Source organism: Lynx rufus, unplaced genomic scaffold, assembly GCF_022079265.1.
Source record: "Lynx rufus isolate CCGP_SWC_20201006 ecotype Redwood Valley unplaced genomic scaffold, mLynRuf1.p SCAF_7, whole genome shotgun sequence".
Classification (NCBI taxonomy): Eukaryota; Metazoa; Chordata; class Mammalia; order Carnivora; family Felidae; genus Lynx; species Lynx rufus.
The window spans coordinates 4,895,297-5,039,475 of record NW_025814889.1 but is presented as its reverse complement, the minus strand read 5'-3'; the positions used below and the strand labels follow the sequence as shown (position 1 = coordinate 5,039,475).

At 43.9% G+C, this 144,179-nt stretch overlaps 2 protein-coding genes across 3 annotated transcripts; one reads left to right on the top strand and one right to left on the bottom strand.

Moving 5' to 3' along the window:
- Positions 1–24,925: 24,925 nt before the first annotated feature.
- On the top strand, positions 24,926–59,873 carry GDI2 (GDP dissociation inhibitor 2). Its single transcript, XM_047066633.1, has 11 exons — positions 24,926–25,200; positions 34,076–34,183; positions 37,120–37,219; positions 40,857–40,991; positions 49,276–49,474; positions 49,710–49,841; positions 55,727–55,826; positions 56,991–57,162; positions 58,426–58,570; positions 58,771–58,825; positions 58,919–59,873. The coding sequence occupies exons 1-11, from the start codon at positions 25,156–25,158 to the stop codon at positions 59,063–59,065; spliced, it is 1,338 nt and encodes a 445-aa protein (XP_046922589.1). The 5' UTR covers positions 24,926–25,155; the 3' UTR covers positions 59,066–59,873.
- An 816-nt stretch (positions 59,874–60,689) lies between these two features.
- On the bottom strand, positions 60,690–141,282 carry TASOR2 (transcription activation suppressor family member 2). Of its 2 annotated transcripts, XM_047066631.1 has the most exons (23): positions 141,127–141,282; positions 113,709–113,854; positions 113,334–113,429; positions 112,212–112,284; positions 107,969–108,060; positions 105,944–106,081; positions 105,673–105,797; positions 105,574–105,593; positions 105,380–105,479; positions 103,565–103,665; positions 102,780–102,883; positions 95,644–95,716; positions 95,481–95,543; positions 89,202–89,918; positions 85,829–86,071; positions 81,029–81,905; positions 78,954–79,383; positions 72,579–76,430; positions 66,427–66,552; positions 65,496–65,649; positions 64,539–64,644; positions 62,366–62,547; positions 60,690–61,882 (listed from the first exon to the last, which is right to left on the bottom strand). In XM_047066631.1, the coding sequence occupies exons 1-23, from the start codon at positions 141,194–141,196 to the stop codon at positions 61,764–61,766; spliced, it is 8,007 nt and encodes a 2,668-aa protein (XP_046922587.1). In that variant the 5' UTR covers positions 141,197–141,282; the 3' UTR covers positions 60,690–61,763. The 2 variants fall into 2 exon arrangements, with proteins under 2 accessions (XP_046922587.1, XP_046922588.1); XM_047066632.1 differs by lacking the exon at positions 85,829–86,071.
- Positions 141,283–144,179: the final 2,897 nt, after the last annotated feature.

Genomic DNA, 144,179 nt, shown 5'->3' with positions numbered 1-144,179 from the left:
CCCCTCTCCCACTGTCCCTGTTGGTCACTTTTCTTCCCGACGACCTGATACAGCCAGACAATACACAGCTTCCCTCCCAATAAACAGGGAAGACAGAAGGCAGCCATTGGAAACAGCTGGGTGATTTCACATTTTCACCCAGGGAGGAAGGAGGAGCCGTTTGACAGAACAGCTGCTCTTTCCATCAAGAGAAAAAGCTAAAAAGATGACTGGTTTGTAATCTGGCGTGTGCAAGCCTTGACTTGAACCCAAGTTCCAAAAATTAGATTTTTTTTTAAATGAAATTATTTTTTTAAAAAAAAACCCCAAAGGATAGCTAAAAGGATGATTTACACTTTTTTAAATTGCTAACCCCAAAATTAATATATGATCAAGTAGAGGAAAACATAAAAAGGAAGGAATGCCTAAAACTAGGTCTCAAATGTTTATTAAGACAGAAATATATACATGTAAATAACATAAGCAAATACATGCAAATGATACATGCAAATAATATGAAAACATGAACACAGAAAGTGAAAGTTCCCTATTAGCCTTCTTCCCAGAAACAACCTAAGTTAATGGCTTAATGAACAGCTTTCTAGGTTTTTTTTTAGGTATGCAATTAAATACATATGGGCGGAGAATACCACAAAAAAATGTGATTGTACGTTAACACTTTATTTTTGGAATTCATCTTGTTTTCTCTCATTACAGTATCTTGGACATCCTTCCACGTTAGTACTTTACAGAGATGCTTTATCCTTTTTAACTGCTACGTAGGATTCCACCGAGCAGGTAGAATTGCAGGAGACTATCTGAACCCACGTTTTATTGAACAACATTACAATCATCCTGAAAGGCAGTTCTGGAGGATTCGATACGATCCTGCTCTCGTTACCACTGCTTTCACTTTTTCAAGGATTTCCCTGCCCGTGCCCGTCTGCACACACGTTTTGATCATTGTTCATTTAACCAAGAACTTTTCTCAGAATCCCTCCTACTAAGGTCAGGTCCTGTCATGTCCTAGGAAATGGAGGTGGCTGGTTTTGTAAGGGAATGACAAGAAAGCATCATGGTAAAATGGCATTTTTGAGACTCTCCACTTGCTTGATAAGCTACAGTTAAATGTAAACTTTGTACAAATCGTACCTATCTTCCCCCCCAAACCAAAAGCCTCTCATTTTCGTCAGATGCTTTTCTCAAGGGTAGAAGCCTTTACCCCCCTCCCGGGTCTGATTCGGTTCATGTTGGTTTGGGATAACGTTGAGCTAACTGGTAACTCTACCTCACTGTGCTCTCAATGTCTTCGGGGCCAGGCAGGAAGCAGACTGTTTTTCCCTGCAGATGCTCCGGGCCACTGTCAACCCCCCCCCCCCCCCCGCCAGATAACATCAGATTTAGATGCTACAGACACATCCCTCCTCTTTTGACACTAAAAATAATGATAGAACAGAGGACCTGGGTTATTATGAGAACAAGGTTGAAATGTTAAGTTCCTTGTAGATCATAAATACTTTATTCTTTTGTGAGAAAGTGTGTGCCTTATGTTAAGAAATTAAATGGTTTATGTATTTAGAAACCTCAAAAGTGGATATTAAATACTATTTTAGTATTTATTAAAACCTTATGAGGCATTTACGAAATACTTCTTTCAGGGGCACCTGGGTGGCTCAGTCGGTTGAGCGTCTGACTTCAGCTCAGGTCATGATCTCATGGTTCATGAGTTCGAGCCCCGTGTCAGACTCTGTGCTGACAGCTCAGAGCCTGGAGCCTGTTTCAGGGTCTGTGTCCCCCTCTCTCTCTGCCCCACCCCTGTTTGTTCTCTGTCTCTCTCTGTCTTTCAAAAATGAATAAACGTTAAAGAAATTTTTTTAAGAAATACTTCTTTTTTTAAAAATGTTTATTTTTGAGAGAGAGAAAGAGAGAGCAGGGGAGGGGCAGAGAAAGAGGGAGAGAGAGATCCCAAGCAGACTCTACACTGACAGCAGAGAACCAGATGCAAGGCTCAGACTCACAACTGTGAGATCATAACCTGAGCTGAGATCAAGAGTCAGATGCTTAAGGGGCGCCTGGGTGGCGCAGTCGGTTGGGCGTCCGACTTCAGCCAGGTCACGATCTCGCGGTCCGGGAGTTCGAGCCCCGCGTCAGGCTCTGGGCTGATGGCTCAGAGCCTGGAGCCTGTTTCCGATTCTGTGTCTCCCTCTCTCTCTGCCCCTCCCCCATTCATGCTCTGTCTCTCTCTGTCCCAAAAATAAATAAACGTTGAAAAAAAAAAAAAAAAAAAGAGTCAGATGCTTAACGGACTGAGCCACCCAGGCACCCTGAGGCATTTAAGAATCTATATAGGATTGTTAAAAATTGAAGCAATTAATATGAATAAAGAGGAATTGTGGACAGGGGCACAGTGCCTTCTGGAAACTTCAGGGAGAAAAGACAACTTCTGTATAATTCACATGCCATACTGTTTGACCTGTTAAAGTGCACAGTTCAGTGGCTTTTATAATATACATGGATGGGTTCATTTGGGGGGCTCAGTTGGTTAAGCATCCGGCTTCAGCTCAGGTCATGATCTCGCTGTCTGTGGGTTCAAGCCCCGAGTCAGGCTCTATGCTGACAGCTCGGAGCCTGGAGCCTGCTTCCGATTCTGTGTCTCCCTCTCTCTCTGTTCCTCCCCTGGTTGTGCTCTGTCTCTCTCTCTTAAAAATGAATAAATGTTAAAAAAAAAAAATTTAGAATATAACCGGAAATGCTCAGCCACCAGCACAGTTGGTTTGGGAACCTCTTCATCACTGAAAAGGAAATCCCACACCTTGTGGCCGCCACGCCCCCTCGTCCCCTCTCCCACAACAGCCCCTGTGGAATCCTATACCAGGAATCCCCGTAACCTGTGGCCTTCGGGCTTCTTTCATTTGTCGCGATTTTTTCAAGGCTCACCCATCGCAGCACGTGTCAGAATTTCGTTCCTTTTTGTGGCCAAATCACACTCCATCGTACGCAGAGACCACAGTTCGTTTTTTCAAGCGTCAGCCGATGGACATCTGGGTTTTCACCTTGGGAGTGGAGTTTCTGGGACTTAGGACAGCCCTGTGTACAAGTAAGTCAAATGTCTAAGTTTGTTTGAGGAGCTGTCAGAGTGTCTCCTAAAATGGGGGTTCCATTTTACACGCGGTGCGTGTGGTTCCGATCTCCCCACATCTTTGCCAACCCTTGGTACGGTCCGTCTGCAATTCCAGCCACCCCAGCAGGTGTGAAGGGACCTCTCATGGCTTTGGTTTGCATTTTTCCCTGACGACTACCGATGTTGAGCGTCTTCTCACGTGCTTGTTGGCCATTTGTACGTCCTGCTTGGAGAAATGTCTATTCAAGTCCCCAGCCCATCTTCCAATTGGCTTGTCCTTTTGTACTGAATTGTAAACCTGGAAACTTCTATTACTTCCTTCCTTCCTCCCTGCTTCCCTCTCTTTCTTTTCGTCCCCCTCTCCACCACAAAAAGAGCACTGACATGTAGCCCCTGAACTCAATATGTCAGGGTCTAGTGGAGGAAACAACACAAAAGGGGCAGCTCAGGGGTGTGGGGTGGAGTCTGGGGGATTCACAGGAGACAGAACGTTCCAGCTCGCCCATGACCTCGGCTGAGTCCTGCTCTTGATTCGGTTCTCTGGTGTAGAAGTTAAGGAGATGGTGAAGGAGGTAATTTCTGTGCCCCTGTGCTCACTCAGAATCACCGGTATGTCGATGCCAAGCATGAATGCCACGGCTGAATTGGTATTAAGTGACGCTTTTCAGTAGCAGCTCTGGTAAATGTAGTCTAGGCAGTCAGGTGTAGCAGTTTGGGGGTTATAGAAAGACACTCCCCCCCCAAAAAAAATATATATCCAAATACCACCTATCTACAAACATACGAGAACTACCATGAAAACCACTTATTTTTAGTCTGCTGAGACATTCTGCCACTCAGGAGGGATAATGTCTCCAATAACCGGTCTATTGGCAGGGATTAGTTTATAGAACCTGAAATTGAGAGTTTGAATCTATCCCACCGCTGACTAGCTGTTTACCTTGGCCAAGTCCCAGTCTTCTTGGGGCCCATCTCCTTATCTGTACAACGGACTGAGTAATAGCTGCTTAATGTGGTGACTACAAGAATTAAATGAACCAGCACGTGACAAACACCCAGGGAGTGGCCCGCCAACACAGAACCTCAAAATAGTAGCTTGAGTTTGCGTGGGAGGACTTTGTGTTTGTTTTTTTTTTAACGTTTATTTATTTTTGAGACAGAGAGAGACAGAGCATGAACGGGGGAGGGTCAGAGAGAGAGGGAGACACAGAATCGGAAACAGGCTCCAGGCTCTGAGCGGTCAGCACAGAGCCCGACGCGGGGCTCGAACTCACGGACCACGAGATCATGACCTGAGCCGAAGTCAGACGCTTAACCGACTGAGCCCCCCAGGCGCCCCTGCGTGGGAGGACTTTGAACGAATGGAGCACCAAGCAGGTGGGATGGTGTTAGAGAAGCCGGGAGTGGTCTGGGTGGGGCATCACAAGAGGGGGTCCCCAAACCCAGGGAGGAAATCCCAGAAATAAAGGGGGGGCGAGGGGCTCTGAGGACAGTGGCTGAATCAGGGCTGCGTTATGTCCCACGAAGGCGACCACAGTGGAGCAAAACCTTCCAGGGAATGCGTGCCAGTAATTCCGGGATCGGCACATTCCATTAGGTTCTGTCGGATTCTCTGTCAGTCACCAGGGATTTCCAGGGAAGCTTGGGACAAGGCCCATGTAGGGGCCTGGACACTCGGTAAACCTAAACGTGAGGCCCGGAGTGAACAGTGGCCCCGTGCCCGTGTCCCCACTCTGCGGGCGCAGACCTGAGGGGCCACTGTTGCCCACGGCCTCTCGGGCCCACAAGGAGGTGTCCTGTGAAATGGAAAGAGAGCTCCCTGCCTTGCAGGCCAGCAATTCACCCCCAAAGGAAAATGTGCCTTGTGACCGCTCCGTCCACACCACAAGGACAGCATTGTTGCTGGCCTCCAGGGACGCTGTGCGGGCCGCCCTGATCAGGCAGGGAACATACAGTCCTTTGATAATCGCCCTTTGTCCCGGCCTCCGAATGAGAGTAACAAACACTAAGAGCAGCTGTAGCAAACACAGCCGAGACTCCAGGTCTGACCCTGAAATGAAGACCCAACTTTACAGTGAGACGCGCCGGCCTCCTTGTAAAGTAAGAGGAGACGGGAACTTTGGGCCCCTGTGTGCAGCTGTGCTTATGGAGGAAACCGATCCCTGGAGAAAGTCTGTCCCCGGCAAGGCTGTCCTGACTCCTCCATTTCCTTGGTCACCCCTCCTCCTCCGGACAGCCTCGGCACACGTTTTACGGAGCTTACGTACAACTTCACAGGGCTTTTTGTTTTGTTTTTATCCAGGAGACGTTCACATCACAAAATTAACCATTTTAATCCCTGAGCAATTCCAGGGCGCCCGGGTGGCTCAGTCAGTTAAGCATCTGAGTTCAGCTCAGGTCATGATCTCATGGTTCGTGAGTTCGATCTCCGAGTCGGGCTCAGATTCTGCTGACAGCTCAGATTCTGGAGCCTGCTTCAGAAGCTGTGTCTCCCTCTCTCTCTGCCCCTCCCCCGCTCATGCTCTGTCTCTCTTTCTCTCTCTCAAAAATAAATAAACATAAAAAATATTTAAAAATTATGGGAATGCAAGCTGGTGCAGCCCCTCTGGAAAAAAGTGTGGAGGTTCCTCAAAAAATTAAAAATAGAACTACCCTATGACCCAGCAATTGCACTACTAGGCATTTATCCAAGGGATACGGGTGTGCTGTTTTGAGGGGACACATGCACCCCCATGTTTATGGCAGCACTATCGACAACAGCCAAAGTATGGAAAGAGCCCAAATGTCTATCGATGGATAAATGGATAAAGAAGATGTGGTATATATATTCAACGGAGTATTACTGGGCAACCAAAAAAGTATGAAATCTTGCCATTTGCAACTACACGGATGGAAATGGAGGGTATTATGCTAAGTCAGTCAGAGAAAGACAAAAATCATATGACTTCACTCCTATGAGGACTTTAAGAGACAAAACAGATGAACATAAGGGAAGGGAAACAAAAATAATATAAAAACTGAGAGGGGGACAAAACAGAAGAGACTTGTAAATATGGAGAACAAACTGAGGGTTACTGGAGGGGTTGTGCGAGGGGGGCTGGGCTGAATGGGTAGGGGGCACTAAGGAATCTACTCCTGAAATCACTGTTGCACTATATGCTAACTAATTTGGATGCAAATTTTAAAAAATAAAACAAGTTAAAAAAAAAGAGACTCATAAATATGGAGAATAAACAGAGGGTTACTGGAGGGGGTGTGGGAGGGGGGATGGGCTAAATGGGTAAGGGGCATTAAAGAATCTACTCCTGAAATCATTGTTGCAGTATATGCTAACTAATTTGGATGTAAATTAATAATAAGAAGAAGATAAAATAAAATAATATTTAAAAATTAAAAATAATAATAAAGTGAACAATTCCATGGCATTTAGTGCATTCACGTTATTGTACAGCCACCACATCTCTCTAGTTGCCAAACCGGTTCGTCGTCCCAGAATAAAACCCCCGTGAGCACTTGCTCCCTCTCTCCTCTCCCAGCAGCCCCTGGCGGCCACTCATCTGCTTTCTGTCCCCGAGGATTTACCTGTTCTTGATGTTTCGTTTAAGTGAAACCACCACACAATTTGTGACCTTTGACGTACGACGTCTTTTGCTTAGTGTAAAGTTCCAGAGCACGTATCGGAACTTCCTTCCTTCCGTGGGTGCATATTTCATGGTGTGTACGCACCACACTTTGTCTATCCATTCATCTGTTGATGGACATTTGGGTTGTTTCCAGTTGGCTATGGGGGGTAATGCTGCTCTAAACATCGCTGTACAAATATCTGTTTGAGTCCCTGCCTGCAATGCTGGGTTATATATCCAGGAGCGGAGTTGCATCTCTGGAGGAGTGTCTGTTCATGTTGTTTGCCCATTTTTTGACTGAGTTTAACTCTTTTTGCTATCGAGCTGTAAGCATTCTTCACACATCCTGGATGAGTTCATCTGTTTTGTTTTGTTTTTAAGATTTTATTTTTAAGCCATCCCTATACCCAACGTGGGGCTCGAACTCACGATCTCAAGAGTTGCACGCTCTGCTGACTAAGCCGGCTAAGTGCCCCGAGTTTCATCTGTTTTTATTATTGCTCTTAACACACTCCTGTCCCTTACGTGTTTGCCCCCTGTACTGAACGGAGGGCTCCTTAAGAGGAGGGCCTGTGCCTCCAAATACAAAAACATAACACCTCTAGTCCCTGGGCCTAGAACAGTGCTTGGCCCAGAGCGACTTTATTAGCGTGCGCTACATGATTTGCGGAATGAACTAGTCATTAGGTGGTCCTATGACACAAACATGACTCATCCTGAGTGTTCAGTTTATCCTCTTCTGTGTGCCCCGGAGACGTGGCACTTGGGCTTTTCCACCATGGTGGAAAGGCAGCTCGATGTAGAGTACAGTGGCTCAAGGCCGTGCTGGGCGCAGGTGTTTGCCTGATCAGCATCCCTTCCCTTTTTTCAGGCAACAGAAACTCTCCTTCCAGTAGGAACTGACTCCATGCGGTCAAGGTAGGGCCACTGCCCACCCAAGGACAGTCACAGGCCAGGCCTGGGTAATCAGAGGACCCCACCCCTTTTTGCCTGATGTGTTTACTGATAGGCAGGCTAGGAATCCAAAGCCCTGTCCAGGTTACCACAGAAGCTCTTTCCTCTGGGGTGACTGGCCTGGTCATGAACTGTGGGGGCCATGAAGCCTGTCCAGTGTCTGGAGAACAGGACAGATTTCTCCCTCCCTTCCCCCGACCCCAGCCAGTGACATTATTTCAGCCTCTGGATCAGCCATGCTGAAAGCCGACACTTTTACATTGTGTGACGCAAAACATTCTCTTCTTTGTTTTTTTTTTTTTAATTTTTAAAAATCCTTTATTTATTTTTGAGAGAGATACAGAGTGTGGGCAGGAGAGGGACAGAGAGAGAGGAAGACACAGAATCTGAAGCAGGCTCCTGGCTCTGAGCTGTCAGCACAGAGCCCGACACGGGGCTCAAACCCATGAACCATGAGATCATGACCTGAGCCGAAATCGGACATCTAACCACTGAGCCACCCAGGCGCCCCTCTCTTCCTTGTTTAAGATAGTTTGAGTTAGGTTTCTATCATTTGCCACAGAAAAGCCAAAAGAGCCCAGATTTGAGTGTCAAATAGAACTTTGTTTGAATCCCAGCTTTGCTGTTTACTGATGAGGTAGGTACTCGGTGGTAAGGCTTTAACCTCTCAAGCCTCCAGTCTCTTTGTTTCTAACGTGGGGGTGATGGTAAAGCCCACCTCGTGGGACTGTCATGGAGAGACCGGGTCCCTGCAGGGTGGGCCTTGCGGAAAGCAGTCTGGCCGCTGTCAGCACGGATGCGCCCAGCAACTCCTGCCATGCTCCCCGGACGCCCTGCCCTCCTCCTGTGTGATGTGCATCTCATTTTCCATTGCTTGCTCAGCGCCCGTCTTTCATGCTAGACTGGACCCCAGGAGGCAGGGGCCTCAGCTGCCGTGTGCACCGCTCTACCGAGTTCCCACTGCAGCCGCTCAGTATTTCCAGAACAATCGGCTTTCCCACTAATTGACGAAATGACCTTAGCAAATTGCTCGCTTGCACTGACGGCAAATCTCTAGCGGCCCTGTCTGTCCAGAAGGCGGTCACACTAGATAACAGAGGATCTAAAATCCAGTTAGTCTGTGTGATGTGCATCAACTCGACTGGGCTTAGGGGCCCCCAGATTACTGATCCAACATTATTCCCGGGGGTATGTGCAGGTGGATCTGGAAGAGAAGAACATCTAAATCAATGGCCCTCCCCAGTACATCGTCCCGTCCACTGAGGGCCTGAGTAGAAGAAAAAGGCAGAGGGATAAATTTGCTCTCTGCTTGAGCTGGGTATCTATCTCCTCTGCTCTCGGACATCTGTGCCCCTGCTTCCTGGGCCTCAGACCCAGACCAAATGACACCCCTGCCTTTGCTGGCCTCCAACCTGCAGAAGACAGGTCATGGGGCTTCTCATGGGGCCGCCATAACTGTGTGAGCCACTTCCTGTAATAAATCTTCTCTTCTATGTATCTCTAGATATCCTGTTCATTCTGTTCTGTGGAGAATCCTGACAAATAGAATCTGTTTCCTTCCCATATCTCACATTCTTCTTCTTTTTTTAATGTTTATTTATTTTTGAAAGAGAGGCAGAGCGAGAGAGAGCTGCTCCTAGAATGAAGGCAGGTCCCCTCTGGCTTCCAGATGCTGTGGAAAGTGCACACCCAGCTGAAGCCTGTGTAATCTGTTTGTGAGAAGGCCTGATGGCTATCAGAATGTGACTGCTCTGGGAGAGGTTTCGCCTCGCCTGCTGCCACCAGTCACATCCACGCTAAATAAAAGGACAAGAAGGACAGCAGACTAGTGGGTGGGGACCGGGTCCATTTGGACTCTTCCTTTTATCTGATGTCTTCCGCACAAAAGCCCAGGAAATGACTTTAGGTCCCTCCTCTCTCTGAAACCTCAACCCGCACGGCCCCCGCCCCCCGCCCCACGCCTCTGCACTTTCATGGTGAAACGTAGCCATTTCTTCCTGGCTCCATACTGCTTCCCCGCTGAGCACCTAAGGGACGAGGCACCTTTGGGTGGAGACTCCAAACTGGCCAGAGGGGGAATCTGACTGCCTTCCTGGGTCAGGTCCGGGCCCATCCAGGTGCAGTCAGTCCTCAGAGGGTACAGGGGCAGTGGGAGGGCAGGGGAGCTGTGCACCGGGGAGGGCAGGGGGCATGCTGAGTCCTGAAGGTGTCTACTCTTTCAGCTGAACTTGTGGGGTTCTGCCCTGGCCTCTGTGGGACACGGGAGTGGCATCAGACAGAGCTGGGCACCTCTATCTACTTTGTTAGGGGTTAGGGTTTTTTTAAGTTGCTTTGATTCTCTTAATGTTGTATTTTTCTTATTTAAAAAAACTTTTTTTTAATGTTTATTTATTTTTGAGAGAGAGGGAGAGACAGAGTCCAAGCAGGGGAGGAGTGGAGAGAGAGACCGAAGCAGGGTCCAGGCTCTGAGCTATCAGCACAGAGCCCGACGTGGGGCTCGAACTCACTACTCGTGAGATCATGACCCGAGCCGAAGTTGGACACTTCACCGAGTGAGCCACCAAGCGCCCCTACATTTTTCTTATTAACCTCAAAACTTGCTCTACTGGAGGATTAGCGCTGTCCTGGAGGTCTAGAAAGAGTTGATAAGTATATCTAAGTGGGGATTAGCAAAATACTTGCTGGGCAATTCCACCCCCTTCCTTTCCAATTCAAGCAGGACGAGGGGGCCGATGTACAGAGGCGGGCCCTGCGAGGAATACAGCTTACACCTCAGGGCACTTTAAACCACGTCAAGAAACAAATGGTCAACACTATCAGGCAGCGAGGGGGTTCCTTGGGCCACCAAAGTCACAGCCGGCCATAGCTACGCCAGGCTGCTGGTCCGGCCCCTGGACACAGAGGGGAGGGGTCAGCTGGTAGAAAGTGACAAGAGGCAGGGAGAGGGTACCCCACGGCCAGCGTTCAGTGGGCCACCTGCTCAGCCCTCTCTTGCTTCATATGTTAGCTGTTATCTGGCTGCACGCTTTGCCCACTCTAAAAAAATTTTTTTGACGTTTATTTATTTTTTGAGAGACAGACAGAGCATGAGCTGGGGAGGGGACAGAGAGAGAGGGGGAGTCACAGATTCCAAAACAGGCTCCAGGCTCCAAGCTGTCAGCACAGAGCCCGACGCGGGGCTCGAACTCACAAACCACGAGATCATGACCTGAGCTGAGGTTGGACGCTTAACCAACTGAGCCACCCAGGCACCCCATGCTTTGCCCACTCTAAACAAATGGTTTAAGTGGGGACTTCCAGCTTTTTCCTTTTTTTAAATGTTAATTATTTATTTGAGAGAAAGAGAGAGAGGGAGAGGCAGAGAGAGAGTGAGAGAACGAATCCCAGGCAGGCTCCACGCTGTCAGCACGCAGCCGGGCGCAGGGCTGGATCCCACAGACTGTGAGATCGTGACCTGAGCCGTGATCCAGAGTTGGACGCCTGCCCGACTGAGCCACCCAGGGGCCCCACTGCCAGCGGTTTCTAATGTTGGCTCCTCCGTGGTCTGGAGCTGGGGGCCTGGCACACACTAGGCCGATCAGAGCCTTTTCCTGCACCTGCCCTCGGAGGGCAGAGACGTGACGAAGTCTGGCTTCTCTGTGGTGTGAGGGTTCCTCTGCCTGGGGCCCCTACGAGGCCAGCGGGGAGCCAGAGCCTCTGGTGGAACCCCAGATCCAGTAGGTTCCTGGGTCTCTGGGCTGCTTCTCCATTACTGGCTTGGTTACATGAGCCAGTGAGTCCTCTGCCCCAGACTGGGGCGCAGAGGCGGCTCCGTGGGCTGGTGGCTCCTCCAGGAGTATCTTGGTGCTGGCACCTGTGGAAGGCGGGGTGGGGAAGCAGCACTGGGTGCAAGAGAAGCCGCAGTCCCCTGGAGGTCTGGAAAGCTGGAGTGGTCCTTCTGAGTCACGGTCGGGGCGGGAGAGAGGGCAGGTCGTGGTGCCCCTGGAGGACCGGGAAGGGCATGGCCTTGGGCAAGGTGGCCCTGCAGCTGACACAGCCCTCAAGCTGCAGCCGGTGGGACCCCCAGCATTTTGGGTGGTGGGTCATTCATTCTTGAACGAGAACTAGGCGATGACTCATAACATTCACCTATTTCCCCTTTTCCCTAAGCTACTTTGAATTGCATTTTCTTACAAGAGTCCCGAACTTTCGGAGGGAAGATTGTTCCTTGTGGCTAGAAGAGTCATGTTGTTTCACACCAGCATGCATGGAAAAGCATTAGGGGACCACAAGGACAAGAAACACTCCGAAGAGAGAGGAGAAGAAAGCCACGTTGTGGGAGCTGATGTGATCCCAGCCTGGCCTTGAACAAGGGGGCCCTTATGCAGGGAACCTAATGAGGCCAGAAACTGTTTGGACCACGAAGAAACTTTAGATTCTGTGGCCCAACCTTCTCATTTTTAGGGATGAAGAAAACCAAGACCCAGAGTGAGTAGGATTCCTGATACCTAGGTTGGCGCTGTGTGTTAGTTTCCTAGGGCTGGCTCAACGAACGGCCACAAACTACAAATTTATTCCCTCACAGCTCTTTTTTTTTTTTTAATGTTTATTTATTTATTTTGAGAGAGAAAGCGCACAGGGGAGGGGCAGAGAGAGAAAGAGAGAGAGAGAGAATCCCAAGCAGACTCCGTGCTGTCAGCGCAGAGCTCGATGTGGGGCTCAAACCCACGAACTGTGAGATCATGACCTGAGCTGAAACCACGAGTCAGACACTTAACTGACTGAGCGGCCCAGGTGCCGCAAATTTATTCTGGAGGGCAGAGGTCTGAAATCCAGGTGTCCATGGTGCCACACCCCCTGCAAAGGCTCTAGGGGAGGGTCCTCCCCTGCCACTTGCAGCTTCTGGGGGCTCCAGCATTCGTTGGCTTGGGGCCCCGGTGGCTGCCTCCATGGTCACGTGGCTCCTCCCCGTGTGTCTGTCTCAGTTGTCCCTCAGTGGTTCTTTTACAAGGATACTGGTCATTGGATATATATCCAAGATGATCCCCTCTCAAAATCCTTAACTTGCTTATACCTGCAAAGACCTCCTTGCAAATGAGGTCACATTGACAGGTTCCAGGGGTAAGTAAGGACATGGGGCTTTGGGGGGGCACCATTCAACTGACTACATGTTCATTGGGGGTATCCCCTTGTCCTGCTATGAATGCAGTGCTTGGCCAAGGGGGCACCTGGGTGGCTCAGTCGGTTAAGCATCCAACTCTTGATTTCGGCTCAGGTCATGATCTCACGGTTCATGAGATCGAGCCCTACGTTGGGTTCTGCACTGACAGCGTAGAGCCCTTTTGGGATTCTCTCCCCCCCCCGCCCGCCCCCGTCTCTGCCCCTCCCCCATTTGTGTGATGCACATGCACTCTCTCTCTCAAAATAAACATTTAAAAAAAGAAAGAGTGAATATACATGCAGAAAAGAAATAATCTGTAAAATACATTGTTAAGTGAAAAAAGGACAGGAATAAGCGTGTTGCCATTTGCATTACGTGTGTGTTTTGTGTGTGTGTGTGTGTAATATTTCTGGAAGGATGCACGAGAAAGTGAGATCAGAGGCCTGCATGGAAGGAACACGTGCTGTTTTCCACAGTAAACTCCTAAGTATCATTTGACTTTTTCTTCTTTTACCGGGCGTGTTATGTTGAAATCAAACATCGAGTAAAACAGATACGTGATATTGGCTTTTCTTATATATTGTCTGTTTAAGGGTGAGATCTGCAGGGTCCGTCTCCTAACGCTCTAGAATTGTGGGCTCTAGGGTCACAAGTCTCCGTCACGGGATTCCTCTCCTGCCCACCAGACCCAGCCACAGACTCCGGGCAGGCCAGCCTCATGCATCACGTGATGGGAGGGAAGGTCCTTGCACACTCAGGTACCCCCCACGGGAGAGGAAATGCTGAGTGACCCCGGTGTGCAAATAAAGCTGTTGGACCAAGGTGCTAATTCTTGGGCTGTTTCCTGGAAAGGCTCAGGAAACACCTGGAAAGTTGGTGACAGGCGTGCCCCTCAAACCCACATCTCAGGGCACTGCCACTCTACACCTTGAGGATTTTTTTGGGCATCGGAGTCAGCAAAATCCCTGGCGAGGCAACAGAGCCCTGAGCGGCCCGCCAGCGGATAGCGCTGGGACACCAGGGCGGCCCAGGCAGACAAGTTCACGTGCATGGGGAAGAATAGTAGAAAAGCTCTCTTTATAGAGAGGGGACATTCGAAAGTGAATGCCCCTAATCTTATTTATTTATTTTTAATAGAGAGAGAGCACAAGCAGGGGAGGAACAGAGAGAGTGGGAGAGAGAGCATCCCAAGCAGGCTCCGTGCCATCAGCACAGAGCCCGACAAGGGGCTCGATCTCGCGAACCCCAGGATCGTGACCTGAGCCCAAGAGTCGGATGCTTAACCGACTGAGCCACCCAGGCGCCCCGAGACTGACAACCTTATGACAAAGCTCATGTGAGTGAGGAGATGGTGAGAATAAAGTGGCTACAGCCTAGGTTTGCAGACGGATGCAGACAGGTTGTTTCTGTTTCCACCGAAGACGAGAGGTGCAGTTGTTGCCAGACGTTCACCCAAGCAGCCAGGGACATGCCTGTGGTCTTAGAGAACCAGAGCTGTCAGGTCCAGACCTGTCCCTGCCTGATGCCCACGTCAGTCACCGGGAGCAGGGAGCTGGTACGGACGAGGGGAGACTCCCTGCACCTCAGTGTTCTTATCTGCTAGGTGCCCTTTGGATTCCTTTGAGTTTTTCAAAGTGAAAATGCTCTATTTTCTTTTCTCTTTTCTTTTTAAAAATTTTTAATGTTTATTTTTGAGAGAGAGAGACAGAGCATAAGCAGGGGAGGGGCAGAGGGAGACACACACACACACACACACACACACACACACACACAGAATCCGAAGCAGGCTCCAGGCTCTGAGCTGTCAGCACAGAGCCTGATGTGGGGCTCAGACTCACAAACCATGAGATCACGACCTGAACCAAAGTCAAACGTTTAACCGACTGAGCCACCCAGACACCCCGACACTCCTATTTTATTTTCTTAAAATGAGATTCTATCGCAGAGCATTTCTTTAAAACAAAAAAAATTTTTAAAGTAATTTCTATAGCCAACACGGGTCTTGAACTCCAAACCTTGAGATCAAAAGTCACACGTTCTGCTCACTGGTCCAGCCAGTTGCCCCCTTTTGGTTGTTTTTTTTTTTTAAATATACTTTATTTTGGGGGCACCTGGGTGACTCAGTCGGTTGAGCGTCTGACTCTTGATTTGGACTCAGGTCATAATCTCGGTTCGTGAGTTCAAACCCCGCATCGGGCTTTGTGCTGACAGCACGGAGCCTGCTTGGGATCCTCCCTCTCCCTCTCTCTCTCTGTCAGTGCAGTTTGTGGCTTGAACCCATGAACTGCAAGATCACGACCTGAGCTCCAATCCAGAGTCGGACCCTTAACCGACTGAGCCACCCAGGCACCCCAGTAATATACTTTATTTTTTAGAGCAATTGTAGGTCCACAGCACAATTGAGATGAAGGCCCGGAGAGTTCCCATCAGTCCCTGCTTCCCCACCATCAGCACCCCACACCAGAATCCCATTTGTTTGCAGGTGGCATGCGTCTCTTCCTGGCGAGCCAGAATCAGGGCTTTTCTGTCTCAACCTGTCCACGGTCAACCACCTGCCTCTTGGTGGGGGAAGGGGGGTTGGCAGTAGAAGGGGATCCAGGAAACCGCTGCTCCTTGTATGCACTCTCAACCAGTTCTGTGCCTCCCGGCCTGGACTTGGAGGCACCTGTCCTCCTAACTCCTGGACTTTTCTGGAGTCCCCTGGCTTGAATGAGTTGCTTCTTAATGCCTCGCCTCTCTATATAGGCCCTCACGTCTCAGCTTTCTTTGGTCTGTCAGGTCATAGATTTGACGATCTGCTTTCTGTCTTTTCTGCCCTCTTTGAGCTCAAAGGTTTATACCCTTTTTATTCTGTTAATGCCATTTTAGCAGACCTTGGGGAGGGAACGAAGGTAAAGGCCTGCGCTCAATCTGCACTCAGTTATCTCAAGTTTCATCTCTTATTATTGTGCCCCCACCCCACCCCACCCCTATCCTCTAACGAATGCCATGGCAACCCAGCTTCCACTCGTGTCGTACGTCTATCTGCACGGTGTCTGACATTGTAAAAGTGTATGACAGTGGTATAGATTAGAAATCTCATTCCCCCGTCTCCACTATTTTCAGCCTCCTCCACTTTGCTGCATTGCGATGTAATCCTTCTGATTGCTGCTGGGGGTTACCTCCAACTCACCGCTACCGTGTACTAGAATTTCATGAATACTTCAGCTGCTTCTTACATCCCAGGAAATTTCTTTTTGATGCATACCCAGGAATAGAGAGCTGGGACATAGGATTTGCACATGTTAGAGACAGTAAATACTGCCAGGTTTCTCTCCACGAGGGCTATGGCAGTGAAACCCTCCCAGAGACCTTACCACCTGAATCGTGACACTCCCAAAGGAGGGCATAATGGTCAGCATTTCTCAAACTTATATGACCCTGGGATTCTTCCCTTGAAAAACACCTCGAGTCTTCAGTGTGTTGCAGAATGTGCTGGGAGATGCTGATACGGATTAAGCAGCACTGGAAAAGCAGCACCCTGTTTTGGGAGACGGGCAGAGATGAAAAGCTATAAATCTACCTTATTTCCGTATTTTTAACCTAACAGAGTCATTCTATATAACCTTCACTGCTTAGTGAATTCTTCTTTGCCAGCTAATGCGAGAACTTGTTTTTCTGCTGTCTGAGAAAAGACAAGATGTTCTTCCTAATACTTTGTTATTTATTTGGGGGGCCATGGACAACTGAGTTTCAGTGGTCAAAACTGTGGCTGTTCTAGTAAACCACGGGCATGTGTTCACAAATTGCTGGTAAGAATTCCAAGACTAACCCTCGATTCTGACAGGCAGATAGCCCCACACTGGCATAAAGAAGAGAATTGAGGGATGCCTGGGTGGCTCAGTTGGTTAAGCATCCAACTTCGGCTCAGGTCACGATCTTGCAGTTCGTGAGTTCGAGCCCCACATCGTGCTCTCTGCTGTCAATGCGGAGCCCGCTTTGGATCCTCTGTCCCCTTCTCTTTGCCCTTTCCCTGCTTGTACTTTCTCTCTCTCTCTCTCTCTGTCTCAAAAATAAACTTAAAAAAACTCAAATATTAAAAAAATTAAAAATAATGAAGAGAATTGATTTAAAAACTTCAAAATTAGAAACAGTAATTAGATATCAAGGGTAAAATGGCCGTGCCAAAGTAGAATTATACTATCGCAACTCATAAATCAATCTGGAGTTAAAATGTGCAAACAGGACCCGATCTACTTAGCTCACCAAGGCCTAGCCCAGTGCTTGGCACAGAGGAGACACAATAAATAATTGTTGAAGAGAACCAAAAAAAAAATCAGATATTTTTATTTCAAAAGCCTTATAATGGAAGATTTGGGGTTAAAATTTTAAAGGGATGGAGATATTGCAAATATATCTCAGAGAACTTTCTCCTAAATCACCAATGACTATAGTCTATAAAGTCAGGGTAGAGCACCTCACTTCTAGGGTTAAGGAAACATACGGCACACCTACTAGAGCATGTGTTCATCCCTCTTTTCTGGGAACTGGCCACCGTCCCCATGGTTGTGGACTCCTGGTAGCCATATCTCTGCCATGTGACTCTATGTCTTTAGTTGATTGGATCAAGTTGGACACAACACCCAAGGGTGGGCCAGTTGGATTCTGTCTCTGGAAATTTGCTATCGTGTTAAGAAAACCTGGATAGTCTAGTCCAACGGTTTCACCCTAGGTGATTTTTGCGCCCCCGTCCCAGGGACCTTGGGATTGTCTGCAGACGTTTTGATTGTCACAGCGGGGGCCAGGGAGAGGTTGCGTATTATTGGCCTCTAGTGTGGAGAGGCCAGGGATGCTGCCGAATGTTCTGTAGTGCACAGAACTGGCCCCACCACAAAGAATGATCTGGACGACAATGTGAGCACGAGGCCGAGGAGCCCTGCTCTGTCGTGAGCGTCTGAATAGACGTGGAGTAACTCAGTTGAATGGGGCTGACAGCCGTCATCCACCATCCACGTCCAAGGAAGGCAGATGGTGTCCACCTGCAAGGAGAGAAAATAATGAAGTCGTACAGAGAGGAGCTGAGTGTAGAGACAGGTTTCTGGTTCCTGACTTCCAGTTCCTTCCACACTGACTATGCTTTTGCCCTTCAACCTTCTGATAAATCCCCCCTCTATACTTGAGATACCCTGACGTGGTTTTTGTTACTTGAAACCGAAGTTTATTTAAGCTAATACAAAAAACATTCCAGTGAATGATTCTAAAGTGACTTAAGAAACGTTAAGGCTTGGGCAGCTTAGAGAGCATTCTCGTCTAGGAGGGAACAAATAAATCATGATTTCAGTCAGTCGTCATTGTTCTTCCTTGACAGCCAGGCTGTTTTCCCACAACTTCTCTGCAGTTAGAGGCCAGAGTAAGTTGAAGCTTTTTGAAGGGCAAAGGGGATCTAGAACATGCTTGCACTACTCTTAGGAAGTTTTTTGGAAATTGGGACACCTGACTCACCTGCTTGGCCACTACACCTGAAACCCCACCCTGTTCCACCAACCCAACTCCTCTGCATTCCAGAGAGCTGCCACTAATTACACTTGCTAATGATTTCTATTTTGCATATTATGTTGTGTTGTTAGGCTCATCACCAGTCTTGGTACTGATTTCATTTCTCTATACACAGAAATTCAGTAAAAGTTGTGATGTAAGGTAAGCCACTGAAAGGGTCTCTGATACTTAGTTTCTTCCTGGAAGTCATATTGTTCTTTATCCAAGTCTTGGGAACATTGTGAATTCATTCCTTTTCCATACACAGAGCTTCCTTTTTTTTTTAAAGTTTATTATTATTATAATTTTTTTTTTTTTTGAGAGAGAGAGAGAGACAGAGAGAAAGACAGAGAGAGAGAGAGAGAGAGCACAAGCAGGGGAGAGGCAGAGGGAGAGAGAGATTCCAAGCAGGCTCTGCAGAGCCCCACACGGGCTCGATCCCCCCAACCATGAAATCATGACCTGAGCTAAAATCAAAAGCCAGACACTCAACCTACTGAGCCACCCAGGCGCCCCTGCAGTGAGAATTCTTTTTTTTTTTTTTAAAGGGAGATTTTTTTTTTTTCAACGTTTTTATTTTATTTTTGGGACAGAGAGAGACAGAGCATGAACGGGGGAGGGGCAGAGAGAGAGGGAGACACAGAATCGGAAACAGGCTCCAGGCTCTGAGCCATCAGCCCAGAGCCTGACGCGGGGCTCGAACCCACGGACCGCGAGATCGTGACCTGGCTGAAGTCGGATGCTTAACTGACTGCGCCACCCAGGCGCCCCAGAGAATTCTTACGAGCAGAAGAGAGCAGGCAGGCTCAAGTAGAAGAGTAGGGGAAGAATGTCTCAGACAAAGGGAAAAGCATGTCTCGATGGAAAGGAACATGATGAGTTCATGAAACAGAAAATGTTTGGAGCAGCTCAGCCAGTCATCTGTCTATTGGCCCTCAGCTCCATTCCTGCTTTTCTCTGTATTGCAGGAGCTGAGTCAGCAAATGACACTTCCCAGAGCCCTCTGCCAACCGGCTTCCGGTGAGTTCTGCCAGTGGAAAATGCTGGTGGAAGTCTGGGGGCAGGAGCAGCCGTGTTCCCTTGCTGTTGGTAGCACCTCCGGCCGTGGCCCCAGTAGCGGCCCGTGGGTGGGGACTCCTGGGCTCCAGCGGCGGTAGAGGCTCTGGCAGAGGCGGTGATGGCGGTCTGTCAGCCTGAGAGCACAGTGGACTTGAAGGCTGGGTAACGCCATTTTCCCTCTTGCTCCAGACTTTCAGGCTGTTTCTAACTTCTGGGTAACTTTCTCCTTTTTGCCTCTCCAGCCATTTCCAGTTTTGAAACCAGTTCCCTATGTTGTATTGCCTCTATTTAAAATACCTAGAGTGTGGGTGCCTGGGTGGCTCAGTCGGTCAGGCATCTGACTCTTGGTTTGGGCTCGGGTCACGATCTCAGGGTTTGTGAGTTGGAGCCCCACCTTGGGCTCCGCACCGATGGTGTGGAGCCTGCTTAGGATTCTTTCTCTCTGCCCCTCTCACGCACTTTCGCCCTCAAAATAAATAAACAAACAAACAAGCAAATAAAATACCTAGAGTGGTTGCTGTTTTTCTGACGGAACGCCGACTAATACAGCAGTGAATTGGAAGCAACGGTTAGGGGCAGAGGAGCGTTGTGGAGAGAGGTTTGGTTGGTTAGGTAATTGAGGGCCAGATCATTTAAGCTCATCTTTGGAAATGACCAGTGTTTGGACTTTTTATTCCAAGAGCAGTGGAGGCCTTGGAAAGATTTTAAAGACATGATCAGCTTGGTCACTTTGGATTTTTTAGGAACATTTTTCATGTTTATTTTTGAAAGAGAGACAGAGGGTGAGTGGGGGAGGGGCTAAGGAGGGGCAGAGAGAAAGAGAGAGACACAGAATCCGAAGCAGGCTCCGGGTTCTGGAGCTGTCAGCACAGAGCCCGACACGGGGCTTGAACTCCTGAAGCACGAGATCATGACCTGAGCCGAAGTCAGATGCTCAACCGATGGAGCCACCCAGGCGCCACCCCCAGTCACTTTAGATTTTGATGAAGTTCACTTGGATTAGACTATAGAGAACAAGCTTGAGACACCTGTACTGAAGGCCAGGTGTCCAATTAAGAAAGCTTTTGCACTTACCTAAGGAGATAACTTGACGGTGGGTTGTACCAGTGTAGCGGCAATGAGGTTGGAGAGAAGGGACTGGGATTTTTATGAGGCGGAATGGCCAGAACGTAATGGGGGGTATTGTGGCAGATTGAAGATGGGTACACACACATTGGCAAGTTTTCTCACTGACAGGTGGGTTTTATAGCTCCTTTTTTTGTTTTGTTTCAGTTTTTATTTATTTATTTTTGCGAGAGAGAGAGAGAGAGAGTGTATGTGTGTGTGTGTGTGTGTGTGTGTGTGTGTGTGTGTGGGAGTGTGGGAGGGAGGGGCAGAGAGTGGGAGACAGAGAATCCCAAGTAGGCTCGACATGGGGCTGGATCTCACAGCCATGAGATCACGACCTGAGCCAAAATCAAGAGTCCGACACTTAACTGACTGAGCCACCCAGGCATCCGTATAGCTCCTTCCGTTGAATTTGGGTGTGCTCTGTAACTGCTTTGATGAGTAGAATATGGCAGAAGGGATGCTGCGCCAGTTCCTGGGTCCAGGCCTTAAGAGACCGGCAGCTTCCATTTCTTGTTTCTTGGGACGTATACCCTTGGAAGACAACTACCATACTTTGAGACGTGCAAACCGAGCGGAGGGGACACACATACATAGCTGCTGTTGTTGACAGCCCCAGCTCAGCACCCGGCTGACAGCCATCATCAGCTGTGAGCCACGGGAGTGCGCCATGTTGGATGTCCAGTCTAGTCGAGTTTTCAGATGATGTAAACCCCCTGGTTTACAACTGCATCATAGACCCAAGCAATTCCCACACATCTGAACCCGTTCAACCCCCGGAACCGTTAAGAGATAATAATACCTTGTTAAGTCACTAGTTTTTTGTTTGTTTGTTTTTTAAAGCCACTAAGCTTTGGGGTGGTTCGTTACACAGCAAAACAAAATCGGAATAGATGCGGAAGGAGAGAAAGAAGACAGAAGCAAGGATGAGATCTAGAATTCTGGTTTGGACCCAGTCACTACTAAACTGGAGATTGGGAGCAGACTGCAGTTTGTGGGTGTGGGCAAATGAATGCAGCATAAACTAGGAAATACTTATTTGGGGGATCTAATTAAAAATTTCCCCCAGATATCCTATTATGTTTTATCTTCAGCATTAGCTATCCAGATTTTAAACAGATTTATATTGTATAGATCTCTAGCTTTAAGAGCCTGTAAAGTATTAATTTTAGTATCTTCTGCAATAAGAAAAGCTGCCCTTGTCAAAAGTTATCAAAAGGAACTGGTACTATTTCATCACATTTAGTCCTTGTTGATCTAGGGATTAACTTCCAGGTGTCTTATTCATTCATCAAATATTTACTCATCATCTGTCAGGCACGATGGCATCATTATGGACTTTACATTCCGATTAGCAGGCAGACAAGAAACAAGTAAAGGATGTCATTAGCAATTTGATAGAAATCAACGAAAGAAATAAGCAGGGTGCTTTTAGAGAATGAAATTTGAGGAGAAAGCTACTTTAGACAAGGTGGTCAGGGAAGATTTTCATGTAAAAACTTAAGGAAGCAGAAGGAACCAGCTGTGAAGAAGTGTATGTAGGAGGGGAAGTGCGGCTTGGTAGTTATGGGACCCACAAGAGCGCAGAGGCCCTTGGGTGGTTAAAAGCTTGACCAGATTCTAGGAACTGAAAGACTAGTGTGTTTGGAGTGTAGTGAACAAGAAGCACACAAGATGAAGTTGGAGAGATATACGGAGGTGAGATTACACAATACCTTTTAGGCCATAGCAAGGGGTTTGCATTTTATTCTAGACGCAAAAGGTAGGCAGAAGCATGAACAGGATCCGATTCACATTTCAGGAAGATAATGGTTACCACAGACAGAAGGGAAACTGGTTGAGAAACTGGTACAGGGGTTCAGGACAGAAAGATGTCCGGGACTGGGGTTCGTTCTGCTATCTTCCTTGGACTCAGTCTCTCCCTCTGTAAAGCGCGGGGGGGGGGGGGGGGGGGCTTAGTGCAAACAGATCAGCGAGGATTCCCAAGCACCCGGCTCTAAATTACAATCACACTGAACTCTTGCTTTGTACAAAGACTTAAATACCTTTACGAGGGATGGTATTTTCCACTGCTCTCCACAAGTCACCCACTTCCCCCAAACCTAAGTTTCACTCTTTTAGGAATACACTGAACCATTTAGTGGCTTTCAAGCCACTTCACCGTAAACAGTATTTGTTGTCTACCAAGTTCCTTGGCAACTGGAATAGATGAGGTTGAAGATCCTAGAGCAGGCACAGAATTCGGGATTAATCCAGTTGTTTTTGGTTTTTTTGTCTGTTTTGTTGTTTTTTTATTTTTTGTTTTTGTTTTTGGGTTTTTTTTGTGTGTGTGTCCTTCCACAAACTAAACTTCAGTGTAAGGGATCGGATTGAAGAGCCTCATTAGCCTTAAATTCAGATCCCTTATCCAACGCTTTGGAGTTTCTCATTAACTTCATCTGAATATTGATAAATTACCCTTTACTTAAAACCTGGTAACATAATTCAGCAGATACCCTCAAAAGCCTCTTCAACATTCAGAGGTTGATGGCAATACAGCAATACATGAAAAAGGCTCTTTATTGTTATTTTTATTTTTTACTTTTTATAATTTTTTAAGTAGGCTCCATGCCCAGTGTGGGGCCCAAACTCACACCCCTGAGATCAAGAGTTACATGCTCCAGTGACTGAGCTAGTCAGGTGCCCTAAAGATTTTTTTTTTTTTTTAAGTATTCTCTAAGCCCAACATGGGGCTCAAACTCATTACTCCTAGATCAAGAGTCACATGCTTTACTGATTGAACCAGCCTGGACTCGTTACTGCTAGTTTTTAAAAATGGGTCAATATTTCATGTCAGTTAAAAAATGTAGGTAATGTTGTAAAAGTAGCCAGAGAGATCCCTTCCCCCTCCCATCTTCTCCCACCCTGTGAGGACAAAGCTAAAAGACAACTAGAACCAGGAAGCAGGCCCTCAGACACACCTTGATCTTTTACTTGGTAGCCTACACAACTCTGAGAAGTAAATTTCTGTTGTTTATAAGCATGTGCATATACACGTGCACATACTTGGAGAGGAACAGCAGGACCTTCTTAAAACATGCTTAGCTACCAGAAAAGTCAGTTACACCCACTGGCACATAATGGGGTCAGTAGTCAACTCTGCACTTGGTTTTTGTCTACTTACAGAAATTCATTCAGTCGCTAATGGATACAAATCCAATTAAGGTACGTAAATTTAAACTGTCCAGCACCCCCCACAGGTGCACTGTCTGGTAGAACACTTAAAACTTTTTCTGGGGCAAAGAAACATTGTACAATACTGTTACATTATTTCCGGAATCTGAATGATTTAAGTATGAAGGAAGTTCTGTCCACCAAGATTCTCTTTGAATAGCTCTTATCCAGCCGTGCTTGGGAGTGAATCTAGAAGGAAACGCCAACTCTTTCGTCTGAGTATGCAGACTTATCCCAGGCTGAAAACACAGGCTGTCCAAGGCTTTAGGGAAATCGCTTATCTACACTGCCCCTATAGGGTGTACGCTCTTTGGTTGAGAACACAAGCCTCTCCTCACACCTGTCTCCATACCCAAAGCTGGAGATTCCAGTGGGAATCCTAAAACAGTCGGGGGTGGGGGAAGGAGTGCATACACTGGTCAGTTACAATTTCTATAGCCGGCTTGAGCTACAGCTCTCAGGCCTGCTTCCCAAACCTGGACTTCCCCTATATTTACGCTAAGCGTTTTCTTTCTTAAAAAACTGTTGTTTTTTTTTTCCCCTTCCCTTAAATTTCCTCAGGCCGCACAGGCAAGACACAGGGCGGGAAGTAAGGTGACACGAGTGATTTCTGAGCTGCTTAAAATACTTCGGGTCCTCTTTCATTGAGAAAAAGGAGGCAGGACAAAAAGGAAAACAAAGCAAGTTGCCACTGGCCGAGGTAGGCGCAGCCGCACGAGCACTCGGGGCCGAGGCCTGCACGACGCTCGGCCCGCGGTGCGTAGCCAGCCGGGGGCAGGGCGGGAGAGCGGGGCCCCCGGCCGGCCCCGGCGCACGTGGCCGACTCAGGCTCAAAGTCCAAGGGCGGCGGGAGGTCTCGGGGCCCTGGGCGCGCCTCGGCTCCCACACCACTGCGGGAGCAACGAACCGGACCGCCGCTCTCCGACCGCCGGCACGCTCCCAGCCGTACGACCTCAAGGGCCCAGGCGCGGGGACCCCCTCCGCCCCCTCCGCCCCCAACCACGGTGGCAGCGGGCCGGGCGGAAGACCGGAACCGCTAAAGGCACAGCCCGCCCTCTTCTCGCGAGACGTGAGAGAGGAAGAAAGTTGGTCGGGCGACGGAATGCAGCCAATGAGAGGGCGGGAAGGCTGTGATCGACGGCCCTCCGAGCGCCTTCCCTAAGCCCCGCCCCGGCTGCGGAGGCCCCAGTCGCCGCCCGCCTTCCCTTCCCTTCCCCGTCTTCCCTCCCCTCCCTGCCCCGCTCTTCTCTTCCCGTCTGAGGTGGCGCCCGGCGTCCCTCCTCTCCAGCTCCGTTTCGCCTCTAGCCCTGGCTGCCCGTTTTTGTCGGGCCCCGAGACCGGTCTGAGCGCTCCCCCTGTCGCTTCAGGGTGGTCGAGTAGCCCCGGGCCCCTCGAGTCCTTGCGCTTTCTCCCTTCCTGGGCTTCGGTGCTCGTCCTCCCCCGCCATGAATGAGGAGTACGACGTGATCGTGCTGGGCACCGGCCTGACGGTGAGTTCCGGGCGGCGGGCCCCGCGCCCCCTCTCCCCACCCCTCCCTGCCGCCCGCGCGGCCGCACGAGGCCCGGGCCCACCCCGCCCGGCCGCGCCGCCTTCTGCCCGGGCCGGCCTCCCAGCGGGGCCTGCGTCTCGCACGCTGTCCTTGTGCACACGGTCTTTGGTCGTCGTTGGGGGCCTTGCTCTGCAGGGCGTTGGGGCGGGTGGCGACGGGTGCGTCCCCACGAGTCCGGGCCTGCGGCAGTGCCCAGCTGCTCGGGCTCGCGGCCCTAAACGTGAATCGAGAGACCGGAGATGGAAAACCCAGTCCAGCTGGAAAAGGACAGTTTTTCCGCTTTGCTCGGCGGGGGGGAAGCCCGATTGGGGATCGGTACTCGTCCACCTCCTTTATGGGTTGCTGGCCTCTCCCGATTGGAAACGGAAAAGCACCAGGCAGAGTGGGGGAGGGCGGAGGCCACTCTTGCGTTTCCTACTTAGACTTCAGCCGCTACTACTCATCCGTCTTTGCCTGCCAGAGCTAGGCAGAAGATTTTGTGACAGGTCCTTGGACAGTCGCTGTTTTGTGCTGGATACAGTTCGGTTAACTTAGGTTTGGGGAGAAAAATTAGCCTTTTATCTCCGCGCCCATTTCAGATGAGAGGCATTATGCCTTCCTTCTCACCACCCTCGCAGCTCACTTTTTGAGCATCTGTAGAGTTGGAAATGAGTTTGCTCAAAACTTGTCTATCGAATGCTTTCTCAGCTGACCTTTGCCACCTTTTCCTTTTGTTCGGTCTGTTCCCTGCCTCCATTGTCGCTTCTCGGGGCTTTCCCCTAAGAAATGGATTGGTGATGGATTGATGGCTATAGAGGCCACGTTCTCTACTACTGGCCGGTCGAGACCCACGTGTGACTGGCTGAGAAGCAGCACCAAATAGCTGAGGCCACTGACCTAGGAAACTACCGGGTTGTTTTGAACGTGCGGGATTCGGTTGAATTTCTTTCCAGGTGGTGAGTTGGCCAACTGTAGGATGCCTAAATGAACAGGCCCACCTGCTGTTAATGTTTCTTCAATTAATATTTTTTTTTCCTTTTTTTTTTCCTTCAATTAATATTTTTAAAGTGTCTGATTTTAAAGTGTCCAAGCTGTGCGGCTGTTTTTCTTCTGTGAATGTTTTTAAAGTGTCTGATTGGGATTCCAAGCTGAGTTCTGTGGTGTGTGGAGGATTTTGCCCATGGGGATGGGGACCGTTGCTGCCGGCATGTTGTAAGAGCCCGTTCTGTTTTCCTGCGGTTATTGCTGCTCTTTCAGATTTGCTCTTGATTAGGTCCGTTGGACGTGGACGAACGAGTGCAAATCCATCTTGCAGGTTTCTACATGCCTGGTTTGGAAGCAGCAGTTTGTGTCAGAGATAGCACAGTCGTACTGGATAACGACCCAGTGGAGATGATGCATTTTAAGTATTTATTTGGGTTGGGGCGCCTGGGTGGCTCAGTCGGTTGAGCGGCCGACTTGGGCTCAGGTCACGATCTCGCGGTTTGTGAGTACGAGCCCCGCATCGGGCTCTGTGCTGACATTTCGGAGCCTGGAGCCTGCTTCGGATTTTGTGTCTCCCTGTCTCTCTCTCTCAAAAATAAATAAACATTAAAAAAATTTAAACATTCATTTGGGTCGATTGTGGTCTTTTTGATGAGTGGTAGATTCATGCCTAACTAGAAATCAGACCAATTTCTGCCCTCACTTTACAGCTGTGATAGCTTTAATCCCTGTGAGCCTTCTTACATTGTTTTCTCAGATGTTCTTTGAGAATTCTCTCCATTCAGAGCATCCACGCTCGTTGATGGGAGCGGCGGTGGCAGGATGATTTGACCATGGTAAATCTTGTATCCTTTTTTCTAGTGACACCAGGACTGCTCAAAGTGAGATGAGACCACCAAAGTTAAAAACCCTGAAATCACGCTTGGCCGAGTATTTGGAGTGAACATACCACTTAATTTTCTTAATTTTTGGCTTCTAAATATTTAGTACCTGAGGCTTAAGAACCTGCAAACAGGCATACGGAATCAACTATGGGTACCACATATCGCAGGAGGGCAGTGTGTCAAGTACTTTTAGTGCTGTGAACTTGTTACTTTTAAAGAAAGTGCCGGAGTTTGTTGCCTAGTGTTGGCACTGTTTTGTGTCAGTTGTTCCTTCTAAAGTGAAGGTCATAGTGATCCACAGATGTTGCTGGTAACTTTAATAAATAAGACACAAAATGTATACCTTAGAACAAAATCATTCTGTGTCTAGGAGAAAGGGAATATTCCATATAATTGAATTTTCTGAGGAATTGAGGATTGATTCTCCCTTTAAAGAAAGAACCACAACTTTCTGATAAAAGCTGCTCCAAATGACATCACAACTTGTTTACCAAACTAAGGAACATAATTTACTTGATAACTAAGATGTCACACCCTGAGGATTAAGCACTGTGTCATGCCGTGACATGATGAAGCTGCTGAGACACCTGGTAAGCTTTGGCCCTCCTTACTAAATAGTCGCAGACCGCTTGCCTTTGTGAGTGAGTGAGTGCTTCAGTCTGCTTTTCGTTTGCTTCCTCCTCCCTTACTTTGCTGTTAAGGTGACCTTTACTTTTCTTTGATGGCAGCGTGTGTAGACCTCATCTGACCACCTAAGATGCTGCTTCTAATTGACTTTGGGTTTGGCAGTGAATTCTTGAATTTTCTTAAAAATAGTATATAAAAGGGTAACTAGTTCCACAGCTGTTGGTGCCTCGAGGAGGTATTTATGTTGTTTTGTTCTACATAATAATTCTGGTAGAGGGTCATGAATAGAAACGTACTCTAGTGATACTTAACCAGTATTCTCAGTATTCTATATTTAGAAATTATTTTACATCCCAGATGTAATTTCTCCTTTTTTCTTTATTAAAATTTTGTGACTTAAAAGAGGAGTTTTTATATCTGATTTAAACATCTTAAATTGCTTCTCAGATTTGCTCTTTGAAAATCTTTGCCATTGCTCTGTTAGAGTTTTGTTCACAAAGGACTTTCTATTCACTGCAGTAGCAATCATTGGGCCAATATGTACAAATGTCTTATTTTTGGAAGGTATAAATGTTTTGCAGTCTGTATTTTAAATCCATTTCAAGCATACTGGCCCAATAGAACAGAAATAAAATCAGATGCATTTCAGCATCTAGAGGTAGTAGTGAGATACTTGGTTTGAAAAACCACTAGGTAAATATTGGCTCACATAGATGATAATCGACATTTACCTCTATCTTCCTTCTCCTTGTACCTGATTAAAGACCCTTTTTTTTTTTTAAGATTTTTTTTTAATGTTTATTTATTTTTGGAAGAGAGAGAGACAGAGCATAAGCGGGGGAGGGGCAGAGAGAGAGAGAGGGAGACCCAGAATCCAATGCAGGCTCCAGGCTCCGAGCTGTCAGCACAGAGCCCAATGCAGGGCTCAAACCCACGAACTGTGAGGTCATGACCTGAGCTGAAGTCGGAGGCTTACCTGACTGAGCCACCCAGGCGCCCTGAAGACTCTTAATGGAGTAATGTCTTCCCCGATTTCAGTTATTTAAACTGTGACTGTTGTGATCAGTTACAGGCAATAAAGAGGTAAACGCACTTTCTATAAACAAATAGCTTCTCATAGAGGACGGTAACTGTAGGAGTTGCTATGAGAAAGTACTAAGAGCTGTAATAGAGCTACACGTGGGAATTCAGACAGGGGAATCAGGAAAACCTTCATAAAGAAGGAAGTATGTAAGCTGACTTTTTAAAATATTGGTAGGCTTTGAGCAGGAGGAATGATTTTCTAGGCAGAGTGAGCAGGATAGGTTGGTAGTAAGAACAGGATGTATGGAAGGAATAGGAAGTTTATTTTGCCTCAAACAGAAGGTATGAAGAGGCAGATTGGGAAATAAGGTTGGAAAGAAGGCCTGTTGGTAAAAAGGTTGAATGTACTAGGCTAAGAAATTTGAACTTTATCTTTTTAAGCAGTGGGAGAGGATTTTGAGCAGGAAACATATAATTAGAGCCAATTTCAAGAAAAATTATCTTCTGACAGCATTTAATGAGATGCATTTAAGGGACAGACATTTAAAGGAACATTCTGCTGAAAACAGTGTTTTTTTTGTTATTGCTGTAAAGCATATATCATTGAGATTAGTGGATTCAGAAATGTTCAAGTTAACATTTTCTTCATATTTCTAGGTAAGTGGGCTTCAAAAGGGACTTTTCTTTAGTATCGGTTTTTAGGTACCTGTTTTCCTAATCATTTTTGTGTGCGTTTACTTTCTGTTTGGTGTTTTTTGTTGTAGTTTTGTTTTTCCTGTAGCAACTGTAACACGCGATGCCTTTAAAGGTAGTTATTATCAGCTCTTTGGACTTTAGTGAATCTTCAAATTATTGAGCCTTTATTTTAGGCCTCCACCTTTAGTGCTTGCTTTAGAGCCATGGTCCAGTGAGTGGATCATGCTTATTTGCAGGGGAGCATGAGAAGTTATATATAGAAGACATGCAACATGCAGATTTGCTTGCTGTGTTTTTGCTCCCAAAAGTTGAACTCTGAAGTCTGCCTTTGTTGGCTGGAAATAGGACTGTTTAGTCTTCCTCTATCTGTGCCCTAACCTGTTTTTGAGATAGTAAGTTTTATTTTACTTTCATGTATTATGTTGAGCCGTCTATGTTAGTGCTGCTTTGGATTTTGTGTTTTGAACAAGTGAGTTGCTTTTGGTAATATTAGGGATGGAAAATGTCTTCAGTTCTGTTTATCAAGACGTCGTTAAGAAACTGAAAAGGTTGGGGCGCCTGGGTGGCGCAGTCGGTTAAGCGTCCGACTTCAGCCAGGTCACGATCTCGCGGTCCTTGAGTTCGAGCCCCGCGTCGGGCTCTGGGCTGATGGCTCAGAGCCTGGAGCCTGTTTCCGATTCTGTGTCTCCCTCTCTCTCTGCCCCTCCCCTGTTCATGCTCTGTCTCTCTCTGTCCCAAAAATAAATAAACGTTGAAAAAAAAAATAAAAAAAAAAAAAAAAAAAGAAACTGAAAAGGCAAGCCACAGAATGGAAGAAGATGTTTGCAATGTATATAACTAATAAAGCACTTTTATCCAGAATATGAAAGGAGCTTTTATATAGCAGTAAGAAGAAGCCCGTTTTTAAAAAGGGCAAATCATTTGAGTAGGTACTTATCAAAAGAAGATACTAATTATCAGTTAAACTATAAAAAAGTGCCCAACCTCATTAGTTGTCAGGAAATGCAAATTAAACCACATCCTAAGTAGAAGGGCTAAAATTAAAAAGACACAAGTGTGTTGGGCAAGGATTTGAAACAACAGCAACTTTCACACACTGCTGACAAAAGTGTACGTTAGTACAATCACTTTGGAAAGCTGTTTGGGAGTATCTCCTGAAGTTGAACACAATTGTGCTTTCCTTGATATGTATCCAACAAATACATAATAAAAGCACGTTGAGAATATTTGTAATGGTCAAAAACTGGAACCGTCCAGATGCCCGTCAACTAAAGTCTCTACAGCTCTGTTACCCAAACCGTGGTCCTTGGACCAACTGCTTCTGCAACACCTGAGGGCTTGCTAGAAGTGCAGAAGGCTAGGCCTCACGCTGGATATGCCGAAGCAACACCTGCAGGCCAGCACGATCCTCGGTTTTGTTTTGTCGAAGTAGGCTCTAAGCCCGGCGTGGGGCTCGAACTCAGTGACCCCGTGACCTAGAGTTCATGCTCTACCAGCCAGGCACCCCTGCCTAGCGTGATCCCCAGTTGATTCTCACCTTTGTTAGAGTTTGGAGCGGCGGTGCTTTCATAACCGTTCTTGAAACTGGTCCTGGACCAGCCTCATTAGTGGTCTCTCAGCCTGGTGAGAAAGCCCCAACCCAGTTCTGGGGATGGAAGCCCCACAGTCTGTTTTAACAAGCCCTCCAAGTGATGTGGATGCAAAGTGAAGTCTGAGAACCTGCTTAGAATTGACGTTTCTCAGCCCTTCGCGGGTGATGCTACATGGGAAGCACACACTGAGATCCATCCACTGCTTGCAGGGTTAGACCTTCTGTAAAGGTCCAGATAGTGAATCTTTTAGGTTATGCCGGCTATGCAGTCTCTGTCACAACCACGGTTCTACTGTGGGACCATGAAACCTGCCGTGGACACTATGTAAATGAATCGGAATGTGTGTTTCCCAGTAAATCTTTATGAAAACCGCGTGCAGGCTGGACTTGGCTCTTGTACCTTGGGGACTCTGCTCTGTGGCAGTGAGAATAAGTGAATTTCAAGAACACACAAAACATGGGTGAATCTTGTAAACATAATGTTGGATAAAAGGTATATATACAAAAAAAAGGTATACTGCATGATTCCATTTATTCTGAGTTTAAAAACCAGCAGAACAAATCTTTGCTCTTAGAAATCATGAGGAGGGGTGGGGGGTGTGGTTGTGAACAGAACAGGGCATGAAGTGGCCTTCTGGAGGGAGCACTCATAGTGTTTTGGTTCTTGATCTAAATAAGAAATGATACACCCTCGTAAAGTGAAATTTGAACCTGATAAGAACTTAAAACCTTTCAAAAATACTAAAATGAATAGATATATTATGGAATAAAATTTGAAATACTTAAGAATTTTTAAAATAAGGTATCAGAGTCAGACTTCTAGGGGAGTGAGATTGTTCTCTGCTATGTAGGGTGTTTGGGGTAATTTTGAAAAGCCCCAGGATTTGTGATGATACATGGAATTTCCTTTTTCTTTTTAAAAGATAAAGCCCTGGGGCGCCTGGGTGGCGCAGTCGGTTAAGCTTCCGACTTCAGCCAGGTCACGATCTCGCGGTCCATGAGTTCGAGCCCCACGTCAGGCTCTGGGCTGATGGCTGGAGCCAGTTTCCGATTCTGTGTCTCCCTCTCTCTCTGCCCCTCCCCCGTTCATGCTCTGTCTCTCTCTGTCCCAAAAATAAACGTTGAAAAAAAAAATTAAAAAAAAAAAAAAAAAAAAGGTAAAGCCCTGATCACCAAAACCATGCTACAGGTTTTGAGTGAATGTGTATCCCATCTCTGGGTTTCTTCTCATTAATTCATTAATCATATTCTTCTTTAATTTTTTCCTTTTCCCCCTCCGTCTTGATATGGTGTATCTTAGTATATTCATGTTTCATTTACCTTTTTCTTGAGAGTAGTCGTTTATAATTCTCTATTTGTTGCCACTTACTAGTGCTTGTTCTGGATGCTTCCTTTAGGGCTCTGGTTCTCAAACTCTTTGACTTTGGGATCTTTTTACACTGAAAAATTAAGGACCCTGAAGAGTTTTGTTTATATTGGTTATGTTTATCAATATTTATCATTAGAAATCAACACTGAGAAATTTAAAAAATTTGTATTAATTCACTTAAAGATAGTAATGATAAACGCATTACGTGTTAACATGAATAAGTTTTATGAAGTATAACTGTATCTTCCAAAACAAAAACATTGTGAGAAGAGTATTACTGTTTTACATTTTCTGCACATCTTTTTAATGTGCAGAATGTCTAGTTTTAATGTCTGGCTTGAAAGCTGAATTTTCACCTGCTTTGGTGTTCAGACTTTTGTCAGATACCAGCTGAAGTATCTGAAGAAAATCAAGCCTCATAACAGATGTGCAGTGGGAACAGGGACAAGTGTTCTTTTTTTTTTTTTTTTTTAATTTTTTTTTTCAACGTTTTTATTTATTTTTGGGACAGAGAGAGACAGAGCATGAACGGGGGAGGGGCAGAGAGAGAGGGAGACACAGAATCGGAAGCAGGCTCCAGGCTCTGAGCCATCAGCCCAGAGCCCGACGCGGGGCTCGAACTCACGGACCGCGAGATCGTGACCTGGCTGAAGTCGGACGCTTAACCGACTGCGCCACCCAGGCGCCCCAAGGGACAAGTATTCTAATAGCCTTCCACATGGTTGTGGATATTCTTTGATTTATACCAAAATATTAGTGGCAGGTTTTTGGTTTTTTTAAAATATTTGTTGTAGTATGAAATCTGAAACCACATCTGACATATATCTAGGTCTGAGTAATAGTTTATTGGTCAGTTGTTCTTTCAAATAAGAATGATGATCCATGAGGGGTGCCCGTGTGGCTCAGTCTGTTCAGCATCCAGCTCTTCATCTCCGCCCAGGTCATGACCTCATGGTTCGTGAGATTGAGCCCCGTGTTGGGCTCTGCACTGATGGTCTGGAGCCTGCTTGGGATTCTCTCTTGTCTCTCTCTGCCTCTCCCCAACTTGTACGGGCACTGTGTCAAAATAAATTAAAAAAAAAGATGACCCATGAACAAAGAAGTGGTTAGTTCAGCATACACATCAGTTGCACAAATGGTTTTCCTTGAGCCAGAGTTACCTTATGTGGACTTCCCATTTTGTCACACAGTATTAAAATAAAATGGTGGGCATTCAAGGGTGTATACTTAACAGGTAATTTTTTTTTCCCAACAAAGGTAATTTTAATGCTTCATCAAGGACATGTTTGAGTAAGCCAGCCTTTTTTTAAAACTGAATACCTGGTGGTGGCGAATATAACGAGTAGTGCAGAGTGGGGCTACTGTCCTAATTCGTTCTGTCTGCCGTTGGTTTGGACCATTGGTGCTAATGCTAGCGCAGTGGACAAATAGTGAATAATGTCTTAGTGTTATGAAAATAGTTCTAACCTTGAGGCCCACGGGGGTCCACAGACCACTCTTGGAACCCTGGTCGCTTTGGGCTTTGTCCTTAAGTCATATATCGTACATACTAAGTATTAATTACTAAAAGAATGTTTAATGAGGGGCTTTAAAAAAAAAGTAATGTTCAAAACGTGCTGTAATGCTTTACTTCTTTTGAAGATACTTATGCTTTTCCTGTAGGAATGCATCCTGTCAGGTATAATGTCAGTGAACGGAAAGAAAGTTCTTCACATGGATAGAAACCCATATTATGGAGGAGAGAGTGCATCTATAACACCTCTGGAAGATGTAAGTATTAAGTTACTTGTGCCTTTCATTCTTCGAATCTTTGACTTGTGAATCTCAATTTCACTCCTTATAGATAGGTTTAATTTTGTTTTATTAAATAGATTATCTGTAACCTATTTTTTCAAAAGGGGCTGCTAGTTTAGGGCTTGTAGAAATTTAAGTTGTGACCTTTCCTGCCACCTTGGAGCAGTTACCCGTTACCTCTTGAAGCTAAAGGTATAGACTCCTGATGGATATCTGATATATGCCAAGCACAGTGCCAGTGTTTTCCACTTGGTTTTATGTATTCTCCTAGTTACTTGAAGAGGTATTTTTATCCTCAGTTTTCAGGTGACAAAATAGTCTGTGTTGTTACAACCCCAGAGAAGGGCTGGGAACCTAGGTTATATGACTCCAAAGGTGTAGTCCCTTTTGCTCTACTGCCCTGCTTCCTACTTTTCTAGAGCATGGGCACAGGAAGCATTTCCAAAGTGTGTTTTACTAAAAAAAAAAAAAAAATCGTGAGAGCAGATGCCTCAAGGGTGAGGAAAGGCAGAGTGATGTAGTGTGGAGGTGCCCACAAGGGCCCTTGATCACCGTGTAGTGTTTTATTTCTTAATCTGAGTGTTTTAAAAATGGATATTCATTTCATTATTGTTTTTTTAATTTGTACCTATGTGTTTTAATCAACTCTTCTATTTTTGCTTCTTCTAGTGATAAAACAAATAATATTTAAATATTTAAAGCACACACAAAAAGTGTTTTACTAACTTTTTCTCTGTGAGGTTTGTTCCAACATCCACACGCATGGATATGAGCTGTACTGTATTTTATAGGAGATCTATAGACATCACCAATTACTTTAAATAATGACTGATAAAATAGACTTCATATTTTTATCAAAAAATTTTTCTGTATTCAGGCCTACAGAAAAGTTGAAAGAATAATAACAATGGATCAACCTTCCATCTGGATTTAGCGGCTGACATTTTTCAATATTTGCTTTGTCTTTTTTTGTTACTGGGTTGAGTCCTTAGAAGTAATAGACATCATGATACTCGACCTGAATCTTTCAGCATTCACTGGCTAAGAATAACATTCTCCTATGTAATCATGGTATCATTCGTTATCATGTTTAAGAAAATTAACCGTAACATCCAGATCATACTCAAATTGCCCACTGATGCTAAGAATGTCTTATATTGTGTATGGTGGTGGTTTTTGTTTGTTGTTTTGTTTTTTTTAAATGTTTATTTTTGAGAGAGAGCACGTGTGTGTGAATGAGTCAGGGAGAGGCAGAGAGAGGGAGACCGAGAATTCAAAGCAAGCTCTGCACTGTGTGTACAGAGCCCGACTCGGGGCTCAAACTCAAGAACCATGAGACCATGACTTGAGCCGAAGTCGGACTCTTAACTGACTGCACCACCCAGGCATCCTCCCACCCCTCTTTTTTTTTGAACCAGTTTAAACATTGCCTTTGGTGTGGTTTCTCTTTATTCTCTTAATCTACAAAAATCTCACTTGTTTTCCCTTTTGAAAAGTTCAAGCTAGTTGATAATAAGAAAGCATTGCTGTGTACCTCATATTGCATCATATCAGAGGCACATAATGTCTAGATTTCCCCTCTGTTCATGATGCTAAGTTTGACCCTAGTTAAGGTGACGGCCACCACATCTCTCCATTGAGAATAATCCGTAGAGTGATACGTTGGCACCATTCCTTCTACACTTAGTACGTTTATTAATCTTCAATAAGGTGAGCAAGCTGCCTTTTTTCTCCCCCAGTGAATATACTCAAGGACTTGGGGATTTTTATGAGTAAATATATACCAACTTTGTCTATTCACTTCCACATTAACAATAAAACCCATGAGTTCAAATGAATATTCCCAAATTTTAGACTGAAAGCTTCTTTCTTTTCTTTTCTTTTTTCTTTTCTTTTCTTTTCTTTTCTTTTCTTTTCTTTTCTTTTCTTTTCTTTTCTTTTCTTTTCTTTTCTTTTCTTTTCTTTTCTTTCGTTTATTTTTGAGAGAGAGGGAGTGCGAACAGGGGAGGGGCAGAGAGAGAGGGAGACACAGAATCCCAAGCAGGCTCCAGGCTCCGAGCTATTTGCACAGAGCCCAGTGCGGGGCTAGAACTCACGAACTGCGAGATCATGACCTAACCGGAAGTTGGATGCTTAATTGACTGAGCCACCCAGGCGCCCTTGAAAGCTGCTTTTTATCTAGCTCTCCTACTCAACTCACTTATATACATTATAAATTAACTGGAACTAACTTTGTCTTGTTTGATTTGAAGAATCCAGAATTTAGTTTTAACTCCTTACATCACTACAGAAGCAAAAATAAGCCTTTTCGGGCACCTGGGTGGCACCAGTTGAGCATCCGACTTCAGCTCAGGTCATGATCTCACGGTTTGTGGGTTTGAGCCCCACGTTAGCCCTCTCTCTGCCCCTCCCCTACTTGTGTGCGCGTATGCGTGCGCTCTCTCAAAAATAAACAGTAAAGAAAATGTAAGCCTTTTGTTAGCCTTTTATTCAGGAGAGAATGAGTTTAAGTGATTGCTACAGGAGCACCTGGGTGACTCAGTCTCATGGTTTGTGAGTTCGAGCTCAGCCTGCTTCAGATCCTCTCTCTCTCTGCCCCTCCCCTGCTCGTGCATGCACTCTCTCAAAAATAAATAAACATTTAAAAAAAGATTTCCACAAATAAGGGGTATATCTACAGAGCTATGTGTCATTGACAAGTTGTTTTGTATTATTACTTTCCTGCTAGTAAGAAATACTACCCCTGTAATATTTATCATTCCTTAGTTTAGTAATATATTTAATTAGGTGTGTATTGGAACTTCTCTGAAAATTTTATTTGATAAAAAATGACATGCCCTTGTTACATTGAATAGTTGCATAGCATAATGAAAATTTTATTACATTATGGGTAATTTTTGTTTTGGTTTTAGTTATACAAGAGATTTAAAATACCAGGAGCACCACCAGCGTCAATGGGGAGAGGAAGAGACTGGAATGTTGACTTAATTCCTAAGTTCCTTATGGCCAATGGTAAAGAATTCTAACTGAAATTTATGCCATTGAATCTGGTTTAAAAGTAGAAACTAACTCTTGACAGAGAGTATTATTCCAGGTATGTGAAAAATAGATTTCGTTGAATGGCAACAGTTTGGTGAGTATAATATGGTCCATTAGAGGCATCTGGAGTCCATAAAAATGGAGGGGGAGGGTGACTCCTTTGTAGTTGGTTCTGGAGGCGCAAACTTAGGATGTGGCACAGACTCTTCTTAAGGGGCTTTGGTGATGGTCTTAGATAACTGGGCCTTCAGAAACAGGGTTTTTTCTAGTTTGGAGGCTTTTAAAACTTTTTTCTCCACATATTTTCTCATTTTTAATTAGAAGGGCAAAATTGCTATGGTATTAGTGCCTTTTTCTGAAATGACATCAAAAAACCAAGTTGTTGGTGTGAAGTCTACGGCCCATGTATAAAAGTCTGAGCCACCCTTTCCCTTTTTTGGTGTTTTATTTTTTTTGGTTTTCAATTTATATTCTACAGTTCTTTGCTTTCATTCTTTTTAAGTCTCCCCCCCCCCCCCCCCCCCCACCGCCCAAGTAATCTCTACTCCCAGCATGGGGCTTGAACCCACAACCCTAAGATCAAGAGTCACACATTCAGGAACACCTGGGTGGCTGAGTCAGTTAAGCATCCGACTTGGGCTCCGGTCATGATCTGGCAGCTTGTGGGTTCGAGCCCCACATGGGGCTCTGTGCTGACAGCTCAGAGCCTGGAGCCTGCTTCGGATTCTGTCTCCCTCTCTCTGCCCCTCCCCTGCTCACACTCTGTCTCTCAAAAATGAGTAAGTGTTTAAAAAAAAAAAGTCACTCTATCGACTGAGCCAGCCAGGTGCCCCTATAGTTTCTTTTAATGGAAAGATCTTTGAATTTTCTCTGAAATTTAAAGTTACCTTTTTGAAATTCTTTTGAAGTAAATTATAAGCACTTTTCAAATTACGTAAGTAATGAAATCATTTTATTAAAATTAGAAAACACAGATAAGCAGAAAGGAAGTAAAATTTATATAACCAGAATCTCACCATCTAGAATTATGGTGAATATTTTGGTATATGACTTGCCAGGCTGTGTGTGTGTGTTGAACCTCACTATACAGCCCTAGAAGTGTGGGGATCAAGGCAGTAACTTCTTAAGGCTTTGATTTTCTATTGCCCACTGTGACTCTCACCAGAAGACTGTGAGGCTGCACCTTTCCTAGTACCTTTATCAGTAGTAAATATTAACTCATTTTAATTTTTGTCACTTTGTCATACCAAAAGGCAAAATAATGGATTTTTAAAAAGTATCTGAGAGTAAAATGATTTCTAGATGTTTATTGGCTTATATATATATATTTTTTAAAGTTTATTTTTGAAAGAGAGAGTGCACACATGCATGCACATCACGGGGCAGGGCAGAGAGAGAGAGGGAGAGAATATCCCAAGCAGGTTCCGTGCTGTCAGTGTGGAACCCGACATGGGGCTCGATCCCACAAATCATGAGATCGTGACCTGAGCCAAAATCAGGAGTCTGAAGCTTAACCTTAGGCTGAGCCACCCAGGACCCCCGGCTTTCATAGTCTTTAGTGAATTGGCCAGCCTTATGCTTTGTATATTTTTCTTTTGAGGTTTTAAAATATTTCCTTATTGATATGAAAGAGCTCTTTATAAACGCTATTGAATAAATACTCTTTTAATGAATGTTGAAGATATCTTTTCTGGTTTGTGATTGGCTTTATATGTAATTGTGTTATAGTTTTCTTTCATACACAAGCTTTTAATTTTCATGTAGTTATATAGGTTGATCTTCTTTTTATTCTTTTTGATTTGGAAGGGTATGTTTAAAATTTTTCTCTTTACCCCAAGGTTAACAAATACTGATATTTGCTATCACTGGTTTTATAGTTTTATTTTTTCACTGTGTAAGTAAATTCACCTATTTTATAAGTTAATTTACCTGTTATCCTGTTTGAGATTAAGCCTCTTTACTTTTTTTATTATTCAGTAATCTCTACACCCAATGTGGGGCTCAAATTTGTGACCCTGAGATCAAAAGTCTCATGCTCTGCTAACTGAGCCAGCCAGGCGCCCTTTCTGTTATCCTGTTTGAGATCTAGAGATTGAGATTTATTTTTTTATTTTTATTAAAAAAAATTTTTTTAATGTTTATTTTTGACAGAGATCATGAGCGGGGGAGGGGCAGTGAGAGAGAGAGGGAGACACAGAATCCGAAGCAGGCTCCAGGCTCCGAGCCGTCAGCACAGAGCCAGACGTAGGGCTTGAACTCACAGATGGTGAGATCATGACCTGAGCCGAAGTCGGACGCTCAACCGACTGAGCCACCCAGTTGCTCTGAGATTTATTTTTTTAAATGATTATTCAGGGGGCCCTGGGTCACTCAGTTGGTTAAGCGTCTGACTTCGGCTCAAGTCATGATCTCACAGTCTGTGAGTTCGAGCCCTGCGTCGGGCTCTGTGCTGACGGCTCGGAGCCTGGAGCCTGCTTCGGATTCTGTGTCTCCCTCTCTCTCTGCCCCTCCCCTGCTCATGCTCGCTTGCTCGCTCTCTCTCTCTGTCTCTCAAAAACAAATAAACATTTAAAAAAATCTTTCAAATGGTTATTTATTTGTCCCTCAATACCATTTATCTTTTCCCCTTTTATTTGAACTTTTATAATATATTACATTTTTATATATGGGTCTCTTTTTTCCCCTCTAATTTGTGGGTTAATTAATATAACTGTACAATTTAATATTTGCTGCATAAAGCTGAAACTTTGTTTTTTGTTTTCAAAAAAAATTCTTTTGATTGTCCTAGTGTTTTTATCCTTTCGAATAAGCTTTAAAATAATTTGGTTTCTCAAAGAAGTTTGCTGTTTTTAGTATACCTAAATTTCTTTTGTTTATAGACAGGTAATATTTCAAATTGTATGCCTGGTTTATTCTTTATCTGAAACTAATGTTTATCTTATACAAATTGAATAATACAAACTGAATGGCACAAATTCTTGAAAAATTTTCCCTATTAGTTGCCTCTCTTTAAAACATAATAAGAATTTAAGGAAACTCAGACCTATTTGCAGTAGTACTCTAATTCTAAACTTCATACGTACCTCTAATAATTATTAATACAGATTTTACAAAAGCAAGTTGATAAAGTTATTAATCTTGAAGTTGTAACATTAAAAAAGATAGTTCTAAATTTTTTTTTTTTTTCAACGTTTATTTATTTTTGGGACAGAGAGAGACAGAGCATGAACGGGGGAGGGGCAGAGAGAGAGGGAGACACAGAATCGGAAACAGGCTCCAGGCTCTGAGCCATCAGCCCAGAGCCCGACGCGGGGCTCGAACTCACGGACCGCGAGATCGTGACCTGGCTGAAGTCGGACGCTTAACCGACTGCGCCACCCAGGCGCCCCTAAAAAAGATAGTTCTAAATATGCTAAGCAACAGGTATGCATTCTGATTGTTCCATGTGGAATGTGGCATTGGAGACTTTTTTGGGCAGGAGTTATTGGACAATGTTAAGAAAAAACTAGGAGGCCATCAGTACAAGCCAACAATAAATGTACTTTTATTCCTGCTAGTTTTTGGAGGCAGTAAGATTTAAGTTACGGTTGGAATTGTGGGACTTTTCTAGGTCAGCTGGTGAAGATGCTGCTTTATACAGAGGTCACCCGCTATCTGGATTTCAAAGTGACTGAAGGGAGCTTTGTCTATAAGGGAGGAAAAATCTACAAGGTTCCTTCCACCGAAGCAGAAGCCCTGGCATCTAGTAAGTAATTTTATTTTATTTGCTCAGAATAATGAGATTTTACAATAGAAGGGAATCTTAGAGATCAAATGTAACGTCCCCTGTTCTGACACCCATCCACTCACTCGTCCAGTCAGTAGTGTTTGCTGGATGTGCGTTAAGTGCCACACACTGTTTGGGGCAGTTGCTGGATCATCAGCGAAGAGGACGTTGAAAAACCCTGCCTTTGGAAGCTCAGAGAGAGTTGAAGTGACTGTGCGTCCCATGGAGCTTGTGGCCTGTGTAGGTTCCCAGTGCTTGTTTCGTAGGAGTAGTTCGGAAGAGCTGGTGTTTTTCTGAGTGTTTCCTGTGCGCTGGGCTCTGTGCTAAACACTTCACGTTCCTTTTCTTATTTGGAAGAATCTTCTAGATGAGGGAACTCAGACCTGAGGTCAAGCAGGTAAGCAGCAGGATTAGGAAGGAAACTCTAGAGGAATCTAGAGCCTGTGAACTTAATCACAGTGCTAAGCTGACCACCTTCGCCTTACTGTCCAAACTGCTGAGAAAGAAAAGAACTTTGTTCTGGCGAAACTAATCTTCTAATTGGTGCCGTTGCCGTCCTCTGAAATCTCTTTTTTTTAGGAATTTCTGGTGAGTATGGAGTAGATTTAATTCTTTGCCCAAAATTATTTCGTCTCTTGGCTCAGCGAAAGATAGATAACCTGTTACCATTTTCTATTCCTGCCTCTCTTAAATAGCAAACACTTTCCTAAGAAAGATATTCTGTCTTTGAAGTTGGGGTGCCTGGGTAGCTCAGTTGGTTAAGCGTCCGACTTCGGCTCAGGTCATGATCTCGCGGTTCTTGAGTTCAACCCCGCGTCAGGCTCTGTGCTGACAGCTCAGAGCCTGGAGCCTGCTTCAGATTCTGTGTCTCCCTCTTTCTCTGCCTCTCCCCCACTCAACACACTCTCTCTGTGTCTCTCTCTCTCTCTCTCTCTCTCTCTCTCTCTCTCTCTCAAAAATAAACAAACTTTAATTAAACACAAATAAAAATAAAGCTGAATTAGTGGCGTAATCATGGGTTAGAAATTATTCTAAATGACAGTTTTATCTAAATAACATGTTTTCATAGAAGTAAGAGTTCAGCAGTTTGAAGAGTATCTTAAAGTTTGTATTCTAAATTTTTATTCTCTCTTTGAGCTCTTGCATATGTTAATTGCTTTAGTTACCTCCTTTATTGAACACAGATTGAAGGACTTACCTTCTGGCAGTTCTGTTTTTCTCTTTCTGATTTGATTTTTTCAAATATGTAAAAATTTATATGCCTCGAAAGTCAAAATTCAGAAGATGTATTTTAGAGTCTTCTGTTCTACTCCAGTCCTTCTACCTTGATGGTCATTTTTGTTTTTGTTTTTTCTTTTTTTCTTTCTTTTGAAGTTTATTTATTGTGAGGGGGTAGGTGGATAGAGAGAGAGTGGCGAGAATCCCAAGCAGTGTCTGTGCTGTCAGTGCAGAGTGCCATGTGAGGCTTGAACTATGACCTCATGACCCGAGCTGAAACCAAGACTCAGATGCTCAACTCACTGAGCCACCCAGATGCCCCATTCTTTTTTTTTTTTTTTGAGAGAGAGAAGAGAGAGCGAATGTGAACATGAGTATGAGCAGGGGACGGTCAGAGAGAGAGGGAGAGAGAATCCGTGCTGTCAGTGCAGAGTCCAACGAGGCCCTCGAACTCATGACCCTGAGATCACGACTTGAGCCAAAACCAGGAGTCAGCCACTTAACTGACTGCGCCCCTCGGGTGCCCCTCTGGTTTATCGTTCTCCTGTTTCTTTTTCCAAAAATAAGCAAATATGTTTATGTATCTGTTTTTGTGGTTGGATTTATTGAGGTATAATTTACGTACAGTAGAATATACCTGTTTTAGTGTACAGTTTTATGAATTTTTACCAGATCTCTACCTTAACAGCAACTGGCTTTCTATTAATGAGTAGGATCTTGGAGTCAAAATGGCAGGCAGGAAAATACTCGGCAGGGGGGCCTGGGTGGCTCAGTCAGGTAAGTGTCCGACTTTCGCTCAGGTCATGATGTCATTGTTCCTGAGTTCGAGCCCTGCATCGGGCTCTCTGTCAGCACAGAACCTGCCTCAGATCCTCTGTCTGCCCCCCGCCCCTCCCCCGCCAGTGCCCGCTTGCTCTCTCTCAAAAATAGACATTTAAGAAGAAAATCCTGGGCACAATGAATGGGATGAGGAAAGTTGTAGAAGTGGGGAAGTTCAGTAGAAAGATGAAAAAGAACAATTTATCATTTTAATAGCTAACGTGTTTGGACATTATGTACAGGCATGCGCGTACCAAGTACCTCAGAGGTGTTGTCTAACTTTCTATAGCCCTTTGCTGTCACCCTGTGAGATGTGGGTGCTGTTGTCTTTATTTTACAGATGGGAAAACTATCTTTTACAGGTACACAGGTGTGAAAGAAAAGCTTGAAGTAGAGCTCATGACTGATAGAACTGGTGTGAGGCCAGATTTGTCTGACTCTATCTAGGACCCTGCACTCTCAATGTATATTCTATATAGTATAAAAATACAGATTTTTTTTTTTTAATTTTTTTTTCAACGTTTATTTATTTTTGGGACAGAGAGAGACAGAGCATGAACGGGGGAGGGGCAGAGAGAGAGGGAGACACAGAATCGGAAACAGGCTCCAGGCTCTGAGCCATCAGCCCAGAGCCTGACGCGGGGCTCGAACTCGCGGACCGCGAGATCGTGACCTGGCTGAAGTCGGACGCTTAACCGACTGCGCCACCCAGGCGCCCAAAAATACAGATTTTTAAAAGAAATTTTAACAAGTATCATATACTCTGTAGTCCTTTTTTTTTTTTTAACGCTAAACATTGCTAGTTTCCATCCCAGTTTTTTCTCATATAATATGCCACTCTTTGCCACTTTTCTGTGGAAATTCTGATTTGTCAAGATTAGCCTGTAATTGTGTGGCAGCCAGACTAGACAAAGTACTCCAGGTGTCGTCTGTTCGCTCAGTGTCCCTGAGACTGTTTCTTTTCTAGAGTGTGTTACTGTTAATGTCACCTGAGTTTACGTTGGCTTTTTAGGAGCCGTGTACACTGTTCTTGTGATAGTTGATGATATCAAGTAAAACCTTAAGGTTCTAGTAAATACCTGTTGATTGGTCAAGCATTATGTTAATCAAACAGTGACATGACAGGTGTATCTTTGATTTCTGAAGTAATGTTGAACGTACGTATTCAGAAATGTTTGGAGAAGTTTTCATGAACGGCTTTGAAATGTGTCTGGCAAAGTCTTCTGTCTTCACTTAAATCTTTATTTTCACTCTTAACTGCAGCGAGCCATCTATTTATGTAGAGTACCTTCTTTTTCTTTTCTTTTTTTTTTTTTTTTTTAAATTTATCTTTAAAAATTTTTTAGAGAGGGACAGGGAGAGAGAGAACCTCACGCGGGCTCTGCCGCAGCGTGGAGCCTGACGCGGGGCTCCATCCCAGGACCCTGGGATCACGCCCTGAGCCGAAATCGAGTTGGACCCTTGATGGGCTGGGCCACCCAGGCGCCCCTCTATAGAGCACCTTTGACAGCAGATCACCTTTACCATTGCAGCGCTGAGGGGCTCTCAGGGCCGTGGCTGTCTGCAGGGGACGTGTCTGCTGTGGGACCCAGCTAGGGGTGTGGAGTGAGGGCACGTACGCCCACCGTGAGGATTCTCTGTGGTGTCCTCTACTTTAGGAGTGTTGTTTCGGCTACTCTCTCTTTGTCAAAAATCCTATTGAAGAATTCAGATTCTTTTTTAATGGCGCCACCCAGGCGCCCCTCAGATTCTTTTTTAATGGAAGTATAGTTGTCACACATCGTTGTCGTAGGCGCGCAGCATAGTGATTCAGCAGGTCTGTGCTGCGCCCACCGCAAGTGCAGCCACCGCCTGTCACCGCACGGTGCTCGTACAGCACCAGTGACTCTTCCCTGGGTCGTGTCTTTCATCGCTGTGACATGTACGTTCCACAGCCGCAAGCCTGTACCTCCCAGTCGCCTTCACACACTTGGCCCAGCCTCCCATCCCCTCCACCCCGACAGCCATCAGTTTTCTGTATTTGTGGGTCCGTTTCTGCTTTTTTGTCAGTTTATTTATTTTGTTTTTTATATTCCACATATGAGGGAGCTCATCCGGTATTTGTCTTTCTCTGACTTCACATAGCATCAGACTCTCTAGGTCCGTCCATGTTGTTGCAAATGGCAAGATCTCATTGCAGTTTTGATCTGCGTGTCCCTGATGATTACTGACGTTGGGCATCTTTTCTCGTGTTTGTTTGCCATCTGTAGGTCCTTTATGGGAAAAGATCTATTCAGGTCTTGTGCCCATTTTTTATCAGAAGTTTGTTTTTTTTGTTTTTTTTTGGTTTTTTCGGTGTTGAGTTGTGTAAGTTCTTTATGTATTTTGGGTATTAGCCCCTTATCAGGTATATCATTTGCAAATATTTTCTCCCATTCAGTAGGTTGCCTTTTTGTTTCATTGATGGTTTCTTTGGCTGGGCGAAAGCTTTTTTTTTTTTTTTTTTTTTTAATTTTTTTTTTTTTTTCAACGTTTATTCATTTTTGGGACAGAGAGACAGAGCATGAACGGGGGAGGGGCAGAGAGAGAGGGAGACACAGAATCGGAAACAGGCTCCAGGCTCTGAGCCATCAGCCCAGAGCCCGACGCGGGGCTCGAACTCCCGGACCGCGAGATCGTGACCTGGCTGAAGTCGGACGCTTAACCGACTGCGCCACCCAGGCGCCCCAAAGCTTTTTTATTTTGGTGAAGTCCAACATGTAGAAAACTGTTGCTATGGCTAATGTCAGTAAGAAATTACTGCCTATGTTTTCTTCTAGGAGTTTTATGGATTCCCGTCTCACGTTTAGATCTTTAATCCATTTTGAGTTTATGTTTGTGCGTGGTGTAAGAAACTGGTCCAGGTTCATTCTTCTGCGTGTTGCGGTCCCGTTTTCCCAACACCATTTGTTGAAGAGACTAGACTGTCTTCCCCCCACTGGATATTCTTGCATCTATTGACATAGATTCGTTCTTCATAAAGGTGTGGCTTTATTTCTGTGCTCACTGTCCTGTTCCACTGATCTCTTTTTCTCTTTTTGTGCCAGTACTGTACTGTTTGATTATTAGAGTTTTGTTGTAAATCTTGAAATCTAGCTTTGTCTGTCTTAAGATTGCTTTGGCTGTTCAGGGTCTTTTGTAGTTTTGTACAGATTTTAGTATTATGCTAGTTCTGTGAAAAATGCTGCTGAATTTTTGGTAGGGATTTCATTGAATTTGTAGATTGCTTTGGGTAGTATGGACACTTTAACAATATTCTTCTAATTCTTTATGATCAAATTTTATACCTGTTAGGTAATTGCAAAGCTTGTATTTATTGTCTTAAAACTGTTCTGGATATTGTAGCTTTTTGTATTTTAAAAGTCTTGATATAAGTGTAATTTTTGGAAAGAAACCTCAGTGTGAAAGTGAAAGAAAGTAAAACAGTATTTACAGTCTTTGAAATGATATTCAAACGGTATTCTGGAAACTGAGTATTTTGGAAAAGGATTTTTTTCTAACCCGCTTAAGTTATGGTTGAACATTTTTTCTTACATATTGTATATCCAGTACGTGAACAAGTTGTCCTCTCTTACATTTGCTCTCATCAGACATTGTGTGAATTGAGTGGGGAGCACTTCTTAACGTGCCAGGTGCCCTTCTAGGTTTCGGGCAGGGAAGGTTCAACAGAAGGGGAAAATAAAAAATACTTTGTTATTGAGCTTACATTGGGAGACAGGCTATAAATAAATAAGGCAAGTGTACCCGTTGGTGGTAATGCTGTGCAGAAAGATGAAGGGAGGTGGGGGAGGGCACAGTTTTAGTGTGATCAGGGAACGAAGGCATCGTCAGAGAAGCGGCTGCAGATTGGACTGTCTTATATTGGCTATCTTATTTTCACCCCTGACAACGAAACAGAAGTGTGGTGCTGATGTGGTCACAGGGTATTTCTTTTCAGCCTTAACTTTTACTGTATGTGCATTGTCCCGTTTTTTAATTTTATGATTTTTAAAAATTTATTCATTCTTTGTAAGTAAGCTCCACACCCAACGTGGGGCTCAAGTGTGCGGCCCTAAGATCAAGGGTTGCATGTTCTACCGACTGAGCCAGCCAGGTGCCCCTGTCCCATTAGTTTATTTTTTTTATAAGTTTTATTTATTCATTTTAAGAGGGGGAAAGAGAGCGAGGGAGAGTGCCCAAGAGGGGGAGGGACAGAGAGAATCGTCAGAAGGCTCTGCACTGTCAGCGCAGAGCCTGATGTGGGGCTCAAACTCACGAACTGTGAGATCCTGACCTGAGCCGAAATCAAGAATCGGCTGCTTAATCGACTGAGCCACCCAGGCACCCCATAAGTACAATTTTAAAATGTTAAGTGTAGTCAGCTGTCATTAATAACCTCAAGACCATTTTAATTTTTAGTTTTGTTTGTTTTGACGATAGTCTTGGGGAAAATAATACTCAAAATATCAAAATAGTACACTGTTCAATGGGACTTTATTGCTTTTATTGTTTATTTATTTAAAAAAATTTTTAACGTTTATTTTTGAAAGAGTGCGCAGGAGAGAGTGCCAGTGGGGGAGGGGCAGAGAGCGAGGGAGACCCAGAATCCGAAGCAGGCTCCAGGCTCCGAGCTGTCAGCACAGAGCCTGACGCGGGGCTTGAACTCACAAAGTGCGAGATCATGACCTGAGCTGAAGTGAGACGCTTAACCTACTGAGCCACTCAGGTGCCCCTTATTTTTTATTTTTTTAAAGATTTTATTTTTAAGTAATTTCAGTAAACTGCCTTTGCAAAACATTTTAATTTTTTTTTTTTAATGTTTATTTTTGAGAGAGAGAGACATCACAAGCAGGGGAGGGGCAGAGAGAGAGGGAGACACAGAATCTGAAGCAGACTCCAGGCTCTGAGCTGTCAGCACAGAGCCCGACGTGGGGCTCGAAACCACAAACCGTGAGATTGTGACCTGAGCTGAAGTCAGATGCTTAACCGACTTGAGCCACCCAGGTGCCCTGTGCAGAATGGTTGAATGTTTGATTTTAGCCCCTACCACAGACTCTGAATCTGTGTTTGGAATTTGTAGATCAGAGTCCAGTAGCTAATCCTCAGGACATTTGCCATCATGTGACTTAAGAATCCATTTCTTGGGGGCACCTCGGAGGCTCAGTCGGATGAGTTTGAGCCCCGCATCAGGACTGCTGTCAGCGTAGAGCCTGCTTTGGATCCTATGGCCCCCTCTCTCTCTCTGCCCCTACCCCGCTTGTGCGCTGTCAAAACTAAATAAACGTTTAAAAAAAAAAAAAATCTATCTCTTACCAGGTTTCTGTGGTTTTCCAGAATATTTACTGATCATAATGTTAAAATGTGCACTCTGAAACTAGTATTTACATTTTCTTGATACTTCCCCATATTTAGTTTGTGGGAAAATACCCTGCTCCTGAGTGGTATTGAACAGGTCTTCTCCAGCCTCTTGATAAAGCATTCTACACCCAGTGTGGGGTTCGATCTCACAACCCCGAGATCAAGAGCCCCACGTTCTACTGACTGAGCCTGCCAGGTGCCCGAGAGTTTATTGTTTTTTAAGGTAGCCATACATACAGTTTAGGAAAGGGGAAGAAGGCCTTGTCTTTCTAGAAGCTGTATACTCTAGAAGGAATACTGACTAGTAAGAGAGCTGAGGGTTTAGAAACTAGTAGTTCATACCTGTCTCCTCATCTTCATTTTAGTGTGAAAAGTGGCTGATTATCTAGGAGTTTATTGAAGTAAGTGATTGGCAGCATAATCATCTTTTCTGTGAAATTCTAGAGGGAATCGTAGCACACAGGATAAAGGAAGAACATTCAGAGTTTTAGGCAGTTGGCTGAGTAGAGGTCACAGTTGTCCAGAGGAGGACATTCGGGTGGATGCCCTGGTGAAGGATAGTTTTTCGGGGTCCTGTTCACCTTGTGCCTGATGAGAGACACGATTACGCATATTACCTTTAGTTAAGTACTGGTTATGATTACTTGTAATTGTAAAATTGAAGACTTAATGACTGATCTGTTGTCATTATGTCGGTTTATTTTAAAGGGTAGTGGAGGTAGAAGCCGTGTTGTCTGAGCTCCCGTGTCTTAAGTCTCACGTTGCATTAGCAGAGCCTCAGATAATAACGTGGCACGTTTCAACTTGCCTCTCACGCTCTCTTTTCCTCAGAGTCCTAGTGTCAGTGTTTGCTTTTTGACAAATTCTTTAGGCTTAATGGGACTGTTTGAAAAACGTCGCTTCAGAAAATTCCTAGTGTATGTTGCCAACTTTGACGAAAAAGATCCCAGGACTTTTGAGGGCATCGATCCTATGAAGACTGCGATGCGAGATGTGTACAAGAAATTTGACTTGGGACAAGATGTCATAGATTTTACGGGCCATGCCCTGGCACTTTACAGAACCGATGAGTAAGTTTTTTGCATTTTAGATTTGTATTTTTCTTGAAACTGTCGCTGAATTTCTCACTTCTCCAAAATGAAAATTCTAACAAAACAAAGATAACCGTGTTATATTATGAAAGCCTCTAGCTATAAATTAGTGGTATGGAAACTTTTCCGTAAAATAGGAAAGTAGGGAAATGAAATCACTTCAGAAAAAACACTTTGAATATTTATTTTCTAATATTTATTTCCTTATTTCTAGCTATTTAGATCAACCATGCTGTGAAACCATCAATAGGATTAAACTTTACAGCGAGTCTCTGGCAAGATACGGCAAAAGCCCGTACCTTTACCCTCTCTATGGCCTTGGAGAACTGCCCCAGGGATTTGCAAGGTGAGTGCCCGTCGCCGCCCTGATTGCCGACACCCCGGTGACTCCGGGTCCCCTCTTCAGCGGGGGTGCGTGACACGTGGTTGTGAGCGATGAGGTGAGAGGTCTGGGAGCCAGGAGATGCTTTCTATTTTTATTGTCATAAGATTTACACATAATGAAACCGCCCATCTACAGTTAAAAAATTAGTTTGCCGTCAGACCTGTGTAACCAACGCGACAATCAAGAGAAGAAAACCTTTGGTCCGGGAAGTCCCCCTGCCGCCGCCTCACGACGGCCATCACCCCCACGCCGTGCGCTCTGTCACCGTACCTGACTTGTGCCTGTTCTGGAAGTTCATATAAAGGGAGTAACAGGATATGTACTCGCTTGTGTCTGGCTTTTGCTTCATGATCTGTTTGAGGTTCATCTGTGTCGAGGCATGTATTTTAGTTCATTTTAAAAATACTGGGTAGTTTTCCATTATATGAAAAACACAGATACGGCACAATTTCCTGTGAGTGGGCGTCTGGGTTGTTTCCACTTTGGGGGGTATTCTGACCGAAACTACGGTGGACTTCCGTGTAAAAGTTCCTGTGGACATAGGGTGTCGTTTCTCTTGGGTGAGTGTCCGGGAGCGGCACCGCCGGCTGACCCGGAAGGTGTACGTTTGACTCCAGGAGACGCGGCCAAGCCGCTCGCCGGAGCGCTTGTGCCGTCAGCGCGCTCCGCGGCCCGTGTGAGTTCTTGTCGCCCCCGCTTCCTTGTCCGCACTTCGTGTCGTCAGGCTTCCGGTTTTACTCACCCACGTACGTGTGAAATGCTGTCTCACTGGGGCTTTGATTTGCATTCCCTGAGAACTAGTGTTGATCCCCTGGCCATTTGTATACTTTTGTGGCGTTGGCGTCTTTTTGCACGTTTTTAAACGTTCGTTGGGTTGCCTCTCCTCTTGCTGATTGTGGGAGATCTTGTGTTCAGGCAGCGGGTCTCTGTCAGAAGTCCGTAGTATACGTGCTTCCTCCCAGCGAGTGGCTTCTCTTCTGATAAGTGCAAGTTTTCAATTGTGATAGTATATCCAGATTTTTGGCTGTGTTTACTGCTTACTCGGTGCTATCTGAGAAAGCTTTGCCTGCCTCCGCACAAAGATAGGGTCTGATGTCTTCTTCTGGAAACTTTATGGTTTTAGCTTTATGTTTAAATTTCTCATTCATTGTAAAATAATGTCGGTGTATGAGGTGAGGTATGGCTTGAAGTTCGTGTCTTTCCACACTGATGTTTAGCCGTTGTGGCACCATTTGTTGAAAACACTTTCTTTTCCAGCTGTGTTGGTGCCTTTGTGGCAAATCGGTTGGTCATAGATGCGTATCGGTTTTGTTCCGTAGGTTTGTGTTTCTTATGCTGTTGCCACAGCATCCTCATTAGTGTAGTTTTATGTGAAGTCTTGAAATCAAGTAATGGAAGTCAGCTCCAATTTTGTTCTTTTCCAACATTGTTTTGGCTCTTCGGTAGGTCCTTTGCGTTTCTACATACATTTTTAGAACAGCTTGTCAGTTTCTAGAAAAAAAAAACGCTGAGGTTTTCATCGCAGTTGAGTTTAAAGTATCTTAATGTGGAGTTTTGCAGTCCGTGAGCGTCCTCTCTCCGTGTATTAGGTTTTCTTGGAGCAGTGTTTGTAGCTTTCCTTGTAGAGATTGAGCACCTTTCTTGTTCAGTTATTCACAAATAAGTTATTTAGATGCTGCTGTTAATGAAATGATTTCCAGTTTATTTTACAGTTGTTTGCTGGTGGAATACCTGGGTGGCTCAGTCGGTTAAGCATATGACTCTCGATTTCTGCTCAGGTCATGGTCTCATGGTTTGTGAGTCTGAACCCCACATCAGACTCTGCGCTGTCAGCACGGAGATGCTTGGGATTCTCTGTCTCCCTCTCTCTCAGCTTCTCCCCCACTGGCGTGCTCGGTCTCTCAAAATAAATAAATAAATAAAAACAAAAAAAAGTAAAGTTCTTTGCTGGTGACAATGGACATCCTTGCTTTATTTATTATTAAATGTTTTCTATAGGGTTTTTATAGGTGGCTTTGTTGAAGTTAATTCCTCTTTCTTGGCTTGCTGAGAGTTTTATTATGAATGGATATTGACATTGAGTTAATAATGCAGGTTTTCTTTTTATGCTGTTATTATGGTGAACTACAGATTTATTTTTTGGGTATTAAACTAACCTTGCATTCCCAGGGGAAATAACACTTCATGACGTATTCTTCTTTTAATTTATTTTGGATTTAATTTGCAAGTGTGTGTATGTGTGTGTAAACACACATAGGAATTGAAACTGAGGCTACTCAAATGTCCCGTTTCTTATTTCATCAGTTGTGTTACAAGAAATTTGACCATTTCAAATGAATTCTTGAATTTTTTAAAAATTTATTTATTTTTGAGAAAAAGCGAGCGCATGAGCACAAGTGGGGGAGGGGCAGAGAGACAGAGAGGGAGGGGGGAGAATCCCAAGCAGGCTCTGTGCTGAGAGCGTGGGTCGTGACACGGGGCCAGAACTCACAAACTGTGAGATCGTGACCTGAGCCAAAACCGAGAGTCGGACGCTTAACCGACTGAAGCCATCCAGGTGCCCCTCTTCTAGCTGTTTAACATTGAAACAGATCATTGATTTTCACTTTCCTTCTCTAACATGAGGATTTAAAAAAGTCTTAAAGTTTCTCTCTAAATATGTATTATTCAGAATGGTACCCTATCTTTCCTGTTTTTCTTCTTTGATCCTTGGGTTACTTCAAAGGGTAGCGTTTAATTGCTAAACATTTTGAGATTTTCCTAAATAGTGTATTGCTACTCCTATCTAATGCAGTTCCGCGATGATCAGAGAATAAACTTGTAAAATTTTAATCTTTGAAATTAAGGCCTAATTTATGGTCAAATAAACGATGTATTTTGGTGAACGAGTGCGCCCTTGAAAAAGGAACGTACATCCGGTGTGTGTTGGGCTCAGTGCTCGGTAAGGGTAGCTGGGAGAGCTGCTCGCACGTGTGTTCTTCCGTGTTCTTTTTCGAGTTCTGTTACTGAGAGGGAGTCTCCCACCAAGAGAGTGGATTTACTTATTTCTCAATTTAGTGCTGTCAGTTCGTACTTCATACATTTAGAGTTCTTTAACAAGGTGAGACTCGTTTCCGATTTGTCTCATGCTAAATACAACCTTTCCTGCTTGCTTCCTGTTTATATTTTTTCCCCATTCTTTTACTTTCATACTTTCTTTTTATACTGAAGTGAGTCTCTTAGAGACAGCATATGGTTGAATATTGCTTTTTTATCCAGTATGACAACCTTGGCCTTTAATGGGATTGGTTCAGTTTATGTATATTTAATTATTGATATGGCTGGGATTGGATCTGTTGCTTGTTTTCCTTTTTCCTCCCATCTGTTTCTATCCCGCTTCTGTTCTTTTCTCTTTTTGGATTAATCAAGTCTTTTTTTACCATTCCAGATTAATCCCTATACTGGTTTTGTAGCCATGCCTCTTTATTTCTACTTTTTTAGTGCTCTGCAAATTATCATATGCATCCTTTATCAGTTTGTTTGGGGTGGATATTGTGCTACTTTGCATAAGATAGAACCGCTTCGCAACACCTTTAGTCCATCGTTCTCCTTAGTGCTCTTGTTGCCTGTAATTTACGTCTACTTACTAAACTCCACAGTGCAGTGTTACAAGTTCTGCACTAACCAGTGTAAAGCGGAGAGAAGGAACAGTAATCATTTTAGCACACTGCCATCCGTGTTGCTCTTCTTCTTGTAAATCCTTGTTTCCATGTGGTGACCTCTCCGTCCGGCCCTTCTGCGGCATTCTTGTAGTTCGGGTCTGCTGGTGAGGGGTCTCCGCCGGCCTCGGTCTGAAAGTATTCTGTCACCTTCATTTTTGAAGGATGTTTGTCGGCTTGAGGTTTTTTCCTTCCGCACGTGACAGCTGCGGCTCCCTCACTCGTGTCTGCTGTTCCTGCTGAGGAGGTGGCCGCCCTGTCCTCGGTCGCTGTGTCGCTGTGTGGAATGGGGTCTTTCCCTCTGGCTGCTTGCAAGATTCTTCCGGTTTTTGGCGGTCTCGCTGGGATGCGCCTGTGCGTGGTTTCGCGTGGGGATTTGCTGAACTGCTTGGGTGTGTGAGTTAATCGTGTCTATCAAATTGGGAATTTTATAATTGTCCTCTTCAGATGTTTCGTCCCGTTTCCTCTTTCTCTCCTTCCGGGACACCCAATTCCGTGCATGTTGGATGCTTGGTATTACTTCAACAGGTCACTGAGACTCTCTGCTTTTTTTTTTTTTTTTTTTAACTTTTGTTCTCTCCATGCTTCATATTGGATAATGCCTATCGATTTGTCTTCAAGTTCACAGGCTCCCTTTTTTGTTATTTCCAAAAGCCTATGAATCCCAGTCAGTGAGTTTTAACTTTGTTTTCTGGTACTGTACTTTCTATATGTAGAATTTCTAGTTTTTTAAGTATAGTTTTTTTTTTTTTATGAGATTCTGTTTACTCGTTTTGATCCTACTGGATACATTTATACTAATCTTCTTTTAAGTTTATTTTGAGAGAGAGAGAGAACGAGAACAAGTGGGGGAGGGGCAGAGAATGAACCCAAGCAGGCTACACTGTCAGCACAGAGCCCAGTGAGGGGCTCAGTTTCACAAACCGTGAGATTGTGATCTGAGCTGAAATCCAGAGTTGGACGTGTAACCGACTGAGCCACCCAGGCAGGCGCCCCTGTGCTAATAATGTGTTCTTGAATGTCTGTTTGAATGAGGATGTTTGTCCTTGAATGTATACATAATAGCGGCCTTTTACCCCTGCATATGTTAACATCGGTAGGTAATCTGAGCATCTGTGTCGATTGCTTTTCCCGAAATCTTTACTTTGGGTCACAGTTTGTCTCTTCACATATCTGGTGATAGTGGATTGCAGACTAGACACATTGATTGGCACGTTTTAGAGATGCTGGATTCTTTCTCTGAAGAGTGTCGATTTTTGCTCAAGTGGGTAAATTATTGGCCAGGCACCTTGAACTTTTGAGGCTTGAGTTGACACTTTGTTGGATGGGGAGGGCGTGTTGTGTGTGTGTGTGTGTCTCTCTCTCTCTCTTTGGCTTAATCTTTAGTCCTGCTGTGATGAGGTGTGATCCTCCTGGGGTTTACAGTGGAAAGCTCAAGATGTGCATAGACCAAGCTCTCTAATGTGGCAGTTTCAGACTTCAAACCCATTTGTCCTTAAGGCCCTCAGCTATAATCTCGGCTCCGCTCTTTTCGCCTTCTGGCTGTTGCTTTTGCTGGATTTCTTGGAATCTCTCAGGTACAAGCACTTGCAGAGTTAGTTAACGATTTGAAGAGATTTTATAGATTTGGTGGCTGCCCTTTTGTGGATTTCCTCTCACAATTTTCATCTCCTTTGACAGCCCCAGATTCTGTCCTGTGGCACCTTGAATCAGTAAGACTGCTGGCTTTCTGCTTCGTTCTAGCCGCGCTGTTACAGGGATGGGGAGAAAGGGGTTCCTTCGGGGGGAGAGCCATAGGAACCACAAAGGATCTCGCTCGTTCCTTCAAGTCTCTTCTCCAGTGTCAGTCTGCTTTTTTAGTCACTCTCCAGGGCCTCCTGATTGGTTTTGTTTTTTTTCCGTTCAGTTTTATTTATATGCTGGAGGATTAGCATAAGCACTTCAAAAGGACTTGGCATGAAGGACTGAATGTGACACTTCATGGTTTTGACTCTATTTTGTAAATTGTTGCTTTAATGACTTTTAAACTAATACCTTCTAGAAGGAAATTGAGCAGATATACGTTGCCTGTGTAACTCACAAAGATCTAAGAAAGGAGACTTTAGTCGTGGACACAATTATAAATTATAATTTCAAACATTTTTTTAGGCTAAGTGCTATTTATGGTGGTACCTACATGCTCAACAAGCCAATTGAGGAAATCATTGTGCAAAATGGAAAAGTGATTGGTGTGAAATCTGAAGGAGAGGTAAGAGCTTTTACAATTTAAAAAATACCATGTTTCTTTGAAGGAGATGTTATTTAACATAATGTAGAATGGACATTGATGCTAGATTCCAGACTACATGTGGTTTCTTTATGGCAGGTTGTCATTTGTAATGACTAAGGACTAGTTAAAGATGTTGTGCTTAAAAAGTATTATTTCCTCTTGGGTTGATTAGCGCTTCAGATGGAAATAGACATTATGGATGAAGTCTAAGTGGTAAGTAGTCTGTATTTATGTAGTGTAGGTTGGTGCCTGTCTCCTGAGTGTTCCTTTAGATTTGGCTTTATTTGTACCGCTTATAATTTATTGGTTGAGTTTGGACCTGGTGGATACTGAGGACTTTATTATTTAATTCGGGTGTTGGCTAGGTGGAGTTTCGCGCAGTGTTTCTCAAATTTGAACTGCACACAAACCTGTGTTACTCCTCGTAACGTGCACATCCTGATGCGGTGGGCCTGCGGTTTCTTACAAGTTCTCAGGGGATGCTGATGCCATGGGTCTGCCGGCCAGATCATTTGTATTTTGTGAAATGGCAGCCCTCACAAGGAGTGAGAACTGCTCCAAAGCTGGGGATAGAGACCTACTTCGGTGTTCTTGATGGTCTTCCGTGGGTTAGGACCACGTGATCGACTGATCGACACCCGCCGGGTGGCCGTCGGAACGAAGCGTTAACTATTGTAGACCTTCGGTAACTGTCTTGTGCTTTCAGCACGGGAGGTTCTGGGAAATAATCTGCTATCTCAGAGTCTTTGTTAGCACGGAGTTTCATCTCCTCGTTTCTCAGGGCTGCTCCCTCTCAGGAAATTACGGAACACGTACTTCTTACTGGGGACAGTCCCCTGTGATGACAGCCTTCGGTACAGTATTCCGTTTAACCCAACAACCACCCTTTGAGGTTGGCTGCAGCCAGGATCTGAAACCTGTCTGTGCACCAGGTTGCCGAATACTTGAACAGGACTTCGGATTCACGGATCTGTTCCAGGAGACTCTGGTGGGATTGTTGGCAAAACTGGTTTTAAGTTGTCCGTAGTTACGGTTAACCTTATGAGGGCCACAGATTCTACTCCGGGGACGGGGCGTCAACCTTCTATCAAAAACATTGCGGACACCAAATATCACAAATGTTACTTACACGTTTTGTGACAGGTTGCTCGCTGTAAGCAGCTCATCTGTGATCCCAGCTACGTCCAAGACCGAGTAGAAAAAGTGGGCCAGGTGCTCAGAGTAATCTGCATCCTCAGCCACCCCATCAAGAACACCAACGATGCCAACTCCTGCCAGATCATCATTCCCCAGAACCAAGTCAATCGGAAGTCGGGTGAGCTTTGAGGATCCGGCAGATGTTTGTAGGATTTTGTCAAATATGATTCGCTTCATGTTTTGTCCCACATTCCTAATTTTCTTTGCTCTGTTTTGGTGAAGAAACTTTAAGTTACATATGAGAAACAAGGTGTGAGGGATCCTCACACTGGAAGGTGCGCACGAGTCCCAGAGCCCTGCCTTAGACCTGTGCGCTTGTCTAGAATGAGGGATCGAGGCTGGCCTGCAGAAGTGTGGTGTCCGTGATTATGTGCCTCTGGAGGTTGCTGTCATTAGCTGACGTTATTTGTCAGCCCGATACTCTGAGGAAGATCAGGACTCACTTCTGAAATTGTTAATTCCTAAGCTGTTTGTGCTAAGCAGCTGTCTTCATCCCCTACCTTTTTCCATCTTCCTTCCAGGTAGAAGCCCTAAGGCTTATATTTATCGAATCTTCAACTTAAAAGGAGTTAGGAGCTTTTGAACACACTATTAAGAGCTGTGTTCGTTTTTCCACGGGAGCAACCAGAATCACAGGTCATGACTGGAACAGAGGGATGTTCACAGGCCCCAAGCAGATCGCAGGGTCTGTGAAAGCCTCAAGAGAGCGAAGGGAGCTCAGTCATGATTTTGTACATTGGAAAATGAGTAGCTACTGAGTGGGACGGACACAGGAAGAATTATAGGAGTTTATTTTTTAATGTTTATTTTTGAGAGAGAGAGACAGACACAGAATCCAAAGCAGCCTCCAGGCTCCGAGCGGTCAGCACAGAGCCTGACACGGGGCCGGAACTCAAGAGTTACGGGATCATGATCTGAGCCCGTCGGACGCTTAACTGACGGAGCCACCCACGCGCCCCTAATTACAGAGTTTGTTATGCCAACCGAAGAATAGCTTATGCTGATTTGCAGTTTTGTTATCCTAATAAATAAATGAAAAACCGGTACTTAAGAAACCTTTCTAAATGCAAGGCGTGGAGAGGAAGATGACCCCAGAGCAGTCAGTTTGCTTTGTGAGGCTCTGTAGGTAGCCGTAGCAGAGCCGGGAAAAGAAACCTCCTGAGCCTGGCGGTTCACGGCTCCGCGTGTCCTTACTGTCCAGTGGGCTAGAAGTCGCTGGATACTCGCAGACTTTTGTGTATGACCCGGTTTGCCTGGAAGATCTGGTCAGTCCCAAGCAATTTTAACGCACACCTCGAGGAGATACACGGGGGACGCCGGAGCACGCGCATATTCCCAAGGTTTACAAGCCCCGGCAGTGAGTGCCTTCCCTTGTTTCCAGATATCTACGTCTGCATGATCTCCTCCGCACACAACGTGGCCGCACAAGGCAAGTACATCGCCATAGTCAGTACGACTGTGGAGACCAAGGAACCAGAGAAAGAAATCAGACCGGCTCTGGAGCTTTTGGAACCAATTGAACAGAAGTAAGCGATGTGTTCGTTTAGCTGAAATCCGAGATTGATACTTGCACGGAGCGTGGCGAGCCGGGTGAGAGCCGCCAGTGGCTGTGGCGCGGGCCTTGTGCCTGCCGGTCTCGTCCTTTGGGTTTTGAATTTCAGGCAGAGCTGGGAGTGTGGGCTTGGGGTCCGCTCACCTGCTGACTCCGTTCTCTCTTTCCCTCCAGATTTGTTAGCATCAGTGACCTCCTTGTACCAAAAGATTTGGGAACAGAAAGCCAGGTGAGTGTGGCGCTCTGAAGAGAGTATCAACACGCAGGCTTTATTAGGAGACACCCCTGCAGCGTCTCAGGTCTTTGTGATTTTCGTTTGTAGATCTTTATTTCCCGCGCATACGATGCTACAACTCACTTTGAGACAACTTGTGACGACATTAAAGACATCTATAAGAGGATGACCGGATCCGAGTTTGACTTCGAGGAAATGAAGCGCAAGAAGAATGACATCTACGGGGAAGACTAACGGCAGTGCAATTATCATCTCATTAGGACAGACTTACCTTTGGCAAATGACGCGTATCGTATGAAATCAATATTGTAAGGCCTGCTTTTGTAATCAAAACGGAGATTGCAGAGCACTGTACCAGTAAATATTCCTCCCCTTTCTAATATCATGTATTAACTCGTTTTCCTGGAGTGGCTACTCAGAATTGGCGGCTGACCACATTCTGTTCGGTTTAACCAGTACTGGCTTTTTTTCCCCCTAGTGCAGCATCAGTTTTAAAAATCCCTCGTGATACTGATACAGAGCACTTGATACAGGATTTGTATCTTTTAATCAGCGCAGCCTTCGCAGGCGCGCTGCTGCCGCCAGAGAGCCGGATCGGTGGGTGGCGTGCCGTCTATCCTCTTGACACGGAGGAGATTCGAGATGGAATGTTCCGTAATTCGGGACGGCATCCCTGCGTTCTCCCTACACCTTCACATCTCCTATCAAGTATTACGACAGCGCCCACGGAACACGGCCCCAAGTTGGGGTTCCGTGGGCCTGAAATTCTAACACAACTCCGGACCGTGAGAGTCATCTTGGAGGAGGCCTGTGTGCGGTGTTTTAACCTTATAAGATTGAGAAGAGCAGAGGGGAAAGAAAGACCCCTATCGTGAAGCAGGTAAACGTAGAAGCTTCTTTTGTATCCCAGGTGTGGCTTCTTCGACGGACCAAAAGCTGCGACGCAGTATTGATTTGACAGAGCCTCCGCTTCAGTGGTGTCTGTCTCAGAATGGCTCCAGGTGATTTCTGTACTGCAAATAAAGCCAAACTCTGGAAACCAGTTCTTTCTCGATTGGTCTGTCTGTGTCCCGACATTAAGAGCTAGCAAGGCTCGCCCCGGGTGCGCCCCAGCTGCTCACTCCCCTCGGCGTGGCTGCAGCAGACGGGGCCACGTGCAGATTTCGATGGCTAAACATACACCTGTCCTCTGGCTTCACTGTGAGTAGACCCCAAGTTGTGTTCTCGCCACATCCTCCTGAGGCACAGAATTGCCCCAGTCGAGAACCCCACCGCTTGGCCTACACGGTAAGATCATCTAAAATCCCAGCGAGCCTTTCCTTGCCCGCCGGGCTAGAAGCACAGAGAACTGTGTTTCCACATCCCTCACTCGACAGCCACGGAGCGCCTGTAATACTTAGGTGCCAGGCCAGTGGGTACGAGGATGAAAGCGGCAGTCCGGAAGGGCGGCAGGGCCGAGACTGACCCTGGGCTCGGTTAAGGGGAAAAGCAGTTTTAGGAAAGGGTTGTGGGAAGACTTTCCGGCACGAGGGGGAGGGGTGGACGTTTGAAGGAGGAGATGAGAGGACAGCAGGCTCAGCTCACAGCAGGGGCTCAAGTGGACCAAGGAGGGTTACAGCCCCCTTCCTGGATTCTTCCCGGAGTGGGGGTGTTCCTAGGCGAGAAACCGCGTCAGACGCCCACCTTCGACTCGGAGGTCCCGTCCTGGAGTTCTGTGAGCCTTCTCTCGGGCCAGGGCTGTGGGGGCTGCACCGGCAGATGGAGGTCCTGTGGTAGGAGTGGAAGCGAAGTCCTACCTGTTAAATGGGCTACAAACTGCCAGAAGTTTCTCTGGGAAGGAATCGCAGAAACAGCTGAATGATTTTCCGTTGTCTTTATTAAAAAATGAAACAAATTGGTTAGAAAAACCTCTGTTCCAAATAGATACTATGTATCTCTACAAACTTTTTTGCTTGGTTTTGAGTTTAAAGATTACCCTAGAAATTATTTCTAATACCATAAATAAATGATTTTCTTCCTCCGAGGGTTGACTTTGTAATGCGCTGTTTACAAAATCTAAGTGAAAAATGACAGTTCATAAATTTGTACCATTTAACTTCCTGTAGTGTTGCTAGAGTAACAGCGAATAAAACCAAGATTACAGCTTTTACAAGGGTGGCAAAACCTTTCAAACAGGCTGTAACATGCACTACATACGCCTTTTCGACACTGACATGCAAAAACAAAGCTATTGCTTAAAATAGACTTCTTTTTGCTACACCTAAGTAAACGTGTTTGTAAAAACTCTTTTTAACGTTGAGCTTAATAGCTTTGAAGGCGCTCCGTAAAAATGAAATAATTTAAAACGATATTTAATAGTATAACCCGAAGCTGGTAGACAGCTGCTGTCCCACTGTGAGTGAAGTCCAAGATTTTAGAGCAGAGTGTGAAGAAATGAAGAACACTCCTATGTCGTAGAACATTGATTGTTCAGATATGAGAAGGCCGTTCCGTGTATCTAAAAAGTTTCCAAACTAAACGGAAAATACTAATTTGTTGGTGGCACCACCGGTGTTCTAGGCAAGCCGCAGCGGAGTCCCCTGCATAAACACAAAATTGGTCATTCCGTCTTTATAAACAGAATAACCAAGAAATGTTTTGTAAATAGGATGCTGTCCAAGAGGGACGTTATCTTCCGTCCTGGGAACGAGATGAACCGTAAGTGAAGATGTGTTCAGTCGTTCAGATGAAACGGGGGACCCTGAAGTAGATGATCCTTCAAAAATTCTGACTTTAATGCCAAACCAACAGCAATCCCACCCCTAACACAGATTTAAAATTTACAGCATGATGGATACTAAAGAGCGGAGTTTTCGAACAACTGGTTTCCTCACAGACAGAATGTCCATATCAGTCCTGTCCTGCTCACGAGGGAGAGTTCTGGAAAGCGTTCTTACCAATAGCTACTCTTAAACGGAGCTGCTACTTTTTGTATATTTTCAATAAAGTTATTTACATCTGTAACAAGGATGCCACTGTTTTCAAAGACTTCTCTGGAGATGGTAGGCTTTTCTGTAAAAAGAAAAAAAATACCTTTTCGGTGAAAAAGTCATTGATGTATACTTTCCAGGCATCAGAACCCCTTTTATTTAAAAAGCAAAACTTTTATGGAACGACTTGGTCCGTGGGGAATGGGTCCAGGGAGGAAGGGGTATGAAGCTTTGGGAGCGGCCGGGGTGGGGGTGGGGTGCCGAGCACCGCTGATACAGAAGGACTGTGGCCCTACCTTCCGTAGTTCTAACGGCTGGGCGAACGTTCACCTAAAACTTGAGGTGCCCGCAGGCCACAGCTAGTAGACAAGCGGACCGGAGGGCCGCCACACAGAGCCCACGGCGCCCCTCGGCCCGGCCTCCCGTGCGTTTAGGAGCACATACCAGGCAGGAAGGGGGGGTCCCGGCTGCCCCGTACGGCGCGTGTGCGCACAGATCCCGTACGGCATCCGATGACCACACCCGGACCCTTCCGGAGCTGGCAGAACGGACACGGTGAGTTTACCTGTCAGGAAGACCGCGAACCTGGCGTGGACGTGCTGAACTTGCAGGTTGAGCAGACATTTCAAATGTTCTGCTTTTGTTGGCGATCGAGAGTCACAATGGTGGTAGTGAAGCAGTTCGATGAGATTCGCACTCTGATAGGATCTCAGTATTAAGTTCTTCTTCCGTGCTATCGAATCCACTCTGCAACGTACACAGAAACGTTAACCAAACGTGGATTCCCTGGCAACTTGCAGGAGGCTACTTTTTACCGTATCTGGATTTTCAGCTGTTTCTTCGTTCCTTCACTACTTGCCTTCGCTATACTTTGACCTCTTACGTCAAAACACTCAAACCTCCGGGGATGCTCTTTGCCTTTTCTGTTCTTTTCCACCGGGCCCCTGGCTTCCTGGACGTCACCGTCCCGTCAGGTTCCCTCACGACCTGACAGGCTGGCTCTTTCCTCCCGTTAGCGTTCCGGGTGTCCGGGAAGCCCGGGCCTCGCTCCGAGCAGGAGGGACGTCCACGCGCTCACCTACTGCCACTTCCCAACGACGCTGCTTGGCGGGCCCTTCAGTCGTTCCTAGCGGGCCCGGCGGCGCTTTGTCACAGCAGCGCTTCCAAAGCCGCTCTTCAGGCCCCGCGCTGCTTGCCAAACACCGACGTCCTTACACTTAGGTAGCAGCGGGAATTTTCTTAATTTCTCACCTCTCTTAAAATCTTGTAACTACCTATCTTTTCTTCCTCTTTTAGTGGAAGGTGTCTGACTGTGAAACGTCCCTGTGTCTGCTCTCCCGCCCTGTAACAGGGATGAACCCGATGCCCCGCTGGGCACCACACGGCACACTTCCGTGACACCAGCTTTTGTGTGTACGCTCCCGTGGCAGTCGGTCACGTTCGCCTAGAGATGGACGGGAGGCTGCTTTAGTAGTTTCTGATAATCACGTGGCTATAGACGTTCTTTGGGGAAACTGCAGTTTTTAACGCCTAGGTTTTTTGGGTTTTAGATTAAGAGGAGTTCCTCTGAAGGCCACAGGACGTGGGGAGTTTTCTGACGAGTTCCCACTGCGCCCGCTCCATGTGAGGCGGGTGCCCTCTGAAGAGGACAGCGCCGGCAGCAAGGGGTCCGTTTACCCCAAAGTCCCATGAACGGGAAATAAGCTTATTCGTGCCAGCTGACCAGGGGTGAGGCGGTACCTCGGAACTCCTTCTCGCACTTGAATCTTTCCTCTGAAGTGCCCGCTCACCACCTCCTCGGGATCTCCTGGCCACGGCCTCTGCGCTCACCAGGTCCTTGGAGCCCTGCACCCCTTCCACGACATCGTGGGCTCGGGTCCGCTTGGACCCCCTGGCTCATCTGCCCTCCTGCACTTGTTGCTAGGTACGAGCCTCTCCCGGAACCCTGCTCGGGGCCGCCTGCGTCCCTTTCAAGATCTCCCGCGTGTGCGGTTTTGCACCTACGTTTCTCCTCCTCGGGAGGGCGTGGTGCGGGGAGACGTGGTCATCTTAGAGATGGACATTCCGGGCTCGAAGCCCAGCTTCACAACTCCCTGTCTGAGCTGGATCAGCTCTGTCTTCGCCCTGTGCTTCCACTATGCCACCGAAGCAGGTCCCCGCCGTCAGCAGCCTCGGAAGCTGGGCCGGGACGCCGCCAAAAACGCCCGTCAGCGCCCCCGCAGGTCCTCGACCGGGGCTTGTGGAGCCTCCTCCCAGCTCCCCGCGCCAGACCCTGTTGGCTCCTGCCTCCCCGAGCGCGGAGGCTCCGCAGGCCCCAGGGCTCAGCAGCTGTACATCTGAAACAAGACCTGTTTCTGGTCTTGTTTGGGGTAAAATTTAACTGAGGATACGTCCTGCTCTCAATTTTTCCATCCTCGCGACCGCGGAAACAACACACGAATCAACACCGGACAAAGCACCATGGCGGCAAGCCCACGGCTCGCTCTCCGTCCCCTCCGTTCACGGTGGCGGAACCTGAACTTCGCTACCCGCACGTTCCGGACTCGCGCACCTGACCCCCTGCCGGCCGAGCGCACGCACACAGCGTGGGCCCCAAACTCTGGGCGGCGGCCCCGACCCCGCTGCCTACCCCAAAAGCCCGGCCCCAGAAACCAAATCTCAACCCCCAGCGGAGCTGAAGGTGGCGCCTGGACGTGCAGGTGGCCGCCCCCGCCCCCCACCCCGCGCGCAGACCTCACCTGACGTCTTCCTTCAGCTGCTTATTCTCCCTGTGGTGAAGCAGCCACTTCCATCTCCCGTTTCCGTTCAGCTTCTCCAGGGTTTTGACCATGTCCTTCAGCTGAACTACACGGCGGAACACAAGAGGCCTTGTCGGCTCCCGGCTCGTGCGGTCGGAGCCCGGCGACGGTTCCCGGTGGGAACCGAGGTCCCGGGCCTCAGTGCACGCGCCTCCCCCGCACGGCTGGGACGCGGCGACCTGCGGTCCCCTCGGCCGTGGCAGGAGCGCCCGGACCGCCACGCGGACGCGGCACGGACACACGGAACAAGCGGGAGCGCCCGCTGCGCCAGAGGAAGACAGGCGCCCGGGCGGAAGTCACGCCTGTGGAGGTAACCCCCTCCCGCCTTCTGGCCCACGAAGGGCACCTACGGCAAGTTCTCTGGGCCGTCAGCTTGGGCAGGTTCAGACGAGACCTCAAAGCCGGCTGCCGCCCTCACCTCCCTCCACGTCCGGCCCGTGCCCAGAGGGAAGGGAATTGTGAGTGTTCGGCACATAAGAAGGCTTTTGGGAGCCATTTGTTGACTTCCAGAACATCAACAACACGGCAGGGGTGATGGCAACGGGAGCGGGGGGGGGGGGGGGCGGACGGGGCCAGCGTAGGGACAGTTACAGCAAGAGTCCACGGTGAACGGCTCCGCGGCAGCACTGACAGGAAGGGACCGAGAAGCGGGGCTGGCGGTCCCATCACCCGTCAGCACCAGGAGGCGGAGAGCACGCGGGCTGGGGAGGAGGATGCCAGCGATCCCCAGGGAGGTGCGAGTGCTCAGCACGCGGCAAAAACTCAGGCCTCTGAAGGTGGCAACTGAGACTGCGTTGTTAACTTTCTTTTGGATGAAATCATACTCGGGTCACTGGGTGAAGAGAAACCGATTTGACTGTCCTTTAAAGAAAGAAGAGAGGAAAATACGAGACCAACCTAACGTCAGAGTTTCCAGGATCTTGTCATCTGAGACCACAAAGCCTCCGGCGTGGAAGAGCTCCTGGTAGGTGCACTCGGGGACGTCTTCAGGGCCGTCCACGCCAGCGAACACGACACCGGGGAAGTGCTTCAGCCTCAGCAAACAGGGAATCTAGCAAACACAGACGCATCCCGGGAAAGAGGTCTGTCAGGTCGCTTTCGGCACTTTTATCCCAGGGTTACGAGGTTCGGGGACAGCTGGAAAAAACTTCGCCTGGACGACCGACCGGGAATCCTGCAAAGCCCTATCCAACAGCAGGAGCGCCCCTCACAAGCAGTCCTGACTCCGTTCACCATCCACGCCGCACACTCGCTCCGGCCCGTCCCCTTCTAACTCCAAAGGCCGGGGACGGTGACGGAGGGAAGGCACAGTGGAGGTCTGGACACCCGTCCAGTAGTGAAGCAGGCGACAGGCTCGCACCGTCGCTGCTCTCTCTCCGGCTCCCCGGGCCTCCTGCCCGGCAGGGCCCGATTCCCACCCCCGAGCGCAGTTCTTGGGACAGGCAATTACTCTGATGCAAATAACGGGTAAATAAATGTCATAGCAAAGAGGTAAGAACACTTTCACAAGTCCTTCCGAAGGGAGATTTACTGCTGCCAGGCACTGAGACACACAGGTTTGTATCTCAGCTGAGAAAGTGTCCCGATACCTCCCTTTCCGTGGTTCTGCCCCAGTTACTATGAAAGTCTCAACTCAGACGCGACGTGCCAGAAACGCCTCGGTAAGTATACGGTCCGAGGGTGCACCCTCGCCCCCCGTCGGCTTCCCACTTGGATTCAGTGGGAAAGTTCACTTCTGCCCTGAGAAGCGACGATGGGTCTGGTCATTTGGAAGACAACATAAAATGCCCAGAACACACACTCTGTAAGAAAAGATCACCACACGTACTTGATGCAGATGCGATGCTATGTCTTCGTTTCTGATGACGACCACCAGTGTGTCGTTCTCTCTGGGAAAAGCTTGACAGAAATGCTGCGGTTCCATTTCTGTATGGCCTCCTTTCCTCAGAAGGGCCTGAAAGATTTACAAGGAACCGTTACAATAAAAAAGGGTATTTGCACCGAATTACTTCTGCAGTTCACTGAACATCAGAAAGCACATCCTGTTTACTAACCTGCGTCCCAACAAGGCAACAGAAACGGCAGTTTGTCTTCTAAAGGAGCTTCCGCGTCTAAAACATGGCTCGTGGGTGTCACTAACTGGACTCAAAAGTTTCTTGTGTTGTTTGAAAGTTTTTTTGGTGATGGCGGGAGAGGGAGGGAGAGAATCTTAAGCAGGTTCTACATCGGCATGCAGCCCGACGAGGGGCTCGATCCCACAACCTTGGGATCATGACCGAGCCAGAATCAAGAAAGAGCTGCACGGTCCACCGACTGAGCCACCCAGGCACCCCACAAACCCATTTCAAAGGCAAAGCACTTTATAGTACACCTTCCGTGGTCCACAGTCTGATCAGCATCAGACTGACATACACGCCTAGGACTCTCACACACCCTGAGGCGATTACCTGGTGGCACGCAGACGCTCACGCTAAAAATGCCACCTCCGGTCAAAACGTTTCCAGAACTTTGGGAAATAATACTCCCGACTTGTAAGCATCACTTGGACTGCCGTTCACGGCTGTGGAGGGAGCCCTGGGTGCGGCAGGTGTTGGTGAGCATGGGGGAGGGGGTGGGGTAGGTGGGCTGAACCTCAGGTCACCAGGCCGCCGCCTCCCTGTCAGACACTACGGTCACAGGCCTAACGGCAGGGTAAGTCCGTGTCATTAAAGGGAACTCCTTCACCCTGTTCTCCTTGTGACGCTGACACGGCTTCTGTCTGAAGGGTTCTGGAGGCTTCCACCGCACCCCAGGAACCTGGTGTCTGACCATCTCTGGTTCTGTCCTTTGTAAAAAATACAGTATCAACCAGCCCCGGACCATTTTGATTCTTCACTCAAAATGCACAGCGATGTCTTTTGAAAGAAACTCCTGCAGATGAGACTTCTTTTCAGAGAGCCCACTAAAACATCTAAATATAAATCTTTAGCTCTGACTTATTTTACTAATAAACCACTTGAACGAATACATTTTCTGAGATGTTCAACATTTTCATCGCATCCTGTGGCGTTCTCAGCTACTCTGTCGCGCACTCTGAATTTCAACAACAAAGGGCCTCCCAGATGTTCCTCATCTTACAAATAAACGGGGCCTGACACCCATCACTACTGAGTGCCCCAGGACTCTCCAGGGCAGAAAAAAAGTCGGGGGTAGTTTTCTCAGTTTTCAGAAACATTTTGCTCTGGACTATCTTTTTAAATTTTTAAAAATGTTTCCTGATTTTTGAGAGAGAGAGAGAGAGAGAGAGAGAGAGTGAGTGAGCATGAGTGGGGGAGGGGCAGACAGAGAGGGAGACACGGAATCTGAAGCAGGCTCCAGGCTCCGAGCTGTCAGCACAGAACCCAACATGGGGCTCGAACTCATGAACCATGAGATCATGACTGGAGTCAAAGTTGGACACTTAACTCACTGAGCCACCCAGGCACCCCTTTCAAAAAATTTTAAGTTTATTAAAAAAAAAAAACTTTTAAAAAAATGTTTATTTTTGAGAGAAAGGGGGTGGGGGAGGGGCAGAGAGAGAGGGAGGCACAGAATCCGAAGCAGGCTCCAGGCTCCGAGCTGTCAGCACAGAGCCCGACGCGGGGCTCAAACCCACAAACCATGAGATCATGACCTGAGCTGAAGTCGGTCGCTTAACCGACTAAGCCACCTGGGCACCCCAAGTTTATTTTGAGAGAGAATGAGAACCAGCAGGGGAGGGGCAGAGAGAGGGGGGGAACAGGGGATCTGAAGCAGGCTCCGTGCTGGCAACGGAGAGCCTGCTGCAGGGCTTGAACCCACAAAGTGTGAGATCATGACCTGAGCTGAGTCAGATGCTTAACCTACTGAGCCAGCCAGGCACCCCTAGAGTACCTTGGTAATACTTTATTCTCAAGTTTATTTTACAATGTGTCCACCTTCTCCCTGGAAGGTTAGTTTTGCCTTTGCACAAAATTTGTTATTCTCTGTTGTAAACAGGGGTCACATGAAAAAATATCAGCAAACAAAACATTTACTGTTTAAACAAGCAGGAAGGTTTCCTTCCTTTTGCGGGAAGGAAACCGACCCTGGCTATGATTCCTCTCCTGTGTGAAAACCTGTGCTCTGTCAAGGGTGTGAATGGCACTGTTGCTCTTGAGATGATGGAAGCAAAAAGAAATCAGGTATTTTGCTCACTGTGGGACACGGTTGTGACACCACTTGAGTCGATCCCTGACTTATTTCAGCACACGTCAAGGTACAGCATATAGAATCTGCCCAAAACAAAATTAACTTCATTCAAGGTATACAACAATTTTTAGGTTACTTTTAGAGGCCAGGCACCTTCAAAGAGTCTGCAAGCCCGTGTAAAGCTTCATTTTTTTCAACTACACTGCTTACCAAAGCAGTGGAAATTAGAACAAAGACATTGGCGGAAGGGGCTGGGGAAACCAATCTGGCAACCGCTTAACAAGAAACCTTGGAAAAGGATCCTTGATGGCCAAAAAAAAAAAAAAAAAGTTTGCGTTTAACTAAACGAAAGTCATGTAAAAGGTCCGAGCTGGAAGGCACCAGCCATCTCAGAGAAGAACTCGTTTCCCTCTAGCCTCCCACTGAGGCCCGCCGTCCAGCTCGCCTCCAGGCCTCCCCGCTGTGGCAGAAATCTCTCTGAAACGCAGACACGACGTTATTTATCTTAAGAAACAGTGTCACTGCCTCTCAGTGACCTCGGTGCTCAGTGCCCTCGCGGGGCCTCCGAGAGGCCCTTCCTTCCCGACCCGGCTGTGTCCACACCTCCAGACTCGCTCCAGATGGGAAATGCGACAGCCCTGTGCCACCAGCTTCCCGTTGGCCCAGGGAGAACGGGGCAACTGGGGAGCCACCAGCATTTCAGTCCCCGTGGGGCCTCGTCCCTTGGAGGACCACCAGGACGGCCGCACAGGTTTGATGTTACTTTGTAATTCACCATGCATGGGGCTTACCAGGTGACACCACGTGACAGGCACCCCGGACACCCTGAAGTGCTGACCTGAGCGACCCGAAACAAATCCGGTCAATGAACCAAACACTCATCAGTCCAGCTGCCCGCACCACGAACACGAGGCCGGTGTCGCTTCCTTAAGGAAAAGGTCCTGACCCTCCCGACTAGGCTGACTGTCCTTGGAACATCGTCAGAGCACCTGTGCCATCCGGGGGCCGTCGTGTTGGCAACATTCCCCCTCCGCTCACACACTGGGATTCTAGAATACACACTGAGGACCGCCGTCCTCCGAACGGGCTCCCGCTCCTGTGTGAGGGCCGAGGGACCGGTGCCGGTCAGTGCCCCAGGCAGTGAGGACGGGGCCGGACGTCCAGGGGCGAGCTGTGGGCCGGGAGTGCGACTGCAGGCGGGGTGATGGGAGCCAGCTCCCTGCCACACGGGGACAGCCGCGACTCTGGCAATGGTGGCGGGGGTGAGCTGGGGCCGGGGCTGGGGGGGAGGCTGCAGCTTTTACACACAGACATGCGCGCTTCTTGGCTCCGCTGGGAAGGCCTGGAAACGGTGATGCCCAGTGGCGCCGAGCTCCCCCAGTGCCCAGATGCTGATCCCGAATGCTACCCTTCACTCGGAATCCTGCTCCCTGGAGAAATGGCGGACTTCAAGGCTGCGGGGGCGGGGGGTGGGCAAAGAATCTGTGAGATAACCTGCAACATCAAGGTGTGCCACAAAGGAAGAAGGGATCCAAGGACACCGAAGCCAGCTTAAAAGGACTGGGTCCCACTGGCTGGGTCTGGGACAATCTGAGCACTACTGTAAATAATGAAAGACTGAAATAAATACTGTTCAAATGTCCACACTACCAAAGCCATCTACACGTTTAATGCAATCCGTATCAAAATAGCAACAGCATTTTTCATAGAACTAGAATAAATAATCCTAAAATCTGTATGGAACCACAAAAGGCCTCTGATAGCCAAAGAATCTTGAAAAAGAAAAACCTGGAAGCATCACAATTCTGTATTTCAAGTTATGTTACAAAACAGCAGAAATTAAAACAGTATGGTATTGGCATAAAAAGAGAACAGAACAGAAAACCCAGAAATGAACCCACAATCATATGGTCCATTAATCTTCGACAAAGCAGGAACAAATATTCAATGGAAAAAAGTCTCTTCAACAAATGGTGTTGGGAAAACTGGACCACTTTCTTACACCATACGCAAAATTTAACCCCAGATGGATTAAAGATGTAAATGTGGGACCTGAAACCATAAAGCTGCAGAGAGCACAGGCAATAATCTGAGAATGGCAACTCCTCTCTAGATAGGTCTCCTCAGGCACGGGAGACAAAAGCAAAAATGAACTATTGAGACCTCATCAAGATAAAAAGCTTCTGGGGGACCTGGGTGGCTCAGTCTGTTGACCCTCTGACTCTTAATTTTGGCTCAGGTCATGATCCCAGAGTTGTGGGATCAGGCCCCACACATCAGGCTCTGTGCTAGGGTAGAGCCTGCCTAAGATTCATTCTCTTTCTCTCTCTCTCTCTCTCTCTCTCTCTCTCTCTCTCTCTCTCTCTCCGCCCCCCCTTCCCTACTCATGCTCTTTCTAAAATAAAAAAAAAGATAAACAGCTTCTGCACAGTGAAGGAAACAACAGAACTAAACGGCAGTTACGGAATGGAAGAAGATATCTCCAAATGACGTATCTGATAAAGTTACTATCCAAAACATATAAAGAACTTCTAAAACTCAATACTCAAAAGCCAAATAAACCAACTAAAAATGGGCAGAAGACGTGAACAGACATTCTGCCAAAGACAACATCCAGATGGCCAAAAGACACATGACAAGATGCTCGGCATCACCCATCACAGGGAAATGCAAACCACAACCACACTGAGGTATCACCTCACACCTGTCAAAATGGCTAGTATCTAAATGACAAGAATGACAAGTGCTGTCAAGGAAGTGGAGAAAGGGGAACCCTCTTGCACTGTGGGTGGGAGTGCGGACTGGTGCAGCCTCTGGGGAAAACAATGTAGAGGTTCCTCAAAAAATTAATAGATTTCATACCATATGCTCCGGTAATCCACTAGTGGGTTATTTACCCCTCAGATACAAAAGCATTAATCCAAAGGGATACACACACCCTTATGTTTACTGCAGCCTTATGCACAACAGCCAAACTATGGAAGCAGCCTGAATAGATGAATGGATAAAGATGGTGTGCGTGTGCGTGTATACACAGGGATATTACTCAGCCATAAAAAAGAATCAAATCTTGCCATTTGCAGTGATGTGGATGGAGCCAGAGAGTAGGATGCTAAGTGAAATAGGTCAGTTAGAGAAAGACAAGTATCATAGGCTCTTACTCATATGTGGAATTTAAGAAACAAACAAGCAAAAGGGCGCCTGGGTGGCTCAGTCAGTTGAGCGTCCGACTTGGGCTCAGGTCATGTTCTCCTGGTTGGTGGGTTCGAGCCCTGTGTCGGGCTCTGTGCTGACAGCTCAGAGCCTGGAGCCTGCTTCGAATTCTGTGTCTCCCTCTCTCTCTGTCCCTCCCCACTCGTGCTCTAAACAAACATTAAACAAATAATAATAATTAAAAAAAAACACCACCAAAAACCTCCCAAACCAAAAGAGATCCCCATCAACTATCCACGCTAATGGAGGAACACAGGTATTATTACTTTCTTGTTAAGTCCGAATCTTCCCTTTGGAATACGTCTGTGCTCGCATCTGAACAGGAATAGTATTTTTGGTGTGAAAATTTGGGTGGTAGCTTTTTGGTGTGAAAATCAGTCACCGCACTAACATGGAACGTGATGGAATGTTCAGATGGAGTATGAGTGGCAGATGCAGTGAAGACTGAGCAGTGAGACTTAAAGCCTCTCCGTGTCCTGATTTCTTTCCGAAGGCAAGAACGCTACATTTATCACCTCCAAAATAAAGTTAGGTGGCAAAGAGAAGAATACACACCCCAAGACGGAGCGGGCACCTTACCTTCGTCCTCACAAGGAATGACTGGTCTTCGGTCTCAACGAGGTAGAACAGGAAGGGACTCTTGCAGGCCTCTTTCACCACGTTCTTCAGTTTGACGTGCAAGCTGGTGCACAGGTCTGTGATCATGTCCTCGTAGGAGGCTGCCCGCGGGAGAGAGGAGTACAGCTCTGGAGAGGCGGCTTCTCCAGGAGCCGCACTTGACTCTTTCTCTGGGAAAATGACCGGGTTGCTATTCATCATCACCTTGTTGAATTCGGCATATTCGTTGAGAATAAGCGAAATATCACTCCGGGATTCTTTCAAAGTCGTGTTGTATTTCAGTTTGTTGAGGTGGAATGAAACGGTGTGATTTCTTTCAGAGTTTGTAAGATGATTTCTACCGTGACCACACCTCTCCTTCCAGAAGCAGGAACTGTCCGAACCGCCGAGCATCTGGCCTCTCCTATGCGGACTCTGCTGTCTGGGGTCCGAGAGAACCACTGTTACCACGAGGGGACTTCTGCTCCGGGACGCAGGGCGCAGAGCCGGGGCCTCGGATAGTTTTGTCAGAGGGGGAGCTCCCGCAGCGATCTGGAGAGGGGGCTCCTTTGGAAAGACACTGGCAGAAGAGGCAGAATGCCGAGAATCTCCGTTCTTTACAATCTGTTTTAGCTTCTGTGCAAAACGCAGATACTCCAGATCCAAAGTGCTCTGGGTGAGGTCATCTGCCACCTGCCAAGTATTTGTCCAGGAGCTGAGCAAACCACGTTTTGCCATGAAACCGGGGCACCTCTTCAGGCTGTGCAAAGCTCTCGTGGTCTCTTTGAGCTCTTTAGTTATGGTGAAATTAGCATAAGTCCTGAGGATGCCATGGAGGTCTCGGATCTGGACGTAAGATGGCACACACCGGTCTTCCTTCTTGAGTCCACACAGCCAGTGTCTGGGAGGAAGGCCTGTTTCCAACCCTGAGGACTGCTTGCAGTAGCCCCACTCTTCATTATCACTATTATTTGGGCTCAGGAAAGAGTCGTAATCATCTTTTGGAGCATCTTCCTTCTTGGTTTGACTACATCGCACAGAGCAGGAACCCTCCACCACTGATTGGGGATTTCTACACCCACCACAAGAGTCTTGATCGGACTCTCCAGAAAGTGGCTCGTAATGGATGTCAGAATTCACACCGAGGTCCATGTCTCTGCTCAGGGTCCCCGAGTCTTCCTTGGCTCTGAGCCCCTCACCAGGACCCTTATTTGCCGTCTGTTCTTCAGAGACTCCACAGATAAGAGGGGTGTGAGACTGGGGAACAAAGGAAGCACAAGGCTCTCTACTGCTATTTTCACTGGTGACTGCTGTACCTTGGTAAGAATCAGCATGTAAATCCGTGGGGGAAAGCCCAGCCTTCAACACATCTTTTGTTTCACACACTGACCCGTCTTGCAGCACATGGATTGTTTTTTGCTTATCTTCTGGAGATGTGATGTGCAACTGAGAATCAACACCTCCTAGATCTATGGCTTTTTCGTGGAACTTGGCCTCAGTGTCACTATGCTTAAGCAAACTGGCCATTCTGACTACGGCTATTTCCTGAGTTTGAAAGCCCGTCTCTGCGTTCGTGGCTGTTGAACAATGGGGGAAGGCAGCAGCGCCATGTGAGCGAAAGGCAAGTCTGGGGAGCCCCGAGTGCCTGCGTGTCTGTGTGGCGTCAGCTCCGCCAACGGAGCCGGAGCTCAAGGACTTGGCTTGGACGTAAATGCCTTCATTTGTCTTCAAATCACTGCTAAAGAGATTCTTCTCGATGCTTTTGGGGCCAGTCTCCTGTTTCAGTGACACATTTGCTATAGCACTTGGTGCAGCTGTAGAAACAAACGTGTCAGCCAGAGACTTATTTTCAATCATCTTTCTAGGGCTAAATGGAGACTCCCAGGTCTCCAAGACCAGATGATTGAAGTCTGAATTCCTGTTCTGTATGCTAAGTGGCTGCAGTGGAATTCCTGATGTTACCAATTTTTCTAGAGAAAGCTTGAAGTCGCCTCCATATTGGGCAGCTGAGGCAGGCTGGCTCAAGCCCGTATCACAGGACGGCACCTTTTCTGAGAAAGAGGAACCCTCGCCATGCTCCCTCGGGACAACTTCCTCGGTTGCTCTACTAGGAAGGCTCAAACAGCCATCTTTTCTTCCTGGGTGAGGCAGCCCAGCAGAAAGCCACGTCTCGTGTACTCCAGGTACGCTGTCTCGTTCCCCTGGACGGGTAGGACTGACAAAAGAGCCTTCTTTCTCCGCGATGGCCGAATCTACTGACTCGACCTGGGAGAATCGGTCACTTTTCTCACAATGTGTATCAGCAAGTTTTAAACTACACAGAGACACAGCCTGACATAGTCGTGTTCCTTCGCCTGGCACTTGGGGGTCAGGACTAGAAGCTGGTGACACTTCTTCAATTAAAGAACTGAAGGGAAAGTCTGAGGTGACATTAACCTCCTCTGCAATCTCAAGGGCACAAGTTTCTTTAGAAAGTATTAAGGTGACTGTTTGTAAATTATCACCTTTTCTCTCGTTTTCTAATGATTTCTCTGACACCGCAGGATACGTGGATGTACAGTTAGCAGAATTCGCTTTTCTGCTTTCTATGAAAGTCACCTCTTCTGGCTTGATTGTTTCGTCAGTCACGTCAGGAAGTTCTCCATTTGATGCCGAGGCCTTCTGCTGCAGCTCCAGTCCGCCAGCCGGCACTTCTTCTCTGGGGCTGGTTGGTGGCGATATCGTGAGCGTGAGGTCTATGTCGGAATCCTCCTCTGAGAACTCCAGGCTGGCCTCCTCTCTATTCAGAGAGAGTCTGGTTGGTTGGGTAAATGCTGAATTCAAAGACTCAAAACTCCTACTTTCACTCTGGAGACCGCTCTTGTCATCGGTCAGTCCTGAGGAGCTATCGGCTGTATTACCCACCGATGGCATGTAGTCATGTGAATAACCTTTTTCCAAAGTGGCAGAGGCTGGTGCCAGGACCACCTCTTCAACCTGCGACGGCTCAACGACCTCTTCCGAAGATATGCCAAAGAGACTTGGAGTCTGCAGAAAAAATTCTTGAGAGAGTTTCATTTCTTCTTTGGGTAACGAAAAATTAGAACTTTTAACTAACGATAATGCCTCCGCCACCACTGAATTATCAGATGGTGACGATGAGCCTGGAACAGGAATCTCTTTCTGTAGCGAACACACTTCTTCGGCAAGTGTCTCTCTACCGACGGAGGAGGCACACAGGTGCTTAGTGCCTTTTTGTCTGGACGTTGCTAGAGAGGGAACGTCCCTAAGGCCTTGTGTTTGTGCTTTTTCAAATGCAGACACGGGATGTCTAAGACTTGTAGCAGGTGGTACCTGTTTAATCGACTCCACAGTAAAGGCCGTAGGTTCGCGGGTTCTATTTACAACTTCTGTCTGTACTGGTACATAGTTATTTTTTTCAAAAGTGAACGTAACTGGTTCCAGATTAATCATCACATACTCTGTATCATCCTTCCTCTCCAATGAAGGCTGGCGTTCTTGGTTTACGGGGCTTCTGTGCTGGACATGGCCCTGTAAGGTACCTGTTTTTGTCTGCACTGTTGCATGAAAAATATCAGCTTTGCTTTCCAGGGTGCTGTATGCAGACTTCTGACAAATCACTGACTGACTGCTGATCCCATCGTAAGTCTTGGTGAGTGCGGTTTGCGTGACAGTATCATCAGAAGTCACTCTTGTGCTATCAGGTGGCTCAAAGGCTTTATCTTCACCAGGAATAGGAGGCCCATTAGTTTGGGTACTTCCAATACCAGAAAGCACAAGATTAGAAGTCTCTAGGTTATCTGATGAATCTTCTTTGGCTTTTCCCCCAATTACCTAAAATGACAAAAACAAACACAAAAAAACCCCAAGAATCAAACAGATGGTTTTACATTTGCATGTGGTGAAGAAGGAAATGATAGAGGATCAATTCCAGTTTGTTCTTTTGGATCTTCTACTCTTTCACAATAGCACAGGGTAGAGACCAAGCAAACCACTCTTCTTAGGTAGACTCTTCTTAGGGAGACTTACCACAGCCCCAAACAGGATTTTTTCTTATAATGTACACACCAATATATACACACCAACTGTAAAGCAGGGGCAGAGTAGCCAAGAAGATGTTGGAAAAAAAATCTCTGAATATATGCTATAGAAATTGTCAGGCATCATTAATTTTAATGCTCTTTCTACTTCTTAATAGTCTATTTCATGTTTCCAAAAAAAAAAAAAATCCTAGAATTAGTAATGATGATAGCTGATTACAGATTACCACAACAAAAAATACTTTAGTAGGTAGTAATCTAAGTCTTCCTAAGTTTATAGTCTCATTCTAAGGTAGAGATTCTATTTTTTAGAAATTTTTAAAAAGTTTATTATTTACTTTGAGAGAGAGAGCACGCACGAGTGAGCAGGGGAGGGGCAGAAAGTGAGAGAATCCCAAGCAGTCTCTGTGCTGAAGCATGGAGCCTGAAGCATGGTTTGATCTCATGAGCCAGGAGATCATGACTTGAGCTGAAATCCAGAGTCAGACACTTGCGGGTGGAACTAGAGGGTACAATGCTAAGCGAAATTAGTCAGAGAAAGACAAATGTCATACGATTTCACTCATATGTGGAATTTAAGATATAAAACAGATGAATAAAGGGAACAGAAGCAAAAATATAAAAACAAGGAGGGGGACAAAACATAAGAGACTCTTATATACAGAGAACAAACAGAATTGCTTGAAGGGTTGGGGGTCGAGGGATGGGCTAAATGGGGAAGGGGCATTAAGGAAGACACTTGTGGGGATGAGCACGGGTGTTATACATAGGGGATGAATCACTGGAATCTACTCCTGAAATAATTATTGCACTGTATGCTAAGTAACTTGGATGTAAATTAAAAAATAAAAATAAATAAAATTAAAAAAGAGCCAGATGCTTCCTCTCTCTCTCTAAATAAATAAATAAACTTAGAAAGGGGGGTGGGCATCAGGGGGGCTCAGTCGGTTAAGCATTCAACTCTTGACTTGGGCTGAGGTCGTGATCTCATGGTTTTTTGAGTTCGAGCCCCATGTTGGGCTCTGTGCTGACAGTGTGGAGCCTGCTTTGGATTATCTCCTCTCTCTGCCCCTCCCTGCTCTCAAAATAAATAAATATGCTTTAAAAAAAAAAAAAAAAGAGACGCTTAACCAACTGAGCCACCCAGGCACACCCTAAGTAGAGATTCTTAACTGGATTTTATCTATCTCCTCTAGAATCAGATGAAATTTATAAAACCCATCCTTAGAAAACACCCCACACACATGCATATGTATGTATGCATACACACGTAAACACACACATGTACATACACACACGCACACAGAATGTGACAAGTATCTAGATGTCTAGCTTTGAATCAAGGCTTAACAATTTACTGTGTGACTTCAGGCAACTGGCACACTTCTCTGTGCCTTAGTTTCCTCGTCTATAAGATGGGGTGGAGTGGTCTTTATCTCACTGGGCTGCATGAAAACTGAGTTGATGTGAGCAAAAGGCTTAGACCGCTACGGGGCCCACAGCCATTTCGATGACACCAGCATCTGGAGACACAGGCTGAGTCTCCCTGGAGGCGCAAATCCCAAGTAACCCCAGATACAGACACGCTGTCTACTCAGTGTTAAAACAGGCACTGTAGGTGCCCAAATGCATGCAAAATTATTCTGGAATAGACCGAGCTGAAAACTTAAAAGGGCATATATTTTGTTAAGCCGTTTGCTTAGAAGTTTGCTGCAACTTGTTTACGGGCTCCAGTGAACACGTGACCATCTGGCCTTGTGGAGCCTCAGTGGCGAGCAGCGCAAAGAATCACAGTGTAGTTTCCGTATCTGCCACAATTACCAACAGGCCCACGGGGGCATGGCATCACGTTTACCGTGCCAGCATTTGTTTTCCAGAATCATCTTTAACAGACTTCATTTCAGTTCAAGGCTTATCAAAGATCTCTAACTCTTATCATTGCATCTGATCCTTCAAAACTATTCTAAGACAGATCAGATATTATTTACCTCTTTTAAAAGATGGGAGCGTATGCTCAGAGAAAACCAGTAATTTGCCCCAAACTCCGTAACTAATAAGTGCCACAATTATGGGCTGGCCCCCGACCCATGTGGCCCCCATGGTCTTCTTCCACTTCTGCTTCTTCAATCAGGATGGAGATGAGCTCCACCTGCAGACAATCTAGAGCGGTACTTACGGAAACTAAGTGCCTGGCTTATTAATCCTTTACGCAGACAATCCACCTTCCTAAAAGAAACCCACGGCACGTCTTGAATGTGATTTTACACATTGAGAGAAAAAAGAAATTTCTTCAAAAATGATGTCAGCACGTACTTACCTCATTATTACAGGAATAGATGAAATTCTGGCTCTCTGGGGTGTCTGGAAGACCCTCTCCTGCAAAAATCTCTTTCTGTTCGTTCTGCACCCAGAGCTCCAAGCCTCTCGTGGGTGGTGGTTTAATGAAGGGAAGCAAGGAGTCGGTGTCTGGGAAGGACACGTCGGCAGCAGGACCTCTGGGAGATTTGTTAGTCTCCAACAGAGGGTCCACAGGACACCTCTGCACACTGGAGGCCTCCTCAAGTTCGCTGAATTCCAACGATTCTAATGTGCTATTTATAGACACGTATTTTGCGGGGTTGCTGTGCTCCACCACTTTTCGGGATGACCGCATCACCTTGTTGTGACTGCTGTAAAACAGAGCCACCCACATATGAAGTAAAAGCTTCACTTCTTCCACATTATCAGGTAAGTCAGTGTTCCAGGGCCTGAGATTTTAAAGAAAGAACATGTAAAAAGTCATTGAAAATGGTGATTTTAGTGGACTGTCTTATCATAAGTGCCTTCATTTGCATCTTAGTTTTAAATTTGTTCATTTTTATTTTAAAATACATGGATATGAAACAATAATATAAAAATGAAGTTGACTTAACAAGTGGTTATGACGGATCTAATCCACTCATTTTACAGAGGCAGAAAAGGGAACTGAAAATCGGAGATTTGAAAAGTGACTTCTTCAGATCACAAAACCCTTAAGCAGAACCATGATTGGAACAGAAGTCTCCAGACTCCCAGTCTAGGATTTCTCTTTTATACCACTCCAACTCCGTTTGGACACAATATACCTGTTATGTGAAGAATGGCTCCAGCAACTACCCCAATCCTCGTCTTGCTTTTGCTAAGTCTGGCCAACTCATTTCTATTTTTGTATTTCTCTTCTAATAGTTGGGAAAGTCTGGAGGTTAAAAGATCTCTGTGGGCGAGTCAGCAGAACAACACTATTTTCAGATTATAGTTCCAGAAAATCTCCTGAAACTGAATGGGGAGAAAACACTTCTGGCCACTTGCCCGGCAGGATGATAGCAGAAAGCGTCGGAGGGGCTACGGAGCTGGGCCTCTGTTACACAGGATTAGAGCTAAGAAACACCCCTCATGAGTAGATGGGAACGTTAAGTATATGCTCCTAGGAATGTGAGCGTGTAACCGGAGCAAGGAAAGAAGTCTGATACAGGTTAGTTGCTTCCATGTGAAATATTCCATTCACAGGAAGCTGAATGTCATTTCATATAACTAATGGTCCCTGCTACTAGCAACGAGTACCACTTATTAGTACGGGTCAGTCATTGTGCAAAACCTTAATATATGTAACAACCTGCTGGTAGCCATTGCTGACATTAAATACTTAAAAGCACTGCCCACGGACTGCCCCCGACGCTCCCCTGGCACCACCTGGAAATTCGCCAGAAATGCAGACTCTCGGGCCCCATCCCAAACAGACCAGAGTCAGAATCTGCACTCCTGTGAGACCCCTAGAAGCACTGTCCCAAAGAACAGGAACCCCCGGGTCCCAGAAGCTAGTTAGTAAGTTGGTAACTCGGGAGATTAAAACCCGGGTTCGTCTACGCTCCAAAGCCCATGCTTTCAGCTGCTCTGCTGTTACTGCCTTGATGCTCTGACCCCTTAGATTTACAGAACAACCCCATGTAAGACTGCTCGCTCAGACCACCGGACCAACCTAAGAAGTTAGAAGTAATTCTTGAAACATTTCTTCTGGAATTCAGTCTGTAAGGCATTATTTCTGTATTTCACGATTTTACATTAAGATCTCATTGACATATTGTAAATTCAAAGGCCACAAAGGCTTATGTGGGAGCATCTCAAAATGGAAAGCTGTTCACAGGGCTAAAGTTAGCTTGCTAAAGGGCTCCATGTGACCACCGACGGCGGCAAAACCAGCCTCATTTTCTTAATTGGCAGTAAACACAACTGCCTGATATTATTCCTAAGTTACTGGAGTTACACACAGTACCCTTCTTTCCCTCTCCCCAGATTCTGGCACAGGTATCCCTTCCCTTGACGTTGATCTCCACACCAGAGTTACGTCCATTTTCATCAAGTGTCACTTCCACTTACCCATGCAGCGCTCTTACTACAGTTTTCTCCAGCGGGTGGTTGGTGTACTTGCTGTCTAAGCCGAATACGTACTCTGTCTCACATTGGAACGTGACCTTGACGGAGCCGTCACAGCTGAGCACAGTGTGAGAGCACTGGAAGTCTTTCGGGTCGGAGGACACCACTTGGCTCCTGCACTTGGGTAGCGGGTCCTCAGACAGCTTCCGCAGCGGGGAGGTGCTCTGCTGATGTCGGAAGGGCATGACTTTCCCCACGGGGGTCCCTGCCTCGGGGCCTTTGGTGCCATTCTTGGCGAAGGCCGGGCCTGGGATTCCTCTCTGTTGCAGATGTTTCTTTGAATGTTCTGCAAGCAGCAGGGCATAGGAATGTTCCACGGCAACGAAAGTGCTTTGGCTTGCCTCAGAAGTTTCTAGTGTTTCCTCGGGAAGTGCTGGCGAGGCTTCCACAGGGGCCTTGCTGCCAGGACCCGAGCTCTCTTCCTCCTGGCTGACAGCGGAGTCTGACGTTGGAGGGCTCTTCCTCCCAGTGGAGGGTTTCGGGAACAGTCCACCTTTCTGATTTTTAACTCCTCTGTGATATTCATGGTCAGACGTACCGTGCAGAGAATGTTCTTTAGAAAGCAAAACATCATCTTGTGGCAGTTCAGAGGGGCAGGGAAAGTTTCTGGGCTCAGATGACGGCGTGGCAGAAGTAGCAGCACTTAACGCTAGGTCAGCTAACATATTTAGGGCCTGGGAGTCACAGTTGACAATGGAGTTTTCAGGTAGATCTTTCTGAGCCACTGAGATGCTTTCCGCCCGAGCTGCATTTATGTCAACATCCTCTTGACCAACTGATGAGATTTCTGATTGAAGCTGTGAACCAGTTTCTCCTTTTGCTTCAGTATAAAAGAAAAAGACATATAACATTTGATTTCTATGTATTTTAATTCTCTGCTCTATTATTACCGCTTAGTGAAAATCAATGATTAAGTCAACATATTCAAGAAAAACCTCTGGATAGGTTACATAGATTATATATTAAAATTTCACTATCAGACAGGTTCCTTCCAACTATCAGTTCTATTATAACATATTTACCACAAGAACAAGTCTTAAGGAATGTGCACACTGATTTAAAAAGAAATCACCTTTCAGAAATGTATGTGCCAATCTACACACAAGGCATACTACTTAGCTGAGAAAACATGCAAAGAGGAAAAAGAACAAGAATAAACAAGAGAACAAGAGTCCTGCCCTCAGAGAGCTTACAATCTAGTGACTTTCTAAATTTGAAGTGTATATTATAGCATTTTAACATACTTTTAGGAATCATTTCCCTTAACAAGTGCTTTATTAGAGAAATCACTTAAATTCAAACTAGAGATGACTTTGTTTTTTAAAAATTTTTTAAATGTTTATTTATTTTTGAGAGACAGAGAGAGACAGAGCATGAGCAGGGGAGGGGCAAAGAGAGAGGGAGACACAGAATCCGAAGCAGGCTCCAGGCTCCGAGATGTCAGCACAGAGCCCGATACAGGGCTCGAACACATGGACCGCGAGATCATGACCTGAGCCCAAGTCAGATGCTTAACCGACTAAGTCACACAGGCGCCCCTAGAGATGACTTTTTTTAAAAAAAGTGCTTATTTATTGATTTTGAGAGAGAGAGAAAGAGGGAGCGGGGGAGACAGAGCGTGCGAGCAGGGTAGAGGCAGAGAGAGAGAATCCCAAGGAAGCCCGGTGCTATCAGGGCAGAGCCTGACACAGGGCTCAGTGAAATGAACTGTGAGATCATGACCTGAGCCAAAACCAAGAGTCGGACACTTAACCGACTGAGCCACCAGATGCCCCAAACTAGAGATGACTTTTAATCATATTGATGTTTAATTATAATAAGTAATGATATAAATAAAAAATCAGAAAAGTCATGAGTATTCACTCAAAATCACCAATTTTATCACCTTTTAAAACTTTAATTTCTACACTGAAAACATTCCCTCTGTCTGCATGTTTGCCCGATAATTCTTTCTGTAGATAATCACATCTAGCCATTCGCCTTTAACCAGAAAACTGACCTTCTCCAGTGGTTTATGTGTATTCACAGGGTATTAATTCAGCTTCCTTAAATGCGGTTGTCATGAAGGACAAAGTTCACGACAACACTAGGGAACGATTCCCTGCGGCAGGTGCATGGATAGGAAAACCATGCGTTTTTCTTTACAACAGCAGCAGGTCTGAAACGGATTACTGACCTGCCTGCAAAGGCCAATGGCTAATCCATTTTTTTGTATATGTGCTGCCGAAGCAAGCACACGAATCCATTTTTAAAAAATGTTTTATTTATTTTTGAGAAAGTGGAAGGAGGGGACGGGCACAGAGAGGGGAACAGAGGATATGAAGTGAGCTCTGTGCTGACAGCAGCGAGCCTGATGTGGGGCTTGAACTCACGAACTGTAAGATTATGACCGGAGCCAAAGTCGGATGCTCGACCGACTGAGCCACCCAGGTGCCCCATGACTAATCCGTTTAAAAAAAAGAACACTCTGGCCTGTGAGGTCATCAAACAGAACGAGAAAGGTTTGTGCATATGGTGGGAAGGATAAAAGTAACAACCACTGTCCATTTTTTAGGTAAAATAGCAAAACCCAAGGGATTCAGTAGAAGAAAATGACCCAAGGCGGAGAATCATCTCATTCGCCCCATGGATATACTAGAAACATGAAATCCATTTTGTGACCTGATAGGTTTATTCATACTAATTTCATCCTATCTTTGCTGGTATTATAGGATATCACTTATGAGTAAGGCCTAATATAAAAAACACTGCACCGAAAGAAAAAGGATCCAGTTTAACAAATATGTGTAGTCTCTGGTAAATCACTTAATTACTGACTTGTTAGAGGTTCTCTATCAATTAAAAATAGAATACTGATCATCTCTTTTAAGAAATACAAATAAGAAAACACCAAATAAAGTATATAAAAAATAAAGAGCTCAATAAGTAAAAACTGTATTAAAAACTTATAAAAGGACACAAAGGCATTAGTTTCAGTAACAAAAATGAGCCTTCTTAAATTCTGATGCTTTAAGCAAAAGAAATGAAACTGATTAGTATAGGTGGTTAAGAAATACAAGAAAAACTAAGAGATTATTTAAAAGGTGGGAATCTTAAAATTTTACCTTGGAATGTGGCTGTATAATATATACAGACATTTGAATGCAAATCAGCCTTTTTCTGAATACATGTTTTAAAAACTTTTCATTTCCTGGGCTCCCTTTTGTGCTAATACCCAGCTGCATTCCTCCCATTAGTCAACTAGTCTACAAATACCTGAGAGCCAGTTCGGTACAAATGATCCGAATGCCACAGCTAAGCATACAAGGCATTTATACACGTGTCTACGCTCATAATGTTTACAAATTCATTGGAAAGACAAGACCAAGACATATCAGATGATTAGAAAAAAGGATGAATTTGATTCCGCAGTGTTCTCAAAAACTCAAAAGGAAAGGAAAGGAAAGAAAACAGAGCTCGCTTAAGATCAGAGCGGCAGGAAAGGTCTCACAGTGGAGGCAGGACCTGGCTGAGGTCTGGACTGGTACAGGGCAACGGCACACGAGCAGACGTCGGTGTGACGTGGGGGGGGGAGCCTGGGGTACCTGGTGGGGCAGGGACACGACAAGAAACAGCAGGAGGGAAGCATAGAAGGGTGGGACACGGCCTTGCTGTGAATGCCCAGGAGACGAGAAAAGCTTATATGTGGCGTGTATGGGTGTCACCATGGCAAGACTGGTGTTAGAATGATACGAAGAGCTTTTAAAGATCCTTCCCTCATTTAAAAGAAACCCCAAACCAAAACAACTCTTCAGTCATAAAATAACAGTATTACAGAAGTTCAGGAAAAAACAAACTTATTCATAATCGATTCACCTCAAAAAAACCGTATTTTCTGAAGTCCCACTGACTCTGAGGTTTTTTAAAAATCTAAAACTAGATGAGGGAGAATGCAGAATCAGGAAGGGTAGACAGAGAACTGCCAGGAAAAAGGCATGAGGAATCAAGTCTGTGTTAAAACAAGAGCACGACACACTTGCTCCGGAACAGGACTCCGTACGGAGCGTGAAGGAACATCAGACTTTGCAGGGGGAAGCCGCACGCCACACGCAGAGATGGGAAAGCGGAGCAGGGGCGCGGGCGTGACGGGTGTTCGGTTCCAGAGGGGAGGCCTCCGAGGCCGATGGGGCCTTCTGGTAAGGAGGCCGCTTCCAGCAGCTGCAGATGTGGAACCAGCGCAGCTGGCCATGGGTTCACGGAACTAAACTTCATCGTTCACTTCAACAAAACTAGAAAAGTAAAACTGCTTTTAAAATGAACTTAATGCCTTTTAACACCAAAACCAGGTTTCTGGATTCCCGAGTATCTTGAACGATCCCTTTAGAATTCCCTTTGGACAAATAAACTTACAAGCTTCTACTTTTTGTAAGTGATTGCGGCCCAGAAAAATACAGCCAGAGACTACGTGCCTGTGCATTTAGTTATAAAAAAGCTCCTTTCCACGTACACTCTTGCAGACGGTCACGCTGAGGCTTTGTGCAAACTAACAGGGAGGCTCTATTGTGTGAAGGCAAGAATCTGCACCTCACGGATGTGTTTACGACAGGAACCCGACCTACTTAGTCCTGTCGGTGTGGGAGCGAAGGGGGACAGCAGGAACGGTTGGTAAACCTCAACCGTTCTTAGATTATTCCAATACACTCTCTTGCAATCTCAGTTAGTCTGTATTGCGGTGTTTAAATTCACAGGAAGAGTATTTCTTACCAGGTTGTGGCTGCTTTTTGAGTCTGGGATTCTGATTGCCTCTTACTATATTTACCCTCTGTTTTTGTGGAGATTTCTTCACGGGTGGCTTAGCCCTTGGAACAGTTTTGACTGGAGAGTTCTCTTGTTTCCTTGCCCTTTTAGCACTCGTTGCCACTGGAACATCTTTAGAAATGGGAGCTTCTTGGTTTTTCCTATCCAATTTGGTTGTCTGTACAAACTGTGCAGTCAGCACTTCAGCACCTTATGTAGAAAACACACCGTGTTTTAAGGGGTAGGGGGCTCAGATACTTATCAGCAATAGCTTTTTCTTTGCTTTGGTTTTCGGAGAGGTAACTTTAGCAATAGGGAAGGAAATACAAACTTCAGGGTATTCTAATAAAGATTTTCTTTTAAACAAAGCAGAAGTCCAAAGCTCTCATATACAATGTAAAAACACGAACTTTCTAAGCGTCAGACGATAGCCCTGTCAGGTGAAGAAGAAAACTGCTAGAGTCCTAACTTTATAAAAAACACGGCATGACTTTAAAAGAAAAAAAATCTCCATAATCTTTCCTGACTGCTGTGGCAGGTAAGGCTGAAGACGGTGGTTCACAGCCCTGGGGAATGGAGAATTTGCGGGAAAGCAACACAGCCACCGCGAGGCGAGGTAGGTGAAACCGTAACCAGACTGCAGAGAAGAGACTAGACACACAGAGCCACCTTACAGATTTCACCGGACTGCTCCCAAATATCCACGTCTTAACGTCACCGGAAAAATCGTCTTTTCAGAAAAGACAGAGGAAGGTCCACTGAAGAAGCCTTCGCCTGATTTAACCTCCTACAAGTCTCTGACACTTGCTCCTCTCTCTTACAAAATGCTCAGCTTTGCTTCGCACACCGAAGGGAACAGCTACCGGTGGAGGCAAGTAAGGAGAAAACCTGAGGACCACTTGCTAACACAACAGAAAGTGTTTCAACCTTTGAAGAGTTAAACAAAAAAAAAGTTAATAAATGTTCCCTTTGAAAACGTCCCTTCCCACTGACTTTTCATACTTTCAGTTGTCAAACCAAAAAACTAGTCCCAAAGATACCAATAAAAATATCACGCGTTGAGTTCGCAGATATTTTAAAACTACATTATACAGAAAACACTACAGTTGGTCCTTGAATGTTGGTTTGAATGGATTTTTTTCCACTAAATGTAAGTACACTACCGTGAGTGTATTCTCTTCCTTATGACTTTAATAACTTTTTTCTAGCTTACATGATTGTAAAAATATAGGGTATGATACATACAATGTACAAAGTACATGTCAATCAATGATTTGTGTTATCAGTAAGGCTTCTGGTCAATGGGAGGCTATCAGTAGTTAAGTCTGGGGAATCAAAAGTTAGAGATTTTCTATTGCAGGAGGTGGGAGGTCAGTGCCCCTGATGCCTACATCGTTTGAAGGTCAACTGTATTTCTAATTGAGAACAGGAAACACGACACTGGTTTAAGAAATCATGATCGCTGTTAGTAAAATGTAGAAAAGAGACCAGTTTCATTTCATTCTCTTGGAGGTTAAAGAAAGGAGTGGCTTTTAAAAAAAACGTTCCCATCTCTTGGTGTACGACGTCTCCCTGGGTCTAATGCTGTTCCTCCCTCCTAAACTATTGCAAGTAACAGAGCAACATTCGGTTTTGTTTTTCTTTGAAGAATACTTCTCATTCTACTCTAGTTATTTTCTAAAATTTTTAGCACAAAGAAAGGCAAAATATAACTGAAGCAGGAAAACAGTTCAGACTAAATTCAGACAAGAATAAGAGAGGACCAAGACCTGGGGGAGGTTCCGAGGACGTGCACAGGCAGGGAGACCCCGCACAACCCGGGTCCTGGGAGGGAAACAAACACGAAGCAAGGTGACCCTACAGGGGACTGCCCTGCTCCTCTGCCTCACTCAGTGCCATGTTTCTCAAACCTGTATGCACCACCCACTGGTGGGCTGTAAAATAAATTTAATGGGCTGCAATCAGGATCCTTTCTTAAAGGAAACAGAACAGAAAGAACCAGACTGCATTACGCAGAGGCAGGGTAAATGTTTTTTGAAATTTGTTTCAGTCATGCATGAATTTGTGCGCACCGGACTGTAATATAAAACATATTTCTTATAGTGGAGGAAAGTAAAAACATTTGAGAAACAGTGAATGTTGAACTGTAGATAATTTATTTAATACCTTGAAGTAAACTGGTTCATATATAGTAGAAACTCAACACGGCTGGCCTGGAATGTACTTGTGAGGAGCGGTGCAGTCGAATTTTGCTGCTTCCTACTGCCCTACTTCCCATCAGCCTCTGAATGTACACGTGAGCACACGCACCCCATCTCCCAAACTATACTAAGCCACAAATAACTATCTAGAATCCTGATGATCTGCAGATCCTTGATGTTTTCCTCTTTAAGCCCCACAATTTCTAAACTCAAAACACTACAGATGGGCTTAGCAAACGTTTTCTGAGACAGGCTGGCAGGACGTATTTCCAGCTTTGAAGGCCATACGGTCTAAGGCACAGCTGCCCACCTCTGCCGGCACCGTGTGAAGTAGCCAGAGACGACAGGTAAACCCCTGAGGGGTCCTCCGGTTCCCTAATGGGGCCCAGGGCATATGGTTGCCTACTTCTAAGCAAAATCCACTACATGGAATCTAGGATGACCCCGAGCCAAAATCACATTGTCTGCTGTACTAGGCTTGGTAAAGTGCATCTGACTATACACTAACTGGCCTGACACTCTGGTTCGATTTTCGGGGTCAACAAAGCCATTTGTAGAACTGTTCCAATAGGTGTCTCCAGGCCACTGGCCATTGTTTCAACAGGTTTACGTAAGTTCCAGGTGACTATTTTTCAATCTCTGATACACACAAAGGAAGGGAAATTCTGGGCCAGACTGTTTCAGGTTCGGAAAATCCAGGCATTTCATTCTCTCTTTCTACATGTTCAGACTCTCCGCTACCACTTTTTGCTGCTACTGGTGAGCCTGATTTTAGAAGATCCTCTTCTTCCACCCTTAATTGTCCGAGGACAGCTCAGAAACGAAATAATCGTTGCCCAGAATGGTGTGTGTTTAAGCGACTGAGTGACGGTTGAGCCATTTTACAAATCAAATGTAGTCTTTGGTGGGTGGGCTTTTGAAATGCCTTAGTTTTCCCCATTTCTTGATTTTCACCTGTTATCTAGATCAGTGCTTCTCAAACTTCAGCCCGTAGACAATCACCCAGAGGGAAATGTTGGCATCTCTAACACAGTTCTGCAACCGCCCAGCTCAGTGCACAACGATCAGACAGGAACAGTGTCAGAGAACCACAGTTACTTTTAACTGCGCCGTTAGTAATCCACAGAAATCGTGCTTACCTCTTTTTCTTTTCTGAGGAAACGGTCCTTTAACTAATTTGAGCGTCGTGGGACAGTCGGAACCCTTGCCCGCAGTGGCAGCCCTCTTGGGGAAGGGACGGCACAAGTTCACCCGTTTACTCTGCACGGCGGGCGGCACGCTTGCCTTCCTCTTGGGCTGGACTCTCCGACCTAAGGCTGGGTTTAGCGAGATCACAGCTCCCTGCCTTGCTTTCGACATGTCTTCGGGATTCTTTTCGGTTTCAGTTTCTTTTCTTACTTCTGCCTCTGACTCCAAAAATTCAGGATCTGGAGTCATAACTAAAGAAAATCCAGCATCGCAAATCCCATCTGAGATACAAGGGGACTGAGGACGCTCTGCTAATAAATCTAACGCGGTAGACACTTCCAAAATGTACCCAGTAGGATCTGAAAAATAAGACTTCAACTGAGTGAATGACTGTAAAGGGCACTTTTCTGCTGGAGGAGCCAAGTCAAAGCCATTGGACAGTTGGCCGAAGAACGCAGTCTCTTTAATTCCATCCTGAGAAGCAGCAGTCAATGAGGGACTTTTGTCCACCTTGTACAGTTCTTGGAAACTACGCTTTACTAACGTGTTTGGACAGATTCCCTCTTCAGTAAATGATTTCTTTGCTTCCAGAAGGGCACAATTAAGGGCAGGTAAAACAGGTGTTACCTTTGATGAGATGTCATCTTCAACTTTCAATTCTTTCAGCCCTAAAACATACATACATACATTAAAACCTGAAGTCCTTTTTTTTTTTTTACAAAAACATGCAGGAAGAAAATGCTTTAGATTATAAAATTATGGGATGGTTAAATATGAAAGTGTTTCAAATAGTAATCTAACTCACAATTAATAGAGGACCTCTGGGTACATTTAATGAATAGCTCTCTCTCCATATATATGGAAACACACACACCCACACACACACACCAAAAAAAATCATTCAAATGCAATCACTAGGTTAGAAGAAGGCAGACCTGCCTCCAGCTCCACTCCATCTGACTAGGACCCCAGCGTGTGCTCAAGTGCCATCATGGATTTGCTTTCCACACTTCTTAAAAAAAATGTTTATTTTGAAAGAGAGAGACACATAGCATGAGCACAGGGGGGTGGGGTGGGGGGGGGGGGAGAAAGAGAGAGAGAGAAAGAGAGAGAGAGAGAGACAGACAGACAGACAGACAGAATGAATCCCAAGCAGGCTCTATGCTGTCAGAGCAAGAGCCCGATGTGGGGCTTGATCCCATGAACTATGAGATCATGACCTGAGATGAAATCAAGAGTCGGAAGCTTAACCCACTGAGACACCCAGGCACCCCTGCGTTTACTTTTTAATGCTCATTTCCTGCTTTCAAAATAGGTCTTCTTTTATCTGCATCTTATTTAATTCATTCAAATTCTTTTAAGTTACAATGCAAACCAACTGACCTGCAGAAAGGAAGTAACCCCCCAAATCTCATGGTTAACTACTGGTGTTGATTTCTCCCCCTTCTTAGTCAAATGACATAAACTTTTTTAGAAAATTAAGTAACTAAACCAACTACTCTTGTGTTCCACTCCCTCTTTGACTGAAATGCTAATTTTTCAGCAAGTCAACCATCTATAGGAAAACAGTACTAGGGAAAAAAAGGGAAAAGGTCAGGTCACTAAGATGTGGGAAATAAAGTCCTAGAAAAGTTAGAGTTACATCATTAAGAGTAACTCTTAAATAAAACCCCACAGATAATAAAGGCCTCTAGTGCTACTAAACTGAAGTACAAATCATACCACTCTTTTTAAAGAAAAAGTAACTGCAGAATTAAGAAATGCCACGTTAGTCCTAGATGAATACATTTGCCCTTGAGCAAGTATTAGGAAATGGAAAAAGAACAGCAAATATGGATAAATAGGAAAATGTGGGTAGACATTAAAATAAAAATTCCCTTCAAGTGGTTCATCATATAAAAAGTAACAAGGAAAAATATTAAAAAGTTGTGATATAGCACTAATAGTTCACAACCATGTAGTATTTTTCTAGACAACTTCATTATCTCAAGAATGTAGAAAGGCAGAAACAGAAGGATTTGTAATAAACTATCATAAAATCTATGACAAGGAACTTTTAAAGTCTGCTAAGCAAAGTACCAATTTAAAATAATCAGAGTTCTGAGCTTCCGGATGTGCCTAAGTAGAAAATGTCTCAATGACCCAGTGGAGGATCTGAACGTGGTCATGTATCCTCACTGTTTCCTCACATATGGGCCCTGTGCTGCTCAACTGTGAATGGCACACACACCAGTGTTTCTCCGTTAAAGCTGAAGTACGTTTAATAATAAGGCTGGAAAACATACACACATACACACACACACACACACACACACACACACAAATAAAAATAAGGCTTAAGCCCAAGTTATCACAGAAGAGTGAGGCAGTCTGGGGTAGGGGCTGGAAGGCAGCTCAGGAATCAGCTATTTGACCCTGGGCGAATTCAGGTCTCAGTCCGTCACCTCTGAGCTGTCACCATAAGCAGTAAGGTAAGGGCTGCTGTCAGTCACACAGCATGATGCCTGACAGAGCAAAGGTCTGAAAAGTGCCAACACTTATTGCCATTATGTTCTCATAACCAGTATGTCTTGCTTTGGCCATAGTGATGCCCAACATAGTGCAGTTCTCTGCTTTCAGTGACTGAATACAATTTTTTTAAAACATATTTTGGGGCGCCTGGGTGGCTCAGTCGGTTGAGCGTCCGCCTTCGGCTCAGGTCATGATCTCACGGTCTGTGAGTTTGAGCCCTGTGTCGGGCTCTGTGCTGACAGCTCAGAGCCTGGAGCCTGCTTCAGATTCTGTGTCTCCCTCTCTCTCTTCCCCTCCCCTGCTCATGCTCTGTCTCTGTCTCAAAAATAAAAAAAAAAAAAACATTAAAAAAATAAAATAAAAATAAATAAAACATTTTTAATTTTTTTTAAAGTTTATTTATTTTGAGAAGGAAGGGTGGGGGGGGGGGAGGGAGGGAAGGAGAAAGAGAATCCCAAGCAGGCTCCATGCTGTTAGCACAGAGCCTGATTCAGGGCTCAAACTCACAAAATGGGAGATCATGACATGAGCCAAAATCAAGAGTCAGATGCTTAACCGACTAAGCCACCCAGGCACCCCAGTAACTGAATAGTTTTTAAAAATCAACTTTAAAAACATGTTTATATTGGTTGTAGTTTTATAAATGCTACATATAATTTTATGTTTAAAGATACACAGTGTGAGTATAAGTTATGAGGGAAATATCCTCATATGACAAAAAGAAAGGACTCATTTACTTTCATTATTTGTTCAGCAAATTGCCCAGTGCGGAGCCTGATGTGGCTTGGTCCCATGACCCTAATAGGATCATGACCTAAGTTGAAATCAAGAGTCAGATGCTTAGCTGACTGAGCCACCCAGGTGCCCCTATTTATTTTTAAGTTTTTTGGGTTTTTTTTGAAAGAGAGCAAGTGGGGAGAGGTAGACAGAGAATCCCAAGCAGGCTCCATGCTGCCAGCACAGAGCCTGATGTGGGGCTTAAACCCACGAAACCATGAGATCATGACCTGAGCCAAAACCAAGAGTCAGACACTTCACCGACTGGGCCACCCAGGTGCCCCTACTTTTAAGTAACTTCTACCCAACGTGGGGCTCGAACTCACAACCCTGAGATCGAGAGTCGCACACTAATCCAACTGAGCCAGCCAGGTCCCCCAACATTTGTTACTTTTCAGATGCCTGGCACTAGTAGATGATAGGAATACAATAAAATAAAGAAAAGGCAGGCAATCCCTATCAAAATACCATCAGCATTCTGCACAGAGCTAGAACAAACAATCCTGACATTTGTATGGAACCAGAAAAGACCCCGAATAGCCAAAGCAATCTTGAAAAAGAAAACCAAAGGTAGAGGCATCACAATCCTGGACTTCAAGCAGTATTACAAAGCTGTAATCATTAAGACAGTATGGTACTGGCACAAAAACAGACATTCAGATCAATGGAAAAGAATAGAGAGCCCAGAAATGGACCCATAAACATATGGCCAACTAATCTTTGACAAAGCAGGAAAGAGTATCCAATGGAATAAAGACAGTCTCTTCAGCAAATGGTGCTGGGAAAACTGGACAGTGACATGCATAGAAATGAATCTGGACCACTTTCTTACACCATACACAAAAATAAACTCAAAATGGATGAAAGACCTAAACGTAAGACAGAAAGCCATTAAAATCCTAGAGGAGAAAGCAGGCAAAAACCTCTTTGACCTCGGCTGCAGCAAATTCTTACTCAACACATCTCTGGAGGCAAGGGAAACAAAAGCAAAAATGAACTACTGGGACCTCATCAAATAAAAAGCTGCACAGCGAAGGAAACAATCAGCAAAACTAAAAGGCAACCGACAGAATGGGAGAAGATATTTGCAAATGACATATCAGATAAAGGGTTAGTATCTAAAATCTAAAAAGAACTTACCAAACTCAACCCCCAAAAAACAAATAATCCAGTGAAGAAATGGGCAAAAGACATGAATAGACACTTCTCCAAAGCAGACATCCAGATGGCTAACAGGCACATGAAAAAATGCTCAACATCACTCATCGTCAGGGAAATTAAAATCAAAACCACAATGAGATATCACCTTACACCTGTCAGAATGGCTAACATTAACAACTCAGGCAATGACAGAGGTTGGCAGGGATGTGGAGAAAGAGGATCTCTTTGGCACTGCTGGTGGGAATGCAAACTGGTGCAGCCACTCTGGAAAACAGTATGGAGTTTCCTCAAAAAATTAAAAATAGAACCACTCTACGACGCAGAAACTGCACTACTAGGTATTTATCCAAGGGATACAAGTGTGCTGTTTCAAAGGGGCACAATGTTTATAGCAGTACTATCAACAACAGTCTAAGTATGGAAACAGCCCAAATGTCCATCGATGGATGAATGAATAATGATGTGGTACATACATACAATGGAGTATTACTTGGCAATCAAAAAGAATGAAATCTTGCCATTTACAACTACGTGGAAGGAACTAGAGGGTATTATGCTAAGTGAAATTAGAGAAAGACAAATGTCATATGACTTCACTCATATGAGGAATTGAAGATATAAAACAGGTGAACATAAGGGAAGGGAAGCAAAAATAATACGAAAGCAGGGAGGGGGACAAAACAGAAGAGACTCTTAAAATATAGATAGAGGGGCGCCTGGGTGGCGCAGTCGGTTAAGCGTCCGACTTCAGCCAGGTCATGATCTCGCAGTCCGTGAGTTCGAGCCCCGCGTCAGGCTCTGGGCTGATGGCTCAGAGCCTGGAGCCTGTTTCCGATTCTGTGTCTCCCTCTCTCTCTGCCCCTCCCCCATTCATGCTCTCTCTCTGTCCCAAAAATAAACGTTAAAAAAAAAAAAATATATATATATATAGATAGAGAACAAACAGGGTTGCTGGAGGGGGTATGCGAGGGGGGATGGGCTACATGGGTAAGAGGCATTAAGGAATCTACTCCTGAAATCACTGTTGCACTACATGCCAACTAACTTGGATGTAAATTAAAAAATAAATAAAAAAAAAATAAAGAAAGGCAGGCATTAAACAATTATGTGAAGAAATACTGAAATGGTACCGCTCCTAAGCCAGAAGTCCTCACTGAGGGGACAGTGGTGACAAGAATCAGTAACGGGCCATTAAGCGGACACCTGACAGACCTGAGTGACAGGCTCAGGCGGAGCTTCTCCTGATTTTATTCCTCCTCTCTCCCACCCAAGAGCCTCTTTAGATTTTGTTTCCTAATCGTCCTCTGAAATTTTAATATTGCGAATACACTGTACGTCTATTTACATACCGTAAATGTTAATTTTTTTGCCCCCACAAGCCAACTCTTGGTCCTTATAGGGGTCAACTTCACCTGACAAAGGGGAAGGAAATAAGCAGTCCTCACAGAGACAGCCACGTCTGTGAAGGTTTCCAGGCAGACGACCGGGACAGTGTCTCCTAGCTAGTGCTGTGTGCTGACACAGGAGTGCGTCTGGGGCATGCTGAACTTGAGGGACACCTGAGACATGTCAGTGAAACTGTCCACAGGCAGGTGACTATGTGCACGTGAAGCTCAGAGGAAAGAAGTGTGCTAAGCGGATAGCGGGATCACCCGGGGAGCTGGAAGAAGTGTTATTTAAGAGGAGCAAACAGTTACCAGGGTCTAGTGCAGCTGAAGGGTTAACGTGAGGACAGACCAACGCCACACAGACGCTGCGAACGGAAGTCACTGTGCCCTTACCTGCTGGAGGGGACGAATGGAATAAGTGTAACCCGTGGAGGCACACCCGCTCATCTGCAAAATCTACACAGGATGAAAATCGTAAGAAAAGTTAAGGCTGCTGATCTTATAAAACAAAAGTAGACACACTGAAAAGTAGTTTTTTTAAAAAAGCTGTCCTTACTTGTTTCTGACGTTAAGGCTGATGAGGTAAGTAAAATGAAAAACCCCCGATCTTCTAAGCATTTGACGATCGCCTTAAACATTTAAAAAAAAAAAAAAAAAGAAAAGAAAGGTGAAAAAAGATTCAGTTCCTTTCTCCTTCTCCCTCTACCACACTCTGCAGTGAATTTTGAGTTCATGAAAAGTATAAAAAACAATTCTTAAAACGTTAACATTTGTGAGAATCAGGAGAATTTTGTCCCAGGTACTAGAAACCACGAGTTCCTTAGTGCCCAAATAATCTTGGCCCTGTTAGGGCCATATATAGTAACCAGAACATCGAGGTTAGTTTCAGGACAGTGTTCACCTATTATAAAAAATCAATTAGAAAAAACATTTCTGTTTTTCACTGAGATGCTTCACAGTTCATCCTGCTGCCTCGGTAGCCAGGTGTAAACTATTCAGCCACTACGAATTCGAGGTGACTCCGACCTGTGATTAACGTCCTAAGCTCATGTTTACCCCCAAAATATCACATGATCCTGGAACTTGAAAGACCAGAAGATACCATCCAATAAGATAATTCTTTCTACAGCATCCTAAGGGACAGAAAATAAGAGAAAAGAACATAATCCGGTCCTGTGACGAAAGACGCAGATGATAATAAATCCTTCCTCTCGTTTCTCTTTACCACCATCTTTAGTGGCATCTTGAGCTCGAGGGACGGAAAAAAAAACTTGAAATTTCAATGTTGACAGTAACTCTGGGAATTCTGCCCCTAGACAGTGAGGGAAGTTACCTAAAAGCCATCATTCTGAATCATAAAGATAACACCTTTTCTCTTCCATTAGTCACCATTTCAAAAGCTTATATACCTATAACAAAGGTAAAATCCACTGTTCATACAGTAAATTTTTTTTCACTAAACCTAAACAGAATATACCATTTTATAGAAGTGATAAAACATCCTACTTCAAAGATCGACAGCTCATGAGCCTACAAATATGGTAAACTTATAAACTGATAACAATTCAAATATGAAAACAAGACTACTAATTATTACAAAAGAAAGAAGTTCTGACAGTGAGTTCATCACAGGAACAATCACGGCACACGCTTCCACGACAGCCCTTGTGCATTTGATAGTTTCTGTTTTTGTTGCCTCCAGTCTTGCAAATTCTTTGATGGCAGGGACTACTTTGTATTTGTGCTTCTGGCACACAGTAGGGACTCGAGAAAGAATTATGGGACAAATATACCAGTAATTATATAAACCTACAGCTTTCGTATCTAGTAAGTTGCAAACATGTATAAATCTTGTTTCATTTTCTACTGCTGTAAAAAGTGAAACAACAGCCTTTACATCATTCTGCATTTTAGTTTTGCAACATAGATGAGAAGTAAAACCTCTCCATCTACTGAAAACCAGAAATTTCTATCTTCCAAGAAATGGGCAAATGAAACAAATATATATCTTATTATTTTCTCAAATTATGTACTGAAAGGGCTGAAGTTCCTTATTTTAACCTTTGTGGGAAGAAATCACAGAATTTTTTCCATATCTACTAGACTCTTCCATTTACATACAGAAAAATACAGCCATACAAGTCCTTAACACCCTTTTATTTTTTTTTAAATGTTTATTTTGAGAGAGAGAGAGAGAGAGAGAGAGAGAGAGAGAGAGCGCGCGCGCATGTGCATGAGCAGGGGAGGGGCGGACAGACAGGGAGGGACAGAGATTCCCAAGCAGGCTCCGTGATGTCAGCATGTGGGGCTCGATCTCACAAACCATGAGATCATGACCTGAGTTGAAATCAAGAGCTGGACATTTAACTGACTGAGTACCCCCAACACCCTTTTAAAAAGAGACCCTGGTCTGTACTGTTCTTGAAATTCAGTGTTGTAGGTAGAAGCCCACATACGCTTTATTCAAGGGACACTCATTGCTTGTCCTCTATACGCCAGGCATGGGCACTAAGGCGTCAAAGATAAGATATGATAACTGCCCTCAAGGAACTCAATGTCTAGGTGGGGAGACTGACACGTAAAAAATATTCATGACACAATAAGGCAAGAAAAAAAAGCACGGGAGCTAGATGCTAAATGAAATAAGTCAGTCAGAGAAAGACACAGACCACATGATTTCACTCATGTGGAATTTAAGAAACAAAACAAGCAAAGGGAAAGACAGACAAACCAAGAGACACTCTTAACTACAGAGAACACGCTACTGGTTACCCGAGGGGAGGGTGGGGAGACGGGGGGACGAGGTGATGGGGGATCAAGGAGGCGCTTGTGACAAGCACTGGGTGATGTACGCAAGTGTTGAATCCCTATATTGTACACCTGCAACCAACATTACGCTGTATGCTAACTGCTGGAATTAAAATAAAAACTTAAGAAAAGACACGGACATGGAGGAGGAAGGACCTCATGTGACGTGTGGCTCGGGCACCGAATCTCTGGTACTTCTGACACCACTCACACTCACAAGCAGTTGCTTCGCTAATGCATTCTCTCAAAAGCTCTGTGGCCTCTCTTCCTCTCGATTTCCAAATGTAAAATGGGTCACGCTACTTCGAAACAACACAGCCCCCGCGCCACAGCGGACAGTCTGCGTCCACCCACTCGGCATCCGGTGCCGCAGCCGGTCCTGCCGGGCTCAGGAGCACTGCCGGACCCTGGGCAGGACCGACCCGGACCCGGTTCTGGAAGGCGGGCTCGGGACGACCTGAGCTAGCCAGGGCACTCCGTGCCCTTTCAGTCTGCGAGGGGTGTGCAGACGACCAACTGGGCTGCGGAAACTGAAGTGAAGGTCAGGAGGAGGCTTCCCTCCCTGGACGCGCAAAGGAAGCAGGGAGCGCCGCGTGGCAGCCTCGGGACAAAACTACTGTGCAGGGGAGGGCGAGGTGAAACAGAGAGTCCTGGGCAAACGGTACTTGAACCCGCCCCTCAGCTGGAACTGAAGAGTAAGCCTGTTAAACCCTTTTACTGCGTAAGCCAGTTTGGGTTTCTGTTACAGGTAACTCAAAGTATCTTCACTGGCTGGCCCTAAGACCCCCTACCTTCACAGCTCCTATACGTGTCCTATTTTAACTTCTCGATCCCTTGCTATCTACTACGGGGATAGTCCAGCAGGCCGCTTACGGGCTCAGTGTTTGCTGTCTTACCTTTAACACCAGCGCCTTTGGGATGTTTAGGACTTACTATACTAACACAGTCAGCATCCTCCTTCCTCACACTGAGAAACCCTGGTTAACAAAAAGGGAGAGAAGTCTTTTTTTTTTTTTTTTTTAATTCTCAAGTTACTTAACATACAGTGTAGTCTTGGCTTCAGGAATAGAATCCAGTGATTCATCACTTCCACAGGACACCCAGTGCTCATCCCAGCAAGGGCCCTCCTGAATGCCGGTCACCAATGGGCACCCCCACAACCCATCAACCCTGTTTGTTTTCTGTATTTGAGTCTCTTATGGTTTGCCTCCCCCTCTGTTTTCATCTTATTTCTCCTATCCTTCCCCTATGACCATCTGTTAAGTTTCTCAAATTCCACATATGAGTGAAATCATGTGGTATCTGTCTCTCTGGTTGACTTATTTTGCTTAGCATAATACCCTCCAGTTCCACCCATGTTGTTGTAAATGGCAAGATTTCATTCTTTTTCATCACTACTATTCCATTATATACATATATACCACATCTTCGTAACCCATTCATCAATGGATAGACATCTGGGCTCTTTCCATAATTTGACTATTGTTGACAGCACTGCTTTAAACATCGGGGGGCATGTGACCCTTCGAATCATCACTCGTATCCTTTGGATAAGTTCCTAGGAGTGCAACTGCAGAGTCATAGGGTAATTTCGTTATTTAGTTTTTTGAGGAACCTCCATACTTTCTTCCAGAGTGGCTGCACCAGTTTGCATTCCCACCAGCAGCGCAAGAGGGTGCCCCTTTCTCCACATCCTCGCCAACATCAGAGTTTCCAGAGTTGTTAATTTTAGCCATTCTGACTGATAAGGTGGTATCTCAGTGTGGTTTTGATTTGTGTTTCCCTGATAATGAGTGATGCTGAGCATCTTTTCACGTGTCAGTTTGCCATCTGGAGGTCTTCTTTGGAAAAGTGGCTTTTCATGTCTTCTGCCCATTTCTTCACTGGATTATTGGTTTTTCAGATGTTGAGTTTGAGAAGTTCTTTTTTTTTTCTAATGTATGATAAGTTCTTTATAGATTTTGGATACTAACCCTTTATCTGATATGTCATTTGCAAATATCTTCTCCCATTCTATCAGTTGCCTTTTAGTTTTGCTGACTGTTTCCTTTGCTGTGCGGAAGCTTCTTTTTTTATCTTGATGAAATCCCAATAATTCATTTTTGCTTTTACTTCCCTTGCCTTCGGAGACATGTCAAGTAAGAAGTTGCTGTGGCCAAGTTCAAAGCGGTTGTTGCCTGTTTTCTCCTTAGGATTTTGATGGTTTCTTGTCTTATATTTAGGTCTTTCATCCATTTTGAATTTATTTTTGTGTACAGTGTAACAAAGTGGTCCAGTTTCATTCTTCCACATGTTGCTGTTCAGTTCTCCCAGCACCATTTGCTAAAGAGACATGTTTCCATTGGATACTCTTTCCTGCTTTGTTGAACATTAGCTGGCCATATGTTTGTGGGTCCATTTCTGGGTTCTCTATTCTATTCCATTGATCTATATATCTGTTTTTGTGCCAATACCATACTGTCTTGATTACGGCTTTGTAATACAGCTTGAAGTCGGGACTGTGATGCTTCCAGCTTTGGCTTTTCTTTCCCCCCCAATATGACTTTGGCTATTCATGGTCTCTGTGGTTCCATACAAATTAGAGGTTTGTTTGTTCTGTTCTGTGAAGAATGCTGGTGCTATTTTGATTGGGATTGCATTGAATGTGTAGACTGCTTTGGGTAGTATCGACATTTTAACAATATTTGTTCTTCCATCCATGAGCACGGAATGTTTTTCATTTCTTTGTGTCATCTTCAATTTCCTTCAAAAGCTTCCTAAAATTTTCAGTGTATAGATCTTTTACCTCTTTGGTTAGGTTTATTCCGAGGTATTTTATGGTTTTTGATGCAACTACAGATGGGATCAATTCCCTGATATCTTTGTTGCCTCATTATTGGTGTATAGAAATGCGACTGATTTCTGTACATTGATTTTATATCCTGTGACTTTGTTGAATTCCTGTATCAGCTCTAGCAGTTTTTTGGTGGAATCTTTTGGGTTTTCCATGTAGAGTATAATGTCATCTGCAAAGAGTGAAAGTTTGACTTCTTCTTTGCCAATTTGGATGTATTTTATTTCATTTTGTTGTCTGATTGCTGAGGCTAGGACTTCCAACACTGTTAAACAACAGTGGTGGGAGTGGACATCCCTGTTGTGTTCCTGATCTCAGGAGGAAAGCTCTCTCTCATTTTTTCCCCATTGAGGATGATATTAGCTGTGGGCCTTTTCATATACGGCCTTTATGATGTTCAGGTATGTTCCTTCTATCCCAACTTTTCTTGAGAAAAACTCTTGAGAGTTTTTATTAAGAAAGGATGCTGGGGGCGCCTGGGTGGCGCAGTCGGTTAAGTGTCCGACTTCAGCCAGGTCACGATCTTGCGGTCCGTGAGTTCGAGCCCCGCGTCAGGCTCTGGGCTGATGGCTCAGAGCCTGGAGCCTGTTTCTGATTCTGTGTCTCCCTCTCTCTCTGCCCCTCCCCCGTTCATGCTCTGTCTCTCTCTGTCCCAAAAATAAATAAACGTTGAAAAAAAAAAATTAAAAAAAGGATGCTGTATTTTGTCAAATGCTTTTTCTGCATCTCGTGACAGCAGCATATGGTTTTTTTCCTTTCTTCTATTAATGTGATGTATCACGTTAATTGATTAATTTGTGAATAATGAACCAGCCCTGAAGCCCAGGAATAAATCCCATTTGATCATGGTGAATAATTCTTTTAATATACTGTTGAATTCAATTTGCTAGTATCTTGTTGAGAATTTCTGCATCCATGTTCATTAGTGATATTGGCCTGTAATTCTCCTCTTTAGTGGGGTCTTTGTCTGGTTTGGGAATCAAGGTAATGCTGACTTCATAGAATGAGTCTGGAAGCTTTCCTTCCATTTCTATTTTTTGGAATAGTTTCAGAAGAATAGGAATTAACTCTGCTTTAAATGTCTGGTAGAATTCCCCTGGGATGCTATCTGGCCTAGGACTCTTACTTGTTGGGAGATTTTTGATAACTGATTCAATTTCTTCGCCGGTTATAGATCTGTTCAAATTTTCTATTTCTTCCTGTTTGAGTTTTGGTAGTGTGGGAGTGTCTAGGTATTTGTCCATTTCTTCCAGATTGTCCAGTTTGTTGGCATATAGTTTTTCATAGTACTCTCTAATAAGTGTTCATATTTCTGTGGTGTTTGTTGGTTGTGATCTCTAAAATGGAGAGAAGCCTTTAGGGCGCCTGGGTGGCTCAGTTGGTTAAGCGTCCAACTTCGGCTCAGGTCATGATCTCGTGGTTTGTAAGTTCGAGCCCCATGTAGGGCTCTGTGGTGACAGCTGAAAGCCTGGAGCCTGCTTCGGATTTTGTGTCTCCCCCTCTCTCTACCTCTCCCATGCTCATGTTCTGTCTCTCTCTGTCTTTCAATAATAAATAAATGTTTACAAAAATTTTTTTAATAAAATAAAATAAAATGGAGAGAAGTCTTCAGATTGTTATATGCTTCTCATTAGTGTCTTACTTCTTACAATATGGAAACAGTAGGGGCACTAGCTTTTGATTTTTTTTCCCTCATATAGCTATAGATCAACACACATCACTTGTAAAGAAGTATCTCACAAGTGGTATACTTTGATTAATTCAGACACCCTAGGGATCTACTCAATTCCTCTGTCATAAAACAAAAACAACAACAAAAAAGGATTTGGGAAAAACTGTCCTATTATTTTTAAAATCAGGAGTATAAACAGACTAACGAGACACGAGAGGCACAAAAAGGGATGAAGGTGTTAGTCGATAAATATTAAGTGATGAAAATCCTTTCAGCAAACTAAAATGATTCACTCTAGGCACAGCCAACTAATAATCAGCTATCGATTTCTTCATGCAAGGCAAAAACAGTAATTACATTTTAAACTGATGAGCCTTACCAGTTGCTTATTTTTAATGTATTCTATTAGCTTATCTATTTTTTCCCCTTGTTTGTTTGACAGTTCCACCTCATACATCCTGAAGCACATATCTTGGCAATAGACTGTGGAGAAAATCAGAAAAACAGGACAATTTTTTAAAATGCCATTATGCCTTTTAGTAACCAATTTATCCATTTTAGATGTTGAAAAGATGAAAGAAGAGCTAGGAATACTCTTAAAAAAACATTCATCATTCAATGGTCTTTGTTACAAAACTCCTTAATAAGAAGTTACTGTATAAAGCATTTGGAAACAACGCTTTCATTAACATTGACTCTACTACAGTATTTGACAAGACCAAAAAAAATACTATACAAATAATATAAACATCAATGTTCCATGAATCAATCTAAATGACCAGGAAATTTCCTTCTTGTGTTTTCTGCTGTTTTTCTTCAGTTAGAAGTACATAAATAAGTAAAAACCACCACCGCAAAACCTCTGTTCTCCTTGAAAGGCATTGTCATGTGGTTCCAACTATTTGTAAGCATCTTTCTGCTTAACGCCCTCAGTGTTCTATAGTAAATCTAGTCTTTGCCACCTTAGATAAACTACCTTTCACAGTTTCTAGTTGGCTTCCAAGGAACTCAATCACACAGCAACCCTACAACTTTCATGAAAGGCCCTTTTGCGAATCGCTTAGGGCCAAAACTCAACAGTGTGTGTATGCGTGTGTGCATGATAGATAAAAATCAGTGGAATAAAGCCCAGGACGTGCAATGTATCATTACATGTAAACAGACCTTTTTGCTCCAAGTAATTCTGTTTTCGAAAGGCAGCTTCTGGTAGTCTTTTTTTCAAAGATGAGATTGTCATTACATACTTAAAATCTAGTTCATGTGGTCTAAAAAACAAAACAACAATATCATGCAATCTAATAAACACTTAAACTACATCTTCATAATTTTTGATTTTCTAATATAAACGCAAGCAAAAATATCAAAACAAGAAAGTCCTTAAATTGATAAAATCCCAGTCAGGTAATATGCACATATATAAATACTGCAGATTTTTAAATACAGAACCCCACAGACCACGTCGGCAAATACGTTCACATTTTCTGAATGCGTGTGTTTCTGAGATGAAGCCAAACATCCACATGAATGGAAGAATTACGCATCCTGGGATGAGAATTTTCTAAACGTTATACTATGTGAGAATTGGCGACTTCGGACAATAGTGGACTGGTTCACCACACTGTGCCACAGAATGAACCTCATCCAGACTTTTGCACCATTTTCCCCGACTGTTTCCTTCTTTAAAACTCATTTTCAAATACTTCTGGACTTATAAATGCCCCCCTTGCCCCTAAATACTTCTGAGTGTGTGTGTCCTCAAAAAAGGACATTTCCTTATGCAACCACAAAACAATTAATAAAATCAAGAAACTAACAATGATATAGTACCATTATTTAGCCCACACACCTTATTCAAAGTTTGCCAAATGTCTCACTGTGGGGCTTTGTAACAAAACATGTTTTCCCCCGCTGGTCCAGGATCCAATCCACAATGACACAATCCATTTAGTTGCGTCTCTTTAATCACCTTCAATCTGGCGAGTCTCTTGGTCTTTCTTTATCTTTAATGGGTTTGGTATTTTTTCAAGAACACAGACCATGTATTTTGCAGAATGCCCCTCAATCTGGGTATGTCTGATGTTTCCTGCTGATTAGGACAGCAGGAAAACCACACAAGTGGCACTATGTCATTCTCCTTGCATCCCATCAGGAAGCACGTGATACTTATTCCACTGTTGGTGACGTTAACTTGGACCATTTAGGTCATTGTTCTGACCACTTCTCTCTACATAGGTTAACTGCATTCCATAGTGACAAAGAACCTTCCCGTCTCTCCCATTTATTTCCAGAATTCTTACTGTACTCTCTGGGTTCTAATACCCCCCTCACTCCTCCCTCTTCTTAAAACAGGTCAATAGAAAGAAAATTAATTCTGACAGCACACCTGTTTTCACTTCATATTTCAATAAAATATGTCTATCTTTCAATAGTTTTGGGGGTTAACTAAGAACAGATTAAATAAAAAGATTTCATAGGATGCCCTTCACAGTGCCCCAGACGAAAATAATTCATTGTAATGTAACTACATGTAATAGCTACTCCAGTTAATAGGAGTCTAGGAAAATCATGGGATAATCAGAAAATCAGATACTGTAATTCTTAATAAAGACTCAACAATAGCATAAGTGCCTATAATCTGCTGTACCTGCTATCTAGACAAATCCAATCTCTTTCTTGGGGAAAGTCAAACATCTAGTATCAATTCAGTTTAGCCTGTGAAGTCATATTCCTATGAATGGATAAAGATATTAAAATTTCAAAAGTGGCCTGTCAAAGATTATAAAACTACTTCAAAGCCAAGGTTGGAATTTAGATCTGAATTTAGGTTGCCTGTGCTCCGTACATCTACCCAAACGTACTCTAATCTGACACCAAGTACAACTGCTTCATTTCACACCAGTACCAACAAACAAGACCTCAAAATGAGAATTAAAAAACAAAGAGACAAACATTAGTAAAGGACACAAACTCAATACTTACAGTTGGGCTGGAACAGCTGTACCGTAAGAGGACCAAAGACTGACATCACACAGCAGACAGCCTTGAATAATTAATTTGCCTTGCCACAAAGGGGTAAGAGCTTTAAGAAATGAGTAAAAAAAGAAACTGGTTACTTATGAACAAAACATTTACTGAAAAAAAAACCCAAAAGAACTAATTAAATAATTTCTTACCATTTTCACTGAGTTCAAATCTAGGGAAAAAGAAAAGGTATTTTTATAAGAGCAAACGAAACAGATCCAGTAAAACAAAGTATGTGCACAATTACTTACATGCTTTCATGAGCTGATGCTGCCATCTTTTTAGGTTCCCTGTACTGAAAAGCTACAATAACATAAGGACAGATCTGCCTGGGCCGCTCAATAACAGTGCTGCCTGAAAGTTCATAGAGGTAATACTGAAAGAAGAGAAATAAGGATTATCAGGGTAGCACTATGGAACTCCATAGGCACCAAGTTCATCTCAACTCCACCCAGTCCTGCCATTTAACATATTAGATTCAGAAACGTATCCTGGGAACGATTTATTCCCCGGTGACTATACCTGACTCAGTTCAAATGCGCGAAAATGACTCGTCTTGTGAGAAACCTTGTTAGTATTTGCAGCCACGTGGCAATCATAGCCAGAAGATGGGCTAGTATAGTTAGTTGTATAATTCTCAGACACAAACTTGACTTTTCCCTAGAATGAAAATATTAAGACTAATCAGATGTCTCTAAATGGCAATAATCTTATTCTAGGATTCATTTAAAAGTAGCCTAATGAGGATGTGGACGTGTTTCAAACAGATTGTTAAGAACTATGGCTCTTAGAAAATTACGTTAAGGCCAAGAATTGTTTTAGTTATCCATAAGCCTCTTAACACTGTATTTAAAAATCTGGTATACCTGGGCATATTTCTGAGGTAAATGACCATAGTTTTTATCTCAACACGAAAGAAGGACATGAATCACCCCAAATTTAAGTGAACCATTTCTCTAAAAGAAAAATTATATAGCCTACCAACCCAATAGATTAGCTCAATGACTGTAACATAAAAGATGACAAAAAAAATCCAAACTTTCACAGGATGAGTTTTCAAACTGAAGTATTAAGTTATCAATTGTAATTTAATACACATCAAGATATTACTACTATGCTGGGACTCAGTAAATTAGCAAGGAGCAGATATGCAGTAAAGTGCTTAGCAGGTCATTGGCCCCAATTACTGAACAGTTGATAGTATTTCCTATGATAGATTTCTTATAGGTCTTTCAGAAAAAGTAAAAAAAAAAAAAAAAAAAAAAAAAAAAAAAGGAAGGCAATCAAAGTTACCATATATACAATGAAATATCATACAGTAATTTTAAAAGCTTTTGTAAATAATATAATGACATACGCGGAAAAACACACAAAGTATATACCAAATGAAGTAAAGTTATAGGCAACTTTTATTTTTATCTTTACAGAAAGAATTTACTTTTTTTTTTTTTTTTTTTTTTTTTTTATGTTAAGGTCCTGCTTCTTCATTTACAGAACAGTCAGGGGCCATAATAATAAGCCAAAGCATATAGACAGCACTTCTCAGTGAGCAATCACAGCCTGTACTGTCTCCCCCTCAAACATTTTATGGTGTCGGACATGGCTGACTTTTGAGCAGTAAAGGAAGAACTGAGAGCACATACAGGTAAACACTGAACAGCATGTCCAGCAGCAGGAGGGCACAGGGCCAAGAAGCCCAGGGCAAAGCCCAGCGGACATAAACACACCCCCGACGGCAGCCGGCACCCTCTGCCGCGGAGCGGGTGGACGAGGGAGGGCAAGCGGGGACTGTGCCCCAGGGGATGCTACCTGCTCGCCAGTTCTTGGGGACACACTTTGGAATAAGAAGGATTCACACTTAAAAAGACACGTCAGTAGTGTTTATAATCCAAGAACTCAAGATAGTAAGACAGCTACAATGAAAGCAAAAACAACAAAACAAGACCACACAATGTGTCCTCACAAAGCCCACCAAGCACTAAAATCAAGTTTGCCTTGGATCTACCCAAGTGAACTTTCTAATCATGCTATTCACTTGTACTGAACTATGTAAGGGTGTTGAAGAATTTCTGAGATCAGCAGTTATAGATGCCACATAAAGCTGTGAACAGGGTCTGGATGTTTCAGGGATCGAGGAAACAGCCTCTCTTATTTCGACAATTTAAACCAAAAAACGAAAGTTCCCTTCTAAATTCATCTCTTGTAACTGGAATCACAATGTTTTATAAGCTGCTACTGGTGTCCTGTTATTTAATATTTAAAAAGAGGCACTGTGGGCCAGGGTGAGAGAAGGCTTTTCACTGAATACCTTTTGTATTATTTTGAATTTTTTTTTTTTTAAAAACATATTCATAGATGATCTATCAAAGGAACAAAAAAAGCTTTGTCTTTAAAGGAAAGCAAAAATAGCAGTAATCTTTTCTGAATTTGGATAGCTGTCTTCAATGACCACTATGTTTAGCAAATGATCTGCAAAGAACATTATCACAGACTGATAACCTTTAGTTTTTGAAAGAAAAATTATATAGAAGCGCATTTGGGCTTTACCTTAATTAGGTTAAAAATTACAACATAACCAGACTTCCCATGATACCATGGTCTTGCGTGAAGATAGTCTGAATATTTGGAAATATACACACCTATAAAAGTATAAGATATAGATTAATTCACACTTTAAAAGGACTGTTTACTCATATACATTTCACATGTAAGGGCTACCTGTAACTAAAAAGACAAATAAAAGTCAACATTAAACTGTTCCAAAACTGCTTACCTTTTAAAAACTATTGGAGATATTCTAAAAGTATGGAAACATGAGAGCTACGACAAGATAGAATTTATCTGACGGACAACGAATTTTCTAGTTGGGTACAATAATTAAAGAGGGATGAACGAATCACATTCTTGGTAAATTCTAAGTTTTTTTTTTTCTCCAGGCAATCATTCCGTGGAAAGGCCTACAGTAATCTGATTCTCAAGTTATTTTTTTACAAAACATCTCAGTAAGTACTCATATAATAATAAGTGCTGAGGTTTACTAGATAGCAGGTATGTGCTGGGCAGCAGTGACACCAAAGGAAATAAAACAAGTTCCTGCCTTCAAGCAGCTTATTCTGCTAGTGTGTGAAACTTCCAGAAAGGCAGGAGGTACGTTTGTGTTCTTCACCATTGAAGCCACATCACAGCCCAACATACAGGAAGTACTTAACTGTCAGACACATGCTGTATTTGAGGACACAAAGAAATGGAAATAAGCAATGTATTTGTTTAGAAAAGGAGTTCTTTCAACAGACGAGTGAAATTCTCAGAGAACAGAGTGAACAAAAGTATGGAAGCATAAAAGATTATAAATTGTTTAGGACAGTAGGGCCACGGTGTGGGGAGCAGGGGAGAAAGCCCGAGAAGCTTGAGGCTGAAAAGGAAGCTTGGAACTGAACAGTAGAGATCTTTGTAGGGCTTGCTGTAGGCAACAGAGACCCATCAAAGGTGTTCACCAACAGACTGCCACTTACATTTTTTTTTTTAAGTTTGTTTATTCTGAGAGAGAGAGAGAGAGAGAGAGAGAGAGAGAGAGAGAGAACGTGAGTCGAGGAGGGGCACAGAGAAAGGAAGAGAGAGAATCCCAAGCAGGCTCCGCACTGTCAGCATGGAGCCTGATGCGGGGCTTGAACCCACAAACAGTGACATCATGACCCGAGCCGAAGTCCGATGCTTAAAGGACGGACAGAGCCACCCGGGTGCCCCCAGACTGCCACTTAAAAGAGGGCGGAGTCTCAAGAGGGGAGAGACGAGAAATCAGGATCAACCAGAAAGCTGCCGTAAGAGATGAGACAGGAGAGGAAAGTCTCCATGTGGCAGCGGTAGGGGAATAGGGAGGAAAGAGCAGGTCCCACAGAGACTCCTGAACCGCATCTCTCGAAACGCAAAGACAATGCAAGGCGAGAGCACTGTGATATGTTGGAGGGAGCAATGAGCTTGTGGTCGGCGCTGGGTTCCAGGGCCAAGTCCTTTCTTCCTACTAATAACCACATGACTGAGGAGTAAGTCACTTAAGCAGGGACAGTGGGCTTGGGTCATGGATGCAGCAGCCACAGGAAGCAGTCCTCAGGAAGATTTACTATAAAATACTACATTAATATAAAATATTATATAAAATATTACTGTTATACACAGAACTATCCATTTCTACGTGAGCCAAAAACTTGATTTTTTTTAATGTTTATTATTGAGTGAGACAGAGTGTGAACTGGGGAGGGGCAGAGAGAGAGGGAGACACAGAATCTGAAACAGGTTCCAGGCTCCGAGCTGTCAGCACAGAGCCCGACGTGGGGCTCCAACTCACGAACCGTGAGATCATGACCTGAGCCGAAGTCGGAAGCCTGACTGAGTCACCCAGGTGCCCCAAGGCAAAAACTTTAAAATGCACACAGCCAGGAGTGTTATTTTATTACCCAGCCAAGTACGTGTTCAAGAAGAAAATGTACTTGTTGGAATCATCCAGTTTCTACTCTACCACCCTACTGAAGCCAGCCTGTATCTTAAACAATATAATCATGGGATGACAGTAATGTAGAAAACCGGCCTTACTGTTTTAGGGATGTAAGCTGAAGTATTTACTTTCAAATTCTCCAACAACAACAAAATTGTATAACCAAATTAAGGGAAGAATGCAAAACATTTTCTGTTAAACTTAGGGCATGGGTGTATTATATGGTCCTCTCTACTTTTCTTATGTTATTATGTTTTATAATGAAAAGAGGGTGGTGAAAAAGAGTAAGAAGAAAAAAAGGTTTTATGTAAAATGTTTCGGGGGTTAAGAATATACATTCCCTTTCATGGTCTTTGGAAGATGTGAATGCAAGTTTTCAAACACGTTGCTTTACACAGAGTGACCACATAACCCAGCAATTCCACTGCTGGGTCTATGCCTAAGAGAAGTGGAAACAAATGTCTACACAAAAACGTGGATGTAAGTGTGCACAGCAGCATTTTTCGTAACAGCCAAGAAGTGGAAACAACCCAATGTCCCTCAAGTGCTCAAAGAATAAAGAAAACAGGTAGAACCCTACAACGGGATATTATGCAGCCAAAAGGCAAACAAAGTGCCGGTACAAGCTACACCACGGAGGAGCCCGGAAGACACTAAACTGAGGCAAGAAGTCGTACAACGTAACATGGGGTCCCATTTAGGTGGAATGTCTGTGCTAGGCAAATCCACAGAGGGAAAAGCAGATGAGTGGGTGCCTGGGCTGGTGGTGGCGGGGGGCCTGTCACTGCTAACAGGCCCGGGACTGCTTTCCTGGGTGATGCAAACGGTCTACAACGGACTGTGCTGTGGGTAGCACGACTCTATGAACACATTAAAAATCGCTGAACTGGACACTCTGGGTGAGTTGCGGGGTGTATGAACTTTATCTCGGTGAAGCTCTGTGAAAGAAAAGGTCAGCAGGAATCTGGCCACTCCCCCAATCCTCTCAGTCTTGATCCCCACACTGCTAGCATCTGAGAGAGCTAAATAGCTCTCCTTAGGTCCTTCTGCTTTCCGTCAAACTCCACTCCCCAGCTGTTCCTCCACTACGCTGCTCCCGGCTGCCCTCCTCTCCCCTCCCCACCTGATGGTCCCACAACGATCCAACAGTCCTGACTGGTCTTTGCCACCTTCTCCTCCTGATACTGTCCCACATCACGGTATCTTTGACTTCAACTAACACCCAGCCCCGCCACCGTGAACCCCAATCTCCAGTTCGAAATCCTTTTCCAGCAACTTTTTTACCATCAGCAGGATATCTCCCAGAAACACTGAGGAAAATCTCATTATTTCTCAAATCCAACTCCTGAAAGTAGTGTCCATTTACTGAGAGCTTACCAGGTATGTGCTCCCAGCTGAGCACGTCACATAGCCTCCCACTATCCTCACAACAGATCTAAAAGACAGTTTTATCTATTTCGCAGAGGAGGAAACTGAAGCTCAAAGAAATGTAGTGCTAATCCATATTCTTGACTGTAAGATTACCTTTCTCTTTTAACTCCTCGGCTTCCCTAACAATGTCTTCTCCTTCTGTGCCTCTTTTCTATTAACGATATTGCTGTAGTGTAAGTTTACAACTTTATATCTGAATATTTCTTTCTCTTTCTCCTCACATTCCACAGTTGCCAAGTTTGGTCAGGTCTATCTATTCTCTATTCCTTACTGCCATTATAATGGTTTAGAGGACATCCTCATTAGTCCTGGATGACTGTACTAATCTCTTGGTGCTGGAAGATACCTTCAGTATCTTTTCTAGTCCAATCAACCTTTTTAAAAAAAGTTCTGGAGCTCCTGGGTGGCTCAGTCGGTTAAGCGTCCAACTTCAGCTCAGGTCATGATCTCGTGGTTCGTGGGTTCAAGCCCCGCGTTGGGTTCTGTGCTGGCAGCTCAGTCCCTGGACCCTCCTTCGGATTCTGTCTCCCCCCCTTCTCTCTCTGCCCCCTCCCATTCATGCTCTGTCTCTCAAAAATAAATAAAAACATGAAGAAGGAAGGAAGGAAGGAAGGAAGGAAGGAAGGAAGGAAGGAAGGAAGGAAGGAAGGAAAGAAAGAAAAGAAAAGAAAAAAATATAAAAAGTTCTGATATGAAACCTCTATTGGAAACTCTTAATTCTTAGACTCAAAGCTCATTTATTTGTTTAAAGCTCTGATTTTAAAGATTTTTATATCATTAATGAAACTGACTTTTAATAGAAGTATCTCATGAAATTAATTAAACCCCACTTCATCCTGTAAAAGAGATTCTTTTTTCTCACAGACTTACCTTTGGCTGGGTCACCAAGAGTAGTAAGAGCACCGCTGCCCACACAGAGTCCACGCTGACATACTAACTTTGCCTTGAAATAAATAAAAGACAGAACTTTGCTTATCGTATCAGTCTTAAGACAGACAATGAAATAACACTACAACAGAACCTTTCAAATAGATATGGAATGTGTACACAGTATGTATTTACGGCACAAAGCAAGCTTATGCAAGGTAACTGTGTTTGGTTAATAGTTCATGAAATGTTATCGTTTCTGTTAACAAACATGTCATCAGCAAAACTAAATTGAACACGCTCACAGATTAAGTCCTCTCTTGCAGATTTCAATTATAGCTATGGAATCACTAAACTGGAAGATGTGTTAACCCCAAATGCCTCTTTTAGTATGAATTCAGTGTCTCTTATTTGTAAGTGGATGATGAAGCAAATAAATGAATTCTTCTGGTATTACTATATAATCCTTATGTATATGCTAATGTTAAGTATTTTTTAAGCATCTACTTTTATTCTTCAATCACAATCAAAATACTGAATTATCTTAAGTTGAATTATAAATCTCTAGTGTTGTTAAATCTGTATCCAGGAAGCCATACACATCTTTGGAGGCACACCCTCCACATAGCAGTTTCCTTCTCCCAAAGTTTTGGTACAAACGATACAGAAGTTCAATCTTCAAAGACAGTCATGAACCAATTTCAAGTAACTTGACTGCTGAGAGTGTTCACTGTATCCCACCATGTAATTGAAACTTGAAAAAGCCTCCACAAGAAACAGAAAGTATCTATGTGAACCATGATCCAGAACGGTGAAATATCCATTCACCCCGTCAAAAGGCATTACTGATACTTAAGAAACCTGCATTCATGCAAATCTGACCTCGAGCTGACAGTGTATTGCAGATGAAACTAAAGCGGGCCTGTGAAAAGGTGTAGAAATCAAATCTCTTTCATAATCAGCCTTCACAATCATTTATACTGCCACCAAAATTACGTAACAAAAAAGGCTGGTGAACTGGTCATTTTACAAATCTTAGAGAACTGAAATACCGATATTTAACGATATCATTAATTTTGTACACTAATATCACAAAATTAGTGTTCTATGACCTACCCCCCTTACCTGACTTTCAGTTTCAAACAGAAGAAATCCGTAAGTCTCTTTAAGTTCTTCCTGAGTATAATTACTTGCTTTTTTTTCTTGGTAAAAAGCTTTGTACTGTATAAAGAGAATAATTGAATGCTATAAACATTTATTTTGCCTTGCAAATTGATTTTTAAAAATGCATCATCTGAATTCCTCCTGTTAAAAAACTAATGAAATTTATTATTTTTTCTATTCCCTAGAATACATTCTTATTACCTTCCAAGGATTTCTTATCTCATCTGAAAGTGACAGCTGAGAAGAACAAGGCTTATATACCAAAAATGATGGGTCTATTTCTTTAAAACTAAAATAAAACTAACACACAGACACAGTGTGTACCAAGCACCTCACCTCATTTAAGAAAATGTCATTTTTCACCAAAGTCACTTGACTGTACTGAAAACCATGCTCAGATGCAGAGTCCAAGTAAGAAGTATGAAGAATTGAAATTGCCCTCTGGAAGAGAGAGTCTGAACTCAAGGACACTGTCTCAAAAACTGTAAAACACAAACAAAAATAATGCAACTGTTTAAGATAACCAAAGGATGGGGTTTAAAGCGGTACACTAAATATCACTGAACACGTCATCTAGTCCCTGCCCGGAGAACGCAGACATTGACAATGTGTTCTTGGCGACTGTACCTCTACTGTCTTAAAAGACCTCTCACGGGAAGAACATAATCTAAACGGAGGTGAGCGGGGCAGCTGGGTGGCTCAGTCGGTTGGGCGTCCAACTTCAGCCCACAGTTCATGGGTTCAAGCCCTGCACTGGGCTCTGTGCTGACCCTGGAGCCTGCTTCAGATTCTGCGTCTCTTTCTCTCTGTCCCTCCCCAGCTCGAGCTCTATCTCTCTCAAAAATAAATAAACGCTGAAACAAGTTTTTAAAACAGAGGTGAGTTACTGAGGGTGAGTTACTTTCAATACAAGAGTAAAATAAACCCTGCCGGATCCCTCGGGCCTTCTGGTTTAAAGCTGTGCGCTGTAACCACCGCCGGGACAAGCCCACCAAACGTGATAGTGCCAAGGTGGTGGTCAGCAATCACTTAGACCAAGGTTTCTCATCCTGAAGTTCTTTAAAACGTAAGCCACATTTTGAGACACTTACCCTTCCCGTCTTCTCATCAAATCCCCAAGTGAGCCTGCTGGGTTCCTTTCAAGGGGCCTAATAGTGCACACTCCACAAACACATTAGAAAGCATTGTATCTTTGGGGGTTCCTCAGAGCCTAGACAAGTCTATTGAACTTGACTTCTTACGGGTTATATTATGAAATTACTTTTCTCCATGTCCCCAAAATGAAACTTTGTTACTTTTTAGAAAACCTACGCAGACACATGCTATCCCAGAGATTCTGCGCTGCCCCTCCTGTGACAGGCAGGGCTCCTAATCCAGAGTTACTGACTTGGCCCAATAATCCTCTGGATTGAGCCTTTGTGACTTTTGATTTTACAAGTCCTTATTTTAGCCAAAAACTGGGCCTAGTGAGTTCTCATAACATTTAACTATTTGTTTACTCCCTTCTATTTCTATTCTCTTTAACAAGGTCGAGGTGGGGAGGTACAAATTAAGGACTAGAAGGTTTGGTCACATACGATAAATAAACCATTACTACGGCTTCCTACTTCTGCCAGAACCTGCCGATTACATTAAAGTCCAAAACCTAAAGGAAAAACAGGAATTTTAGTTAAAACTAACTAATAAGCAACGGTAAAAAACTGAACTATTATAGAAATGGAAACAAACATTTCAGTCAAGTTGATTTGGACTCAACTGTCCTACCACTTCAACTACCTAAGTAACGCTTTAATAAACAAAACACTTTAATAAACAAAACGTCCTAGTATCCAAAGTGAAAGACTGTACGTAGCACGGAAGGAAAAGAGGATGAAACATTTAAGACTATTCTGGGGGGCGCCTGGGTGGCGCAGTCGGTTAAGCGTCCGACTTCAGCCAGGTCACGATCTCGCGGTCCGTGAGTTTGAGCCCCGCGTCAGGCTCTGGGCTGATGGCTCGGAGCCTGGAGCCTGTTTCCGATTCTGTGTCTCCCTCTGTCTCTGCCCCTCCCCCGTTCATGCTCTGTCTCTCTCTGTCCCAAAAAATAAAAAAATAAAAAATAAAAAAAAAAAAAAAAAAAAAAAAAAAAAAAAAAAAAAAAAAAAGACTATTCTGAAATTCACACATCTCATCCATGATCCAGATCAACTGTTTTACTTTTTCTCAGTTTCACTCTTTCCTTCGATAGCAGGGTACAAATGTTATAGCACATGGATATTCTTAAGAGGCTTGAATAGCAAAACACCAGGGGTAAGAATTAAAATGATGGCTTTAGCCATGTTACTCAAAGTGAGAAGCCTATGTCTTTGTAACTCTGTCTTACAAATAAAGTGCCCTGCTAGCTCAAATGCAAATCAGGATTCCTCTAAAACTTCTACTTGGGAAACTTTGTATTTCATATTTTTAAAAAGGCAAAATAATATTTAAAAATCTAAGTAAACTCTGAGGCTCAATGTTTGAGAAATAGGTTGCTTACAGTGAAAGAAATAAAACAGCTTTGGAAATGAACATTCTATGATTATCAACTCTTCAATTCCACAAGATGTTAATACGAAGACACAGGTTTTAAATTGCAGAAGTAACGAATATTACATATATCCACATTTTTAAGGGTCAATGCACAATAAACTAAAAACTGTGAAAAACAGTGCAATTTGAAAAATAAAAAAAGCCCATCCAACACAGTATTTCCAAAATACATGTGTCAGAGAACACTATTTGTCAGTGTGAGGAATACTGTTCTCAACAAAGCTATGAATAGAGACGATGGTTTAAAATAAACACTAGGAGGGGATGGACGCCTGAGTAGCACAGTCGGCTAAGTGTCTGACTCGATCTTGGCTCAGGTCACGATCTCACGGTTCATGAGCTTGAGCCCCTCATCGGGCTCTGTGCTGACAGTACAGAGCCTGCTTGGGGTTCTCTCTTTCCTTCTCTCTGTGCACCCCCTCCTCCCTTGTATTCTCTCTGTCTCTCTCAAAATAAATAAATAAACTTAAAAAAATGCTTAAAAAAATAAAATAAAATAAACAATAGGAAGTGACTGTGTGCTAACATATTTTTATACCTAAAACTATTTATGGTTAAAAATGTTTCCCCTTTAAGTCAGCATTTTCCAAACAGCAATATATTTACAAAATAATTTTACAGTTAGCAGAAGGAAAAGCACATCCACACTATAACTGTTAGAAATCTACAGTAAATCTTGACTCTTTCATAATAAATGATCTCAATTATACTCAAGAAAGCACAAGTTTCATGCTCCATAGCTAAGGAGATAGATGAGCACTTCATCAAGAAATTATTTGACATTACCTCTTCTTGAACAATGTACTCCCACTTAAGAGTCTCGCTAGTGTACAAAATAGTATGAGCACTAAGTGGATGGCCGCATTTTTGCTGAGCAATACACACACTTCATTTAAACATTCAAGGTTATCAGAATATTAAGAGACTGAAGAGGGGGCTATCCTACAAAGAAACACTAAAACAACTTGAAAAATACCTGTCAGTAAAGAAAGAGTGTCTCTTGGGACTTAAGTCACCAACAGAGAGCATGTGGGGAAAATTCAAGTTCAATCACAATGGCTCTAGACATTGAGTTAATATTCCTTCCTGTAGCACCTAGATCTGGGCACATTTCTACTAGGCATGGATTCAGTCTCAAAAGTTATGTCAAGCTTGGCACAAAAACAGACACTCAGATCCATGGAACAGAATAGAGAACCCAGAAATGGACCCACAAACATATGGCCAACTAATCTTTGACAAAGCAGGAAAGAGTATCCAATGGAATAAAGACGGTCGCTTCAGCAAGTGGTGCTGGGAAAACTGGACAGCAACATCCAGAAAAATGAACCTGGACCACTTTCTTACACCATACACAAAAATAAACTCAAAATGGAGGAAAGACCTGAATGTAAGACAGGAAGCCATCGAAATCCTCAAGGAGAAAGCATGCAAAAACCTCTTCGACCTCGGCCGCAGCAACTTCTTACTCAACACGACTCCAGAGGCAAGGGAAACAAAAGCAAAAATGAACTACTGGGATCTCATCAAAATAAAAAGCTGCTGCATGGTGAAGGAAACAATCGGCAGAACTGAAAGACAACCAATGGGATGGGAGATGATATCTGCAGATGACTTATCAGATGATAAAGGGTTAGTATCTAAAATCTATAAAGAACTTACCAAACTCAACCCCCCAAAAACAATCCAGTGAAGAAATGGGCAAAAGACATGAATAGACACTTCTCCAAAGCAGACATCCAGATGGCGGACACATGAAAAAAATGCTCAACATCACTCATCATCAGGGAAATACAAATTAAAACCACAATGAAATACCACCTTACTCCAGTCAGAATGGCTCAGATTAACAACTCAGGCAATGACAGATGTTGGCTAGGATGTGGAGAAAGGGGAACCCTGTTGTACTGTTGGTGGGAATGCAAAATGGTGCAGCCACTCTGGAAAAAAGTGTGGAGGTTCCTCAAAAAATTAAAGATAGATCTACCCTACAACCCAGCAATAGCACTACTAGGTATTTACCCAAGGGATACAGGTGTGCTGTTTCAAAGGGGCACATGCACCCCATTGTTTATAGCATCCATTGACAACAGCCAAAGTACGGAAAGAGCCCAAATGTCCAGTGACGAATGAATGAACAAAGAAGATGTGGTATATCAGGACACCTGGGTGGCTCAGTCAGTTAAGCGTCCAACTTTGGCTCAGGTCATGATCTCATAGTTCATAGGGTCAAGCCTCGCATCAGGCTCTGTGCTGACAGCTCAGAGCCTGGAGCCTGCTTCGGATTCTGTGTCTCCCTCTCTCTGTTCCTCTCTTGCTCCTGTTCTGTCTCTCAAAATAATTAAAAACATTAAAAAAAAGAGATATGGGGTGTGTGTGTGTGTGTGTGTGTATACATACATACAATGGAGTATTACTTGGCAATCAAAAAGAATGAAATCTTGCCATCTGCAACTATGTGGAACTAGAGGGTATTATGGTAAGTGAAATTAGTCAGAGAAAGACAAGTATCATATGACTTCACTCATATGAGGACTTTAAGATACAAGACAGATGAACATAAGGGAAGGGAAGCAAAAATAATATAAAAACAAGGAGGGTGACAAAACCTAAGAGACTCTTAAATACAGAGAACCTAGAGTTGCTGGAAGGGTTGGGGGTGGGGGGGGGATGAGCTAAATAGGGAAGGGGCATTAAGGAAGACACTTGTGGGGATGAGCACTAGGTGTTATACACAGGGGATGAATCACTGGAATCTACTCCTAAAATCATTATTGCACTATATGCTAACTTGGAAGTAAAAAAAAAAAAAAAAAAAAAAAAAAAGTTAAGTCAAGCTTGACACAAGCTGGATTCTGCTCAAAGTACCCTGTATTTATCTCCCCCTTTCTCAAAAGCCATCAGAGATACTGAGTGTCTGCTTTTGGACACCTGTTTCTCTTTTTAACTTCTAATGAGAGGAATTAGAAAATTATAAACCAACCTCTGATGCTATGGCACAAGTATCTGTTTTCTATTCTATAAGCATCTATCTGGTCTGAAAGCAAATAATGAGATGAACTAATGCCAACAACTTCAGTGTCACAACAACTGTTAACACAAATCAGCCACCTCTACATCGCCCCCAAACTCTCATGACCACATGCCCTGTTTATAGGCAGGAGCACTCATCAAAGACAGAAACACTCAGAACCCAACACCACCTGCCACTAAAGGTCCTTATTAGTATTCCCTTTAGACGGACTGCAACCTACCTCTGGTAACACTATCGATGCATCCATCCTCCATCAATCTAAGCTGGCCCTTTGATAGGTGCTGAAGAAGAGCCCATTCCTTAACTATCGGATCCTAAAATGTATTACCTTTACTTTTCAGACATTAAGGGATTGCCAGTCTAAGGTAAGTACAACTTTTTTAGAGCACAATTTGGCAGGACCTAACAAAAACTTAAATGTGTATACCAGATAAGCATTCTACTTCCAGGAATGTACTCCTTAGACATACTAGCCTGAGTGCACAGGCTATATGTACAAGGGGTATTCCACGCACTTGTATCTATAATAACAAAAACACAAGATAACCAACTAAATTGCCGTCAGTAAGGAAACACCGTATAACTACTGAATAAAAATCAAAATAAATACATATATACTGACATATAAAAATATCTATTACATACTGAGTAAATAACATGTATTATATAATGTCATTTTGGTAAAAAAAAATACATTACAAATATGTGTTTGAAAATTTACAGAAAAAGATCTAGAAAGATGGGAAACCAAATTGTTAACAGTGTTTAAACCAATGGTTACTGAAGGAGAAGAGGATAAAGGGGAACTTTTACTTGTTACCTTATACACATTACAACTGAGGTTTTCTTACATAAGCATGTATTACTTCTACCAAAATGAATCATAACTTCAAAGAAATACAAATAGAGAAATGTGACAATTTCCCTTGAACATATACCTTTTCCAATGCCATTTGAAAATTTAATCACATTTATTTTGGATTAATGACTTATAATTTTTTTTTTTAATTTTTTTTTTCAACGTTTATTTATTTTTGGGACAGAGAGAGACAGAGCATGAACGGGGGAGGGGCAGAGAGAGAGGGAGACACAGAATTGGAAACAGGCTCCAGGCTCCGAGCCATCAGCCCAGAGCCCGACGCGGGGCTCGAACTCACAGACCGCGAGATCGTGACCTGGCTGAAGTCGGACGCTTAACCGACTGCGCCACCCAGGCGCCCCTGACTTATAATTTTTTTAAAAAATCCTTTCATTTTACATGATTGAAATTAAAATTTTTTAATTCTACCGTTTTCCTTTGGATTTGTTAGTAATAACTTATAGCATTTAGTTTAATACCCACTCTTTTCTGATATGAACCCTGGCTCGGTCTCCTCTAAGACAGAATGTAGCTGGGAGGGTGGTCTTAATTCATTGTCACCAAGTACACCCCCAGAATTCTTGACATAGTCCTGTTCTCTGTTAGTGTCATAATTGCTAAAATGAGAAAAGAAAAAATGAAATCATAAAGCGAATAGTTCTATTCACAGCATATTTACCATATAAACAAATGTTTACTGAGCATCTAATTTATGTTAGGTACAATTCTGTAATGTTTACCATCTTTGACAGGTCTCCAGGGCTAAGGGCTAAATTTGGTATATAAGCAGTAACACACATAAGATGAAATGCCTTTCTTTTAATATTATTTAAGTTCTGAAGAAAATTCTGTTCACAGAAATAAGTTATGCTTATAGTAATCACATTGGCCTCACTTAAAAAAAAATCTTTTGAAATGAAGAGTAGAGATTATAGAACTGCATGCATGTTCTACTGGTTGAAAGTAACAAAATCAAATAGAATACAGTTAAAGAAAATCTCTCCCACCACTAAATATGATTCATCCATTCTTTAGATACAACTATTAGGGTGCCTATTACATATATATATGAGAAACTGTCTCTACAATGAAAGCTTAGACTAGAAAAGGAAGATGAACCTGTACAGAAACCAGTACTATAAATACGTGGGAGAATCTAGAACACAATGTAGTGGATGCATCATAGGGATTCCATTAAGATGGGATATATCAAGACGTTTCAGAGGGATCGATAACTTGAAGTCTGAGTAGGTGCTCAAATAATAAAGCCAAAAGAAGGGCTAGCCCGTATATTTTCTGGCAACAGAAACAGTATGAGGAAAGAGAGAGAGAAACATATGTAAAAGGAACTGTGGGTAGTTTATTTGAAGAATTCAATGTACTTAAAAAAAAATTAGTATATTTTTAGTTTTATAATAGTACACCCTTTTCCAAAAAGGATCTGAGGCAGAATTGTGTGGATGTTATCAAGATTTTTCAGAAGAAGTTGTAATACTGACGATATTCATTCATTAAGCAAATAGGTTATTTATGTCAAGAGGGGAGAACCAAATTGGGAATCAGGAGACCAGGAGGGTAGGCCTACCACTAACTTGTTTTAAGACGTTAGTATTGTAACACTGTTGACACTTGCCTTCCCAAATATCATGCCCTGTTTTCTTTCCTTCCCCCAAACCACAATTTTGTTTAGGTATTAGGTGATTCCATGCTTTAGGCGGGAGGGGGAGGGAGGGAGGGAGAGAGAGACAGAGACAGAGACAGAGAGAATGAGTGTGAGTGTGAGTGTGTGTGTGTGTGTGTGTGTGTGTGTGTGTGTGTGATATAGAGAGAGAGGGAATTTACGCTCATTATGGTATCTGGCCAATGAGATGTGAATGGACATCAGTAGAGAGAATTCTGAAGGAAAAAACACATTCTCCCCATCTCCATCTTCTAGCCTTAGGGCCTCATTTTAAGATGTGTTTGCTGCCCGGAATTCCTTGCAACCAAGATGAGATTGATCAGCCGGCACATTAAGAGTGAAACAAAACAGAATCTCAATCACTGAAGAAGTCCTTGAAATGCTGAACAAATTCACTTGGAGCTGCCCTGCCTCTCAATCTTTTGAGATGTGAAATAATAAATGTTCCTTTATTGTTTAAACCACTCTCGTTGGCAACTGAAAACACACCATGAACTTGGTTAAATCATTTATTTTAAGGTCTCATTTACTTGGAATTATCTTTTAAAAAAGTGTTTTTTAATATTTATTTATTTTTGAGAGAGAGAGAGAGAGAGAGAGAGAGTGCCAGGTGGAAGAGGGGCAGAGAGAGAGGGAGACACAGAATCGGAAGTAGGCTCCAGGCTCCGAGCTGTCAGCACAGAGCCTGACATGGGGCTCGAACTCATGAACTGTGAGATCAGGACCCGAGCCTAAGTTGGACGCTTAACTGACTGAGCCACCCAGACTCCCTGAAATTATGTTTCTAAAGCTCCTTTCCATTCTAACACTGTGACTTTACCAACTGCCTTCCTGAAGCCCTGTTATGTATGAGGCATTGTGCACTGCACTAGATAATTTATCAAATTCCTCTTTTATTTGTCACCATGCATGGAGACATTTATCCTAGTATTTATTAGCAAGAAATCACAAAAGCTAATATAGCTTGAAACCTAAAATATAAGGGTATTTAAAGCCTTTGATTCCCACCTACTCAGTAAGTCTTACCTCCCTCCCACACACAAGGGAAAAAGACCCTTGATTCAGATCACTCCTAATGTAATTTCCCTTATTAGTTATATACAAAGTCTGATTTTCACACTCCTCCACCACTTCAAGTTTTCCTCACATTGAAAGCCCCCAAATCTAGCTTCTCTGATAACTTAAAAATTTTCCACCTGGCTAGAATCATTCTTCACAAGCGTTCCATGGATATTTACCATAGTCCTGCTCTATGTACAGGTCTGGGCTGGAGCTAGGGAACACGGGAACAAACGGGAGACTGTATGTCTTGTCTACCTGCGAGAGTGGTCTCTAACATTTAGGTCATAATTTCAGAACTGTCAAAGTTCTGTTCAGAACAAGGTCCTCTTCCATGGAACAATGAAGGGCACACATTTTGTAATCAGAAGGACTTGCCAAGACAAGATTTTGAAGCTAGGTCTTTCTACCTTTGTGACTCTGAGAAAGCTGCTTAATCTTTCTTCCCCTTCTTTTTAAAAATAAATGTCATCAAGGCACATACACTAAATAAAAAGCCGCATGCCAGTAGTCTTATCAATCACTGCCCCTACCCTCCCAGGGAGCCCTGATTTCCATTCTTCTTAGGCAATCACTTTCAACTTTAGCTCTATCTTCTGGTAGAACTCCATGTTTCTAAATACAATAGCTGTATAAACTCATATCACTAATTTTGCTACGTCATTATTCAATGTTTCAATAAGTTGTATGCATTAATCATAGCTGGGCCACACTGGGTAGTCAATTTCCTTTTTTACATGATGTTTCATTTTTCTGAATTTAAGATGGTCTCTGCTTAAAATTCTCCCAGAGAACCCAAATCTCCTCCGAACAGATAGATACATCAAGTGTTTGGAGACGCCGTTTGTGCAGCATTGTGTCCTCCGGCTTCAGTCTGGACCTGTGCTCCCCGGTGAAGGACCTGTGCTCCAGGTGAAGGACCTGTGCCTCCTGGTGAAAGACCTGTGCTTCCCGGTGAAGGACCTGTGCTCTCCAGTGAACCAAAGAGCTTTGCGCCCTTGGTGGGGGATGCTGAGATACAGCACTGATGTATAAATGTTCAGCACGATCCCAGTTGGCAGAAACCCATGACCTGACTCTAAAACTTACATTCAAAGGATACAGAACAGCCAAAACAATTTTAGAAAAAATGGCAAATTTGAAGGATTCACCACCTGATTTCAAGAATCACCACAAAGCTAACGCAGTCACAACTGTGGTGTTTTAACAATAATACATACAGATCAGTGGGACAGCATGAGAGCTCAGAAACTGTCAGAAGGCTGCCAATATAACCCAAGTGGAAAAGAACAACTTGAAAAAAGATGATGCTATAACCACCAAATCAGAAAAAACAAACATGAACCTCAACCCCTACCTCAAACCATAAAATTCAAATGGAAATGAATGACAGACATAAACGTAACCCCTAATGCTATGAAGTTCCTAGAAAAAGATCAAAAGAGAAAATTCTGACCAGGGGGCAGGTTGAGATCGCTTAGGGCATAAAAATCAGTTCCCATAAAAGAAAAACTGATACACCGGACTTCATGAAAATTATAAAACCTTCTGAGCTTCAAAAGACATCATTAAGAAATTAAAGTATTTGTGAAGGACGTGTATCCAGAATATACAAAGAAGTCTTTTTTTTTTTTAATATTTATTTATTTTTGAGAGAGAGAGAGAGAGACAGAGCGTGAGGGGGAGAAGGACAGAGAGAGGGGGAAACACAGATTCCGAAGCAGACTCCAGGCTCTGAGCACAGAGCCCAATGTGGGGCTTGAACTCATGAACCGTGAGATCATGATCTGAGCCAAAGTCGGATGCCTAACTGACTGAGCCACCTAGGCGGCCCCAGAGTATACAAAGGACTCTTTTTTTTAAATTTTTTTTTTTCAACGTTTATTTATTTTTGGGACAGAGAGAGACAGAGCATGAACGGGGGAGGGGCAGAGAGAGAGGCAGACACAGAATCGGAAACAGGCTCCAGGCTCCGAGCCATCAGCCCAGAGCCTGATGCGGGGCTCGAACTCACGGAGCGCGAGATCGTGACCTGGCTGAAGTCGGACGCTTAACCGACTGCGCCACCCAGGCGCCCCTACAAAGGACTCTTAAACACACTTCACAAACAACATACTAACAGCAAGTACGTACGTGGGAAAATGGTCAACATTATTAGTTATCATGGAGGTGCCACTTGCTCACCAGAATGACTAAAATTAGAAAGACTGAGAATACTAAGTGTTGGCAAGGATGAGGAACCTCTGGAACTCTCATACATTCCTGGTAGGAATAGAAACCTATATAGCCAATTGCAAAAATGTTTTGCCAGTTTCTTACAAAGTTAAATATGTACTTACTTTATGGCCCAGCAATTTTATTCCTACATATTTACCCAAGAAAAATGAAACATTATGTCCATAAAAAAAAATGTGTACACGAACTTTCGGGGCACATAAGCTAAAACTGGAAACAATCTAAATGTTCATGATAGGTGTTTGGATAAACTATGGTCTTTTCATACAATATACTATTCTACTCAGGGATTTAAAAAAAACCTGCTGATACATGCATGAATCTCAAAAACATTAAACTGGACAAAAGAAATCAGACATAAAAAGTACACACTGTAGGATCCATACATACATGAAGTTCTAGAATTGGTAAAACTAATCTGTAGTGATAATCGTATCAGTGGTTGTTGCCGGTGGAGGGCAGGAATAGAAAAACTGATTGCAAGTGAAGCAGGCATGAAGGAACTTTCTGGGGTGATATAAATATCCTATATTTTTATGGGTGTGTTGCTCACAGGGTGCACACATTTACCAAAATTCACTGAACTATATACTTAAAATGTGTTTAGCACCAAATATGGATATGAGATAGCATATAACATCTGACCCAAATCCAGTAAAATTACTGGATTTTATGTGACCATAAAAAAAAAATTAATCTCAAGAGCCCCATGCTTAAAAAAAAAACAAAAACCAAGAACTACTTATAAATGACATAAGTTAAATTATAATGAAATTTAAAATGTTTGAACTGAATGACAATGAAAACACCTATCTGAACTTAGGCACATGCAAAATATCTACAAGAAAAAACTACAAGAAAACCATTAATTTTAAACGTACGTGTTAAAGAAAAACATTTGAAAATCAGTGAACTGAAGAGTCAATTCAAGAACTTAGAAAACAGAGAAGTGGTAAATTCAAAGAAAATAAGCAAAGGAAGTAAGTAATAAAGATTAGAAGCTAATTGAATAGAAGAACAAAGAACCACAGAGCAGGAACATATGTGGTACATATCCCCCCACCTGAGCCTTTTCTCACATATTTATATCAGTTAACTACTGCTTAGTAACAAGCCATCTCAAAATTCAGTAGATTACAACCACAATCATTTACTACTGCTCACATTTCTACAATGTGGGCTGAATTAGGCTTAGTCCAGCTGGCATAGCTCCGATCCATCTCTCTCATCTTCCTTCAGCCAGTGAACTAGCAGAGGCATGTTTTTCTCATGGAAATAGCAGAGGTGCAGAGAACAAATGTAGAACACCAAGTCCTCTTAAGGTTTATCAGGCCTGAAACTAACATACTGTCATTTCTACCTGATATTATTGCCCACACCAAGTCATACAGCCAAACTCAAAGTCAGCGGGGAGGAAGAGATATCCTGTCCCTTTAGTGGGAAGAAATGCAGAGTCAGGGCAGGAAGGCAAAGAGGAGGAGAGCCCTGGGCTTCATAATACAATTGATAGTGATGATGGTTGTACATCCTTGTGAATATACTAAAAACTAATTAAAAACCAATGTAATAAAATACTACATTAAAAAAATAAGAAAGAAATGCAATCTACCACAGTATCACCGTAAGGATGTTGTGCATATTGTTTTTCATATTTAAACAAGATGAATTATCCTGAACCAGCAGAATGCTCAGGATGTAGGCAGGGGTGAGAGCAGTTTTCCGTTTTCTTAATTTAGGAGTTCCCCCTTCTTCGTTCCTGCATCCAAGGATTTTTGAAAAAATAATACGGTTCCTTTGTTGTCAACCTGCAAGTGTACTGTGGATCAGGAGGGTGTGTGTACTTCCAGCTCTGTTTTCCTCTTCAAGATCACTAAGAAGACACATCCCTTGCTTTCCAAGGTTATATACTCACTTCTAGGGAGTATTTTGCTGGCTCATTTTAAGATCTCTGGGCCACTCAGGTACTTTCCAATTCCTCTCTGCATTCCTTAACGGACACTATACGGCTGTTCAGTCTCAGCCTGGTAGGCAACAATTCTTTTAGGATGGGACTGCTGCCAGGACTGGACGGCTGCTGGAAATTTCTGAGCTATGCCCCCTCTGCACAACTCTGCCTTTTCTCATAGAACTGCTGGGGCTTCCGAACAGTACTTATGTATATATTCAAGTTTACCGGGTTTCTTTTTCTCCTTCACTTGTTCAAAATGTAGTCTGAGAACTGCCCCCTGCCTCCCATTCTTTATGGAAGTAGAATGATTAAAAACTAATCTGGCCTTGTTCCTTTTGGAACTATACGTTCAGTCTGATGATTTGGTTTCATTCTGTTTTGTTCTTCAGGGCATCAGACAGAAGACCCATTCAACCCACAAACTCACATCTTCCAGTTCTGGGACTAGATGGTGGTTTCCTCCCACTGTGTAAGACAAAAGACCTCCTTGACTGGTGCTCTATCTTTCTTATCTTCGCACCCTTATTTTCTAATGCTTGTGGCCATTTTATTTTGGGGGGAGAGTTCTTCAGCTTTATTATCCAATCCTTATATATTTTTTTCTGCTCTTACAGAGCCCTTTTCTGTTTTCGAAATAATTAAAAAAAAATAGAACCTCCTCTTCTTTCATGGATGTCGTATCATTTCTAAAGATGCTATAGTTTTATTTGGTTGAAGTTTCTTCTGTTAACTGCAGTCAATTTATTTCTACCAAGCTCCTTTTATTTCCTACTTGTTTATCCCTGTTTGATTTCTTTCATGTTAGACACTTGCGCCCAGTGGCTGGGGATCCTCTGCTGTCCATTTATGTTTACACGTGAGGCACTTAAAGCTGCCTGAAAGTCTGGTGCATCAACAGTGCTTCTTGACCAGCAGCCCTTACTCTTTCACATGATCTGATGGTGATGCAGCTGTTGAGTCGGGCAAACTCCCAAAGTCCGTGTCTGTTAAATGTTTTGCCATGGTTTGGTAAGTTTCCCCAGAAAAGATTCCTTTAATATCTTGTTTAGAGGGAGCATAAGCTTGACTATTCGTTCTGAGAATCACACAGGAAGACAGTTCTGGTCTCACGCTTCAGTACGCTTTCACTTAATCTTCATTTTCATTGAGGTGCTCTGCCCCTACCTCTGCTGTCTGGCACGCCCACTGAACGTCTCCTGAGTGTCAACCTTCAGTCCTCTGTCTGGGTAGAGGGGAGGTAGACAGTTGTCTGGGTGCAGACAGCAGGGAAGGGAATCCAGAGCGTGAAAACTACAAAAATCATCACTCAGACCTTCTATTTCCACTCCACCCTTTATTCCCACCTTGACAAGTACCCGGTACTTCTAAATCCTGAGCTGCTGCCAGACTGCCTGGTGGGACTACGCCTGCCCCTTGATGGCTTCCGGGTCTTCAGCCTTCAGCATCCTCTAATCCACAAAGTCACTTACCACCTGACCATCTTCTTTCTAGTTTCCCAAAGCTGACTGCACCTGGCATCTACTTTCCCATGCTCTTTTTGTGGATTTACAACTTTATTGTTTTACCGTAACCTCAGTGGGATTTCCAGAGGGTGTATACAACTGGACATGTTACACTACAAGTGTCTACTTAATATAAGTCTTAATTTCTTCAATTAAAACATGTGGACTATATCCTCTAACTCTGGTAGTTACTATTGCCAGTGGTTGTTACTTTAACTTTTATCATTATGAAGACTTCACTTACTTAATGTATTGGCCGCAGACCTAAGTATGTATCAAATAGCCAATAAATATTTCACCTAAAAAGAATTACCTTTTAGTGCGTATATACTCAATAAGCAGGTCTTCATATCACAAAAAGTACAATCTCAAGTAGATCTTCAATGATATTTCTCGCACGGCACTCTCTCCCTTCCTTTCAGAGTACTTGTTATGATTCACAATTGCATATTCATAGTTACTTCAGTAATGTCTACTTCCCCAATGAATCAAGCCCTATGAGGGCAGAAACCATTTCTGTTTTGCTTACTCAGCATCCAACCCAACGCCTGGCATACAGTAAATATGTAACTGGTAACTAGATAAAAGAGTACATAATATTTAGACTATTTAATCTGTCCCAAAACTCAGTAAAAGGAATCAAGTTTCCCATCTTGAAAGCAGTCAAGTGCTAGTACCAAAGTCTGACAAAGAAAACATAAAAAAAGAAATTAAAGATTTACCTCTCTTATGAATACAGATTACTAAAATCTTAAAACATATGCACTGGCAAAAAGAATCCATCAGGATGTGAAAACGATAACAGGTATCAATCCAGATTCATTATAGGATTGTTAAAAATTGGTTCAATAAATAGGAAATCCAAACATTTAACTAACAACATCGATAGGTGGAAGTAAGACAACCACAGAGAGGCTGCTGGGTGGTGGGGTGACGCAGAAGAGAAACCAAATGGCAGACTGTCAAAACGAAGTTACCTTCTACCTGGTTATATTACGATGCCTTATAATGTGCAAATTTTTGTTGAAGAGGGTTTTTTTAATTTATGGATTATCTGTCACACTTAATCTAAAAAACAAGCTAAGATGCTCCCAAATGGAAGATTTATTTAATAACATAGAAAAATGTCCTACCATAAACTGTTTAGGGGAAAGAAAAGCAAATTACAAAAGAGAAGCATATGTACCCATACACCTTTAAGAACACACAACACAGTTTAAACAACAGTCGTCTTCTGCATAACACTTAACAACATCCACTATCTTTCTTGTTTATTTGGTTATCCTCTCAGCACTAGTTTATTCATTTCATGAGTACAGGGAATCTGTCCTTTTCCAAGCTGTATCCCCAGTGCCTAGATTAGTGCCTGGTACACAATAAGGTTTCAATAAACACTTATGTAATGAATCAATTCATTTTCCAGATCATTTTTCTACTCACCTTGACCCACCTTCCCCTGACTTACCACTGAGTTCCAGCTATACTGATCTTTCTGATTCACGCTCTTTCCTCTTTTCAGACCTTTGCATATGCCGTTATTTCTGACTAAAATGTTCTTTCTCCTGTTCCATCCATGGCTTAGTTCCTGTTCTTCCTTTAGTGAAATCTACAAGTTTTTCCCTCAGAGAAACCTTGTTTTCTTTAAAGCACTAGTGTTTTCTTTAAAGCACTCATTACAACATGCAATTATTTTATCAATTTCCTTTTTGGGGGCTCATCTCCCCCACCAGACTGTAAGATCTATGCAGGCAGATACTCTCTCTTGTTCACCAGAGTCCCCAGTGTCCAGCAGAGCTCACAGCACCACGGGAGGTACTCAATACCAAGTTATCTTTAGGTGGGTCAAGTATAGGTAATTTTTGTTTTTGTTTTTTTGTAACTTTTTGTATTATCTAAAAGTTGACATAAGCATAAATACAATCTGGGGGAAATAAAGCAATTTTCACTTTGTAAAAAAAAAAAAAAAAAAAAAAAAGAGATCTCCTACAGCCCTAAGTGGAAGCAAGCTAGTTTTTTAAATATGAAGACAAAGTAAAGAAAACAAGTGGAAATAACAGTTGCTATAAGGCAAAACAATGGAGCCCCATAAACAAAGTGTTCTGTTAAAAAAAAGAAAATACTATGGAATGAGAAACGTAGGATTTTCACAAAATTTTTAAAAGATATAAAAAAGTTTGCCAGACACAAAAGTTTAAATGTTTTCTCATGCCCAGATAATCATACACAGAAGGAATAAAAAAGGAAATGTGAACGAAGCACAAAACACCCGTATCACTGTTTTACATTTCAGAAGATGACCTAAAACACGGACCGTCTGCACACACGGGAGAGAGAGCAATCCTGCTCTCTAGAAGTTTCCGCAAGGGCTTCCTCACCACCATACTTACAGAATCCAGGGAGGACTGCGGAGCAAGGACCTCCGGAAGCCTTTATGGACCAACCTGTTCCTGAAGCCCCTCCCCCTTCCAACCTGTTCCTGAAGCCCCTCCCCCCCCAAAGCTTGATTCCCTAAAGTCCCCTAAAGGTTAGACACCTAGTCTGTCCCTTCTTCCAGTCTCGCTGGTGCCCGGCGCTGGGGAAGGCAGCTGGCCGGCCAGCTGGGGCGCCCTGGCAGCAGTGGGGGGCCGGGCCCGCGCTGGGGGCCGGTCCCTCCCTCACCTCATGGTACATGGGGCAGGGGGCTGCGCCCCTGCCCCGCCGGCCCGGTCGGCCCCCTCCCGCCAGCAGAGGCCAGTGCGGCAGCCAGGGCGGCGCGGGGCTGCTCCTTTTAAAAGTCAACGAGGACCGCCGACCGCGAGCCGGCGCACGGCGTAGGCGCAGGGCCCAGACCCCCAGGTGCAGACCCCGGCAAGGGGGTCGTGGGAGCTGCAATCAGGTTCCAGGGCTGGCGGATCAAGCGGAGCGCCCTTGGTCCTTCCTCCTCTGAGGTCTCCCAATACCCCTAGGTGTTCATAGGTATTTTACAGTGACTGCTCTAAGCTTCCGTTTCTTCAAGGGTCTTGCCCACGGGCTCTCAGCCGTGATGACGGATGGCAAACCTCAGATCTAAGCTGAAATCCAGGCCTTTTCACTACAGTGATCCCCAATTATTCCAAATCAGTGCCCCTATAAAGCTTTCCCAGTATTGTCTATATAAATCCACCAGTTACAGTTTCATGGGGCTTTCTTGTAGAATTTACAAAAATAGGTCCATAGAACATGATTTTGAGTACTCCACATACTCCAGGAGATGCTGATATCAAGCACCTGTGGTCAGGATGGGGGTTCCCTCTCTCTCTCTCTCTCTCTCTCTCTCTCACACTCACACACACACACAGCCCCGCAGCCCTAACAAAATCTACCAAAAATAAAACTGAGGGAGGGGGCATGAAGTATTTGGCCTGACCCAAGGACATCTTTGCTTTTCACTCATGTTTTAACAAAGTTAGAGAAGACATCCACATGCATTTCCCAAACCATATCTGCATTTGCTAGAGGAAAATCTAATCAGGAGATCCTAGAGAATCATTACCACTATTGTGTTGTACATACAGAAAACATTCAGGAAAATCTGAACTCACAAAGCAAATTGCTTAAATCATAATGAATCACGTCGATTAATTATGTAGTATTTAAAATAACAAACTCACTTTGGGTATTTAGTATATCCAGTGGAAGAGAAATTTTTTTAAAAAAAACATTTTTGGAGGATTATATCCATTGTGTGAAATGAGATCTACCCACGCATTATGACATTTTCATTTAACTTTCATTTACTTTTGGATTTAACATTCAATTTTTAAAGATAGGTTTAACATCCTCAGAATCCACTCTGACAGTAAAAAGTATTTTTGTATATCAAGCAGATGCTTATAATCTTGTATCTACCAAATTTTGTTTTCTCTCTTGCCATGCTATATAGATTCTTTGGCCACTATATTTTCCACGTTCAAGATTATGCACCTTTTGGGGCGCCTGGGTGGCGCAGTCGGTTAAGCGTCCGACTTCAGCCAGGTCACGATCTCGCGGTCTGTGAGTTCGAGCCCCGCGTCAGGCTCTGGGCTGATGGCTCAGAGCCTGGAGCCTGTTTCCGATTCTGTGTCTCCCTCTCTCTCTGCCCCTCCCCCGTTCATGCTCTGTCTCTCTCTGTCCCAAAAATAAATAAATGTTGAAAAAAAAAATTAAAAAAAAAAAAAAAAGATTATGCACCTTTTACTGGAACCATTTCGAAGTTTATATGGTGTCATTTTTAGACATCTGTAGAAAGTAACTGACCTTTGTTCTGGCTCCTTATCAAACCGGATTAACTAATTTGTGCCTTAAACTATCAGCCTGCAATGAAATGGCTGCATGACACTTACTCCTGTATTTATTACAAGGACATTGTTAGGTAGTTTTGTACCTCTTACAAGAAAATCCTAAGAATAAATTTTTCTCAGGGACAATTACATTTTCAAACCTGCTTTGGATTCGTTTGTCACATATGATGAAAGAGTGACCTAATTTGTGCCATAACAAAAATGATTTTTTTTTTTGCTCACACCCCTAGAAATATCCCATTCCAAATGCACTGGGCAAAGAAGAGGCCTCTTCGCTGACAGTGGCTCCCAGAGAAAGGATAACCACAGGTAAAGCAGGTACTTCAACTGGTCAAACTGGATCTCAGGAGTTGGGGTCTTGAATATTCTAATGAGGGAGGGAGCAGGTGTACTCAAAAAGTTCTAAACAGGGTCCATTTCACCATGCCAAGGAAAGTAGTGAGTCTTTACACAGAATATAGCAAGGGATTTAGTTATCCAATTAAGTTATTATTAAAATCTTATTAAGGGAAAACAAAGTATGCCCCAGACATTTCTTATGATAAAAGCAGTAATTTTAAAAAGAGAAGCCAAATTTAAAACAAAAACAAAAGGCCAACTGAATTAACCAATAAAAACTGTTACTTTTAGCATAAATGAAATAACCTTGTGGCAAATATAATCAAGAAAAAAAAATTAAATATCAGAAAAGGAGGCTATAACCACAAATACAGGAAAGATATTCCTAAAATTATAAGTTATCATACACAGCTTATACCAATTAATTTGAAAACTATAAAAATATACTTTACCAACATTGGTCTAAAAAGAAGAAACGTCTAAAAAAACCATTTACGATGAAAGCACAGAAACGGTAGTCATAGTCCTACCCCTTCTCCCAAAAGACTAGTTCCAGAGTTTCATTGTCAAGTTTCACTTCTCACTTATCAGATTATCATAAATCCATTCGTTTGGCAATGCATTCTGTTGGGGAAGGCTGTAAGAGACAAAGTGAAGAGAAAAGCAAAAGAACAGGAGAAAATATTTACTATATATACAGATTATAAAAGACTGATTTATACATTAAGATGGACAGATCAACAGAAGATAGAATTGGAAATTCACAGTTCAGGAATTATGAATAGCTAACAAACACATTTCAAAACATCTCTAATTTATGGATTTAAGAAGCCAAACAATTCCAAGCAAGATAAAGATACATTACTCTGAAATAGCAAGAGCTAAAGACAAAAAGAAAAATACCAAAGCAGCCAGAGAAAAAGGAATTGAGAGACTGGCAGCTGACTTCTCAATAGCAATAATGGAAAAAAACGAAGGAATGAGGAAGGAGATCTTCAGTGTACTAAACAACTGCCAACAGAAACCACTCTATTTAGCAAAAACATCTTCCGTAAATGACAGTGAAACAAAGACAATTTCAGGCAAACAAAAGCAGGGACAGTTCATCATCAAATGACCCTTCAGTAAAAGCCATCCCAAGGGATATTCTTTGAACAGAAGGAAAAGGGCCCTAGAGGATGTTCTAAAAGATAAAAGCAGTTGGGCACCTGGGTGGCTCAGTCGTTCAAGCATTAGACTTCAGCTCAGGTCCTGATCTCACAGGTCCTGATCTCACAGTTCCTGAATTCAACCCCCACGTCAGGCTCTGTGCTGACAGCTCAGAGCCTGAAGCCTGCTTCCAATTCTGTATCTCCTTCTCCCCTGCTCACACTTTCTCTCTCAAAGATAAATAAAGATTAAAAAAAATTTTTTTTAAATAAAAGATAAAAGCAGCAATAGAGAAAAGTAGTACAAATGTGGGGAAATGTAAATAAGCACCAACTGTAAAACACAACATTCATTCTAAACAGGCCTCCTTCTGTCTGGTAAGAATATTATTTAAAAAATTAAAATATATAACATATAAGTCATACAGGGGCTGAGTGAAGTTAAATTTTTGAGGTTCTTGTATTGTCTAAGAGGAAGGTAAAAGTATTGTTCTGCTTTGTTTTAGGTTAAAAAAATTTTTTAATGTTTATTTTTGACAAAGAGAAAGAGAGAGAAAGAGAGAGAGAGAGAGAGAGAGAGAGGGAGAGAGGATGAGCGGGGGAGGGGCAGAGAGACGGGGAGACACAGAATCCGAAGCGGGCTCCAGGCTCTGAGCTGTCAGCACTGAGCCTGATGACGCAGGGCCCGAACTCACGGACCGCGAGATCATGTCCTGAGCCGAAGCAGGAGGCTCAACTGCCTGAGCCACCCAGGTGCCCCTGTTTCAGGTTTTTAAATGTCAAGGATGCATATTTCTGGGAGAATTATAAAAAGAAAAAAAAAGTTTATTTTCCAAACTAGGACATGGGGAAAATGGAATGATAAAGATATTAAATGAATATTTAATAAATAACAAAAGGGAGAGAAAAGAAACATAGAAAAGCCAGGACAAACAGCACAAAATAAGAGCAATTACAGTGAATGTAAATAGGTTATATGTCCCATGCCCTAAAACTGCATTTTAAAAAAAATTTTCTCCTATTTATTTATTTTGTAAGAGAGTGGATGGAGGAGGGGCAGAGACAGAGAAAGAGAGAGGGAGGGAGAGAATCCCCAGCAGGGTCTACGCTGTCAGCACAGAGCCTGACATGGGGCTCGATCTCACAAACCGTGAGATTGTGACCTGAGCGGACATCAAGAGATGGGCTTAACTGACTGAGCCACCCTGGAGCCCCTAAAACTGCATTTAAAAATTCCAACAGATACTCTTTAAAAGAGACATCAAAAACATACAAGTGCCTGAGTCTATAACTTTTTCCAAAGAGTTTAACAAATGAATAAAAAACACAAAAAGAAATGTATGATAGAGAAAATCATGAAGTGTAACAGACTATGAGCAAGATGAATTAACAGCATGGAGGGAAGGGAAAAATATTCAACATCAAAACTGATAAAAGGAGACATAATTACATACACTTCACTCATTAAAAATAGCAAGAGGGTACTTTTAACAACTCTGTGCCTATAAATATTAAAAATTCAGACAAAATAGAGACCTACAAAAATCTAATCAATATTGACAATTTTTTTAATGTTCAGTAATCCTGTAACCACTAAAAAAAATTAAATCACTAGTCAAAAATTTGCCACCAATAAAATTTCAGATGCAAGTGGATTCAATGGTAAATTCTACCACAACTGGTTATCTACTGAGAATAAAATTAAATTATATCTATATTCCACACTACCCACAATTAAGAATCCCAAGTATACAGACATAAAATGAAAATCTTTAAAATTACATCACAGAAAGAAAAGGTATTTGCAACCCATTTAACTATAAAACATTAGTACCCAGAATGTGTAAAGAAGTCCTACAGTCCAACAACCCAATAAAAAACAGAAATGGGTAGGTGATATGAACAGTACAAAGGAAAAAAAAAAAGGCTTTTAAACTTATGAAAAGATGCTCAGTCATAATGATCTGTAAATGGATTTATCAAACTGTCAAAATATACAAGTTTAGCAATGCATCCTGTGGGGGGGGGGGGGAGGTAAGGGGGAGGGTGCTTTAGGAAAACAGTTACTTCAGTATACCGCAGGTAAGTGCAAAATCCCAGGAAATGGAGTTTGGCAATACTTCTCAAAATTTCAAAAGCATTTAACCTTCAACCCAGTAATCACAGTTCTGGAAATTAATATAACAGAAAAACCTGCTCACATACAAAAGGACAATTCTACAGAATTACTCCATGCACCATTGTTTTTAACCACAAAAGACCAGAAACAAATGATCTATGACTGACTATTGTTCTTATTCTGTAGAATGAGCATGCCTTCTGTATACTGATTTGCATATAAGACTTCTAGGATATACTGGTAAGTGGGGGAAAAAATGTAGCATAGCACAAATCAGATTAAGAAAGTGGAATATAGGGTGCCTGGGTGGCTCAGTTGGTTAAGTGTCTGACTTTGGCTCAGGTCATGATCTTACGATTCATGGGTTCAAGCCCCACATCAGGGGTCTGTGCTGACAGCTCAGAGCCTAGAGCTGCTTTGGATTCTGTGTCTCTGACCCTCCCTCCCGCTCTTTCAAAAACAAAAACAAAACAAAAACTATAAAACACAAACAAAAATAATGCAACTGTTTAAGATAACCAAAGGATGGGGTTCAAAGCAGCACACTAAATATCACTGAATACTTCATCTGTTTCCTGCCTGTAGAACGCAGACATTTATGATGTGTTCTGGGCGACTGTTTCTGTACTATCTTAAAAGACCTCTCACGGGAAGAACATAATTTAAATGGAGATGAGCGGGGCACCTAGGTGGCTCAGTCAGTTAAGCATCCGACTTCACTTCGGCTCAGGTCATGATCTGGCTTCACTGTTCGTGAGTTTGAGCCCGGTGTCCAGCTCTGTGCTGACAGCTGGGAGCCTGTAGGCTGCTTCGGATTCTGTGTCTCCCTCTCTCTCTGCCCCTCTCCCACTTGTACTCTCTTTCGAAAATAAATAAATGTCTAAAAAAATGCATTAAAGAAAGAGGAATATAAAAACAAACACTGGAAAAAAACAAACACTGGGGAATGAGTTGGACAGTACAGGAAAGATTTTTTCTGTGTATGTCTTTATATATTTTTAATTGTTTAATTATTCTAATTTTTAAATAGAGTTCATCAACTTGTACATACAATACATGTAAGAAAAATTCATTCATATGAATAAGAGAAAACAAGTACCCAATAGAAAAAGTGACAAAAAACATTACACACAAATAAACATTTAACTTCTTTTAATAAACATTTAACTTCTTTTATATAATTACAGAAATGCAGTTTAAAGCCACAATAACATTTCATTTCCACTAGACCAGCAAAAATTAAAAACTGGGCAATGCCAAACGTGGAGAGATTTCATTCAAAATTAGTGGAGAATAAATCAAAACTACAATTTGGAAAAAGTTACACATTACCTAATGAAACTGAACCCGCGCATGTCCTCCTAGTGGGTCTAGCAATTCCATTACTAGTATGCCCAAGGAAGAGTATTCTATACACTCACTTGAAGATGAACAAGAATATATATGGCAGCACTAATTATAACAGCCCCATGTTGGAAATAACCAATATGTTCATAAAGAATAAAACGGATAAGCATATAATCCATTTCTAACACATTCGTACAGTAGATTACTATACACTATACTTCAATGAAAATGAATGTATTACAGCGCTGGTTCCCAAAGTGGTGATGACGCTTAAGTGGGTTCTTTGATACATACCACAAGGTGTCCTAATTTGAGAGATCTACATAACTCAGTAGACTAGTATCTACTGCATGACCAATGTGTAGATGAAATATCCCTTCCAAATTCAAGATAGACCAATGGGTTTTCATGTCACAGAGTTTGAGAAGTTCACTGACATGACTTCAAATTTTACACTACAGCTAACCTTTAAAAAAACTGTTGGGCTTTGAGGAGTATCAGAGAAAAATATAACTATCTTAAAAGGTTATTAAAACATTTCTCCCTTTCCTAAATACACAGCTGAGTGAGTCTGGATTTTCTTCACATACTTTTGTTCTGGTTTTTTTTTTTCATTTTTTAAAATGTTTATTTACTTTTGAGACAGAGAGAGAGAGAGCAAGTGAGCGAGCAAGCTAGCAGGGGAGAGGCAGAGAGAGAGGGAGACACAGAATCTGAAGCAGGCTCCAGGCTCTGAGTTGTCAGCACAAAGCCTGACGCAAGGCTCAAACCCTTGAACTGTGATATCATGGCCTGAGGCAAAGTTTGATGTTCAACTGTCTGAGACACCCAGGTGCCCGTTCCTCATATACTTTCAAACAGAACAATATATTGCAACAGACTGAATGCAGAAGCAGACATGATACTGAGACATTAAAGGTATTTGCAAAAATGTAAAAACAATGCCACTCTTGTCACTAATTTTTGAATAGTTTTTTTCATTAAAATGTTATTTATATTAAGATGTAAGAGGCTTATTATCATTATTTTGAGGTGCCAATACATATACTAATAGATACTGTATCTGCTATACTTAAGATCAGTTTTAATAACTAACATGATATAATCCATATAAAAAAAAACGCTTTAGGGTCCTCGACAGTTTTTAGGATCATAAAGGAGTCATGAGACCAAAGAGTTTCTGAATTACTGAACTACAGGCACATGCTTCAATACTGATGAATTTCAGAAACATAATGTTTAAGTGATTCACATAATTCAAAAACAGGTGAAAGTAAACAGTGTGTTGATTAAGAATATATACCTAAGTGATAAAACTGCACAGAAAGGCAAGGGAATAATTAACACAAAATTCAGGATGACCATGGTGATGGGGCAGCAATACACGCTTCTGGGGAGAGGCACACACAAAAGCTTGTAAGGTGCTTGTGACGTCCTGTTAAGCTGGGCACACAGATATACTTTTTTTTTTTTTAACAGTACATATAAATGGTATACTTCACGACAAAAATTTTAATAGAAGAAACAAAGGGACATACCTACTCTCCTAGAAGGAAAAACTCAAAAGAATGTCTCTTCTCAAATTAATCTATAAATTCAATGCAATCACAAACAATATGCCAATATCCCAAGATTTTCTATAGAACTTGGAAAGATGGTTCTAAATTTCACCTGGAAGAAAAATGCAAAAAAAGCCCAAAGCTTTTTTCAAAAGAAAGTACCAAAATGTATTACAAAGCTACAATAATTAAAACAGTGCGGTAGTAGCTAAATGGGTCAAAGAGTTTTGAACCCAATTAAGGGGGGAAAAAAAAGGCAAGGATTATGACCCAGCCAAAATGTCCTTCCACCCAAGGAAGATAAAAACTAAAATAAGATGTTATTTTCAAGTTAGAAAATTAGTCAGATACGAAAGAAATACTGTTAACGTCCACTGCTGGCTAGCTAGCAGGGAAATAAAGCATACCCTTAGATAGTAGATATTTAAGGATACACTATTTGAGGACAATTTCACAGCATTAATAGCCAGCATTCTCATAGGGAATCAACTCTTCAGAAATACTATCACTGGCACACGATGCATTGCTTGTCACAAGAAAAAAAAAATAACTAGAACATCGTAAAACTTGAAAATAAATGTCCACCAGTAATAAAAGACCCGTTTCGTAATGGTAAAGACGCCATTACCTATTTAACTACACTAAGTAGACAATATACTACATGCATTTAACAAACACTACGTCTCGAGTGTTTTTAGGCACTTCGGGAATTTTAATTCATTTGAGCAACTATGTCTGGAGTTCAGCAGATGCTTGCAATACAGCTCTTTTTAAAGAGACCCGGTTACACTGGGGCAAATGTCCCGAAAACCCCACATTTCAAACACTGTTCTCTGTCTTCCCTACAGTCATCATGTACACTTGGTCCCTTTTTACTTTCCTCTAGTCTGGGTTAGTCATTCACGGATGGGCTGAACACGCTGCCTGGCCCTGTCCAGTTCGAGAAGGCAGGTCTTCCAACCGAAGAGTATCGTCACAGCTGCTTTGTTAGGAAACTCCGGAGTCGGCTTCCTCCCAATCTCACACCCCTTTCCCCCTTCCGACACTTAAAGCACCAGCGGGCCCTTGGATCGCTAACGTTACCCCAGTAACACCGTATACTCTCTCGACACTTAAAAGTTCCTGGTGTATTTTTTTGCTCATGAACCCCACCGGCCTAACTTGACCTTACAGGGAAAGTAAAAGAAGGGTAAGGCGGGCCTATTTCAGCTTTTGACTTCAAACAGACCAGTACGGATTCCGTGAAACCTGAGGATGTGCAAAGCGCCCTCCTCAAGCCCCGAGGTTAACGTGCCGCGTTCCCCGACGCAACGCGGCTGGGTGGCTGAACGCGCGGGGTGGGCGTGCACAGACACAACTACCACCCGGCTTAGGCGCCCCTGGAGTCTTCTGCCCAACGACCCGCCCCGTGCACGGACCCCCTCCCTCCAGCCCTGCGCGAAGGAAGGAAAGGTCCCGCACCGCCGTGGATTCACCCAGAAGGAAGGAAACCCGAGAGGCAGACCTCACACACAAGCCTTAAAAAAAAAAAAAACAAAAAAAACCGACCGAATAGCCAGTCCGAGCTCGGGGAGCTCGGGGAGCCCGGGGAGCCAAGCTCGCCCGAGTACGGATCGTTCCACCGCCCGCCGGGGACGCGCAGCTCGGGGGACGCGCCTCAACAGCCCTGGACGTTGTGCCTCCCAGGGGGAAAGAGCACTCCGGAAGCCCCCCCACGGACGTGTCAAATGCTGACGTCGCGGCCACGAGCTGGGGTCCCTCGGCCAGCAGCACCGCGAACGGCCGCGGGCGACCAAGGGTGGACTCCTCGAAGGAGCAGCGCCGCCCAAGCCAGCCTGAAATCCACCCCGCCCCCCGCCCCGAGCAAACCCGCAAGGAAGCGTCTGGCACCCGGCAAGCGAGAAAAGCAGGCGACGGCAAACGTCAATTAGAACCGGGTTTGAGTGACAATAGCGAAGCCCCGACGAGTCTCCGCGAAAGCGCCCGCCGGGAGGACGGCGGCTCCTCCGGCCAGCCTGCCAGGTGCACCGAGGGGCGCCCAGCCCGGGGGAGGCTCACCTGTCTTCGGAGCTGCCGCCGCCGCCGCCGCCCCCCGGAACCTCAGGTTCTGGTTCAGTTTCTTCCCCATGCTCGCAGCCGCCCGCTTCTCCACGCAGGCGCTTCCTCCCTCGCGGTCCCCGCGGCCGAATGTGACAGGGACTTCCGGGCTGATTCACCACCCGCCGAGCCCGTCCTTCTCCCCGGCCGCCGACTCGCCGGCTCCGGGACCTTCTGAGGGAGCCGTCGGCGCGGTCTGCACAGGCTCTCCAGAGGCGCGCCGCGCGTCCTTCCCCTCCGCACCGACCCCGGCAGCGCCCGGCGGCCCCGGCGCCCAGCCCGCAGGCACCGCCACGCTCGTCAGCCAAATGTCGCTCTTGCCACAGAAACTCATAGGAAAGAACGGACCCCGAGACGCGCCCCGACCTGAGAGAACATGTCGATTACCTCAGACACAGAGGCACGAAACCGGAAGTAAAACCCCTGGCCTCAGGAACCGGAGAGCTTGGGAGGAAAAAAAAAAAAAAAAAAAAAAAAAGAGAAAGTGAAAACTGAACCGTGGTGAAAGGCAGGAGCCAATCACTGAGTGGGAATCTATGCGCAGGCGCGGGCTGCGGCCGGCGTCCACGCGGCGTTCGCCTCTCCCCATTGCGCAGGCGCGACGCTGCAGCGAGCCCTGGGATTGGAGTACGGAGTCTGGCGTGCGCAGCTGCCGGAGGGGCGAAGTCGAGCGGGGTGTCTCCAGGGCTTGGTGCGTGGCCGGATGCGGAAGACGTTCCCGGGAACATGTCCGGCCGCCATGATGGCTCTGCGTATATTCCAGCCTCTGGCTTGCGTTGGGCTGGAATGTTTGTCTCCCATCGTGTCTCGTGAGGGTGCGGTGGAGACACTTGTTTTGTCTTGCCCCAAAGCCACATTTATAAAACCTTGTAGCTTAATAAATGTTACAGCCCTAAAAATAACCTTAAAAGTTGAAGTGTTAACCTGAAAAATAGAACCGTAATTTTACCAGGCTTATTTATAAACAGACGAAATTGTAAGGGTTAAATTGTAGTGTAGGGGTAACGTGTAGCTTGGGAGAACAGCTTCGTGTTGACACTGTAGTTTGAAAAATAACAGCCTTGCTTTACTCTTGTAAATTACGCTTCATACTCTTGTAAATCAGGCTTCACCAATTAAGGAAACAAAACTTCAAAGAAAAGAACATCAGAGCCAGGGTCAAGGAGAGCCACTGGTTGCAACTTAACCACAGAAAGTCTGAAATAATCACCTCATCCAGCAACTGTTTCTAACTCATCTGGGAACTGTTTCTCTGTTCTGTTCCCAGGTGATGATAAAACAATGTGATCGGCTATAAAAACTCTGTACCCTGACTGTTCGAGGCTGCACTCTGATCAAGAGTGTTGGTCCCGATCTGTCTGCCTTGCCTCTCATTACAATAAACTTTGTTGTGACTATCACTAGTGCCTGTAGCATTCTGTTTCAGGAGTGGTGTGGATGCAACAAAATGTCATTCAAGACATGCACACGGTGGTGAACTACAGGCAAATCCAAAGGACAAAGGAGGAACGTGTACTTTTATAAAGGAGGAAGTTGGGAGAGGGAGTTGTGACATTTCTTTGGAGGAGATATTGTGGTCACTTCTCATTGGCTGGGTTGTTGTCTGGAAGGAGACAAATCTTCCTGCTGGGGTAAGCTTCCACCGGGCCGCCTGGGTGGCTCAGTTGGTTGAGCATCTGACTCCAGCTCAGGTCATCATCTGACAGTTTGTGAGTTTGAGCCCTGTGTTGGGCTCTGTGCTGACAGCTTGAAGCCTGAAGCCTGCTTCGGATTCTGTGTCTCCTTCCCTCTCTGCCCATCCCCCACTCGTGCTCTGTCTCTGTCTCTCAAAAATAAATAAATTTTAGAAAAAAATTTAAAAATAAAAATAAACTAAGCTTCCAGGAGTGGTGCTCATGGAGAACCCTTCATTGCTTCCTGACTTCGTTTTGAATTAGTTTTTTTTCTATTTTCACGCATGTAATATTTAATTAAGTGCATGTAATTAAGTGCATATTTAAATACATGTAATATTTAAGTGCATGTAATATTTAAGTATTTTCCCATGGAAAACACTTCTACATGGTTACAAGAGACCACATATAGCATTAATTCTACAAATGAGAGATATTAAGTACTACAGATAGGAGAAACCAGGCACTATTCCATATGCTGGGAATAGATTTATTAACTCAATAGCTTTCACCTCCCATTCTTTCAGCTCAGGTCATGATCCCAGGGTCGTGGGATTGAGCCCCACATTGGGCTCTGTGATGACAGTGCAGAGCATGCTTGGGATTCTCTCACTTCCTCTCTTTCTCTCTGCCCTTCCCCCATTCATTCTTCCTCTGAATAAGTAAACTTCGAAAAAAAGAAAAACCTTAAAAAAAATAACAGCTTTTATTGTTTACTCTTGCCAGCTGCTAAAGCACTAGGATTATAGTTGGGAACAGCTAGATGAGCACCCTGCATATAATGGAACTTTTTCTAGAAGTGGATATCAAACATTAACAAGTCACCCACAACCTCACCACAACAAAACTAGAATTTCATTTAACAGTACTGCTTTGAAAAGCAAGCTGGAAATGCTGGAGAATGGGGTTGGAGGCTGGCGGCCAGGGGCAGGAGAGGTAGAGCTGCAAGATCTCACTGAATAAGGGACATTTGATGTGAAAGCTCAATAGTAAAAACAGACCAAACTAGTCCTTGGAACACGCGGAGGAAGAGCTTTCCAGGCAGAAGGCAAAGCAAGTGCAAAGTCCCTAGAAATGAAACTAAGCGTGTTCAAGAACTAAAGAGGGTTGGCTGTAGAAATGGAATGAAATAGAATATTTTTAAAATACGTAAAACCAAAATGTACAACTCCCTGATTTATCACAAACCAAATATTCATGAAACAACACTGTGGTCAAGAAATAGAACGCTGCCTAAACCTGAGAAGCTCCATCTTGTGTTCACTCCCAATCAATACCTACCCACCTTCCCTACCATCAAACCTAACCACTAATCTAACTCCCATGATCATCTCTGCCTTA

Coding starts and splice junctions, on each gene's coding strand:
- GDI2 (XM_047066633.1), top strand. CDS start 25,156: ATGAATGAGGAGTACGACGTGATCGTGCTGGGCACCGGCCTGACG. Junction 37,220..40,856: donor TAAGTTCCTTATGGCCAATG/GTAAAGAATTCT, acceptor GGACTTTTCTAG/GTCAGCTGGTGAAGATGCTG. Junction 40,992..49,275: donor AGCAGAAGCCCTGGCATCTA/GTAAGTAATTTT, acceptor CAAATTCTTTAG/GCTTAATGGGACTGTTTGAA.
- TASOR2 (XM_047066631.1), bottom strand. CDS start 141,196: ATGGGGAAGAAACTGAACCAGAACCTGAGGTTCCGGGGGGCGGCGGCG. Junction 105,480..105,573: donor ATTTGAACTCAGTGAAAATG/GTAAGAAATTAT, acceptor CATTTCTTAAAG/CTCTTACCCCTTTGTGGCAA. Junction 62,548..64,538: donor CAGCTGAAGGAAGACGTCAG/GTGAGGTCTGCG, acceptor TGTACGTTGCAG/AGTGGATTCGATAGCACGGA.